This window comes from Stegodyphus dumicola, chromosome 4, assembly GCF_044657685.1.
Source record: "Stegodyphus dumicola isolate Sdum_Otavi_A_Nest chromosome 4, ASM4465768v1".
NCBI classification, from domain to species: domain Eukaryota; kingdom Metazoa; phylum Arthropoda; class Arachnida; order Araneae; family Eresidae; genus Stegodyphus; species Stegodyphus dumicola.
In genome coordinates this window covers 42741684-42863579 of record NC_140771.1, presented here as the reverse complement: position 1 = coordinate 42863579, position 121896 = coordinate 42741684, and the positions used below count along the sequence as shown (strand labels likewise).

General features: G+C 33.2%; 2 long non-coding RNA genes and 1 other non-coding gene across 3 annotated transcripts; 2 read left to right on the top strand and 1 right to left on the bottom strand.

The window, feature by feature from the left end:
- Window positions 1-6472: 6472 nt before the first annotated feature.
- Window positions 6473-90235, bottom strand: LOC146997528 (uncharacterized). The gene is made up of 3 exons (XR_015040485.1): window positions 90118-90235; window positions 23629-23748; window positions 6473-7908 (listed from the first exon to the last, which is right to left on the bottom strand). It is a non-coding gene; the product is annotated as an uncharacterized LOC146997528 (long non-coding RNA).
- Window positions 30027-35861, top strand: LOC146997529 (uncharacterized). Its single transcript, XR_015040636.1, has 3 exons — window positions 30027-30089; window positions 32639-32728; window positions 35720-35861. It is a non-coding gene; the product is annotated as an uncharacterized LOC146997529 (long non-coding RNA).
- On the top strand, window positions 45252-45324 carry TRNAR-ACG (transfer RNA arginine (anticodon ACG)). Its single transcript has one exon. It is a non-coding gene; the product is annotated as a tRNA-Arg (tRNA).
- Window positions 90236-121896: the final 31661 nt, after the last annotated feature.

Below are 121896 nucleotides of genomic sequence, written 5' to 3'. Positions count from 1 at the left end.
AACATAGGAATAAAATGAAGCTAACTTTTGTTTAGTCGGATGACATGATTTAAAGTGTGGTGGAAGGCAAACCGATGAAGGTTTACGGTAAACCGTAGTACTGAAGTTGGATGTGTTACGTGTGACCAGAATGTCGAGAAACGGAAGAGAATTGCAAGTCTCAAATTCAAAAGTGAACTGAATAGCAGGAACAATAGAATTCATTGTTGAAAGAACTCTATTTAAATCATCTTTATTACCTTCAAACAAAGTAAAAGTATCGTCTACGTAGCGGAACCATACCGGGAAGTTTAAAGTTTCAAACAATTTTGATTCATAATAATGCATGTAGATATCAGCCAGGATGGGACTGAGGGGGCTTCCCATGGCTAATCCCTCAGTTTGCTTGTAATATTTATTTTGGAAAACAAAATGTGTTTGTTTCAAACAGAGTTGAGTGAGAGAAATTAGCTCATCAATTTCGATGCAAGAGAAATGAAATTCGCGAAGTCTGGTTTCTAGACATCTTAATGCACCCTCCACTGGGACATTGGACCATATAATCCGATCCCTAAAGATCATTCACCTTCGGACTTGTCAAAAATAAAAACTGCGATCAAATCTTCGCAAATCATTTCAGGCAACTTAAAACATTCACTTATCCCATCTGTTGCGAATTGTGCCAGATTATATGCTCTTCCCAAAATTCATAAATGTGGTATTCCTTTCCGCCCTATTGTATCAAATTTAGGTACTGCCTCGTATCCATTAGCTAAATATTTAGTTTCTAGATTGTTTTAGGAGATTATAAAAATTCTGTTGTCATTCCCTTCTTTCCATCAATTAGCTATAGAGTTGCACATATTTTGCAGAAATTTAACTTTCGGGTTGTTTATTCTCCCATCAATAAAATTCCGAGTTCCATACTCAAGGATCCCATTCCGGATATGAATTCCTGGGGTATTTATAGGATTCCTTGCCAGTGTGGTTTAATTTACATTGGCCAAACTAAGAGAGCCTTAAAATTTCGCGTCAAGGAACATGAGGCATATGTTAGAAAAAAGGAAACACAGAAGTCTTCTGTTGCTCAACATTGTTGGTCCGAAAACCACACTTTCAGTTTTTCTGCTGCCAAAATTATTCAAAAAAAAAACATCTTCCATTGGAGAACTGGCTTTTCTAGAGGCATTTCACATTCATAAAAATCTTACTGTTCTAGTTAACGATCCTAATTCCAATCCAAATTTGCCTTCGGCCTTTAAAGAAATTACGTTTTAGTTCTGGTTTCACCAACAGATGGCGCCACTTGCTTATTTTTGTCCAGGCTTTCTTATCTTATCTAATCATTATTTCCTACCTGGCTCATTTGCGGTTTTGCAGCTGAAGATGGTGGTTCGGTAAAACCATCGAAACTAGTCCTGTGAAAATTTGGTAAATATAACGCTGATTTTTGTTGTTTGACTTCTGAATTAGCATAAAATTCAATTCAACAGCAATATTACAATATATTTAAAATAGCATAGCTTTAGAATTTCCGATGCACAGTCTCACTTGCTGGAGATAATTTTTTTCCCCCTTGTACCGTGTTGCCATTGCTCACTTTGAAATCGTTGAGTTTCTTAATCAAAAACTTATAAATGCTTTACAAAATATGAAATAGATAATAAAACAAATTCCAAATTCCAACGTACGTCACGTTACCCAAAATACATTATTCACGAGACGTACGTTATTGAAAATTTTATGGATCTAGGTAACGTTGTTTTATCACAGTGCGTGAAACATCCATACATTTATGCAGATTCTTCATTATTTAATTTCTTTAAAAATAATACAGGGCTCTAATACTAATTGGTAACAATTAAAAAAGCGATTCGGCGTTTATAGTGAATCGACGCAAAATACCAAAACGAAATTAATATCTGGGAAAATTCTGGGAAAATTTCTGGGAAAATTGTTTCTTTGCGCTAATAATCTTAGTTATAAGTACTGAAAATGTGGTCCTCAGGCATTTTAGTTACATGTGGACTAAATCATAATATAATAATAATAATAATAATAAAGTAAATAAAGGAATAATTCAATAATTATTTTTATTGTTTAAATATTGAATTAAAGGTTTATTTTAGTGAACATATTATTTTTATATTAATTCTTTATTACACTTCTGTTTCTTCCATCAGGTTCACCGGAATGTAAATTAGGTGAGATTTAAAACGAGCGAGAGTGTTAATTTCGTGAATCGCTCACATGGCCACATGCGCTTAAACGGATATTTTCTAGAATTTGTTAATATTTATCTTAGAAGAGTTAGTTTTAAAGTTGTGCATAATTTGGAGCCAGGTTAATAGAAATTAAATTTATTATTTGCATGATAACCATTTAACGTTTAACATTCTAAGACTGCTAGAATCGTTCGATAAATTTGCTACATCGTCAATTGTCCTGCAAGTCACATTGTGAATAAACTTTTAGCTTTACTCTTGTTTGCGCTCTTTAGATTCTAGACTAAGGATGATAAGTCGTTCGCAGTACAGAAAGGTTAAACAAGCGTGTGGTTTAGGAGAGAATTAGGTTTACCTTACAGAGCAAGAGTAATTTATTTTAAGTAGCTACATTTTACAAATAAGAACCTATTACATTTTAACGAATAGCAACTCTAATTGCTGCCATTTCTTATACATTATTTATACAAGCTTAAATATTTTAGATTGATGTTTCACCACATTTATTTTACCGCTTTCCAATAAAAATAATTTGACGAATTTCATCCGAGAAAGAGGTATTTTTTGTGAAATCTGTAGGCGAGGAAATTTGCATATTACTTAGAAAAGGAATTCTCTTGTCATCTGCTAGTCTTCATAAATATGAAATTTTTTTTTAGTTGCTCAGTTTCTCAAGCAATTGTGAAAACAGTTCCTATCAGTTTACTGACCCTTGTTACGTTCCGTGGGGTCTGTTCTTATGATCCCTCCTCCAGGTGAAATATAGAAAAAATTTCCAATATAATCAGCAGTTAGCCTGTTTCACACCTTCATTCTTGTTAGCAGTTAACCTCCGATCACGGTTTGGCGTGACCTTTAAAAACCACCAAGTGGGACAAGATATTTCAACAGATTGTTTACCCCGAGAAAAGTGGATGAGTCCTTGTGCCATTTTGTGGGCGATTTTAGCACCTTTCGAGTATAATTATGAAGTGGGTGCGGGTCGCGGACCGCTTTTGTTTTTGGAAGATGTTCTTCTCACCCCTCCTTTTGAAAATTTCTCTTCTTATTCCTTTGAAACCCTGACCTTACTTCCTCGAATACCTTTATTTATTATTTATTATTTTTTTTTTTTCATGTTTAAAATTATTTTCTGTTTCGTTCTATTTTCAAACTGAAATTAAGTACAGCTGGCATCACATTATTCTCTTTGGCAATACATTTTGAACCTTGCAGAAAATACCTTAAAGGAGTCGCTTTATATATCGGGGATTTTCATTTGTTCTTACTCTAGATGAACACACCATAAAATGCAACAATGACATAACGTCTTGTAAAATGTTTAACAAGAACGAGAAAAGGTCTTATAGGGCGACACATGGTTGTATGCAAATGTGGTTTGCTGAAGATGTTCTACAAGAAAGACAGACTGAAGTAAAACGTTTTACTTTATAAGCATCTTTTGTTAAAACATATTTGAAGTTTATGTTTTAACATAAAAATTAAGCAATACATTTTCCAATAAACCGTGCATGTAAGATAGGCATTATTTTCTGGAATGCATTTTAAACAAAGCAAAACAAAAAGCTAGTTTTATATTCTGAACAATATAGTATAGCTGTAAATGCCAAAGGAAAGAATATTATTACAATACTGGAGCATTGAGTTAAAACTCACAGTATATGTTTTGGAGGATAAACATTCCTTTTTCCTCCAGTGAAAAGTAGCAGACAACGTGGAGAAAGAGAGCACAGCAGAGACTACAGCAGTGTCCTTTGTCGTGCGAGGAAATACGCAGAACCGTCTAATGACAGAAAAAAAGAGGGAAAGTAAACTGCGAATTACTACCACCGACTAAATTTTCAAAATCAAGAAGCTATCTCTTTTGCTATTTTTATTACATACGTTTTTTTTTTTTTTTTTTTTTTTTTTTTTTTTTTTTTTTTTTTACATTACTTTTAAATGTTTTACATTCTCATTGAAGATAAGTTTATATCATGTGAGACAAATGTACAAGAATCATTGTGGAGAAGTCATATTTCGATTTTTCTCAAAACAAAGCGAGCGAAAAAACGAGTTTTGAAACAGATTTTTCGCGAATAAACAACTTTGAGGTTCGCGAGTTTGACGCGAAAATCGTAGTACAAACAGTATGTTTATAAAAAGGAGTGCCCGAAAATACGAACTATAATTTAACCAAAGAAGGAAGATTTTGATGAATATGAAGATAATCTAACTCACTAATTAGAATCAAGATATCCTAATTTGCCAATTTAAAAGGATTTCGTAAAACGATTAAAGAAATGTTACATCTCTTTTAAGCCCTAGGACAAACTGCCATCTCTCTAAACTTCTATATTTAGCGTTTCTATTAATTGGATCCAAAACATGAGCTTATCTCCCGCTTTCCGAAAACCTGAAGTGAATAAGGTCGAAGTTTGTTGCTTGCTTTTTAAGATACCATTCGGCATTAATTTAGAGATCTTTGTCATGGTATACACCACGAGCCAAGCAGTAAAATTGCAGAATATTGGTAACTTTACTGGCGAACAGACCAGCTGCATGAGAATTTAAGCGGGTTTCCTCATGTGAAACCATTTTCTCTTAAAATGTCCTCCACGAGGGCACCCCTTTTCTTAGACGGATAGCTCTAGTATAATCTGTCTTAGTCCAAATAATACAATCGATCACTTATGGCGATTGTATTATTTGGAGTATTTTTCAATTCATGGCAGCATTGACGAAGTTAGTGTGTTCTGCTTTAAAACTGATTTTAATTATCTACCACTAGCAGCTACGCGGCCAGCCTTCGTCTGGCTTTTAAATGTACCGGAAAAATGCCTGAAGGGAATACTAAACGTTAAATTTAAAAACCGCGCAGAATTTTACTCTGCAGGGAAAAAAAAAAAAAAAAAAATGTTTCAGATTTTAAATTACGTCGAAAGGGACGTTTTTTTTAATCTTTTGTGTGTTACCTTTATTAAATATCATGTTCTTTGCACTTAAACCATAAAATTCAGTTCTACAGCAATGTCGCAAAATAATTTTAAAATGAGCATATCTGTAGAATTTCCGATATAGAGTTCCGCGCGCTGGAGATAAAAAGGGCTTTTTTTCCCGTACAGTGTTGCCATTGCTCGCTTTTAAATCGTTGATTTTTTTGATCAAAAATTCGTTAAAGTTTTAAAAAATATGAAATCGATAATAAAACAAATTCCAAATTTCAAATTTGGGATTTTCGATGCCCATATTCGCAGCAGAATTACGTCATTCAAAATTGGATGGTTCTAGGTACCGTTGTTTTATCATAATGCGAGAAACATACATACATTTATGCAGATTCTTCATTATTTAATTTCTTCAAATATAATACAGGGCGATAGTATTTGGTGGCAAAGATTTGAAATGTGATACGCCGTTTAGAGTTCCGACGCAAAATCGAAAAACAAAAACAGCAGTCCTTCAGTGACAAAGCCCCTTTGGACTAAGCCCACAAATTAAAAAAAAAAAAAAAAAGTATTACATATAACAAAATTATAATGAAATAAGCAATATCCCTTAATACAGATATTATCCTAATAAATAAATTAACCAACTTCCCGTTGCCTTCTCTCAACAAACGTCCAGTATCCAAGAGAAACATTAAATTTAAAAAACTGCACAGATTTATCGACCTCATTTTTCCAAGTGCCAACAGTGCTGATTTTCAACAGTCAGCAGTCCAGTATACAAGTGAATGAAAAACTGCTGCCAAAACCACATTTCTAAAAGAATGAAACAATTCAAAATGATGCACTAAAATCGAAAAGATAAAATTAAAAAAATCTTATTCGAATTTTGAAAAATTGCTTCGAGGTGCACCTATATATACCAAATTTCGTATTCCTGGGTGTATTAACTTACGCACAGCACGAACAGACTCTTTCTTCTTATATATATGCGGCTTAAGTGTTTGTCACCGACAGTTTATTGGTTGCTTGCGTAACTGTACTAGCCAATGGGGTGAAGTTGCCACGGCATTCAAATAGTCCATATACACTGATACCATACATGCAGTTATCATTGTTTCAATTAAATTATCATGGTATTTAAGAACATTTAAAAATTTTTAATTCATACAATTGTTGCTTATTATGCATTTAACTATATTTACATATGAATTACCTAGTAGAAACTTGCAAACGTAGAGAAATTAAAGACGAAACCATCTAACGAGCTGTGCGTAGTACATCTCCTCAGGTAGGTTTACTCAAACTCCTATGCTAAATATCCTTTCGCGTAAAGAGTTTAAAATTTTGCCCGATTTTATTCCGACATTGTATTTTAAACAGAATTTTCAGCTGAACGCAAATTGAGCGTGTCAGGGGGAACGTGAACATTTGTTTGCATTAGCAAACATATCTTTTTGAAATGGTTTACAACTGAACGCAAGAGTTCGTGAGTTCCTGTTCAAGAGTTCGTGAAAGAACGGACGTAAAGTTAAAAATAATTGATGGTCCTCTGCAAGATCTGCAAGGTCCTCTGCAAGGCGAGCTTAAAACGGATGGAAAGATCTACACAAGAAATGTTGTGCACAAAGAGAGCTTTGGCATGTGAATTAACATTTTATTACTTAAATCATTTTTATTTATTCAGCTAGCTGTGGTTATTAAGAAATGTACCGCTAGTGGTTTCCTTCATTGCACTCTACTTTAAGCAATTAAGCAAGTAGAAGGGGGAATCCCCGTGGGGCAGTAAGCAAAGGGGTGTCCTAGCCGCCTGCCCTGGGTAATTCAGTTTGAATTAGCAGACATCTTTGCACAAATCATTTTAATTACAATTTATAATATCTTGAACAGCGGTCATTTCGTATGACTGCCGGACTTTCTAGTTTATATGTAGAGATTAACATGGGCCATGCTTTTGACTGGTGAGGGAATTCTCTTGCATTAGGACGCAACATTAACCATGGAACCATCCGTAAAAATGTCAATACAGTTCTTCCGAAAAAAGATACTTTTCTCCAAATATGCAGATAAAGTATTAAACATATTTATTTCTCTGCTTATCTCAAATAATTCTTTACACCAGAGGAAGTTTTTTTGAATTTTTCTCTCATTAACAGATATTACAAATGCTAAAGCATGACATTTGTTGGTTAAATCTGTAGATGGAAAAACTGAATTGAAAAAATTGCCATTTTTTTTCTGTTTATTACGCAAAATCTCTTCAACATAATGTGACATACCACTCATTCGTCGATTTACTGCATTGTTCGAAAGTGCAGTATTCTTCAGTTTTTCTTACTTTCTCCCAACATTTTACTCACTGTAATTTTACATGTGGGCATTATCAGAATCTCACTGACTGTGTGACTATTCCTTTTCTGTGCAATAAGTTTGCTACCAAATAATTGCTTCTTGAGCCTTTTCACTAAATCTGAATGTGTTTACGAAAGCTGTACTCTGTTAATTTTGAGATTTTAAGAGAGTTTTAAAATAATCAGCAGTTTTATTTTTTATATTGGCATAATTTGTCGTAAAATGGCTGCTCAATTTTGTTGGAGTCATTGCTTCAACAAACACAATGGAAGAAGACATTCTGCATCACCAATCCATGGAAACCCATTGATAAATAACTTTCAATGTAACGACGAACCTTTTTTGCATATCTTTCTTTAACAGACTTTTGAAATTTTATATGAGATTCCAAATTTTCATCAGTAGTCTCTTCTGATGGTTAAAATCTATAAAAGAGTTTAATAAAAGAATTTTAAAATGACAATAAAAAATTCGAATACAATACTAATAAAATAGTAGTAAGATAAAATAAACTAAATAATAGCAAACTAAAATACGCAGTAGCATTCTGTTTAACCAATCCAAGATCCTATACTTCTCGCATCAAAAAATAGTATGCAATATCACTAGATTTTAGTCCGTGATAATTGAAAAGCTGGTTTTGGCTGTTCAACTAGCTATATTAGTTTAGACTCGTGTTACATGCATAGCTTTGCAATACCAACGTATAGTTTAACGAAGATTGCTAAAGATTAGTTAGACTCGTGTTGCACGCATAACCTTGCAATGCCAACGTACAGTCTTGACGAAAATTTCTAAAGAATAAGTTAATCTCCTTCCATTAATAAAGAAATTTTTAATACAGTTGAACTGGTTCCGCAGAAACAAAGAAATTCACACATGTGTTGACAACGTCTGGCGAGTCTAACCGAGGACAGCCGAACAGCCAAAGGCAGCTTTTTAATTATCAGCGGTTAGACTCTTGTCACAGTTACACCCACTTCTCCCACCGACGTGACCCGAATACAATGAGTAATCAGGAAAAATTGTTTACCCTTTTAATGACGTACGTTTTATTCCCATATTTATTGCGGAACCGTAGGATTCCCGGTAACTCTGGTTGGGAAACGCTGGCCAGAGTGATGGTCTGGGCCATCATTGGATATGATGGGCGATCTCGTCCGCTAGGAATTGAAGGCATTCTCATCAGCAACAGCTACAATAGGGATGTCGTTGAGCTGGAAGTTGTGCCCTTCATTCAGCGCATTCCTAGAGGTGAGGTTTGTTTTGATAGAACCATTCCCGTCCACATAAACTAGAAGTTTTTATGATTTCTTCTTAACTCGGCAGGTATCTCTTCTTACTTTTCCTGCTTGTTCACCAGATGTGTCGCCTATTAAACGTGTCCAAAACAGAGTTGGATGATTCAGTCCGGAACTGATTTAATTTCACTGAGCGAATTTACTCCGATTCCAGTAAACGGAGTTGTAACTTGTAGCGTTGCGTGCCTCCAACTTGCACGCAACCAAGAGGTGACTGTTGAAACTGGATAAATGACAGAGTCTTGCTAAGGGTTTAAGTCTCTTTTTATTCAACGTAATAAATTACAAGTGCGTGCTCTTGACGCTCACAAACTACGCCAACTCGGCGGTAAAATAAAAATAATAACCTGAAAAGAAACTAATGACAAGACTCTAAATACGAGGCTCTCTAAAAGTAACTAACCTCACCGCGTTTTACAATACCGCTGCTAATTCAGCAAACTTGAAGATCACGTTGAACGATTAACAATACTTCCAGGCAAGCACACAGGCCGAAACGCGGGGTTCTTCAATTTCTGGCTAACTACCTCCGCGCTCGTGAAGTAAGAACAGCACACCTCGAACTCGTTTCCTTTCTATTTAACTCAGAATACTTCCGCTGATAATTTGAATCCTTGCGCGTTCTACTAAAATTTACATACTCTGGCATTGGCAGTTCCAGGGGAAAGTAAGGCTTGACAGGAAAGGTAGTTTAAACTTAAAATAAATGTTAGTTAAAATAAATATAAACCCTACAAACTCATTTACTGTTCTCAGACATCTGTTGTTGGAAGTGGGCCTGGAATAGAGATACGTTATTATTTCATGAACTGATTCATTATACCGAGCGAACGAACTCCTGACTCGTGATAAACTAGCAAAAGTAAGTTGGAAATGTGTCAATAAAGTTTGATTCCCATTTTAGAGTATTTAACCTTCCATATTAAACGTGAGTTTAATTTTTATCATTTCTCAACTTTTTTTAAAAATTGTTTATTCTAGAATGCTATTGTTAGTTCGGTGTAGAAAGATGGTTCTAGGGAAGCTCAAATATACAGTTGAAAGAAATCAGTTCAGGCAGTTAGCGTTTTGATTGAGTTGATTCTTCCGATTCCACGGCTCGCTCAATCCTTTTTGCTCTTAGCTTCTTGCTATCCGGTCGCTATCCCACTGCTCGTTCGATTCTATCCGCTCTTAGATCCCTTCTCACTAATCGCTTTTGATTCCATCCTCGTTTCGGATATCATCAAGGTTATTGTTAGTGAGTGGTTTAATCATAGAAAGTAACTGATTCATTTCAGCGAGCGGTTCTGACCGATCTCATAAAAGAATGTTTTGTCTATCCGTAATCTAGGATTCCATGCACAGGTAATTCGTTCATAACACTCGTATCGATTCAGCTTTGGGCTGCACTAGTAGCAATGCGAAGTGCTGTTCTTTAGGCATACATTAAAAAGGTTTTTGATTCAGTGTCACGGCGTGTAGAAGTTCTTACTGCAGCTTATGATGGCTTCATCAAATACTGACTTGTATTTAATATTTTTGTAGTACTTTGCAAATTTAATCGTTTCTTTGTTAACTACAAGTAGTGTGTGGAATGAGTTTTACTCAATTCCGATTGTTTTCTCAGAATGTAGCAATTTTCACAAACAGGAACATATGTAATTGCAGTAAGAAGATGCAATTAATAAATAAAATTCTCTGATTTACACTGAATAAATACTTAATCGCAAACAGCAAAATCAGGTTATTATGATCTATGAAATATCCGAATCATTTGTGGCCGCCATTTAATCCGGTCACTCGATGTTTACTTTATATGAACATGACAGAAGATTCGTAAATTCGTAACTTTCTTTTGTCAAAACAATGCTGAGAGAAGCTACTAAAAAGTGAAGTAACTTGAAAGTTCTTACTAAGCTTCTAAAATAGAATAGCTTCTAAATGCAAGATACAAAAATTTCATGACATTCGATGGGTAATTACCGACTTATAATTCACGCCGCAGTTGATGCTAATCACAAATGTGCCTGTGCCTTCAGAGTTACGAAAGCGGATTCCCTGCGGGAGGTGAACAAATCAGGTGAATTCCCAGGTACGCTTTGCTCAGCATTACTTTGAATGATGTAGGTTTATCTCCCCCCTGCTAATGTCATCGATCAAACTCCTAACTGTTGATGACACAAGCGCATTTAACAGCGGCTTGGATTTGTGCCTCGGCTGATGTTGTTATCTATCGCTAGTTGTCGGCGCAAATAGTAGAATGTGGGATGGAAATTATCACCGTTTCAATCATTTCTAGGTATTCATCTTTCATATAAACGCATATTTTATAATTAGTCTGTTGCTAGTAAGTCAGCATTTGTTTAATACGGCAATAAATAATTCAGCCAGAAGAGTAAAAGATCGATGAAGAAGAAGTTTGCTTGACAAACCATTAAAGGACATTGAATACATTAAATCAGGTCTTACCACTTAGGCTTTATCAATTGCATTTATTCTTATTTTATAAAAAAATTATATGTTGTGGTTTTGGATACTGTAGTGACACTGTTTAAAATCGTGTATAAATAGCGCAATATGGGAATTACATATTTAGCTACGAAACAAGTTAAAAAAATGATACTCAATGAAATTTTAAGTTCTAACGGAATAGAGAATGGGGATGAAAAGGAGGCATCAAATGACGCTTTCAAACAAATAGATGCTGAAAGTGATTGAGGCAGTGTCTTTAAACGAGACTGAATTAAAACTACACAGTTATTCGATAGTAAAAGTCAAAGGAGAGTAATAAAAGGCTAGACTCAGGAATGGAATGACGCTTTCAAACAAATAGATGCTGAAAGTGTTTGAGGCAGTGTCTTTAAACGCAGACTGAATTAAAACTACACAGTTATCAGCTACCGAATGTCAAACGAGTAATAAAAGGCTAGAGAAACACAAAAATTAATTTAAATGTATTTTTCATAATATCTGAATTTCCGAATTACTTAAGTATAACTTAAGTATAACTGCGATTCCGAAGGTAATCGCAGTTATACTTAAGTAATCAATATCATTGAAACGGAGGGAATGTGTGGTATAATCTTGACAGATCTCAAACGTTTTGTCATTTTCCGCAATCTCCCGTCCAAATTGGAAGATTCGTGGTTCTAATCCCGCCGAGAATACAGTTAATTTTTTGTGTTTTCTGGTTCAAAATAGTTAATCGCCCCTGTAGCATCTCGTACTTCAAAATAAGGAAAATTCAAAGAATTATCACATTCCCACGGGCGTGTTCGCGTGGTTAATTAGTAACTGGCAACTGGAAGATCTGATATTCAGACAAGGGCACAGCTATTTTTTCATAAAAAGTTACTAATATTGCTTAGTAAAATCTAATAGTCTCTGCACAATCAAATTCTCATAGATCTAGTTTCAGAAAAATAATTTTACCCAAATTCTCGTAACAAAATCAAAGGGTTTAGATGCATTGTATTTCTTGATTTTATTGTACCGGTTACGCAAGATAGAACGTATATTTTTAGCTACAGCATTCGTAACTGAGATTATTATATATGTAAAGAAAAAATCTGTAAAAAGGGCATTTTTCTTTTTGTTTTGTATAGAAATCGCAATCACGCATGTCAGAAGTTTAAAACAAAGCGAATTGCTCTAAATTTTGAAACTGTTTCATTTTGAACCTAGCATTATTTTTAATGAAACTGAATAAAAGTAACATTTTAGGACAACATTATAGAAAAAGATGCATGAAATTTTTAAGTAAATCAAGTCTACGTGTAAAAAAAATGAGAACAAGTTGTAGAGACATTAGGTGCTTTTTGGAAGCAGGAGATATAAAAAATGAGCAGTGCCCCTCGCTCAGAATCGAACCACGGACTTCTCGAATACGCGCCGAGCGTGCTGACCACTGCACTACAAAGGCATGCTAAGAAGGTTGGAGAAATACCTTCTGCAGTAACTAAAACAATCAAAAATGTCCAAGACAAACAAACTGACAAAAGCACGATTTCTCTGGAATTTCATTAGAAACCAACTATCTCTGAATAGTAATTCTGATTCTTTTCATTGTTTGTTGCGTGCTTCTCAAATACATGCAGCTCTCATGAGCAATTTTAGGATAATCTGGAGTTGATAGTGAGAAAACGTTGCTATATTATCATAAATTTAAATCCTGACGTCATACGTATACGTGTATTAATCAGAAGTGCCAAATGTGTTTCCTGGTTTGGCAGCAAAAAATTATCTACTAATTTGTTGTTGTTTGAAAAGAATAAATTGATTTCATTCATGTTGAAATGTTTTTATGCTTTTTCTTTTCAAGTATACACAGAAATTATAAATTTTTTGTCGCAGCCCGCTAGTTTATATATGTTGTAAAAAATTCTAGTCATTTTCAGAGGTGGTCATCTACGAGGAGATTCACTGTATTTAAAACGAGTTCTTCAAAAGGAATTTGCTATGATAGTATTAGGCTATCGTAAATTATTTCCACGTGAAAACTTTTGCATTTGCTTAGTTAAGAATAGACGGGGGTTATTCAAGACGCAAAGTGCCTAGTTTTTATTGGATTGTTTGACGGAGGAGATATTGTAAGAAATATTTATAGAAGTAGTCACATTCTGTTTTACAAGAAAATGTCCTTCTCGAAGTCAAAACAAAACATGTTCTTCAAGACGTAAAAAAGTGGAAATCATTCTTATCTGCATTAAAAAAACGGAAAGAAACTTATTAAAATTAAGGAAGATATTATTTTATATTTTTGTAAAACAAACGTTTATTTTCACTATAATTCAACTGAATAATTTATTAATGTAAAATATTAATTGGAGTTCAGTCAACAATGGCTCATGGTGTAAGCAAAGAAAATAGGCTTTTATATACAATACATAATTGTTGTTTCATACATGTTTACGGGCTATATATTTTCGGAACATTATATGCTAATCTAAGTCGTACTTACTAAATTGATTAGCAGATTTAAAAACCTGTATAAGGTTATCGTATTTTAGTCAACGAAAAGAATAAAATAGAAACATCCAATAAACCCACCGAGATTTAATTTTACTTGACTCTAAAAAGAGGAACAAGCAATTTGGCTGGAGTTCTGTATGTCTGGAATGTTCGTGACTGGAGTTCTACTACTCCTTGTAAATTTTCAGCTCCGGTAAAATTGATCTTAGAAACTACATTCATTCCTTTAACGAAGTCTCTTTACTTCCCTTGTTAAGTAGTTTGATATGCGATACTTTTTTCGCGCTACATGGTGTGGGGGAACAACACCTGAATGCAGTACTAAAGATTAGACTCCGCCATGTCAGTAGCGTCCGCGCATGCAGGGCGCTTCAATTATACCAATGATAAAAATCGGATACTACACTTTGCGTAATGAGAGAATGGGGATAAATTAGGCTCTGCCCTGCCTTTGAAAGCGAACACCGTGGGGGATGATAGGAATATCAGCAGGTAATCACGAGGGATGCAGCGCGATCGATTGTATCTACGATGAGAAGGAACTTCTGCTTGATGGATTGGCTGCAGTTCCCAGAACTCGAAATATCATAGTCACCACTGGTAAAAGGGATTCGGTTAGTTTTCTGCACAGCGTTTTGATTGATCTGTTGTCAAGATGTTTGGCTAATGCACCCCTGCAGGCGGGTACGAATCTTACATGCTTTTTTTTGCAACTGGGCATAAGATACAACGAAACGGTCAACGAATCAAAATGTAATGAATTTTACTGGACCGGCATCCAAATTCATTGAAAAATGTTGTTCTTGAAATCGAGACATATTAAAGTAGCTACATAAATATAAGAGTTGGGACGAATCCTAAATTTAAAAAAAAAAAAAAAAAAAAAAAAATTCCAAATCTTAAAAGACTCTCGAAACTTTCAAATATGACTACTGTTATTAATCATAATAATAAAATATTTTTTAATGTCAAGCACTTTTAAAAATTAAAAATATGAAATCTAGTTTAGTGAAGAAATAATTTAAGAATATGGTTTCTTAAAAATTCCTGTTTATTTATTAGAAAATGAAAATGAAATTTAAAAAAAAATGAATTAATGTTAATTTTGTAGAATAAACAAAAATTAGTTAAGTCATTTTCTCAGTATAATTTGATAAAAAACAGGCATGTTTAAAATGCACTAAAATTGCTGCAACATGAAGGAAACCAATAAGCAGCCTTATATTTATCATGTAAATAGATTATAATGGAAGGATGACATGATTCAACTGGCAGTACGGGTATTGCAGTCCATGAGGCTTCAATTCTATGTCGAAGTCCTTTGTCGTACTAGTTGACGGTGTTATTGTATCAGTCAGTTAATGACCAAACATTTCCACTTGAGGAGAAATTTGGTGAACGCTCAGGGAAAAGTAGGAGGTAAGTGTCCTGTGTTTTGAAGGAATATAGTGGTGAGAGAGTGGGTATCTCACAATAGGGCAATTCGCAATGTGGCCAACGAAGTCACGGGCATAAGGTTTCAATAATCTAATGGTGTCTCGTCAAAGTACCGGATATGCGGACTAGAGGTGAAAGGGATATGTACCCAGTGATACTTTCAACATCAGAGATGGGCAAACTACGGCCCGCCGGAAGGTTCTATCCGGCCCACGGATAGAATTTTAATTTGCCGGTCCGAGGCAAATTAAAAGAATTTTATATTATATAACCGTCTTCTTTTCTACTTTGTTTAAATATTATTTTTTTCTAAAGAACTGATGATTTTTGAAAAAAAGTACTTTTGCACTTTCTCTATTTTCGTTCTACAAAACATAAACTGACGGAAATAGCAAGCATAGACAGCTTTCAATCGGCAAAGTGTTAAAAGCGGAAGATCTTTATTAGTTACAGCTGCAGATTGGCGCCAACAAGCGTTATCTCTTTCTCGGGAAGCAAACATATGGGAATCCAATATAGGTGAATTAGACCTCTTATAAAAACTTAATCTTAAAACTTAATCGATTTGCTGGGTAGCTAGGTAAGAACGACTTGTCTCATTTCCTGAAGTTAAATTCAATACCCTCAGTAAATGAAGAGAAGCTTAAGAATTATGAAGATGGCTTAAAAAAACTGCATTTTGAGTTCGAACGAAGATTTCAAGATTTCAGTGCCATTCAAACAGAATTGGATATTTTTACCATGCCTTTCAACGTAAATTGTGAAGCAGTGATGTCAGATTTGCAGCTTAAATTAATTGAGTTGCAATCTAACAATCATCTCAAGCAGTTGTTTCTAAATATGCCAAAGTTAGAGTTTTACAAATTGTTATCAAAATTAAGTTTCCCAAATTTAATATCTCACGCCCAGAAAAGTAGTGCTATATTTACTTCATCTTATATATGTGAAGAAGTGTTTTCAACTAAGAACCTTAGAAAGAACTATTTCAGGAGTAGACTGACAGATGAGCATTTAGCCTCGTTCCTTAGAATCAGTACATCTCACTTCGAACCTCGATATAAGGAACTTATAAAAATGAAATGGCAATTTCTTTCACTTCATTAACATATTTAAATTGTAATACTTGTATATGTTAATATTGTTTTTAAAATCTTAGAAAAATTTATATTGGCTGCCAAACTTTTTTTTTTTTTCGATTTTTGGTCCGCGACCGAAAACGTCTGCCCATCCCTGCTCTACATCATTCCAATCAGGTCGGCATGAGAATGAAGAATGTAACCTTCCAACGTTCACTTGCCCCTTCTCACGCGAATATGGCTATCATGATACTGTAAGCAAAAACGTCTCAAAAGACATCACGCCACTCATGCATCCTGATCAGAGTATGCGATGTGGCTTATACAATCTCCAACAGTGATGCGAACAAGATGATTTTCTTCTCGGGCATAAGCGAGTGGGCGCCAAACTGAGATCTCGCACTCTGCTCTCTCTACCTTCTGGACTCAATCTTGTGCAAATTATCGTAACAGTCATTAGCTCTCGGTCAACGCGAGCAACAATACGGTAATTCATCTGCCCCGGGAGGTCACGATTCTCCTGCTATAGGATTTTAAGATGAGCTGGTATGACATTTTCTTACATGAGGAATAAGATGGCACACACTGATGGAACACAAAAGTCAATGAGTATGTACATAATTTTCGAATTAAAAATTAGAATTTCAATCTGCTTTTTATACTACTTCCAGGTATTATTACTCTTGTCTATAATATGCGCATGCCCTGAAATTCTAATCATATATTTTCATGGGAAGAAGAGATTTTAAATAATTATCTTTACAAAATTCATTTACAATTTTATATCAGAAAATAAAAAGCATGGGCGCCCAAATAATGTAATTTATCAGTCGAATTGCGTTACCATAAGTATAAGCCATTACCTTTATAAATTTATCAAGGGCTCCCCACGTATTTATTTATTCGTGATATAAAATTGCGGTGGAATGTTGTAAAGAGAATTATTTAATCTCTTATTCCCATGAAAGTATATGATACGTTATTTTTTTCTTTCACTTCATCAGTTCTTTTATGACTTTTAAATAAATGTTTATTTAAAAAAAGAAACATCTTTTTAACCTTATTTGTTTATCAGATACATCAGATGTCTTCATAAGATAAAAGTAGTGTGATAAACTTCGAAGTTCTGCAATAAGGAAAAAACTCCATTTTTAATATATTCTTTTAAGGAAGCTGTGCAGTCTGTTCTCCACTAGTAAAAAAACTCGATATCTAGTTAATTCGTTTCACCTGTCATCGTTCAGTGTTTTTCATTTCCCGTCCTTCTCTTAAAGCATCAACACTTCCTAAAGGACTTGATACCCGATCTCGCTTGTTCCTATCAACGCGAAAATAAACTCAACAAACTCTTTCAAGCGGTGTCCTTTGAAGTAAAATTATGGACCACTTCTCTAATTCAGCAAGGTCTATCGAGCAGATTAGATAAAAATAGTTGTGTTATATCAGTGCTTATAAACAAAGATTTCTTCTTGGTAAATATTTCGAATCACTGTATGTTAATTTCACTCAAATTCTTCTTCATCCAAACCAATTGTTCTTCATTTTTTTAAATTAATATTGTTTCTTTATTAAGAAGAATCAAGGAAAATTTTTATTCTCATTACAAATGAATTGTTTATTCAACGATCTAAAAAAATGGAATCTTCTAAAAATTGGCTTTTAAATTCAGATAAACAGTACTTTTTGGCAAGACTCTTGTTGGCATTCAAATCCGAGCTCACGAAAAAATTCGGACAGTGACATATTAATTTATTTATTTATTGCATTTATTTATTTATTAGAGTTTTTAATGAATTTTCTTATTCCTCATTGTCGTGTAATTGAAAGCCCGTCCGGTTAACAATCGAGTGGTCTGAAGTTTGAATCCCGCTTTTAAGGGTATGACTGATTTTTTTTTTAATATTTCCTACTTTGATAACTCTAATAGATTTTGAAAATGCCCCTGAACTAAAATATGATGGACAATGATTCGTTATCATAAGGCTTTGATGGTCAAATCCTCTTTAGCTGCCTTTTAATGAGGGAGAATGTGAGGAATTTTCTCTTTTCTTACCGCTTGTCCTCGTGGTGTAATTGAAGGCACTTTTAGATTTGATTGAAAGCAATTTTAGATGCGCTTGGGAGGTTCATAATTGGATTTCCGGCGACGGCGTTGTTTTTCCATGTTTTCCCCCTGCTCCAAAATAAGCCTTAAGTCCAAATAAACCTCAAATTGTTTTCAACAGGAGTTAATCTAATGAGACTTACTGGGAGTTAGCATTTTCCTCCCTCTATTTTCTAGCTAATTAGTTTCAATTTTTGTCGCTGTTTTATCATACATACGGAAAATGAACTAAAAAAATTAAAACAAACGCTAGTGCTGCAGTTGAAAAAATAAAATTCTGTATTTTGTCAGCAGGTACCAGCCTGAAATTCAACATTAATAAGATAAATTCTGCAACTGATTCCATTATCCAGTACCAGTGCAATCGAAAGTTATAGGAAATAACTTGATGTTTATTAAGCTCCCTGGAATATTCTTAAAGAAAACTAGATATATAATATAAGCTCCCTGGATTTTAATGTTCATAATGAAAACCAGTAATTTTAATATTTAAGACCCTGAAAGTAGGTATTTTTTTTCGCTGCTTAAAAACTTCCTGTTTGCTGTTACTCGAAGATTTCGCAGTTTTGCAAAACGGGAGAATATTAGCATTTTTCTAGCAAAGATATTTATTTACCTTTTAAATTAACTCTTAGCCGGCTATGAAACATAAGATTTGAGCAATGGAATTAAGGAGATTGCGTTCTTCTTATTAACATTCCTGTACTTCTTGACACCAGGGATTACCCCTCATCCGCAAGGCAATTTTTTTTTTCCTCTTTTTTCTTTAATTCGGTGTTTTACATTGTTCTCTGGCAACTCATTCTTTTAAACGATGAATTTCGGATACTTTATTAGTCATTTTATGTTTCCAAGAAATGTTTTGCGAAATTCATTTTTAACGGTCGAAATGTTACGAACTTCTTAGGGGCTAATTCATTTTTCTTTCAAACTGACAGATCTACAGCTGCTTTTTCAACGTTAAACTAGAATGTGAACTTCAAAATCTAATTGAAGAAATAAGTTATCGTAATATACTTTTAAAATTTTAAGCTGTTCTTATAAGATTGTTGAGACATTCTCAAAAGCATTTCCATTTCTATAAACTTTATCGTAAAACATGTCCAATGCGACATACGTTTCGCTTAATTTCGAAAGCTATTTAGAAAAAAAAAAATTATGCATTGCATGAAAGCGGCTGAATTTATTCCCAACATTTTCATTTTTACTTATTATCTTAAATAATTTAAGGGGCGTCATTAATTTTAAACGTTAAAAAGGTTAAGAGAAAAAATATATTTGCGGCATTAAAACATTTAAGATGAAATATTTTTTACTGTATGCCCGTAATCGCATACAGTAAAAAATCACTGCAGAAAGAATCTGAAGATTGTACTAAACTGGAGTTTACACACGTGATTTAAAGTTCTAGCGCTCTAAAAAATAGTTCGTGTACACATAAATCAAAATGATCCTACTTGGTTCGTAAAAATTTCATATTTCTGAAGCATTATTTGAACGAGTTGTTCAGGTTTTCCTTTTTTATATTATTTTTTTAATAAATCAAAAAATTAAGAAGCAAACTTTATCCAGCGCAATGAAATATACCGTTAATTTCACCAATGTATTAATCCAAGAATAAGTGATACAGAAATAAAGTGTAGATTGTTGTTATTGGGAGTAAGAATAAAGGTAAGATTTCTTTAACGGTATTTGCTTGTTTAGGCTATTAATGTAAACAATGGTTATTGCGAAATAGTTCTGAAATCTGAAAAGTTTAGTCAAATCCTTAAAGCTTTAATCTCTCCAAAAGAAAATAATAATAATAAAATTTAACGTAATAATGCTTAAGAAACGATACGAAACAAAAGATACGATGCAAATCATAAAATCTTTAATCATTCTTTCTCTTCTATACGTCAAACAGAAAGGAAACCAGTGTCCAATCGTCTTCGAAATCGAAAGAGTTTTAAAATCTACGCCAAATTAAGGCTGATTTTTGCCTAATTTTAAATCATGTAAATCCCATGTAGAAGTAGATATATTTTTTAAAATTAATGAAATACTTAATCTTTTTAAATCATACTCCCAATTTTAAGAAAATATTCAAAAAATTGCTGTAAATATAAATTAATTGCTTTTTTTTTTATTATTATTATTTTTTTTTAGTCATAGTTTGTGAATTTTGTTAAACAAAAACCGTGTAAATTGCTTATAATCTAACCAAAGTTTCAAAATTCGTTAATTTTACGACCTTGTTTATGAGACTGTAAGTGAAGTTTTGCCTTCGTTTCCTACATGCGGTTGCGATCAGATGGATAGAAGAGGGACTGGAAAAAGACTAATTCTAAGAGAACTTCCTTTGCATTCCCTAGCAGGTAATAATTGTCACACTTTGTACACAACTTGATTTCCGAGCAATGAAGTGTGTTTTTCTTACTGTCAGCAACTTGAAAAGAACGCACTCCAGCCAATCATATCCAATGGATGCCGCCGTGGGTGACGAAAGGATAGCTGCTTTCCGAAGATGTCCTCCTCCTCAAAATTGATAAGATCTTTTCTGAGGGAGGAGAGTCACTTTCCGAAAGCAGATTGGACACATATAATTTGTTGACAACAAAACTTAACTACAACTCAAAACAGTATATGTGGATTTTGCATAGTAAGGTAAACTTGAAGAAGACGTGACAGCATCTATCAGTAGCGAAAATTCCCGAATTAAACATCGCTTAAAATCTCAAAACAATTTTTGCTGTTGGTGAAAGAAGGGCCATTTAATCCACAAGTATGTTTACAAATCAGCAAGGACTTTTGTTATTATCTATCTTATAGCGTGACGAAATTCCAAACAAAAATAACACGCAAGCAATTACCTATATTTAGTGCAGATTTGGAATGGTTGCCGCTTGACATATGTACTTTTTTTTATTAACTTTTTAAAATTTAATTTTTTTTATTAATTTTTAAGTTCTTCTGACATTAATTAAGGATATTAGTAGTAGGTAGGTTTGAAATAGGTATAAATTCTGTTTAGCATTAATATTCAGAATTAGTCTCGTAGGTTAATTAAAATGTTATTTAAAGAGTACTAATATCCTTAATTAATACTTATATACATTCGAGATGAGTATCATTGTAACATCTATATCGTAAAACTTCATTTAATTTTTTTCACAGAGAGTGTATCATTACTAAGTTTATCGAAGAACTCTGTTTTATTCAAAGCAGTTGGCAACCAGTAATTACAGTTTGAGGGTCATTTGGCATCAACCAATGTGTATAAGGCAAAGCGATAAATTTAGCTATTTTAAAATAAACATTAAAATGGAGAATATCGGGGCTTTTCAAATCAGTGCATATCGGTGTCACCGGTGGCCTGTGGGTTAAGGATCGTCAGAAAGTTAACAAGTAACCACTATGGCTCAGTTCAGTAAATTTAGGAATTTAAATTATTAATGTTTAAATGTTACAGGTTTTTAATCAAAATTAAATTGAAGCACACTGATGCTCGTCAAAACTACTGATCGCCAACACTTGTCAAGATCATAAGTGATCTGCAGGTTGAAGATCACTTTAGCATCAATCTGTAATTCACCGATATAGGGCACTATAATTAAGCTTCAGATAAAATCAAATTGTAGCTTACAACTGCGTTTGAAGGATGTTCACTAGTGGCTTAGAGCTAGGATCATCTGGGGTTAATCCATAAGTTACCGGTATGGCATTGTGTAAAAATTAAATCGAAGTCCAATGGTGGCCGTCAAGGCCCCTGGTCAGTGGTAACTTACAAGTTGAGGGTTATGTAGGATCGATCGATAAGCCACCACTAAGGGGAGGTGGGAAGAGTTTTAATTAAAATTATAATGATGCTTAGTAGTATTCAGAAAAACTACGGTCACGGGTGATCTATGGGTTGACAGTCACTATCCAGTGACCTAGACATTGACAGTCTCTGCCTCACATCAGTGGATCATTAACATGAGGCGATGCAGTAAATTTAAACATATTTTGAAATTAGAATGAAAATGAAGCACATCAATGCCCTTCAGGGATGTTGGTCTTTGGAGGTCAACTCATAGGTTTTCAGTATGGGGCGGTAGAGTAAATGTGAATTATTAAAAAAAAATTAAATCGAAAGTCACGGTGCCCTCAAAGTTTTTTGTTCCTGGTGACTTACATTTTGAGTAGTGACCTATGCGTTGGTTACTGGTTGCACAAATCCATTGATGTGGCGTAATGCAATAAATTTAGATTAGATTGTTAAAGTTAAATGAAACTGAATCGATGACCATCAAAAGCATGGATTATGGATTTTCACTCGCTATTTTTAAGCTGTGCAATATTTTTTCAGTGGCAATCCTAACTAAAGCAGAAAAGGATGAAAGGGGGAAGGGTCTTCGGAAACGTTAGTAACGTTAACAATTTTACTTTTAGCTTCATCGACATAGCAAGATTTTATTGCGGTACATAATCTACAATCGGGACGATTTCTGCTAGGGAATTTGCAATCGGAATGATTTCTTGTATTTAACCTTAACTCTCATGGTGTAATTTTTCATGTTAAGCCACATAGAAGAGGATGAGCTAGGAAAACTATTTTGTAGGAAAACTAGATGGCTCTTCCGGGGACTTGAACTCAGAAATATCCAAATTATATACACTACAAAACATTTGAGAATAACTTCTTTTCTTTATAAAATAGTACAACTAAGATTTTAGAGTATTTTATGTTAATTAATCAATTTAGTATTTGTATTGAATGAAATACAATTGAAAGTTTATATTCGAAGATCTAAGCTGAGTTATCGAATATCATATGAACTGGATAATTAAAAATATGTGAGGAAGAAGAAAATTTGGAATAGTTAACCTCAAACATTTCTGAAATTTGATTGTGAATTCGTTATTGTTCAACTTTGTAGAATGGTTGGTACATTATAAAACTTTTTATTTTTAATTGACGTATAGTTTTAAATTTCTTTGTTTTCATTTGCTGGTTACTATTTAATGCAGACTTCGAAATTTACGTTGGATATTAATCGAAAATATGTAACAAAGAAATCGTAATAGCTTTAAAATTTCTGTTCTTCTTGAAAGCTTATTTTGAACTGATTTAGTGAGAGAACAATAAAATCGAGGAATTGAGAGAATAATAAACTCGAAACTCGCTAAATTTTTAAATATCTCCTATTGTTTAATTTGGTTTATTTTATTAAGAACGGTAAGGTTATCAGAGAAGGGTACTTTTGTGGAGAACTTTCTAAAAGAACAAGCTCATATCTACGTTACACTTACAGGAAACCATGAAAACGCCAATCAGCAGGTCCTTTCGCCTGGAATCAACCTAGGTTGAATTACCAGTATTCAGTGATTGTTATCGCTCAGCAGTTGGCGGAGTGGTCTCTTTCATGCGCCCTGAAATAAAAAGATAACATTAAACTGCGAATAAAACTAGATACTTTCACGGTATATTGGGAAAATAATTATACTTTTAAAGTGTATCACATTAAAAAATACCATAATTTGATTCGTATAATGTTTAAGTATTTAGATAAAATTGAAAACTTCAAAAGCGATAAGTAAACATACTTCTTGTTTTCTATATAGCTGTATAAAACTAACTGAAATTGCTTTTTTATTAATGAATCTTTTAAAATATATTACTTACCACAGGGTTACAAAAATTTAGTGCATATACTTATAAGGTATTTTCTCCCGCCTTTCCGCATGCCTTCGTGGTGTAGCTGGAAGCATGTCCGGCGCGTATTCGGAAGACCTGGAGTTCGAATCCCGGCGAGAGCATTGTGGATTTCTTCAATTCCCTGGCTTCGATAACCTAGTGATTCTGCCTACTTACCACAGAAAGGTTTCTCTAGCTAAGGATATCAGATAAATTTTATTTCAATACTTAGAGATGTTTAGCTAATTTTAAAATCTAAAACCATTATTAGCATCAAAATTGATTTCAGTAACCTACAGAAGTTTTTTTTTTTTTTTTTTTTTTCTCAACTTCAACAACTCCCATGTTGCACAAACTAGACTTCTGATTATCACCTCTATCCCTTTTTCAACTATTTAGTTTTGTTCACAGGAATTTTCTAGCATATTTAATTCTATTCTTAGTAAAAATAAGGTATTTTCAATAATTTTCTTTCACTTTCTATATTTAAATATTCTTTTAGTAATACTAGAATTAATAACTAATAATATTAAAATGCTAATATCCAAGATTAATCATGTTAAAAAGAGTATTAAATGTAATGCAACTAAAGTTTTGTCTTTATTTTTAATGTTATTAAGAAGATAACATTAAGATTAATTTACGCAATAGTACCAGGCTAATTGTTTATTTGTTTGATTATGACAAAAGCACGTAAGGGTTATTTACTTGAGGCGAGGGATACCTTCGCGAAGGACTTTCTAAGAGAAATTGGTTCTATGCCTTCGTGAAACACTTCCTAAGAGAAACTGGCTCGTATAAAGATTACACATGGGGGAAAACAACTAAAACGCCCCTTTCGCTGAGTTTCGAGTCCCGAGACACAGCAACCAGTGCTTGGTCCTTATATCAGCCTAGTATTAAATAGAATAAGACAACTTCTGCAACGGATTCCATTATCCAGTACCAGTGTAATCAAAAGTTATAGGAAATAACTGGATATTTATTAAGCTCCCTTGAATATTATTAAAGAAAACTAGATATTTTAATATTTAAGACCCTGAAAGTAGGTATTTTTGCTTTCACTACTCAAAAACTTCCTGTTCGCTGCTAGCCGAAGAACTCCTAGCCTGGTAAAACGGGAAGAGTTCTAACAAAAACATTTATTTGCCTTTCAAATTAGCTATTAGCCGGCTATGAAACATATGATTTGCGCAGGGAAATTCAGGAAATTGCGTTCTTTTTATTAACATTTCTGAACTTCTTGATAGCAGTGGGCTTTTTTTTCGGGAGGGAGGTAGACAAAGTTCTTTTCTCACTATTTTCTTCATCTCAGTGTTTTATTTTGTTCTCTGGCAACTCATTCTTTTAAAAGATTAATTACAGATGATTTAGTAGTCATTTAATGTTTTCAGGAATTGTTTTGCGAATTTCGTCTTTAACGGTTGAAATGTTTTGAATTTTTTAAGGGTTAATTCATTTTTCTTTCGAACTGGAACTTTCTACTATGGCTAACTAGCTGTTTTTTCATTATCAAACTAAAATTTGAAATCAAAAGCTAAATTGCAAATTTCTATTTCCCCCTTGCATATGGATAATATATTATTGTATCATGAGAGTGACAATAATGCAGTAAATTTATCATGATTGTAAGAAATATATACCGAAAAGAGTCAACATTTTGTTTTGAAATTTAAAGACCAGCAGCCAACAACAGATGATCACCATGAAAAAGACTCCGACATTGTTTGATTTGACACCCTTGTTGAAAAATCACTCGCCGTTGACCATTTCATTTTTCAGATCCAACTCTTTCCTTCCGCCGACTCCACACCGCGATCTCCAATCTGCGGTCGGATCTAGATCCACCGTTTGACCTCATTAGAGTCTCAGCGTGGACAAGCCGTGGAAATTCCATACCCTGGAAGATTAAAAACCTCTCGCGTAGTTTCTCGGATGGCATACAAATCAGAAACCTCGCATTCCATACTGTGAGTGATTGCGCCATTTCCAGATACAGGGAATTTGAAATGCTGCAATAAATATCTTCAATTCAGGGATGTCGCTTCGAGACAATGCCCCTCGACAGAGTTCCCTTGTTCTTCAGCTGAAGATGAGCGCTCTAGCAATCCTTATCGTTGTCTAAGATGGATGAGACAATGGAAAATTTATAGAAGTTGCGATTTCTTCTCTCGGGAATGCTATCCATTTTTAAGCAAAGGCTTCGGATGAACCATTTTTGTTCGCTGCTGAGTTTCATTATCTGTTGATGAAATGATCCTGCCAAAAATTACGGTCAGCCATATTTCAACGTTAAGTAATACAATAGGATCGGAATGCAATGTCTTTCTCTTTTTCAAGATAATCGAATTAAATAAAAGGAAAAGAATGGGTTAGTTGGTTCAGAGTTGTACGGTTCAAAGTCAAGCTTTCATTTTCGTGATCTGGTACAGAAGTATTCATAGTGGAAAAAATTATGTTAATATTAAACTTAAAAATTATGCCATTTTTCCCTCTTAAATTTTGGATTTATTGCTTTAAAGGAAAAGATGTTTAGAAAGACATTGGAAAGAAGGACAATATTAGCACGAACTAATGATCTCATTCAAGGTCTTTAGATATTCAGTTATTTACATCTTTTGTCTTATGCAACAAAATAATATACTTAAGCCTCGTAAGTTTAGCAATTAGATACTACAACTTTCAGAAACAGTTCACATTGAACGACGTCATATTTAATTTGTCTCATGTCTGAAAGGATTTAGTTCACATCGCTGTTGGTGTAAATTATCGCCTGCGATCATATTAGTAGATGACGAGTCAAGAGACGAATATTCTCTTTGCTTTAGGAACACATCCTGTGCCTGAGTCCGATATCTTGGATTCAATTAAATATTCGAAAATATTTAATATTAGTGAAAAGGAAGTGTACAGTTGGATGGATATAGACAATTCTGTTCTTGTAATGCTCTCAAGATGATGAAAGAAAAGGAAACGAGAAAGATGAGAAAAAGATGAAGGATGAAGATGAAAATGACACGCAGAATAAAAGTTACATCGAAGGAAGCATACGTAGGACTGCTTACCTTTCATAACATTTGTCAAGCAATATTTATCTGTATCAGTACATGATGTTACGAAGCTTTGTTATATATACTGAGGAATTTTAAAACTCCGGCGACAGTCTCGTAGTCACCACAATAAGAAATTCGTAAATTTCATGTATACATACATATGGTAACTTCAAAATTGCTTAATTTTATTTTTCTGAAATTTAAAATAATATTTGTGTATTTTAATTTTAGATAACCAGCACGATTTTTGAAATTATTTATGTAATAGTAGCCAACAGATCAAAAACGGCTTTGCATGCTTCAGTTTCTATGCATATAGCATCACAAAACATCATAAACAGGTCAGTTCTAGAAATACGCACTCAATTAACCAGGAAAAAATCTATTATCCGAAACAGGTATGGTTCCTAGCTACCGGTTAAGAGAGACTCTACTGTATCATTTTTGCTTAACCTTTGAACAAAGAAACGAATCTAGGGTTGGGATGAAATATTTTTCTTACAATACTAACCACACCTCTCTTCGAGGGCGTGAATTCGTATGCATTATTCGTATTCCTTAGTTTTTTTATTATCAATCTTTGTACAATTCTTCCTTTGAATTCCAGCTATATCCAAGAGTCTTACCTGGCATAGCATTAAGAACTTTTCTCTGTTCAAAGTTTAAGCAAAAATGATACAGTAGCACCTTTCTTAACCCGCAGAAAGGAACCATACCTGATTCGGAAGAGAGATTTTTCCACATAATTGAGTATAATATATTTCTCACTGAATCTGTCTTGAAGTAGCTGTACACTTTTTCGCAACGTACATGTAATGAATACGGCACGCAGTTCCCCTACTTTCTAAATCAAATATTTTCTTTAAAATATGAGTTGCTTCTAAGTTTTCGTTTCGAATAATAACCTTTATTACTCTTATTTCACAAGGCTTCAATCTGATTAGCGTCAGTCATCTTTAATCAGCTGAATCACTGTGTAATCAATCCGCTGAATCAACGTGTAATCGGGTTCAAATCTGCTGAATATATATCCTAGTTTTGTTTCCATTCCCAATAAAGATCCTGCCCCCATAGCACAAAACATCCTCAGGATGTCCTATTTAAGTCGCAATATCCCGGGACATACTTAGGATGTCCTAAGGATGTTGATTCTCAGATGTCCTGAGGAGATCGTAATTTAACATCCTGAGGATGTCTTATTTAAGTCGCTATGTCCCGGGATATGACAGGATGTCCTGAAGATGTTGACTTTCAGATGTCCTGAGGAGTTCACCAATTTCACATCCTAAGGACATTCATTCTGCATTGTCCGGAGGACTTTCGTTGTCAAACATTTTGAGGATATTTGTTCTCAAATTTTCCAGTTTTAATTTTTTGACATTGCACATCTGAACTTGCACATTATTTTATTTTTCATATGTATTTTACTAAGTTGTTTCTAAATGCTGTACATTAAAAATATTGATATGATTGATGATTTATTCTTGTTATTTTGTTATTAATTTTAACTGCTATTTTTTCTGACATTTTTAAAAATTTATTTAGTCATGGAAAAGATTTTTTTCAATGGATTAGCATTTTCTAGAATATTTGCAAAATTCTAAATAACATATATTTTTTTTATAAAAAATGTATAAATTACATGTATAATTACTTACAGATTACAAACCCTACTACAAATATAGGTAAAATTAGATATAGATATATTTAATTACGGAAACGATTTTTTTTTTTTAAAATTTGGGTATAGAGACATTAGGTATTTTTTTGGAAGCAGGAAACATGAAAAATTAGCAACTGCTTTCGCCGGGAATCGAAGAACGGACCTCTGGAATACCGGCCCAGTGTGCAGAACCACTACACCACGAAGACACGCTAGGTGTGGTGGTGGTGGTGTATTTAATTATGGCAAAGCACACTAGGGCTATCTGCCTAAGGGAAGGAATGTCTTCGTGGAGGACTTTCTAAGGGAAACTGGCTCGTATACACGTTACATGTGGGGAAAACCACGAAAACACCCATGCAGCCAGCCTGTTCGCGGGATTCGAACCTCGGATCGCACTACCAGGGTTCAGCGACTTTACCGCTCGGCCGCTGGTGGGCCGAAGACACGCTAGAAAGCGGGAGAAATACCTTATATTACGTCTCTTTTTAAAGGCCGACTTTTTTTTAAGGGGATCCGATCACTAAATCCTGGGTGTGGATATACCTCATCCAACACCTTTTTAGTTCGGGCGCCACTGTAGAGACATTAGGATTTTTTTGGGAAGCCGTAGAGATGAAAAATTAGCAACCGCCTTCGCCGTGAATCGAACCACGGACCTCTGAAATACCGGCCCAGCGTGCAGAACTATTACACCACGAAGGCACGCTAGGAAAGCGGGAGAAATACCTCATAAGGAAAATTTTTTTCCTCTAAGTACAGGACAGAAAATGTTTTTCAATCGCGCGATCTGTTACTGATATTGAATTGCAGTCGTGCGATAATTTCGCAGTAAAGATACATCTCTGATGACTATCCAAGATTCTAGAAACTTTGGTCTTATATAGAGATGGTCGTCTTATAGAAATAATGCTTAATATCAATATTTATTTATAATCTCAGAACTATTGGTCACTTTCAGAAGTGGTCGTTTGAGAGGCGATATTCTATATATTTATTTACTGATACTCTCAGATTCCAAAATTTGTTTATATTCTCAGAAATATTGGACGGAAGGTGGTCGTCCCATACATGCAAAATTTTACATTTCATTAAAAATGAATTCGGCATTATTTAACTATTTCCCTATTAATTAATTAATTAGATAACTAAAAATTAGGAAATAGTACTGTTTATTACGGAATAATGTAAGAACTTCTACAGAACTATATTCTTTCGCGTCATTGCACATTGTATCCGGCAAACTACTAGTTCCTCGTATTCTTCCGCAAATCCGTAAACATCTGTCTGATTTGAAACGAAATCCAAAATGGCTGCGCCATGAGGTTAACTTGTATGGATATTTTTTGTTGCATGAAAGGTAAGTTCAGTTGCAATACTTGTATGTTTACTTTTTTTGCTTTTCGAATTTATGTTATTTATGTCATTTTGACTGTTAAATGTTTCACAGCTTTATGAATTGTTACCATTCTGTCGTGAATTAGTGTATCTCAATGGCTGGCTGTCTTTTCAAATATCTAATTTGCCCTGCTATCCAAATGTTTATGACTGAATTTTTTTTAGTCTAGTTTATGAATTCAGTTTCAAAATAATATGTGTGATCAGATTGCTTATTATTTTATTGCAGCAATAAATTTATGTTAAATAGTTTGAACAATTGTATTAAAATAAGAGTTTGCATTGTTTTGTCCAAAATATGTATGGTTGAAACATTATCTTAATCTAGTTTGTAATTCAAGTTTTTTTTGGGGTATTGTTCTGTTATTGGGACCGGAATCGGAAATGTATGAACCTGTGTTCGTAAGTATGTGCATAGATGTGGATATGTAGACACACAAACATACAAATATACAAGCATACATAAATACAATTCTGAACCCGGTCCTGATAACAGAACAGTACCTTTTTTTAATCTTTTTTGAATATTTTATAAAAGGATTAAGCATTTTTCAAACTGCATATCATTTTAAGATTCGACTTGCAGGAAGACAAAATATGGTCATTCAATCAAATGCTTATGATTGCTTTTAACATTTTCTCATAAATATTGTTTACATTTTTATTGTATTTTAGATACTTTAATTATGTAAAGTGAACATGAGAATATTAGAAAAGCTGAAGAATATGAATAGCTACCATAATACATGTATTTTTTCATCGAGTCCATTGTTTTAGAAACCAATGCACCATTATTATATGCTGGCTTATTTTATAGTTATATGCAGTTTAATTTTATGTTCATGTTACTGTAGTATTGTCATTATAATAAAAGTATTGATAATTTTTGTTGAATCTTGCAAGTTGCCTAACATTCAGAATTATTACTACCGAATTTTACTGATAGGTTTTTTCGAGTTGACATAATCTGTCTGATAAATAAAATAAATTGGTGTTTAAATTATGTGCATTTCTCTTAATGTTTCATTGAAAGTGAGATGGAAATATAAATGCTATCCAGAAAAGTGAATTCTTTTTGCCTGAAATAACAAACTGTACTAAATGATTAATGTTTATATCATTTTAGAAATGTCAATATTAAAGTTTCTCCCCCTTCTCTTCTTTGATTTTGAAATAATTTATAATAAAATAATATATGCATAAGTGTAATTAATGTAAAGTGTCATTCAATAATATAATTTATTTTTACTGATATTTTTATATTTCTTATCTGGGTTTTCTTTTGGTGTTAGAAGGAGGAAAAGACTGTAATATTTTAATTAAAGAAATAATTAAAACATTACAGTCTTTTAAATAACACAGTTACAGTAATGTTTATTGAAGCAATCAGTACTGTGTGATTGCCAGTGATTGAATAATGTTAAAATGCATTGTTCATAAGGAAATTTGCTTATCTTTGTGTTATAGATTTTATTTTGACACAAGCTGAAATTTTAATTATTGGAAGCACTTTGAAAACCCGAATTATTTCCTGAATCATTAATCAGGCCAATATATAACATACAAATTTTCATACAAAATTACTTCTTTGAGCATATTATAAAGAGCTCATTTAATTTATTTATTTGTACAAATTTTAGACAAAAGTAGCATGTAACAGTTAAAGATTTATTGAAGCCTACTTGTTACTTGTGGTAACAAAGAAGTGTGAAAGATATTGCCACATTAGCGAACATGACGATCATTGATGCTTAGTTTAGTAATTTAATAATATATTGAGAAATGCTGGGAACTTTCAGAAGTAGACATTTCGGAAATGATGGGCTTGATAAGAAATTTACACGGTTTTATTATTTATTCTTTAGTTAAGAATGGATTTTAGATGTTCATGTGAAAGAATTCTGTTTAATTATATGTGAAAGAATTGTTAAAGTTTGGCATTTAAAAAATGAATTAATAATATGCAATTATCTTTTTATTATACATATATTACTATATATTTCTAATGTGCTATGTAAATGTCAGTGCTAAACAATTGAGATACTATTGTCAGGGCAATCTTTTCTTATGCATGAAAAATTCTGATACTTTCTTATCATCTGCCCTCACAGCTTCAACTTATGCTAAAACAGCAAGAGTATGCACACGATAATAGCAAACTATGAATGTGCATACCACACACATGTATTTACATGCTTTATATTTAATCTTTATTTCTGAATAGTATTCCATTGGATGAAAAATATGTGAATATTGACCAATGTATATATTTTTGTGTGTGTGCATCCTAAAATTTCTTGTTTCTTATAAAGTGCTTATTTGAATTACTACTTGTAAACAGAGCAGTAGATATGAACCAGAAACTAACCATTTTGCCAATTTTCACAGCTTTGCAGATAGTCAGAAAGCACCAAAATTTGTAATAATGTTAAGTTTAAATGATGTTCTATACTTTTGTGTTTATTTTTCTATTCTATTAATTGTATTACTGTGTTATCAAACTTTCTGCAGGAATTTCAACTGGTTAAGATGTTATTACCATGTGGAGAAGAATTTGGTTTTCAAGCTAGAAAAAATTGCAGCTGAAGCATTTTGTAGAAGGTCAGTCAAACTGGTTTTAGTTAATTATAATTTAATTTTGGGTGAAGAATCCTCAAATTTATTTATCATAAGTGTCTAAAGGTCGTCTAAATTAAATTCTGCTTGTTTTTGAAATTTTTCATGACATTCATTCTTTGATTATTATTATTTTTTTTTTAATTTACTAACTTATATCCAGGCACATAATGTTGCATTTAATGCCATACCTTAAATATTGTAAAATGTTAAAATAATACATTTCACTTAAAAATGTGGTTGTGACAGTAAATTTTCTGTTACATTTAATCATATCTATAAACATTGGTATACATCATTTTTCAATAATCTGTATATTATTTTGTGCATTTCTTTTACATCCAAGATCTGGCATATGACTTGCTTTTCAAACTGATAACATGGTGTAATAATGTAATCTAATGGTTAAAGTTTACTATGGAATGGGCCAAATTTAATAAATTATTCTTTGATAGAAATTTATTCATGTGTTCAGTGTGTCTCATCTCTTTAAATTGCTAAAGTAAATTTTATGTACTTGCATTTAGGAATTTTGACTGTATCAGAGAAATTTTGTTTCAGTTATTATAACATGCAAGGGAAAAAATTCATTCATAGCTCCGTATTTAAAATTAGTTAATTAAAGTCTTTAATAAAGAGGGACGTTTTGTTGTTTTTAATGTCGATAGAGTTTAATTCAAAAATATGCCACATTAAGGGTTACTTTTTAACCTAATTTAAAATTTTCATTACTTTAACATGTCTGATAATTGTTATTTTAACTCCGATATTGTAATAATATCAAAATTCCTTACTTTTGATAGGTAATCCAAATGTAAAACAAGAAAAGAAAAAATTAAAATCTAGAAGTATATTTATTTCATACCTCTAACAAATAAAAACAACACAAGCACTTTTTACTGTCTATCTGCATAGTGTGGCATGTCCCGTAAGACTGAGATTTGTATGGTCGAATCCATGTTTCAGTTAAAGGAAAATGCATGCACAGTCTTCTGATTTTCCCTTCGATTAAGGATTCTGTATATACTAGCATAAGAAATATATTAGTTAATGCAGTGTTATACATCAATATTTATAGACAATTATTGTGGCTATGTTTATTATAATTTTGTTCACTGTAATGGCTGGAGTGCCTAAACCATCATGCTGTGTAAACAAAACTCAAATCTTCATCTCTGCATACTGCTCCACTAGTGTTTAAACCACTGAAATGGTGATTATGGTAGAACATCTTTGGTAAAAATTTACTCTACTGTAACCCTTGGCGAATCGTTTCTTTTTTTTATATCAAGATCGTCACCTGAGAGGATTGGCACCAATTTCAAGGTGGCCGCTACACAAAACCAAAATAAGAAGTCAAAGACATACACAAACTCTGTGTCCATGTACACATCGACCTATTAAAACAGAGAACTGCACAAACTGGGCATTGTGCACTGCCTTAACTTTGTCCATGTACACATTGATCTATTTTCACTTTAAGAAAATCAAAAAGTTAAAAAATATCATAGTTACCAGAAAAAATTCGCCACTGTCTTAACACACAGACTACCAAAAATACACAAACAGAGAGGAATAAGTTACCAAAAATACATATTTCCTAACATAAAAACATTAAACAACAAATCTTCTAACAAAAATTAACACACAGAAACAAAAAAATTAATGAAACGTCATTTTTTTAACATACCTTTTTTTTCACTTGCATATGTTTAGGCTTCCCACCACCATCCTCCAGGTAAGCAATTCAATTAAATTTTTCGTCTCTTAGTCACCTCAGACATACTCAAACGATGGTACCCACACCAAAATAATAAATAGCATGTTCAAAATACAAGACCATACCACTTCCGTGCAACCAAACACAGCAATTGAAAAGAATGGTAAGAACCAAAAACCTGGGACCGTACAAAAGGTTTACTATTAAAAAAAGTAGCCCAAAACTAAATTTATCACAGCACGTTGGCAATATTTTCAGAAATAACTTTTTTTTATTGACAAAAAAAAGTTTTTTTTTCCCCCAAAGGCTACTTTCGCCAACATTATCAACATTAGGGTTACCGAAAAACTTATTTGACGCAATGGGCTTCCACATTTCACAAACAACCAATACCACTTTGCGATTTTTTTTCAGACAGAAACCAAGGTGTACTATACAGTAAAGATTAGCCACATCTTCATTTACTACTGCTACAAGTACTTCTTTGGTAAATTTCTGCGGTTAAATTCAAAAGTTTAAAATTGCATTAACATGATCAGATTCAGAGTCATAGCTAGGGTTTTCAGCGCTCAGGGACAACTGAAGATTTCGCGCCCCCTACTGCTTGCCAAGGATGGAAAACATTTAATTCTAAAATGTTCTAACATCAGTTTGGCGCCCCTTGGATTCTGCACCCGGGGACAGATGCCCCCCTCTAGCTACGCCCCTGATCAGATTTTATTTTCTGCACGTAGCTAACAATTACTTATGTGTTGTCAGATAAATGTTACCAGATGCAGTTAATTATTTTTTACTTGCCAATCTCATGAGACAAGTTTTTTTTGCTCCTGCAAGACTTTACTTTGTGTTGCAAAATAAATTCATTCTCACTCTTTTTGGACTTGCCTACACATTAAATTTAAAATAGTTTTATGAATAGGTAAGATGTGATTATCATAATTTTGTTTCTCTCTTTATCTCGGCAACTTTATATGTTGATTCGGTATCCAGGTTACCCACCAGTGGCTGATTGATAAAACTGCTCATATGTTCAGCTGGTGGTTTGAGTTTATTTTCTGACATAAAAAATTTTAAAAGGCACCCCCATGTTTATTTTACTGTAATCGAAAAATCAAATAATTGCTACTCTGTTTATAGGTACTAAATGTTAAAATATTTTAAATGCTTCCTTTAATTTGCATTCTAATAGTCATTTATTTAAATTTAATTATGAATTATATTCACATATAGTAATTGTGAGTGTTTTTTTATTTTAGGTGCTGTGAAAGGCAATGACAGAGATCCAATTTATCAAGAGTTCTTATATACATAAGAATACATGGATATAAGATTGTTTTTCATGAATTCAAATAAAATGTGATAAATTGGATTAATAAAAACTATTTTGAATTTTGAAAAGTGTTTTTCCTCTGTTAATCATAATGTAGTGCCATAAATTTCTGAATGTGTTTATTTTTCATCCAAATAAATAGCTTTACAAAAATTTGTCATATTAATAGATATTGCATAATTTAGCATTATTATAAATATTTATTATAGCAGATTTAGCTGAACTACTTTTTTAGTCTCTTTGCAGATGAAGTCACAAAGGTAAGTGGTTAGATATTTTTCTGTATTCCCCATTAAGTAATTTTATCTGGTAAATTATCATTACTTATATACTAAAGGTGGAAGAATAAGCTTTCCTTGAAGATACAAAAATTTGCAGATATTTCAAAAAATTGGTATACGTAAAAAAGTTCTTAAATTGCCACATATGCGAAACTGAAAATGTTATATATGAAATAGTTCAGAAATATAAATATTTTCACTATTTTTTAACTATAATTCACTGCATTTGTTATATATAATCACAGTTTAAGGTAGCAGTGCTTTTCTCACTGTGATTTCTCATGTATTTTGATTCATAAATACACGTACATAAATCCACGTATTTTGATTTCTCTTTTGAGACCGAATAAAAAATGAACTAAACATTTTCGTTGACATTGAGAGTTGAATAAAAGCTCACCTCAAAATAAAATGAATTAATAAATTTATGGAAAATTTTACATTGCATATATTGAGCAGAAAAAGTAAACTGAATATACTTAATAGAATTAATAATTGGTAGAGTTGATAGCAGAATAAAATGCCTTAATTATATGGTAAACAGTAGATTTTTTGAAGTTTTTCTATGTTGCATAAAATGCAGATTTAAATTTTTGATATTGATTGTCATATAAATAGCAATTACTGTTTTATTTTGCTCTGAAATGAATGGTTAGTAATAAAATTCTGGATGAGACAACCTTTAACGTGCGCTAGAATTTACAAAGTTTAATTTGGTGCTGATTTCAACGGGTAAATTTCATTTTACTGAATTTTGCATAAAATAATACCAATGAACCATTGCAAATTATTTTCAGAACTTTTGACTTCATATCGTCAGTCGTAAACTTGTTTCGCTTTTCATTCAAGTCTTGCCATTTGGCAAAATTTAACATATTTACCTTTAAAATCTAATATATTATTGACTAACAAGCCAAGCTATTTAAAAGCATTGCACACAGTTCTTAACAATGCTTTTTTTTAATTTTTAATCTGATTGATTTAAAATGCATTTAATTCATGATATATCTAATTGAAAACATTTTAATATTTCTACATAATTACATGATATATTTCTTCATTTTTCAAATATATAGAAGATATATAACTTTCTGGTGTCAGTATCTTATAAAATGTTTTGCTATTTCCACTGCCCCATCTGTATTGATAATCTATACATTCATAAGCTTTTAGCCTCTTTGAGTGACTGCTAAAATATGAGGCCTTTCAGATTTTTTTTTTAATTTTGTGAGCAGAAAGAATTTTAGAAGAGCTTCTTGAGTTACCTTTTGAATGATATAAAGAATTGTTAACATAATGTCAAATTTTTACAACTAAATATTAAATATATAAAAAAGCCTGCAGCATTCTCATGTTACGAAAACATATTTATTTATTCTGAGGCTAGGAATTGATTTAGTTTTAAAAATACAATTTTTTCCTTTTAACAATTTCCCAACAGTGTCATCAAAACACTATAAATTCCTTACATGTTTTAAAGAAAGATGATTCATTTATGTAAAGATTATTAAATGGGTAATTTTATTATTCACTTTTTAATACAAATTAACTGAAATTAGAAACTGATTTTGTAAAATAATTTAATTATGAATAATTCAATTTGGGGGCTATTGGATGTTTAAAAATGATCAAAAGATTTTTAATATCTTAAAAATAAAAGCAAAATTTTCAGTTTTAATATTTTGTATTAATAATTCATTTTAATTTCCTTGCTCAGTTTTAATATATTCACAAATTCAGATTTAAAAACAAAATAAGTTGTATAAATATTTTCAACATTTCTGATTTTTCCATAGTAACCATAGGAGAACGATTTGAGACTATATGTGTAAAAAAAAAGTAGGTTTTAGATCATCACACCTTCACATACTTTCACTGGAATTTTCCTCTGTATATATACTGGGATGTGACACTAAGCAGTTGAGAGTATGTATTTAAGAGGTTAAAGGGATATTGTAACTAGTGTTTCAAATCCTGATAACATCCCATACGCTGTCGGTGGGACGTAGATAGGATGTCATAAGGATATACTGGGATGTGACATTAAGCGCTCAGGAGGATGAGTTTAGGAGGTAATTGGGATATTACGGGATGTCCTGAGGATGTAGTAAGTAGGACTTTAAATCCTAATAACATCCCATATGCTGTCGATGGGACATAGATAGGATGTTTTTAGGATATAATGGGATGTGCTTAGGAGGTTTGTGGGATATCCCGGGATGTCCTTAGGATGTAGTAAGTAGGAGTTCATATCCTAATAACATCCCGCACGCTGTCGATGGGACTTGGTTAGGATGTCCTGAGGATATCCCGGGATGTGACATTAAGCACTCGGGAGGAGGTGTTTAGGAGGTTCGCGGGATATTCCGGGATGTCCTGAGGATGTGCGCATATCCCGCGAGCAACATCCTTGGGATATCCCAAGGATGTTTTTGTGCTATGTGAGTGCATTCGTTTCATTTTTCTAACGCCAATAATCCAAAAATTATCTGAAATAATTAACAATAATATTCTTAAATGTTCAGTATTTAATTTATCAGCCACTCGTATATTCATCTGTTTAAAATATTGCTAATTTCTTTACCAGGACTTTCAATTATTGCTTTGGAAACACATGGAATTTCGATATCTTTCAAAACTGTAACACCTTTTGGGGACATAATCTAACTCAACTAGCTCAGGTACTATTGACTATTATTAAGTACAATTGAAAGATAGATTGTACAATTCAAGATATTTCAAGGATTAATCATTTATTGGCATAATATACGGGGAAGGCAACTTTACACTCTTGACGATACACAACAGATCTTAGATGCACTAAAACGTTAACTAAATTTAAACAGTTGTAACGTATCAGCGCCATCTATAGTCCAGAGTTCGCAACATTGTGAGTAGTATTTTTGGATGAAAAAAATCTCGCTATTTTTAGCTGATATTTTTTCCCCAACCTCGATAAATAATGTATGACTAAAATGACCTACTTTAAAAATAATCGAATTATATTTTTCTAAAAATAATATTTTTACATTTGAGACTTAAAATCGACTATTTTTTTTAATAAAATTTAATAATAATTTCTAAAATCTTTATGCGTGACATAGTTGGTCATTTTATGTATATTCATATAGGGTTCATAGGAGATACCTTGCTCACAAGCTGGAACATGAGAAATTTACTTAAAGATATAATTACCTTCAATCCTATAAATGCACAAGGTATTAATAAAGAAATATAAATCTATATTATAATTTTGTAAATCTACATAATTATTTAATTATAATAAACTATATAATTATTTAATCTACATTATTCTTGTTTATATTAAACAATATTACATACAATATCACTAAAATTTTGACAGTGAAATAAAATCACTAAATATAATCACTAAAATAAAACAGTGAAAGATGTGGAGAAGAAATTTTAATATGATTTCAAATAAATATAATTCTAAAAGTTCATATGACAGAAACACAGGAATAGGATATTTGATACACATAAAGTGTTCACACAGTTCATAAAATTTCTTGAATGGCTTTTCAGTTCAGAGAAAGCGTACACTCAAGCACGAAAATAACATACAGTTATAATTATTGGGGGGGATGAAGATGCTTAGAAGAAAATAATATTGATAAGAGAATTAATGACGTTAATAAGAAATAATAACATAATTATTATAATAATAATAAGTAATCTATTATTAAATATTTCCTTATTAATATTATAATATAAATAAATAAGGCTCTACTCTTATATACGCCCTAAGGTCGCCAAATGTGGCGATATGTGTTCTGCGCTGGTTTTTGGCGCGATTGCGTATTGTGCGTTGATTTGGGGGACGATGTTCTTTGTGTGGCAACCCTTTTGACGTTGAAACTAACTCTTTTGCTGCAGTGGTTTTATTTGCTCGTTGGTTCGTTTCATGCGTGTTTTGAAAATGCCTATGTTGCAATGAGAGACGTGGTGATAAGATTTCAATCGCGTATTTTAGATTGTGCGCAAAGTAAAATTCTAAATCCTACAAGGATTCAATACAAGAAGGTTCTGAACATTTATTTGTGAACCATAGTATCAATTTTGTGGATAGCTCGTCTGGCTATCATATAAATACCATAGAGAGTACGTGGCGGCATGTTAAAGCTACGTTCTGCTGTCCGAAGAAGCATTCATTATGGTAAGTGCATTCTATTTTATGGTTTTTATTTTGTAGAATGTTATGTTCATTATTTTTTTACTATGAATTTCTGTTGTTATTGTTATTTTTTGATTTTTTAAAATGTTATTTTATTTTATTTTGTTGAATTATGCGCAGTGCCTAGATTGTGCAATTCGTAGATGCTTTTTTAAGTTTAAACAGAATGCTGTGTACATGGTATTCTTTGAAATTTATTGTTGTTATGTTAAATTATTAAAGCCAGGTCTGCGTAGATCGTAGATTCCTTCGCTGCCTAGATTGTGCAACTCATAGATGTTCTTTTAAGTTAAAACATATCGCTGTGTACATGGATTCTTGTCAAATATTTCTGGTTAGAAACTTTACGTTTTTGCTACCTAAAATTTTTTTTTTTTTTTTTTAAGCTTAAATTGTGTGCTCAAAACGTGGTTTTTGCATATGCGAAAACCGCGCTTTTTGTAGACATTTCAGGCTTAAAGTTCGAAAAATGTAGACCAAAATATTTAGATAGTACTATGCCACAGTGGAGTTTCTCGCCAAAAATATTTGGCAAGAATTTTGTCTCCAAATGAGGGCGTATATAAGAGTAGTTCCATAAATAGTAGTAATAAATTATAAAAACATATAAATCTATTAAAAATTGAATAACTATAAATTAATTATTAACTACATAATAATTATGCAGTAAAAAAAGACTGCATCAAAACTTATCACGACTCAAAAGGAAAGAGACAAAAAAAGAAATAAGTTAACGAGCCAGCCAGGATTCGAACCTGGAATCTCCTGATCCGTAGTTAGGAGCGTTATCCGTTGCGCCACCGGAAGGGTTAAAGCCTAGCAGAAGAATTTGGTAGCAAACTGCTTCCAAAATTTCTTTCAGTCGCTGTTTTCTCAATACTTAGTCGCTCAACCACTTCATAAAAGTATTTATGAAATGGTTGAACCGTTAATTTAATGTTTCCGTAATTTATTCTTAATGACAAAGATAATTAAACTTTATCACCAAAATGTTGCGTAAAAAATATAACAACTTTCAAATAAATTCATAGTTAGCCAACGGTTCAGAAGCACAGAATTTTTCTAGAGATTCGAGCGGTTTTAAAAATCATTTCTGAACATTTCCGTTTCGCCGGCGCAAATCACTCCAAGCAGACTTACTGGCGACAACATACAGTATACACATAAAAAAAAAATGTTAACAAATGCTATTTCTTAAGAATTTTTTATTTTGAAGGTATAAACATTTTAATATGGTTTATAATTTTGTAAAAAGCCAATAAATAAAGACAATAAATTTGTAAAAAGACATTAATTTAAGAATTTACTATGCTATCATGGTTCAACGTCCTGATTCGCCGGTTCGTATCACGTGACTCCAAGTGATCTCAGCTTACGCTTAATTTCAAGTTAAATCTTAATTTGGAATACAAGTTTAAATGCAAGAATTATTTCAATTTGTACAAATAGCTTGCTCAGAAATTATGTAAAACCGTAGTGCTTTACTTCGCTAGTGCATTCTCATTAGAATTTATGAATTAACCCTTGACTTTGCCTTTTTTATATTTTCGCCTTTGGGTGAGCGGTATGATTGCATCCTAATTGACTTAATTACCGCGAATGGCCTTAGGGCATAAAATTAATTATCTTTGTAAATATTCTATGTAATTGTATGCCAGTATTGAAAGAAACAATCAATCTTGTAAGAAATGGCTGCGATTTTGTAAATGAAGCGTAAATGTTACCAGCAAAGATATTCCGTTTGGCATCAGTTGTACCATCGTTTGGCATCAGTTGTACCATTATTGGCGACTTTATCGTTTGCGCCGGCAAAATGGAAAAGTACCATCATTTCTTTTCCAAATATTATAGCTGGCCATATGGTCATATTATACCCTTCATATAATTAATTTACATTTGGGAGCATCTTGTTATTTATGGAAAATAGATTTAATTCTAAAGAACACGAAGACAGCCAGGTTTGAGGAAAGACTGCTTCTAAAATGATTCAAAAAGCAAGTAACGAAACAAATAACGTAATGTATTAGATAATTTTTCTGGTAACGAAAAACAACCACAGTCTCACACAATTTTGAATTTTAAAGCAATTTAGGAAAAAATAATTCATCAAATATTTTCTTCGAAGTTGTAATAAATTGTGGTTATCTCTAAATCTGGGCAAGACACTCAAGTAAGGATACCTCAGGAGCAGTTGACAGAGGTGCACCTGTTGTTGCTCGTAGAATCTGAGCACCCGCGATGACAATGCGAATTACTAGCTCGATAAATTAAGGCTAAAATATGGAATTCGATGGTTTTGTTTAAGCGAGAGTTTTCGGAACTAAAGATTTTATGTTTTGTTACGTGCGTAGGTATTCGTAATGGATTTAATGCACACAGAACCAATTATAGCTTGATGAAATTTATTTTTCCAAAAGTACTTTACAGTTCTGGAACTTTTTCACACAAAAGTACTCGTACAGCTCTTCTTAGAATGAAAGAGTACAATCAGTAGTTACCACGTTAAACTACTAAGAACTTTGAACAAAAGGCAATGCAAAAATCCTAAAATGCATACGCTCGCATAATGACCCCTCAATACTCTCAGTATTATTATCAGGACTTGTGTTCCTCTTGACTTGCTTTGGAAACATGAATTATCCTGACTCGGAACAGGGAGCTTACTCAAGCTATGTGCAATAAATTGCGAAGTAGACAATACACACAGGAAGGGTATACGAAACCCTTTATTTTTCTATCTTTACAGAGATTTCCGGAACTTCGGAATACAGAGACCAACCACTTGTGGTCTGAACGTAAGAATATAAAACTACTAACTAAAACTCTAATTAAAACTAACTTTGGATTAATATACAAGTGCCTAGCTTTAAGATTGGCCGTTATTTAACAAAGTCTGTATGTAGTACAGAGAGCTGCTAAAACTACGATACGTTTGAAATTATCAAGAGGACTTAAACCTCTGGCCTTGAAGGCAACCAGCAACCGAGTAAAACTACTATGGTAAGCGGCTTGCTTCCAATAACTCCTTCCTCTCTCTTGCTTGGCAAAAAGCCACAACTTAAGTACTTGGCGTTAGCAAGACAAATTTGCATAAATAAGTTAAAGCTTTTAATTCTGGCCGGAAGTAGAAAATAAGAAGTGATAGTAAAGATTTAAAATAAAATAAACGTTAGTAAAACTTAGGATCCTTACACTATAAGCAAAGAAGGTGAAGGGTATTGTTGTTTACTCCGATGTTGTTACTCCGATACCCTATACATTGTTTGCTCCGATGTTGTTTAGTTGTTCACAAGTTTTCTGGCTTTAGAACGCATGCGTAAACGAATTTCAAGATATAGCTTCCCGCCTGTAAAGTTTGTCAAAGTCTTGCGCATTGTAGACTCAATTTTTCTCCATGGGCGTTGCTCTTGTGCCGTTGAAGTTTAACTCCTTCTCTCTATATACTATGCTTTGACTATAAGCCAAACTCAGAACTTAATACTGAACCCAAACTGATGCTCTCTCCGGTCAAATATAGTTTTTCCCCGATCGCCGAGAATTTCCGGTACCTTCGATTTCTCGAAATTGCTGGAAGGCATGCACAGTTACAATTACATAGAGTCAGAAACAGTTACAGTTACGTAGGGATCGAAACAGTTATAGGTACTCAGGAATCGGACCAAAATGTCTCCAAGTTTCGTGACTTTAAACGATTTCCGGCCAAAAGGTGACAAAAATTAGTCGAGATATCCATTTATCTCAATATGAAAGAGACTTACCCCTGTAATCTTGTTGTTCGGATGATGCATCACATCCCGAGGCCTTTCATGTTATATTATACAAGAGCTACTACAATTTATATATAAATGCACCAAAATGATTTGCATGTATACAAAATTCGTAACAGTATCTTCCATCTGAAGAGACAAAATACATATAATAGCCACAAACAGTGACGCTTGCTCTTTAATTCGAATTTTAACTTAACGAACCTGAATATTAGCCTTCGATAACTGCCAAGTTAATAGATCGATTATTAGTATTATATTCAGATGACAGATAATAAAACAAAATATATTTTATAAATTTTATTTAACCCTACATGTATACAGTGCAATATTCCTGCAGTAAAAGAATAATTTTTATAGTTGATATAAATTTAAATATTTTGTTTCCGTTAATTTATTATTCTTATTTGTTTGTGAATTTTATCTTAAAGGCTTAAGTAGCAGTTTAGATTGGCTTTTTCTAATATATTAACGTTCTATGAACAAGTTGTTCCAATTTTATTTCTGCGTGTCCTGTTTTTTCCATGAATATATTGTTGATTCTCTTATTTATAAGAGCCGTAAGCACAGGATATGTTTGACAAGCAAAATTTTAAATCCATTAGTTATTTGCAAGATAAGATTAATTTTCGACTTTTCAGTACTTGAATGTTAACATCTCTTGAAAACTAATTTTCAATCTTTTCTATACATCACTCTTAAAGGATATGTTAAATTGGTATCGAATTGCTTATCATAATAATTTGATATTTGAAGGCGAATAAGTCTTGATTTCAGTTGATATAATTTGCCTTAAATTTGATTTCTGAATTAGGTTAAAGACTGTTTATGCGTTATTCAAAGCCCATTCTTTGTCATATCCTCTAAAATTGTGTCTCATCAGTCCTCATTATTTTATTTACTTGATTATGGCTATAGCTATCTGTACTATAAAAGGTATTATAAATGACCAGATATATTATTTGGAAAAGAAAATATTTTTAAAGTCTCTCGAATCTTTAGAAAACTTCTGTGCTACTAAACAGTTGACTAACTATGAATTTATTTGAAAGATGTTATTTTTTTACGCAACGTTTTGGTAATAAAGTTTAATTATCTTTCTCATTAAAGTACGTTTAGGAGCTAGTTGAACGAACAAGTGTTAAGAAAATAGACAGACACAGTCTCAAATTCTTCTGCCAAATTCTTCTTCCTAAATTTAACTGTCTCTAGCGTGGGCCAGTGGCGCAACGGATAACGCACCTGACTACGGATCAGGAGATTCCAGGTTCGAATCCTGGCTGGCTCGTTAGCTTATTATTATTACTATTATTTTTGTCTCTTTCTTTTTGAGTCGTGATAAGTTTTGATGAAATCTTTTTTTATTGCATAATTATTATGTGGTTAGTGATTAATTTATAGTGATTAAATTTTAATAATTTTATATGTTTTTATAACTTTCTTATTGATATTATATCTTTCTAAGTATCTTCATGTCTCCCTAATAACTATATATGTAATTTTCGTGCCTGAATTCACGATTTTTATGAACTGATTAGACATTCAAGAAATTTCATGAATTGCGTGAACACTTTATGTATATCAAATGGCTAATAGTACACTACAGTTATTTGCCTAAGGCAAGTGGCGTTTTTGTGGATGACTTAAGAAAAACTGGCTCGCATTCACGTAGTACATAGAGGAAATGAGGAAAACGCCCATGCAACCAGCCTGTTTACCGGATTTCAACGTTGGTCGAACTACCGGTGTTTAGCGGTTAAGCTTATTTGCATTAGGGCCGAAGCACACGACAGCCATAAGTGACGGGATGGATGTTTACATGGAAAAAGTTTTAACGGAGATTGGGTTGTGGTCACATTAAACGGGGGGGGGCATGAAAAATCCCAGAATCAATATTCAGCTATCTTACCACTCGGCTGTTGGTGGGCTTCAGTCTTCAAGAACTAGGGATAGAATCTTTGTGTTCTGATCTCAGTTCTTGAGCGTTGAGCATCCCCCCCTCCCCAAGCTGTGAATTCGTGCTTTAAAAGATATAAAAAATAATCGAAAGAATGAAATTATCGTAATAATGGTTAATCAGAAAATCGTAGTGCTAATTCATCCAGACTTCATGTAAAGTAAAATTAGGCTTGCCGTTAATTTATTTTTGATTTTTTCCCTTGATTTAATAACATGAAATGATATGCATAGTTTATATGATGCACAGTGCATTCATGGTTTTAAGAAGTTATGAAACAATTTTAGTCAATGTGTAAGATATATAGACTGTTAAATTTTAGCAAATATATGTAATCTATAAATGTTAATTGAATAGTACTTACTTAATGAAGAATTGAAAAAAGGAGTTGGTTACATGCCGCATAATCGAAAAGCATTTACGCACGACTAAGTGGTATATTGCTTAAAAAAATCCTTTTTTTCTAAATAGGTAACTGCTCTTTTATTTAAATAATGCTCATTTTTCTAAATAGATTAGTAACATTATATTATTTTTCTTCTCTACTAAAATTTTTTATTTATAATCTATTTGCAAAAGTTATTTTTCCTTTCATTTTGATGCAGGCAGATGAAAACTAATTTCATTGCTTAATTTTATCAGACAAACGGTACTGCATTTTGATTTTCAGAAGCAAAATAATTTTACTTTTCATGATGGAATAAATAATGCTTGTTAAAGTAAAATATGCATTTGCCCGATCAAAAGGGAGATAAAGAGAGTGGGAATATAATATTCCGAATTTTTTTAATAACAGCATGAGTTGTGGTCCCTATTAATCAAAATATTGGGAGTCATGCTATATCTTTCTTAGCGATAAGCTTGCAGTTAGCAGAAAACTGTTTTAATATGAAGAACGTTTTGGATCAACAATTAAAAAAACACTATAATTGTCTCTAATTATTTATAATATCTTTGCATAGTAGGATAGACATATATTGCCTTTTGAAATGCTTCCCTTTCCTTCAAAACTTCTCCGATCTTCTTCTATTTTATTCTAACTAAAAATGAAGAGACTAATAAGGTGTTGTCTTCATCAATAATTATAATATCAAAGTCCAGAGATTAATATGTTTCACTCCATAAAAAGAACATAGCAGTGATATTAGATTTTTAACATCTGAGGCAAATCTAAAAGTTATGCACTCCAAATATTTCTTTTTATCACTCCAAACATTTCCTTTTATCAATTTCCCAATGGTAGTTAGTTTGAGGTATATTAATTTTACGCGTCTTTTCTTCACTTGCGAGGCAAGTGCTCTCTTATACCACTTTCATCGTAGCTATGAACAACAGCATTAGCCATGCAACAGCCATTAATAGCAGTAATAATAAACATGTTAATATTTAATCCTAAGTTTTCATCTCAGATGCCTCTTTGCAAGCTATTTTGTAAAAGCATTCTTTCACTTTCATGTGCAATGAAAAATTCAATCGCAGTTTTAGTGCGTGACTGACTACGTTCCACTCAGATAATCATTAGAGACAGTCTAATTATGACGTACCACTGTCGCGACAGCGGTTGAGAATACCGCAATTTAAAACAAATTTTAAGGAATAAGCAGTCGACCCACACCATTCCAGGCAGGGTTTTAATTCGGGGAAGACGTGCATCAGTTGGCAATGCAATCGGATTCGCGCCCACGTTTTCGCGAACTGCCATAGAAACAGCCATCCGTCGGGGTTTTGACGGTGGTCGTTGCGAAACCGGCCTTTACCGGCTTTTACCTGCATATCCGCAAACAAAGTCATTTCGCGTTCGCAGCAGGGAAGCAGTCGCCAAGGGCCCTTAATGAGCTGTCAAAACAACGCGCGAGAGAGCGTCTCAAAGGTCACAGCTCTTTGATATGCCTAAATATGGCTGTGGTTTGTGAATTATATAAGAGAAAACGGCGTTCCCGCATCCCAAAGAAGTGTTCTGCGTCGAATTTTCCTTGCTAGGCGCCGCTAATCTTAATGGTTACAGATGAACTTCAAGACGACTGTCGGGCCAAAGATGATGCCAGATTAGATGGTTAGAAAACTGAAACTTCACGAGTAAGCTTACTCGTTTAAAATTTTGATTAGTATACAGTATTTAAATTCTGTATAAATAAATTATCTAAATGATTTATGTAACTCATACATTCTGAGCGTGAAAACAGATGAATCGAGAAAGCACTATAATTTCCACAGATATCGATATTTAGTTTTGAGAATTCTGAGATTTCACACTGTTTTTCGAAAAATATAAGGAATGGTACAATTAAAGAGAATATCTTAGTCGTTGTATTATATGCAACTCGAAGTAAGTCGGTTTCATTATAAGAAAAAAATCTGATGTGTACACCACATGACTTCCTTGTACGGAATATTAAATTATACGCATTTTTTCTTGCATTTCATTTAAACTTATTGGATTGAATTAAATCTACTTCGCCAACAGCGCATAAACCACAATAGAATAAATTCATTCTTTAAAATTCGGGGCCCACCAGCGGCCGAGCGGTAAAGTCGCTGAAAACTGGTAGTTCGGTCCGAGGTTCGAATCCCGCGAACGGGCTGGCTGCATGGGTGTTTTCGTGGTTTTCCACATGTGTAACGTGTATACGAGCCAGTTTCCCTTAGAAAGTCCTCCGCGAAGAAGGCATCCCTCTCTTAGGCAGATAGCCCTCGAGGCTTTGCCGTAATTAAATAACCTAACCTAACCTAACATTCTTTAAAATTCACTCTGGTATTTGTTTACTATAGCGACACTCTGGCGCTAGATTCACTTAACAGTATTAATAATTATATAACAGTTAACTTATATAATAATTATATAACGGAAACTAGGTTAACTGTTATATAATTCAATAATTACATAACAGTTAACTTATATATCTCGTTCATATTATAACTCATAATGCACAAAATTTATATCATTTAAAGAATAGAATTATCTAATCGTTGCCACATGTTCTATTCAAATACTATAATAAAGCTAGAATGATGTATAAAAGAAATTAAGCAAACAAAACAAAAAAAGAAACAGTTTTTCACAGACGATTGAGTAATTCTCATTTAATTAATTCAGTTCTCCTTTCGCAAGAAGGCAAAAATACATAAAAACTCAAAATATCTATATTAAAAATTACGAAGTAAATCTTAAACGCTTATTTCCTCGAAAAAATTCCAGAAAGCATTAAGCATGATTTAATTGGCAATAATAAATGAATGCGTTCGTTATCTTTGTTGTTGAGAAGCTAAGTTTCTCTAGATTGGCAACAAATCCACTAGTCTCCTGTTTCAAATGCAAACATCAATGGCCGCCATAAAAAAAAAAAAGGCTTAGCGGCACTTAGACAACTTTAAAATTGTTAATAATTCTAAACATATTGCATACAGATTTACTAAAGGCATAAAAACCTTAACCGAAAGATAAAAACAAATCATTTTTAAAGCAAAAAATGTACAATTTTACAAACATCTAAGAGTAAAGAAACTGAGATTACTGAGCCGGGTAACAGAGTGGATATATATATATAAATATATTTATATACGTTTGGTGCGGCCGATTGCAACCAAAATACGAGGTGCACATCTACATGTTATAGCAGTCCTATAGCGCACAGGCTTACAGTTGTAAACACACTGGATTCCCTCCTACCTTTAGAACATCTAGAGCAGTAGGTTGGCCAGATGTAACTTTAGCATCCTCCCCAATTGTACAGTATATGAACAACTGGGTTGTTTCTGACCTCCCTTCTTTTAGTGACCATCAGGTAATCCAGTATGAACTGGTAAATTCAGTGTCTTTCGAAACAAAACAAAGATTTAAGACTTGCTTTGGGGGACACAAGAAATTTCTAGAAAAGCTCAGGCCGTATGTCGTAATTAACCAAGAAAATTTAAATAATTGTACCACACCAGTCCAACTAGATGAGGCGTATGATACTCTAGTAAAGAATATCACTCAGGCAGCAAGTGCTTCCTACAAAAGGAAAGCCATTCAAGTTGACAAACCATTGTCCTGGTGGAATCCCAGTCTCACAGCTCATAGAAGCAAAGTACGGGCCTTGAGGAGGCTGGCACAGGCAGAACAAGAAGAAGAAGTAAGATCCGTAAAAATGTTAAAGTGCAGGAAAGAACGTGCTCTCTACAAAAAGCGCATACAGAAAGCGAAAACTGAATCTTGGAAAAAACATTGTTGCAATCTAAAAGAGACTTATGGCCCAGTGCAAAAAATCGCAACAGATAGAGTCTTTCGCCCAACTCAGCTGGTCGCAAAACTGGCACCAAGTGCCTCTAGCATATCAGATGTCCTCCTGTCAGTGTTCACCACTATCTTTCCCAAGGATGATGTAAGGGATGACTTTGATGAGCATGGGCAAACAAGATATAACTTTCGAAACTTTCTTTGGACCAGCAAAAAGCATGACCATCAGCTCCCTTCCATTCAGGAAATTACTAGAATAGTCAAAGGCCTCGTAAACAAGAAAGCTCCGGGACCGGATGGCATCGATAATATTATGATCAAATATATTCATCATGAGTTCCCTCAACTTTTTCTTTCGTTATGTAGGGCTTGTTGGAAAATAGGACACTTTCCTAGGGCCATGAAGTGGGCAGAAGTAGCATTGTTCCACAAGCAAGGTAAAGATCCATCGGATCCGGGAGCATATAGACCAGTTAGTCTTCTCCCTTCCATTAGCAAGGTACTAGAGAAGGTCATCTTAGCGCGGCTCAACTACTTTCTTAAGATTAAAAATTACATCAACAAAAATCAGTTTGGTTTCTGTGAGGGGAAGTCTACGGAGGGGGCACTTAAGAACCTTCTGGAGAATATCGAAGCCAGCAGGAACAATGACAGATACACAATAGTAGTGGGAATAAATATCAAAGGGGCATTCGATTCGTTATGGTGGCCAGACGTAATTAAATGCCTGGATAATGCACAAATCCCTTTTGAAATTATCAAGCTCTTGCGAAGTTATCTGCAAGATAGAGGAGTACAGGTTACTACGAATAAAGGGGTTATCAATTACCAACTGCAAAGAGGATGCCCCCAAGGTTCCTGCTTGGGACCCACGTTATGGAATTTGGTGGCTAACACAGCCTTTACTCTGTTTGATAATAATCCAAATGTGAATATACAAGCCTTCGCAGATGATTTTCTTCTAGTCATTACTAGCAGGAAAGACGTGGTACAAAAGGCGCAAAAGGCAGTCGACGACTTTGCAGCCTGGGCCAAGAGTCACAAACTGATCATCTCTGCAACGAAGACCCAATTGCTCTACATAGGTAGGAAAGGTATTCCTAAAAGAAACCCGTCCATTAAAATGAACGGTATACCGATCAAATGCGTGCCCAATCTGAAGTACTTGGGACTGACTTTTAATAATAAATTATCTTGGGTTCCACACCTGAAGGAGGTGAAACAGAAAATAAACAGCCTCACAAATAACATGCTCAAAACAGCAAGAATACAGTGGGGAACGCCAGCCAATATTCTGAGAAGTTGGTATCGTACTATATCCGAGAGGATTATCTTGTATGGTGCAGCAATTTGGGGGGAAAATATTTCCTCACATATGAGTAAACTATTGCTCACAATACAAAGAATGCAATTGTTACTGATATGCAGAGGATACAGAACCACTTCTACAGCAGCACTTCAAGTGCTTGCTGGTATACCACCATTAGACTTACAAGCAGAACGGGAATCCCTATTGGCAAGAGTGTTGAGATTGGATGAGAATGCAACATTATAGAATCAGAACTATTATCACACAGACTATGAAAAGCACAAACCAGTTCTTTTAGGGCACCCCGCAGACATAGACTTGTCCGATAGCATCCAACTTGTGTACGCATCTTCAAAAAAGAACAGCTTCAGCCTCTACACGGATGGATCCAAAACAGAGCGAGGCGCCGGTAGTGCATTTTGCGCTTTACAAGGGGAGACTATTATTAAAACATGGAAAAGAAGACTAGATATTAGAAATACAGTCTTTCAGACAGAGGTTGCAGCACTAAAAGCAGCAATTAAATTTGCAGTTTATTCACTTAGAATCAGAGCAACAATCTTCAGTGACTCGGCCTCTAGCCTGGCAGCGATTAGAGGAAATAAAAGCAGGAGCTCTTATGTACAAGAGCTCAAAAAAATTCTTTTGCATTGCCCTCCCTCCTTACGTCCACACTTGGTCTGGGTCCCAGCTCATGTGGGCATCACAGGCAATGAAAAGGCAGATGAGCTTGCCAAATCGGCAGCAAATGATAAAAGCCTTAGAGAATATCCTGTGAAACTCCCAACCTCTTATCTCAAGAGAAGTACTCTTGAAAATTTGTTATGCCACTGGCAGGAAAGGTGGGACTCAGCACCCACGGGTAGAAGGACCTACTCTTTTTTTCCAAAAGTGGGAACTGTAGCAAAAGTCACGAACGGTGCACAGACCCACTTTTTTTCTGGACATGGACCATTCCCTACCTATTTAAAGAGGTTCCACTTAAGCGGAACAGAATTCTGTGAATGTGGAGAGGTAGGTGATCCAGATCACTATCTCTTCCATTGTGCATCCACCAAACCTTATCACCTGAGGAGACCAATTGATTTGTTTTGGCCACAATGGGCAGAAACAATCTGCAAGAATAGTATTGCTAAACGCAAATTGAATGAGGTATTAAAGTACTGTGCACAGAGTCATGCAGGCATAAACAGAGCGAACACTTCAGAATAATTGACAATTACTGCACACATCTGTACCTTGTACGCTCACAATTAAAGGATCATCTTAGGGTAAAGACTTCCTTGTGAATGACATAACATTAGCTTTATTACCATTGCAGAACCTTGAACTGTTCAATGTTTGTGTGATTTAACCACATTGGTGCATAGATTCTTAATTTTTCATTGTACACATCTTTGTGACTTTTAGATTACCCTACAATTAATAAGTCTCATAACTGAAAGAATCATTAAAACGTATTGTAAAAATTACTAGTTATATAACTGTATCATTGTTGAATTGCTTCTATTCCATCATTGGCAGAATTATATTTATTTATTTACTCAGCATAGATGGAGGCATAACCTATTGTTACCCCCCCCCAAAAAAAGGGGAAAAAAGTTTTTTTTTTTTTTTTTTTTTTTTTTAAGTTAAAGTACAGAATATAAATTGGATTATGCTTTATGCTTGAAATATCAATGTTTAAATCATGTTGTTGGTAGTTCCACTGTATTTGCTAACTAAGAATGGTTTTGAAAAGTGTATTGTAACCTAACCTTAGCATTTTTCATTTATAGTATTATCTTTGGGTACCTGCATCAATAATGAATAACAGTGTATGGTTTGATTAACATTGTATATTATTTCTTAATTTTGTAATTATATGGCTAACTAGTACAGTGTGAATTGTAATCAAGATATAGAGCTACTGTATTTACAGTAATTGTTCAGTATATCTGTATAAGTAGTAGTATGAGGTTATGCGACTTTAATGCTTATATATTTTGTAAATTTTGTACATATATATAATAGAATCACAATGTATTGTACCCAATGTAAAATGCAATTCTAGCCGAGTTTGTACTTTTGTAGCTTATAGTACTAGAGTGTAAGGTTTTGTAGGCATTGTATGTACTCGAAATTTTGCGATAGAAAAATTATCTAATATTATCGTATTATATTTATAACCAGGTTTACTATGTCTTGCATTTATATATGATATTCTATGTCTTGCATTAATATATTCTTCTATGTCTTGCATTTATATATGATATTGTTACAATGTATAGTACTCAGTGTAAAATGTATTGTGGTCCAGTGTAAAACATTGAAGTAGTATTGTAGTGTAAAGGAAGTATAGCAACATTGCCCATGTTAAAGTAGTGTAGTATAGTTAGCAGCGTAGTAGTTAAAATAGAACCTGAGTTAACAACCAGGCAGTTATAGATACTAAAAACCTATGTAAAATAATGAGTGATTATGAAACCTAAGATTTTGAAATAATAAATGCTGTCGGATCAGCGAGTCATGATTAGACAGCATCTGCCAAGTGGAAACAAATACCGTAAGGCTTACTATAGTTAAGGGCGGCAGTCCACTTGAGCAGCGTTCAGCAGTCCTATATACAAAATTTCAACGTTCTGAGGCTACTCGTTTTTGAGTTATGCGAGATACGTACGTACATACATACGTTCGTACAGACGCCACGAAAAATTCTCTTCAGAATTCATTTTAAAGCAGTTTCATAACTTTTTTGAAGGAAAAAAGTATTTTATTCTGTCCTTACGTACAGATATCACGCAAAAACATCGTTAAATTGCATTCGATAGCGGTCAAAATGGATATTTTCGTTGAAATATGCTGCCTGAAATTTTTCGCGATTACAATACTTCCTTTTTACTTCGTACAAGGAAGTAAAAAGGAAGCAATTTCATTCATTATTTGCCATCATTCATTTAAAAACGGTTAATAACCTTCTTTTAGTAGAGATTAGAAACAGTCACTGTATAAGGTATTTTCTCTCTGCTTCCTGCGTGCCTTCATGGTGTAACGTTAGCACACTCGGCGCATATTCGAGAGGTCCAGGTTCGAGTCCCGACGAGGGCTTGACATTTTTCACCTCTTCTGTTTCAAAAAAAGAACCTAATGACTCTACAAGTCTTCTCGAAATCATTTTGGATTTAGGAAGGAGCATCAGTGCCAGCAAAACATATATCCTTATAATATAATCAATAAGAATATGATGTTCAGAACTGAACGCCAAGAAAAAAATGCGTTCTCTGGCTATAAGAAGGGGCATTATTGTATCTCAGTAAAAAATTATCTGTTACTGTACATACAAAAACTAAGAACCTCATCTTATATCTTATAGAATTCTTGTGTTTTACAGGAGCACATACAATACACATTAATATTTAGTTATCCCAATGAGAGATGCTTCCATATCACGATACCTCAGTATGCGTGTTCCTTTGATGGATATTTATGCATTTTTTAAAAGTACTGATGATTTCTTGAATGAAGTATATAACTCGGGCGTTGTTAATGACATTTATTATATCATCACCATTCTGATTTAAGCAGAGCGAGGCTTATGGCAGCACCTAATAATAATAATAATAACTATATCCTCGTTCTTCTTGGATCAATATACATTTTCAAAACTGCTTTCAAAAGTGAACTTCGTTTCGTTTGCAAGTAATAAATTCCAATTTAATTTAATTTAAACATTTCCCACTTAAATCTCTTTTTCTCACCTTATAGAGTCTCATTCTCTTAGCTAGCATAAACTATCGAGCTCTAAAAGACTGTATGAGAAATTATACCCTGGTCTTAATACAATAGTAGATTCAGAAGAAGGGTATAAAGAACCCTTTATTTAGTCCAATATAATTGCACAGATGGCTCAACTTGGCATAAAGGCCGGACATAAAGCCAACACTTCTGGCTTAACTCAAACAGGTAATGTTGAAATTAAAATAAAATGTAGTTAATTTAGACTAACGGCTCACAGGATAAATTAACGCGCAGGAAAGCTCTGATTCGTAGAGGCCGGCGGAAACAAGCTTAATGGCTAGAAGCATTCAACGCCATAGAATCAAATCGCTAGTAATTCAAAATAACAATGAGGCCTTCAAGAAGGCATAACACGCTCTAAAATTACCTTCCAAAACCTTCGCTTAAATAGCACTTCTTTTTACCTAAATTTGAACACATGTGCGCCAGCTGATTAGTATTCTTGCAGGAAAGCGGGGGGAAAACGAGACTGAAAAGAAAGTTGCTTTAACTAAAAATTAACTATTAGTTAAACTAAATGGATTCCCAAACTTAAACTTTCTTCTTTTGTAGAAGGGTGAAGGGAAGTATACTTTTGTCGCGTTGCAAGGATAGCTGCCCGAAAATGACTCAGTATTATTATGCCTGCATCATTATGAAGGCTAGTTTTTAAATGGAATTGCCAAATCTTTTCTGTAGTGTTGGTTCTTTTTGACTCGAAAAGGACAACTTTTACTACGGGTCCGAGATTTGTATGACAGATTTTGGTCGGTTGAGGAGACTACTGGCATCTTTATGTCAAGATATGCTATATACTATATACGAAGAGTTTAGTTTTGCTTTCATGATTAATTTCTTGGAGATGAAATAAAATCTCTTAACCTTTGTACAATATAAATACAAATTATGCAAAACCCGGTACTTTCAGAATGCAGCTGACCAGCTTTGCACTTACTTGGACTTATGTAATAGCGCTTGCACACTAATGCAAGTGTGTGAGCGCTATTCCCTTGCGCATATGGCAGTATCGGCACCATTATGCAAACTAGCCCTTTAAGTATTTCTTTTAATTTGGTTATTTGCTTTTTATATCTTAAAAAGAGTAATATTCTTATAATAAATCTTTCTGAAGTGCATTATCTCAAAATTAATAAATTTAGTCGTTTTTAATTCATAAAATTATTGTACAATGCTAACGATGATACTTACCTAATGGCACAAGTCAAGATAAAATCTCTTATTCAATTAGAATTAAATCGAAACTCAACGAAACGAATCGTGATAAAGCGATACTATGTTCCTCTAGTGAGAAATTAACTAAGTTCGCCAAATTGCAATTTTTAAATTTTTTGATATGAGATCTATGGTTATTAATTCTGCGGTTGAGAGGGTTTTGAGTTTGACCTATATAAGTAAGGGAACAATCCTTTCATGTAATTTGGTAGATACAATTGTAAGTTTTTTAAAGTGTATGTTGTCGCAGAGCTATAGAAGGAGAAAGCGTGGCATTAAGTTTTCAACATTTACAAAGCATATTGCTTCATTTAATTATTTCTAAATTTGTTAACTGAGCAAGTAATTGAAAGAAAAGAGGGAGCTAACCTGCTTTACAGTGTTTTTTTGAAAGGAAGACTAACCTATCGTAAAACTGGAACTGTAAACAGTATCAGGTAACCAATCAACTTAAGCCAAAAGAATGTAAATTAAAAGTAAAAAATCAAACAACTTTTTGCGCTTAAAGCTGCGAAAAAAGTAAGATAATTAAAGAAAGGAGAACAAACCAAAAAAGACCTTTGTGGTCAAGAACTTTTGCGCATTGAGCTGAAAAAATTAGAAAACAAGGTAAAATGCTTAGTGCTTCCGCTAAATGTTGCTTTGATACTGTGGTTCCGGTGAAAAATTTAACATAAAAAGTGCAATGAAAAGTGTAAACACTAAATAAGCAATAGAATATTTACAAATAAAATTCAGATCTAATTGTAAGCAATATGTTGATCAAAGTAAGGCAAACTTTAAACAATAGAATAAAAGTGTTACATAAGACTTAACCAAAAATACAAAAACAAAAAAGCGGTAAATGGTAAATTAGCCCAATTCGAATCTCATTACTGACTCACAGGGACTTACAGGGAAAATTTATAATGATTTTCGAATCCAGTTAATTCCATATCGTGTTTCGTTGAAACAGACAATTGAAATTGCACACGAAACTCTTTTTGAATATTAACTGAAAAAACTTAACTATAGTCTCAATTCTCTGATTCATTTCCCGATGCGTCCGCTTGAAAATGCAAATGAAAAAACACATTAATGGTGTAAAAAAAAACTCTCTCTCTCTCTCTCTATATATATATATGTAAGAAAAATAAAGAATATGTAGAAGATTAAATTTTATTACAATTGCCCGGAGTTGCAATTACATTCTTAACACCCTAATGTGTTTTTCAGCGGACGCGTCGGGAAAAAAGAACAGAGCAGTAAAGCTCCAAAAAAGATTTATTCGGGACTATTCATGTTTTTTATAAAAAAAATTTTTCGCATCAAACAAGAGCTTCAATGGTCTGTTTCGGCGAAATGCGTAATGGTATTTAGCCTAGTTCGACACTCAGTCATTTTTCCCTTGAAAAGCCTGGCAGAGGGTACGAGTGGGTTAATTTACCATTTTCCGCTTTGTAATTATTGTATTTTTGCAATTTATGTTTTCATGATAATTTTTGCATTTTATGTTTTGGTATATTTTTTTCCGTCAATCTATTTTTTATGTGTATTAACTTTTCACATATCACAACGGTCAGATATTTTTTCGTGCATTCGCATGTCTTCCAACATTAATTTTAACGGTTTTTTTTCGCGTGTTTACAGTTTTTTTTCCAGTTTTTCCAGATAATTTTTTTTAAAGAAATTCTTCTTAGTTCATATTTTAGTAATACAGCGTTGAACTATTTCGTGGAGCTACAGCTCCTGGTAACTTTTTTGCAAGATCGCTGCAATGTTTCTACCTACTATTATTTCGTATCTTTTTGCAGCATTATGCGCAAAAAAATTTTGAGACCAAATAGGTCTTACGTCACATTACTAGTTAGCTTTACAATTTCTATTTCAATTATGCATGTATATAAATATAGTATATAATTTTTTAATGCACTCGTAGTGGCTGTGTGTGAAGGCTTGATGAAGTAGCTAACAAAACTGAATTGAAGAATCACCATCTTTATTTTTACACATCTCAAATCATCTCTTTGGCAGACAAATCACTTTTCAATCATTTGTTGAATACAATAAATTATTATGTACACTTCTTTAAAAGGTACGACGTAAACATCTTAGACAGCATAAGCGGCGCAGAGTTTTTGCATAGCAGAACTCAGGAAGAAAGGAAGGCGTCATTGCCCACGACGCAGTATTTATACTTATATATAATATATACATAATAGAAGGCCCGGCGGTCATACGAAATGACCGCTGTTCTAGATATTATAAATTGTAATTAAAATGATTTGTGCAAAGATGTCTGCTAATTTAAACTAAATTACCCAGGGCAGGGGCGAAGACGCCCCATTGCTTACTGCCCCGCAGGGTTTCCCCCTTCGACTTGCTTAATTGCTTAAAGTAGAGTACAGTGAAGGAAACTGTTGGCGGTATATTTCTTAAGAGCCCACCGCTAGCTCAATCTATAAAAGTGATTTAAATAATGAAATGTTAATTCACATGTCAAAGATCTCTTTGTACACAACATTTCTTGTGTAGATCTTTCCATCATTTTTAAGCTCGCCTTGCTGAGGACCATCCGATATTTTTAATTTTACGTCCGTTCTTTCACGAACTCTTAAACAGGCAACATAAAGTTGATCGTGTCCAAATGCAGGCTCATGTAAAAAAATGCCAACACGCTTAAGCGTTTGGCTCTGAGACTTATTGATGGTCATAGCAAAGGCAAGTTTTACAGGAAATTGTCTACGTCTCAATTGAAGCGGCAACCCTGTGCCGTGGCAACTTCACCCTATTGGCTAGCACAGTTACGCAAGCAACCAATAAACTATCGGTAACAAATAGACTCTTAAGCCGCATATATATATATGGGGTGAAGTAACATTATCTTCTCCAAAACGGCTGGCTCTCGGGCTTAGCGAAGCACACCGTTGGATTCCGCAGGTCCGTGGCACGCCATTTTGACCATTCGCGTCTTCTTGGGACTTTAATTATCCGAGATATTAATTAAAATCTAATTTTTTCCCTACATTTTCCACTTTCTTTCTTGTGTTTTCCCTATTAGAGGGATTTGGCTACGTGCCAAATTCTTTTTTTTTTTTCGAATAACTACGGAATGGCGCCGAGTTGAAATTCGAGACGCGTATCCTCGGATTCCAAAAATTTCTCCGAATCCATCGATACTGTTCTCATTTTCATACGACTTCTCAACCGATTAGAGATATTAATTAAAAACTGATGAAACGTTAATTTCCGCGCTCATTTTTCCGAGTGGCAACAATAAACTATCGGCGACACACATTGACTGATGACTCAAGAAATTGGGATGTCAATAAACGTTACATAAATTGTCAGAAGATATCAGAGGCAGATGATGGAAACTGAATTACTCTGTTATGAATCATTCACTGAACGTGCATTATAAAAAGCTCAATTTCAATATTGTAGCAATGAATATGTAAAAAAAAAAAAAATAGTCATAGGAATTAAATTACAAATATGATAGATATAACGATGTTTTGAAGTAAAACCATAATTGGAAAATTAGCCTTTTTCATTCTCAGAATTATTTCGTTTTCGTCTTTTTGTTTTATGTTAAAAAGTGTGGATTGGATTTGCGTATTACTTTCTAGTAAAGCGCTTTAAGGATATCTGCCTAAAAGGAAGGATGCCTTAATAGAGGTCATTCTAAGAAAAAGTGGCTCGTATTCATGTTACATATAAAAAAAAAAAAAATTGCGGAATATTCAGCCCATTCGCTAGAATTTAAGAATGAAATTCTCAATATTCCCAATTGTTTTTCACATGTAAATAGCCTTTATAAAAAGAATTATTTGTTATCTTTAAGAAAAAAGGCATAATTTGCAACATAGCTTTCGGAAGGTAATACAACTGTTATATAATTGAGTTTTATATTGAATCAAAAATTTCATGAATTAAATATTAAATAAGTATAAATTCTAAGAAAGAATTCGGAATTTTTGTGAGTTTTTCTCACAAAAAATCCGAATTATAACTAACAGTTTAGTAACAAATAAATATTTTATGGCGTTTTACTTAAAATGTATTTCACAACGGTAAAATTAAAATTAAAAATTTTTTTTAAAATTTATTTTACTAGAATATTGTTAAATGATGTAATGTATCATGAAATTCTAGTGCCATTCATTATTCAGTTTCGACAGGGGACTAGAACTGAAGGAAATGTGTTTTATTTGATTAAAACTGGAAGCAGAGTTTTCTTGATTAAGCTGAAATTAAAATTTAATTCCCCATCGAATATGGAAAATAGTGTGGATGCAAGACCGCGATAATTTTGGTAAATTATATCCAAATAAATTGTCAGTTCAAGGCATTTTAAGTTTAATTAATTTTTATTTAAAACTGAATATATAGTACCTGACGAATAATAAAGATATAATCGTTTACGTCAAAAGTAAAAAAGTTTGAATGGATTGAGCCAGCCAGTTCCAAGTATCAAGCAATGTCTTATCTGCTGTCTGAACATATAGAGCCCTAAATCCCTAGTGCACGATATTTCGAAAGACAGTAAAAATAATTATCATCATAAGTTTAATTTCAGCTTTGTCTGACAAAACTTCATAACAAAAATGGGTTGGGTTAACTATAAAATGGCATAAACTCAGAATGGGCATAACGGCTTGAACTGATTAGAAGTTGATCGTAGAGTATCCCATTTTGATATAATTGTTTTGGCATTACTTCAGAGAAGATAGTGTTTTGAAAAACAAGGTCGAACTTAGCTTTTTTTTTAACCACCAAATGGCGGTCAGAGCATTTGTTGTTAGCAATAAAATCACTGAATTTTAAGTAAATTGACATGTAGGATTCCCTACTGTGTAATTCTAAGTTACTGTTGGAAGTGAAGAATCTTAAGAACTAATAAGCGAATAATCTCTTGAGTTCGTGTGACAGGCAACAACAAGATAGAAGGGTAAAATAACCCTTTATTATTCCTATTAAAATTTAACAAACTCCATCTTGGAGTTGTACAATAAAGCAGACACTCGGGCTTAAGACACTAAGAATTAAACTTAACTAATCTTAACTAAAGAGATATAGCCGAAGCTATCAAGATTCTAACAGAGTTGGCCCCTTAACGCTAATTGACTGCGAAACTATCAATGGCCTAAAGTACTTCCAACGCTTCCTTTCCTTTGGTATTTTTCACATCCCATATGAATTTAGTTAATCTACATAAAGGATATTGAGCAATGAAATTTCAGCGAAGCGATGAACACGTTCTTGAGCTCTGGGTTCACCAGTCAAACCTATTTGACAAATGAGACTAAAGAGACATGGCTATTCTCTCAAAGGACTGTACCGTTTCGGGATAACATTACTGTCAAATAAATAAAATATAATAAATAGTTTTCTTTGCTATCAGATTTCGAAATTTGGTTCGAAAATTTTATATGAAACTCTATAAAACTTTGAATTTATTTTGATTTTATATATTTTTTATTTGATATGAAACTCAGTTTTAGGATGTCTATATTATTTTACGTATACATGCAATTAGAATTACTCCATTATTTTGGGAACATTGCTGTTGTGAATTTCATGTTAATTAACCAGTTTTTATAATTTCAGTATTTACTATAACTTTTCCTTTTCGTATTCTATACCAGAATGAAAACTAGTAGTGAGTATTTAAACCAGATTTTTGGATTTTGAAACAGCAAGTTTTCTGTCATCGTGAGTGCGCTACATGGTTAGTTTCCCTCCAGCTCTAACAGCTGTAATTATTTGGCTTTGCGGTCTCTCGCTGCCGATACTTTGATTTCACGGGATGGCAAAATTATTGAGCCAGCCTTTTAGTTGAGTATTTAATTGTGTAGTTTTTGACTGTTGTTCGGCGTTTAATTTGGACTATTCTATTTATTTACATCACCACGAGTTGCGGTTCACGACAAATAATACTAGTTACATGGTGATTTACTAACAGCTCAGAAATGAGTAATACTATCTTCATTGACTAATAAAGTACCAACATGCAAGTTTCGGACAGATGCACTAAATAGGATGAAACAAAACATTGAGGAGTTTTATATATGTTCTCAGATATAAGGAAATCATTCTGATTCGATTAGTTCGTGTTTCGGCTTCATAAATAATGCCATAAATGTAATAGTGACAGAAGGTTGTTTTCAGCATTGGGAAATTATTTAACATATTTTCTCTACCTACATTATGATGTTTAGTGCCTGGAAATTCCCTCCTAAGTAGTAGTAGTAGTGGAAGGAAAATGAATGATTTTCTTTTTATTATTATATCATCCTTTGAAATAGTACATTATGCTGTACAGCAGACGAATTGCGTTTCTCTATTTCTTACTCGTCTTTCACGGATTAGACTAAAATGTCAGAAACTTTTATTTCCACATATATAAAAATGATAATAAAGGGTGTCACATTACTTTGTTTAGCAATCCTGTATGTAATGTAGTGCAAGACAGACTACGTTTTATTGTTTTATTCAATATTTGTCTTTAGTAACACAAATTATTTTGGACTCTTATTGTGTATAATTTAGCAATCAAATTTAGCCATAGTTATGCATGCTACACGAAAATCGTTTGATTTGACTTTCGATATTATACATAGTATGTCTTGGAGCATATCAGTCGCGGCTACAGCTGTACTACCCCACTCAAGTTATATCAGTTCTTCCTATCTTCATTAATGTGAAAAGTCTATCTTCTCTGTCAGCGATAGAGACCATATGGTCTGTCAACGAGAAAGAGAAAGATAATTGAAACATAATAGTCTTTTCAAATCTTATAAAACATATGCTTTCAAAGCAGCAATGAACTAGGTTAAAGTATGAACCTCGGCCTCACATATTTTATCTACTATTATTTCTATATCTTCCAGCTACACCACAAAACTAGAAAACAGCATAAAATATCCAAGATAGACAAATAGATAGAAAGTCTTGTCTGACAAATAACACGCAGCTGAAAGGACACGGAAGCGACAACTATTTCAGTGAGAAACCTCCATAATTCTACCGAACAATAAATCCTTGGAACCGGTCTCATTTGTTGTAGGAAAGATGGCTGGTAAAAATCTCTGCCACCTTCATGATATTAATTCGGAAACTGCAGTTCCTCCTTCAGCAACAATGCACATTTAGAGAAACAGTCCTAGTCGTTTTGTTTCTCGATCCTTAGCGCTGTGAATTACGATTACGTTTTGAGGAGTGTGGTGAATGCTGCAAACATCCTCCGCTAATTTGATCGCATCACTTGACGTAAATCATCAGGCCGCCTACTGATGCAACTACAGCCGCATGATAGTGGCTGAAGCACTAAGCAGACAGAAATAAATTTTGTCTGATAAACATTTTTATGTCCATTCCTTTTGAAATGAGTATGATAAAGATCTCAGAGAAAATCAGATTAGCTGCTTGATAAAAAAAGAAATGTAGTATTAGACTTCCCATTGTCATTCGCTTAAACTACATCTAAAAGATACTAAATTGTTTGTAAGATTGCATAGATTAGCATTTAGCTTCAACAAACTTTCTCAAATAGAACTAAAAGAACTAACAGTCTGTACAATGGAAGGAAAATACAAGAAATGCAAATAAAATTCTCAAGGGTCTGTAATTGATTTCCAACAAGAAAAACCTGTATTTGATATTCCTTTTGGGAATTTCATCAATGACTGTGAAATTATATGTCGATAGGAAACAGCAATGACCCCCCAAAAAGTACACATTCCCCTCTTCCCCCAAAAAAGTAATGGGAGAGCTGTATACCTCCCGTTCTATTGCGCCGCTTGACGAAATTTAACTTATGTGTTTTTCACATCTCGAAAGCGCGACTTAAGATATATATTAGATTTATATATAGCTTTGCTCTAACACAAATATTTTGACACATAAACGGACTTTTCCTGAAATGGCTTACAGAATTTTGTTCTATACTTCGATTCTACTACTCAAATTATACTAAAGTGCCAAGGTTTGTTAAGATCGCACGAGTAGTTTTTAAAACATTAGCTCTCAAAATTTTAATTCCTCAGTGTTAACTGAATTAATAACGTATTAATTTATTATCTTTTTTTATATAAAACTTACTCCATTCCTCCTTTGACAGTTAGAAATTTAAGTTCAGTCCAAATAAAATTCGCAGATATTTTCGGATTTATTTAAGTTCAGTCCAAATAAAATTCGCAGATATTTTCGGATTTATTTTTCAATTTTTACTTTTTAGTAATTTTTAAAAACTTTTCGAAAATAATTTTGAATTGCAAACTAAAGCATTTTTACCATCACCTTAAAGTAGATTTACTTCTAGGCATACCTGGAAAAATTAGAGTTTTTTATTCAAAATTTCCCAATTTAAATACCTGAATTTATATACTGGCGTTTTGAAATTTTGGCCATATTTGTAGTAACCGATAATAACGCCTAATGTGGTATACGCTCTGTATTAAAATTATTTGAAATAATGAACGGTGCACATTTTTTTCTGCTCGCGCACAATGAAAGGGAAAGGAAAATAGGTTAGCATAAATTAAGAATTTCGTCAAGGGTATTATTATTCTTGGCGCAAACTGAAAAAAGTGCACCAAAATAAATTTTTAAACTTCTTGGTAAGTTTCTGACCAAATTTTACAAAATTTAATATTTAGGCATAATTTATATTAAAACAGTGCTATATAAAATTCTAATGTATATCTTAAGTCGCGCTTTCGAGAGATGATAAACGCAAGTTGAATTTCATCAACTAGCCCAATAGAACGGGAGATATAGAACTGTTCCATTATTTTTTTGTGCAAAGTGTGTTAGAAAAATGGAAATTAACTTATTTTTGTCTACGCGGAATGAAAACCTGCTTATTTGGAAAGCTTTCTGTGTGGTCGGTGTTAAGGAATGAAGAGTAGCAGATGCCACGCTCTTGACTAAAGTTTGCTCTTGATTCAAATTTGGCCAAGTTTCGTACCAGATTCTCTTTGTCAAAACTGGGATAATGCACTAAACAAAGTTTAACTCTTTCGATAAGGAATGTTCATTAATCTGCGGCCTAGTTAAATATGCTTTAATTTTTCATTTAGCATAATTTCTTAGGTCCTTGCCCAATGGACACCGATCAAGTAAGGAGGATAGAACTGAACTAGATTACATTATTTAATTATGGAATAGCATACTACGGCTATCTGTTTGGTAAGAGGGATGTTTCTCTCTAGAACTTTGAAGGCTCTACCTCAGAACGATTAAGTAACGCATCCCGTTTTACAACCACTAAGCGGATTCTTGTGTTTCGCAGCTTTAGGCATTGAACAGTTGGCAGACCAAGAAGAATGCGAGATTTCTGTAGAATGCTGTTCCTAGGATGTAAATGAGATACGAGCATTTAAGCCAGAGTTCCTTGAAAGTTTAGACACAGAACTTTGGGCAGCGACGCTAATTGTAGTACAAGCTTTTCACCCAGCTCTTCCACTTAGGTGTCTGGCATTAGCCGATTTGTTGGCGGAAGTCATTCGCGTACTTAGTAATTTAAACCAAAGCTTGTTAGATTGTTTGCATTTAGTTTCCAGCATCTAATTATTAAAATTAAGCCCACTTTCCTGCTACTGATACTCCGCAAGCTGCGGAGCTTTAACAAATAACCACATTTTTTTTTTAAACCTTCTTTAGTTTCACTAAAAAAGTAGTGATTTCATAGACAAGGTTAGGAAAAAGGAGAGTCAGGAACTTGCTCGTATTTTATGTTACTTATAGAGTAAACTACAAAACCTCTTATGCAATCTTTTTTAATAGTTGGGAATAGAAACTAAGAACTAAGAGAATTTAGCGGCTTATTTTTAATAGCTTCTCAGACACTCGCTATCTTTGCTATTTTGTGTTGCAACTGACTAACATAAGTAGCACATGTAAGTCAGTGCGTAGAATGTTACGACACATGAAATCAATGCGTTTTGTTTTGTGACACTATAAGGTATTTCTCCCGTCTTCCTAACGGACCTTCGTGGTGTAGTGGTTCTGCACGCTGGGCCGGTATTCCAGAGGTCCGTGGTTCGATTCCCCGCGAAGGCGTTTGCTGTTTTTCATCTTTCCTGCTTCCAAAAATATACCTAATGTCTTTACAGCACTATACAAAATTTTGTGGCTACGAAGATACAACGTATAACGAATATTTCATATAAAAGAGAACCTTTCGCATCAAATTTTCATCTCAGCAACATGAAATTAATGTAAATTTTCAGTGGGCAAGAATGAAGACAGAAATGTAAATTTTCAGCTTATCAGCTGTTATTAAATGAATAAAATGCAAAAAAGGGATCGTATTAAAATATAAATAAAATAATGCAGAAATTCTCCAGTTCGCGCCAATAGGCACGCATTCAACATCGCGTTTATGGTAACAACATTTTAGATTCACGATCTTTATAATTTTCAAAAAATAAAAGTGGAGACAAACATTAGACTGTAAGATAATTTGCTTCGAATTATTTAAAAATTGCTCAATTATTTCACGTTATGCTTTCTTTAAAAAGATGGATGGCTTTCATGATTTCAATGCTCATCACTTCTTTCAAACACTTCAAAAGAAAACTGGATTTCAAACCATTCGAGGCTTGTTTTCGGAGAAGAGTTTAATAACCAAGTTATGACGGATGTTTAACTTTGAGCGACGTGATGATTATCTCATATTTTTGATGAACAAGCATGCATTTTTTTGCAAATTTTTTTTAATGATGTTTAATTATTTATATGCTTTAGAAAACTAGCATTTATATATCTTTGGATTAAATCCCCAGATACCGAAAGCGTTTTACTTACCACAGAAAAATGAATATACATGACTCAGAATTCTACAGCTGGATGATCGGGTTTATTCTTTTTCGTTTAACGAATTGGTAGAAAAAGCTCGTGAAATATAATTTCTACCACTGTAGATTACTGCTGTTAATTTTTTCCCCTCAAAATTCAAAACTCTATTTAAAGTGGTTGTTAAAAATATTTCTTTTCTTTTCTTTTTGGTTCTGAATAATTCAAATCTTGGGATATTTATTAAAACATTTCGTGAAGTCCAGTTAATCGAGAGTATTGTATGAATTATTAATCTTCTAAAATGCAACAGTTTTCATGACACCTTCACACCTAGCGGTAACGGCGCTGAACACTGGTAGTTCGGTCCGAGGTTCGAATCCCGCGAACGGGCTGGATGCATGGGTGTTTTCGTGGTTTTCCCCATGTGTAACGTGTATACGAGCCTGTTTCCCTTAAAAAGTCCTCCACGAAGGCATCCCTCCCTTAAGGCAGATAGCCCACGAGTGCTTTGCCGTAATCTAATAAACCAAACCAAACCTTCACACCTAAAGTTCCTGCTGTGGATCTTTAAAAAAAAATTTGGTACTTTTCCGTTTCGCCGGCGCAAATCACGCCAAGCAGACTTTATTGGCGACAACATATAGTATACACATAAATAATGTTAACAAATATTAGTTCTAAGAATGTTTTTGTTTTGAAGGCATAAAAATTTTAATATCGTTTAAAATTTTGTAAAAAGCCAATTAAATAAAGCCAATAAAATATAACAACTTTCAGATAAATTCATAGTTAGCCAACGGTTTAGAAGCACAGAATTTTTCTAGAGATTCGAGCGGTTTTAAAAATCATTTCGGTACTTTTCCGTTTCGCCGGCGCAAATCACGCCAAGCAGACTTTGTTGGCGATAACATACACATAAAAAATGTTAACAAATGCTAGTTCTAAGAATTTTTTATTTTGAAGGCATAAACATTTTAATATGGTTTATAATTTTGTAAAAAGCCAATAAATAAAGACAATAAATTTGTAAAAAGACATTAATTTAAGAATTTACTATGCTATCATGGTTCAACATCCTGATTCGCCGGTTCGTATCACGTTACCCCAAGTGATCTCAGCTCACGTAAACTAGAATATAATTCTCTCAGTAATTATCTACATTAATTTCAAGTTAAATCTTAATTTGGAATACAAGTTTAAATGCAAGAATTATTTCAATTTGTACAAATAGCTTGCTCAGAAATTATGTAAAACAGTAGTGCTTTACTTCGCTAGTGCATTCTCATTAGAATTTATGAATTAACCCTTGACTTTGTCTTTTCTATATTTTCGCCTTTGGGTGAGCGGTATGATTGCATCCTAATTGACTTAATTACCGCGAATGGCCTTAGGGCATAAAATTGTACTATCTGTTAAAAATTCTATGTAACTGTATGCCAATATTGAAAGAACCGATCAATCTGATAAGAAATGGCTGCGTTTGTTTTGAAAATGAGGCGTAAAAGGTTACCAGCGAGGATATTCCGTTTGGCATCAGTTGTACCATTACTGGCGAATTTATCGGTTGCTCCGGTAAAACGGAAAAGTACCAAAATGTTCAGTTGCATATCACAGTTACCGCTTATGATTACATTATCGTATCATATATTCAGCGCAAGTATTTTAGTCACATAAAATACATTATTCGTTTTTATACAGTTGTGTTTAATATCAAGATTTCAAAATGGATTCCTTTTCTCATTTTTTCTCTTAAAAAAGAATAAAGAAAAAAGAGTATTCTTATTACTTGCATTATAGTTCCAAGGGTTTTTAAAATGAAAGCTGAGTTTTTTTAGAGTTAAATCATCAGGAATTGATTATCCAAAGACTAAACCACTACAAAATGTACAGACACAAATACTTACATTAACAGTAAAACAATTAATATCCAGAGTTAAGTTTTGCTAGTGACAAATTCATTCTTAAATGAAACAAATCAAATAAATTTTAAAGAATCAGGATACCAAAGATATCATCTAACGATCCATTTCATAATAATCGTTTTTCGTTCGCAAGGAAAAATCGCGTTTTGCAAAGTAAAATTTCTATGGGAAAAAAAAAAAAAGAAGTGTTAGATATAGTTGAAATTAAGAAAGTATGCATGATTTAAACAATAATTAACACCTGTGTTATTAGAAAGCGGAAATAAAATAAACGTTAATGAAAAGAGTTCTATTACTGCTTGTTTAATAAGTACGTATGATACAATATTTTTTTTTTTTTTTTTTTTTTTAAAGCTGGTGAATTTTGCTTGGGACAATAACTGGAGCAACTTTAAAAATTTCGCGGTAAGGAACGCGAAGGTTTTTCAATGCCTTTTGTAAAGTGTCCTTTCCTTTCTTCCTTTGGGTCAATCTTCAATGCAAAATCAGGTATTTCCTGTGTCTTTTTAAAATAATTTTAACTTTTTGTTAAACATTTTATCTTTCTCATTATAGGTGCTTTCGCTGTCGACTTCTGTTATAAGATCAACCAATTCTTCATTTATCTTTTCTCGATCGTCATTCCGAGTTTCTCATTATAGGTGCTTTCGCTGTCGACTTCTGTTATAAGATCAACCAATTCTTCATTTATCTTTTCTCGATCGTCATTCCGAGTTAAATCTTTGACGTCTCCTTCTTCCTTTCTAAAAATTCTTCACCATTAATTGCTTTAGAAATCTGTACGATTTCTTTTGTTTCATTGTAAGTCATGGAAATTCTTTAAAATTCTTAACAACTTCTGGCCAGAGCTGATCTCGACAAGCATTCAAAACTGTTTAATTCACTTGTTCCCATGCGAGTTTAATCATTTTGTAGTGGTTTATGCTGAAATGCTTCCAAAACTCCATTAGCGTGTTTTGCTGTCCTTCATTTAATGCTTTCTTTGCAGAGGGTGTAAACATGCCGTATCTAATAGGCTTTGAACGCTTTTATGAATCCCTTGATCCATTTGTTAGATTAAGGAACTGATATTCAGTGGGAGGAATAAAACCTCTGTAAAGCATTTAGATATCTTCACAGGTGACAGGTGACGGAGGACGGGGACGCCTGGTGTTTAACAGAGGTAAACAGGCATATGTCCCGCGCCCTCCCCTATCTACCGGGGTTTATTGATATCTTAAAAGATTTATTACATTGCCATACAGGGGCAGATGAGAGATACATTGGCTATTTATATTGTATTACAGATTTTAGGTTTGCAAGGTATACGTTATATAACATACTGGTTACACATTTAAGAAAAAGAGGAAAAAAAAAAAAGAAAAAAGAAAAAAAAATTATTAACATAACACATACATGACATGACACATAAATACTATTACTAAAGAAGGTACATGCGCTTAGCAGAAGGAAGATACTGTATTTCCTTATATGCAGAGAAGTACTTACATTCACTTAAGACCCTAAATTAGTGGGGTTGGCATAGGTCTTGCCCCAGGGCGGTTATCTGGCTGATTATTCTGCAGATGGTATTCACTGTGCCTTTGTTATTAACTATGAATCGTTTAAAGGCTATTTGGTTGTCTGCTGGCAAGTGGAGGTGATTATCCTCCGTGAGCGGGCATTCAAAGATGTAATGGTCTGGAGTTCCGAGCGACCCACAGACGCACAAGCCTGTATTAGAGATACCAAATCGCTCAAAATAGGTGGGAAAGGGCCCGTGCCCCGAGATGTAATTAGTGATGGGAGGTATGGAGTAGTGGCGCTCCATTTTCACTCTAGGCAGAAATAAATTGGTTCTGCGACCCGTATCACAGGTCTCCCATTCAGCTTGCCACTTCTGCAGACCTTTTTCCTTAAGAGTTCTCTTGAGATACGAGGGTGGCGCTGGAATAGTTACCATCTGTGCAGCTATGTTGCTTGCTGCCTCCTTTGCCAGTTGGTCAGCTGTCTCGTTACCCTCGTTGTTAACGTGTGCCTTAGTCCATATTAAATTTACAATTAGTTGAGGATGTGATTGTATAATATTCTGGAGGTCCACTACCAATGGGGAGGTGTGGTTATGGTTGACTAGGGCGAATAGCGTTGACATGCTATCTGTAAACAGCATTGCATCGGTGATCCCGCTGTCAATTGCATGCTGAATCGCAGTGGTAATGGCTATGACTTCAGCCTGGAATGTACTGTTTATTGGTTGAAGATGCCCCTTCCACTCGATTTCCTTGCATCCTCCGTGGTACAGGACGAAGGCACTACCTGTACCCTCGTCGAGCTTGGATCCATCTGTATAGTACTGCATTGGGTACCGCGGATCCTGTATTGTAATTTGCTCGCCACTTCTGCTGACGTGAATCCTTATATTTCTTCCCTTGTGCGCAGGGTGCGTCTCCAGGGTATTCCTTGGATGCTCATACTGAACTGGACTATAAGTGTTTCCGCAGAAGGTAGCTTCCTTCTTTAAATGGATAACAGTAGCGTAAGCAGCTTCAGTTTCTGCGCGTATGTGCAGTGGCATTAGACCAGATAATACCACTGCTGCACTAGTGGCCGTTGTTCTGTAGGCCTTACACAAGAGTAAGGCGTAAGGTCGTTGTATAATTCCCAGCTGTTTGACTTTTCTACCACTCATCGGATAGGCCCATATTGCTGAAGCGTAAAGGGCTATTTTCTCTGAGACTGTGAGATAAAGAATTTTCTGTATGTAGGGATTTTGACCCCAGTTTCGCCCCTGAAATAGGCGGGCTTTTCTTGCTATTTCGGAATATCGCTGTTTAATACTTTGGAGGTGGGGGATCCATGTTAATTTGTTGTCCCACAGAAGGCCAAGGTACTTCAAGGTGTTATTGATTTTAATGTTCCTCTGCATTAACTTGATGCATGGTTTGCGTCTCAGGTTGGCTCTTTGCTTCGGTATGATCAGGGCACAGGACTTTTCAGCAGATAGTTGAAGTTTAAGTTTGCCGCAGAGTTCTGCAAATAGTGCACAAGACTCGGTGCCATTCTTCTCAAGCTCGTCGCGGGTTCTTCCTTGTACTAACAATGCGGCATCGTCAGCGTAGGCGACGATGGACGTATGTCTTGGCCATGTGGCCTCCAGGATGGCGTTGAAAGTAATCGTCCAAAGAATCGGTCCCGCACACGAGCCTTGCGGACAGCCCCTTTCTTGGTAATTAGTAGTAACTCCGTTGTTATGAGTTATTAGTAGACTTCTGTCCTGCAGGTAGTGGCAGAGGACGCTGTAGAGATTGATGGGGCATTGCGCTTTCCTGAGTGCCTGCTTGATTGCTGGCCACCAGAGTGTATCAAAGGCACTCTGGAGGTCCAGCGAGATGAAGGCGGTGTGCAGGTTGCCTGATCTATTCCTTTGTATTTCCTCCAAGATAGCATGCAGAGCATGAGTGGTGGATTGTCCAACTCTAAAGCCGAATTGTCTATTACTGAGATAGCGGCTGCGATGAAGGTGAAATCTGAGTCTATTGACTATTAACTTCTCATATATCTTCCCTAGGGAGGATAGAAGGCATATTGGCCTGAAGGAGCGCGGATTTTCTGCATCTTTATTCTTTTTTAAGAAGAGGACGACTTGTCCCTCTTTAAAGACGCGAGGGAAAACTCGATGGTGCAAGAGCTGATTGAAGAATTTAGTAAAGAAGGATGGTCTTGCCTTGTAGGCTATTCTAAGGATGTTATAATCGATGCCATCGGGTCCCGGTGCCTTTTTGAGAGGGAGATGGCGGTAGATCTGTCTGATTTCTGAGTCACCGAAGGGCTCGTCGGCTGCAGTTGCTGGAGGTGTTGAGTATGCACGTATCTCCCTTTGCTCTGTTGTGTCCTGTGTTGGATCGTCATTCGGGAACAGTGCGTCTAAGTAGGTGGCAGCTGTGGCTCCTGCGATGTCTGTTGTAAGAGAGGGGTGGGCGAAGATCTGTGATGGCTGGTAGATTTTATTAGTCGACAATTTATGGAGGACGTTGTATGGATTGTTATTCTGCGTGCAAAAAGTTCTCCAACTTGTTATCTTTGCTGCGAGGATGTTCTTTTTGTATGATGCCCTTTCCTTACGGAAAATTGAAAGGTAGTGCATTTTTGTGTCCTCGTCGGTTGCTGTTCTTATTCTGCGCCTTAGAGCACGACATTTCTGACGCTGTTGCCTGAGTTCTTTACTCCACCATGAAATGCTGTGCCGTTTCTTGGCAGCTCGCGTTGGAAGCAAATTTGAGCAGATGGTCTTAATATTATCCAGAAGATGTTCTGTAAATTCTTCCATCTCGTCTTTGCCGTTGTAGGCTTCTAGTGTCTCCTGTTCTGCTGTTAATAAAGTAGAGAAGGCTGCTGTCAGAGGACGGATTTTGGCTTTTGGTAACTTAAAGCGCTTTAAAATACAGATGTTGGTGTCACAGTTGATTGTGAAGGTTATGTAACGGTGATCCGAGCAGCTTAGTTCGTCGCTAACTTTCCAGTCCTGTACTTGCGATAGAGCCGTTCCTGTTGCCAGGGTGACATCTGGCCAACCTTTGCAGTACGTATTATCAAAGGTAGGGGGTGCGCCGCTGGTATTGACCAAATGTAGGTCGTTTGCTGTTAAGTAGTCCTCTAGCGCTTGTCCCTTGGGAGTGATATCTTGGTATCCCCAGTTTACATGATGCGCATTAAGATCACCCCCATAGACTTGTGGCGTTGAATGGCATTTAGATCGGACGTACGTTGCGTTTGCTACGAAATTGTCGATGGAGTCTGTTGGGGAGGAGTACGCAGATATAAGAATCAGTTGTGCATTTTTGAGCACAATTAAAACGGCAACAAAGTCTCTGTCCTGTTTAATTAGCAGCGGATTCCAGGCTGGGTTACAACATATTAGACCCGCTCTTGGTGCTTGATCTTGATTCCTTGCTTTTGACTGGAAGACCTGCCATGCTATAGGGAAACCTGAAATGCATCCTTCCTGGCAGTACGGCTCCTGGATCATCAGGAAGTCTACAGAATGCTCCGTTGCATGTTGTATCGCCTGTGCTGTAGCAACTTCTGCTCTTTGCAGGTTTATTTGTGTGCAGCGGATTATCTGTGCTGTCGTAGGGTTATTTGATTCTGTGGGTATCTGTTGATTATTACTTGTTGCTATTAGTTGGTTCAGCATTTAGATATAATGCTGTGAGGCCGACACTCTGCGGCAACGCGTTTGGTGCAGTATCGCGTGCCGAGTCTAAATGAAATTCTAGCGTTGAACAATTTGAATGGAAAAATTAAGATAATGGGTAACCGTGGAAGCGCTTTCGTCAAATGCGAACTCGGCAAGAGTTTACAGTAATTTAGTAGCAACAAGATCTCAAAAATGAACTTTTATTCTTCTTTCTTCCCTTCTAACAGCTGAAAGAATTGTTGTTATTTTTGACTTAGAAGAACTATGTCCGATCAAAATAAAAAGATGGTGCCAGTTAACCCGGCATAAGTTGTTTTACTTACGTGTCTGGGTTTTTGGAACAGAAAACATGAAATATCAACTATGTTTCCGGGATTCGAGTCATGAATTTTTCAACTCATAGATGGAGGTACTAACTACTAGTACTACAAGAAACACGCGAGAAAGAATATGATAATTTTTCATGTTCTCCTATGGCTGAAGTGGAACTATCAAAGGTACGATGCCTAGTTCGATTATTCTGAACAGTGACGAGTAATTGTCCGCCGCAGTTTAGTTCGGACACTACTTTAGATACCGCTAAGGTATCGTATCGGAGTAGGAAATATGAAAAATCACTTGTACACATTTTTTTCCCCCTGGGTTTCGAATCACTGAGTTTACACTCGCTTGCTAGGTGTGCTAAATGCTTGCACTATGAGAGCAGGTAAGGAGAAATGCATTAAGTTTTAAATTACAAAAAACTTACGTTATTATTTCAAATTATCAGTGTAACTTGGTAAATAACTCTATATAACAGAATCTGCATTTAAACATTGATAGTTCATGGTGACAACAAAATTAATAATAACATTCTGTTCATATACCTTTGGCTTCATGCAAAGAGTTCATTATTTGGAAAAGGTTATCGATTTTCATTGAAAATTAATTATTATACAGCCTTAATTTAATTAACGAATTTTTCAAATTGTTAAATAATTGGATGTATTACATTGCATAATATTTAACACACCTAAAAATATTTATGTGATTGATTTTCTGCTGGTTTGCAGTCAACGAATACATATAAATCGAAATCTTTACTATTTCTATTAAGTTAACATGTGATATACGTGTATAGATGAGTATTGTCACGAATTTTGTATTTAGATAGCTAATGTTAGTAAAACTATAATTAAAATTGTTTTATTTTTTCCGCGCTAACTATAATTAGAATTGTTTTATTTTCCCCGTGCAATTCATCACGAGACAAATATCAAGAGAAAGGTACGCCGGAAAAGTAAAAATACAAGAGCACGTGAATTTAACATTTAATAAATGAGCATCTCTTTAATTTGTATTGAAATTGTATAAATGTAATTGACTAACAGCTGAAGCTGTAACCATAATTCCATCCCCTTGTTGATTTCAGGAAATCTCGAGAAGCAAAGAAATTACTAGAACTCTCTCGCGACCGATTGGAAACTTTAAAAAAACGGAGAGAAACATCTCAGCTCCAGTTTCTTAGTTACTGTTAATGCGATTTGTTTAGTTTTCTCTTTCTCTTTGCATTGTATTTTAACGTTTTTAGTAGTTTAAAGTCTAGCTACTGATTATAATGCTGTGATGTAGCCGTTCTTCAAGAGACACTAATGCCGGCTAGCTCTAAAAGGATTTATTAACAGAGCACACAGGAACGGTTACAAATGAAAAAAAAATATACCTAAAATGGAACATATACCAAATGGAACATCAAACATTAGAATTACAGAGACATGTAGTACATAGTAACCTATCATCATTACGGCTGGAGGTCGACTGCCGTTTTTCCTCTTCGCCATTAGATGGCGTTCAATAAAATAGTTCGGTTACAGTTAAATAGTTCTGTTACAATGCGTGATATTATCGAACTTGTGCATTCAGTCTATTACGAACCCGGTACTTATAATTATTGAAAAACTAATTTTTAATTGACTTTTGCCAGATTTATACCGAAGGAATATTAAAACGTAACATTTTAGACTTTATACGGAACTTTGAAGGAACAGAATGCTGTTTATAACAGTATTCATTAGAATAAAAAATACAACCAGATTATGTGTTTGTGATTTTGTTTAAATATCATTATTTAAGCACTTTTTTCAAGTAATCAGAGACATCGTCATTAAGTACAATTTCCTGTTATTTTGTTTCAATTTTTTTGACAGAGTTTCTCACAAAATTTTCTATCTGTAGAGTTAAAATAACAAATATAGAAAGAAGAGAGAAAGTATTAAAATATTAATGAATGGAAGTCGATAAGCTTCACTTACTAATATTATTCATCCTTTACTATACTTTGCAGACAGGTTTAACATGTTTTAAAAGGATAGTTATTTATCAAAAACAATCCCAAATTTTGAAGCGCAGCTTAATTACTAGCAATCATAGATGTCCTTCCTTATATGCTTAGACTTTTATTAACATGTCACGAATATCCTTTGGAATCCTTTCTAAAGAAAAATTGCCATAAAATATTTGGCCGGATATGCCCTTCATCATAAAGATGCATGGAATTCATTTAATTTATTATACGAAACGGATTTAAAAGCAATTTGACAAATTTCGAAAAAGAAACCAAAGTGAAAATTCGCGAAGTCTCTTTCGGAAACGAGGTTTATTATCTTTGAAACTATAAACTGGCAATAATGTGTTTAAAAGCCTATTGACCTTTGCCGATGGTGCAATACCCGGATGTGACTTTCTTAGCTATAGAGTCAGCAGACCAGACTAATTACATGCAAAACGTCAAGTGGAAAGGTGATGTTTCTGGATAGTTCAACTCTTTGGGAAAACTTTATTTTCTCTCCAAGTTATTATTTATACTTCTATTAGTCTCGGACCTTACCAAACCCGTTTAAGAATTTTAATACATACCTATTTTCTATGGAATATTTTGTCTTCCTGGCTGAGGGACATTAAATTTTTTCCTCTTGAAATGATGAACCAGGGCTCAATGATGCCAATGATGAATTCAGCCAATGATGAATTTTATTCATTTCTTTAACATCTGTATTCATTTGAGAGATAGGTAAGATTTTATCATGACGTATATTTTTACAATGTTGCTCAACTCACTGATTTCCAAACTTTTTAAATAACGATAGACAAAAACGATTTCCGACAATTTGATGTTCTATATTTTAAACTATATCTCCTGTTAATGTAAAAACTGTGCTTCAAGCATTCATTAAGCTAAAAAAGCACTTGCAAACTAAGCATTATTTCAAGTGTTGGTAGCTTAATACAATTTATCTCAAGATTACATGCAGATAAAAGTTTTTATAGCACACACAACAGATTTTTGTGTAAAGCCTCTCTGAAATAAATCACTTTTATGTCGCTATTCCCAAAGGATTTTTAATAGCTCATACGATTGATACTTAGATATTTAAGGAAAACCGAGTTTCTGATAAATGCCGATGAACCGAAAAGCTTTGTCTTGGAAGAGCTATAGCGCCTATTAACTAATTTTTTCTTAGGTATGGTTAATAAAATGGTTACTCAAATTACAATATAAACAATAAAATGGATTTTTCTGGTCATAGATATGGTCTGCATCCAGTCAGAAAATATATGGTTATAGTAAATGTTCTATCCTTTCTGAAAAGATGATGCTTTTCTTATAGAAGATTAGTTTGCAGATATTCTTATATTCTTTTTAAATTAAAATAACACCCAGTTTTGCCTTTCATAAAGCTAAAATTAAAAACGGAACACTTAGATGATTGCAATATCTATGCTACTTGAAAATACATTACTGTAGTTACTTTTATGGACAGTTTCAAAAATTATTTTTATTTTTACAAGAAGAGAGTTGAGATTTTCTCCCGTAGAGAACTTGGTTTCAAGTGTTTTTTATATAAATATTTTACAATCCTATTTTTTATATTTCAGTTTAATACATGAAACTACATTTTTATTCAAAAGAAAGAAAATAAAAATTGCTCTGAAAATTATTAAGACGACTAGTTGAATTACTTTAGTGACTGTCCCAAGAACAAGGCAAAAGCACAACACAATGCACTTGGAATTGCTGAGTAAAATGATTTGGGTAAGAAATGCACTACTCAAAACACTTAGAAGATAAAATTGCACATTAACAAAAATTTTAATATCTGATATATCATCCACAAGTGTTGTAAGTTACGAAAAAAAATTATGCATCGAAGAAGGGATTTTATTCTGGTTTTTTATCCGGAAAAAAGTGCACTTTTTGTACATATCATAAAAAGGGACAAAAAGTGTGATTTTTGGTATAGGAAGGAATTTTGTTAAGGGATATAATTTTTACTGACCGCAAGCAATGTTGCATACCCATCAGCTATGGAGTCAAGAATGAGCGATGGGGTATTCTCTCCTGTTCCCGTAGAAGATACTTCCAGTTGCTAAGCTGTTTCTTGGGGTGATAAGTGATCAGAAGTTCTTCTCTCCAGAACATCCCGAACATGTTCGATTGGATTCGTATCTGGAGAATATGCTGGTCAATCTAGGATTCCTTTATCGAAAAGGAAATCATCATCTAACCTAGCATATTCCATGAAAGCTAGCACGATAAAGTCATGAGAATGAATCCATCTCCAATTTATCATTCATGAGGGTTAACTCATCTCCAACTGCGACAGCCTAAGGGACTACACAACGTTTGAGGCTCTAATGAATATATCCTTGAAATCCTAGAGATCCATATCTGATTATGTACAAGTCGGCACGGCAATAAGTACAGATGCGGACCAAGATCATGACTTCATCTCCTCCAAATCGGACACTCACATTTACAAAAGCAAGATCATTCCGAGCGCTACATTCTATTGATAAGCCCCTTATTGTCATGTTAATATTGGGGTAACTGGCGTCAGGTAGAGTTTCTGACTCCTTATAATGATTATAGTTCGACCATCTCAAACGCAACCCTGGCTGGCATTCTGCCAAAACACTTAGACTCGTCCAAAAGGGGCGTTATTACTTGCTGCGACGTTGAAAGGTCACGTGAAAGTCTTCTCTTCTTCGGAGAGAGATATGCTGGAGGGAAAGAAAGTCCCTTTTCTTCCACACTATTTTGACAATAATTCGGTCCGAATGGCACATGCGTGTTTGCGCTCGTGGTCGTGGATGAGGCGGTCGAACTACATTACATTTGTCAGGTTGCATAATACTTACTGCATTTTTGAACTCAAAACATATTTATTACAATTACGAGAATCTCTTTACATATATATAATTCATGGATAAGCTAGAACAGTTATTGTAGTGAAGTATAGTACTCGTGACGTGAGAAACCTGCTCTCAGGTATTAAATAATAGCTTTTTAATTATGAGCTTTTGCATATTTAAGTATGAACTACCCACATGATTCTTACGATTTTAAATTTAACTTTTAAATGCAAAATTTGTTTTAAAAAATTTAATTTTAAACGGGTAAAAAGTTTGAAATTTGAAACATTTCTCCATGTTATTTGCTTTACATTTTCCCAAAGACAGGAAAAATAATAATTAAAATAATTAAAAAAGAAAAATATTAGGTAAAAGAAAATTTTATTGTATTTTACTAAAATTATTAAATCGTGTTACTTAAAATTTATTTTGTTCTTTATTTATTAGAGAGTCAGATGATACACCCATCCCCAATTATTTTACTATAGAAAATGATAGTGAAAAATCCTTTTGGAAACAAAATCAAATGCAATTTAATATAAAAGCGAAATCGGTGTCTGAATAATTTATTGCTCATCGAATCGTACTTACATTCTCAATGTATTATTCTTCCTTGGCTTTGTTCAGAAACTATTTGAGGAAACAATTGAAATGAACTTTAAAGGCAAGAGCCACTCGACACCAAATGAGCGCTTTTCAGACGATACTGACTTGTTGACACATACACTTCCTTTCAAGTTTAAAATGAAGTCTCGAGTGGTTTGTGACCATTAGGAGAAACAAAAACATTTTTCTTTACTTTTATTTATTAGCTTATTTTTTCTTCTTAATATTCGAAGTGGGATGGCAGCGCTTTCTGCGTGCAGAGAATGTAAGGGGGAAAAAGATTCAGAATAGTATAATAAAGATAGCTATTATTATATCGCTAAATGAAGGTAACTTTTAAGACATATATTTCATATATATATATAAAGAGAGAGAGACATATAAGTATAATTAATAAGGGATGGTATGAATAAAAATCTTTCCTTTCCTGAAAGCAATCAAAAACATTTTATGGCTGCGATTTTACACTGAAAATTACGTGTACATACCAGTATACGTAAGTAACTCGTATTTTTGAGAATTTTTAAGAAGGACAAACAATAATGTTAAAAACAATTATTTGCTAGATAGGTAAATTTGAACTCTTTTATGTCCGCAGACGATCATTTGTGGCAATAATCGCCATTTATCTATCATAGAATAACTTCGCGCATAAAATCTATAAGGTATTTATCCTGTCTTCTTAGCATGGCTTCGTGGTGTAATGGTTAGTACACTCGGCGCCTATTCGAGAGGTCCGAGGTTCGAGTCCCGGCGAGGGCATTGCTCATTTTTCATGACTCCTGCTTCCAAATAACCTAATGACTCTACAGCTTTTCAAATTATGCGCCAAAAAATTCACTACCACCATGTAGAATAACTTTTGAAAGAAAGGAAAATGGAGCTGATGCGAGAATAGTATCGCGTCATCATTTTTAATGATTTTAATGTAGGACTAAATCAAGAATGCCTTCAACATATACAATTAGAATATGGAAATAAAACTCCATTTCGTGTCACTATTTGCAGAATTTCGTAGAAAAATTGGCATGAAATTCTCTCCTAGATAAAGAACAAGCGGGAAAAGCTTTGATAGCTGTGGTTCTAGAAAATGTGTTGGCCATACGAAACATTTCAATCAATGATAATCGCTGTATATACTAAATGATACAGAAGGAACTTAACATTGGATTCGCAGCTACACTTTAAATTATTCACGAAGAATTACACGTTAACAAATTAATTTGTCTTTCTGTCCTCCATAAATTAACAGAGCGAAGCGTGTTAGAATCGGAAAAGGAATCTTAAAGTTACTTTATAATGATGAACACTTCATAATTTCTATGACACGCATATACCGTTTTGTTTTTTGAATGTTCCAACACTTCAAGAAATTGAAATAGCGATGAAAACAGTAATGCATGCCGTTTTCTTCAGAAATGCACGTCTGGTCAAAATCATCAAGTTAGGGAAACAGAAAATAGATACATCTAACTGGTTCACCATTAAGTATATTGTAGAAATTCTTCGAGAAGTGAATATTAAGGAACAAATGCTTCACCATTATAATGTATCTTCTCATTCAGCAAGACTGACAATCGAATTTTTAGAACAAAACCATATCAAAGTGATAGAACATTCATTCTATTCTTCTGATTTATTCATTTATTCTATTCCTTTGGCTATTTTTAAATCTAAAACATTTATGTGGTCATTGTTTTCCTTCCGAAATTGAGTCTAATGAATCGGTGATAGCATATTTTCATCGATTTCAGGAAATAGATAGTTTGAAGAAATTAATTTAGAAAAGTCGCCTGTAAAAGTTTATTGGAGTTATAGAAAATTAATTTGAACACGCCTATGATTTGGTAAGTTTAACTATTTGGTTGTATCTCAGGATGACCCTCGTTCAGTAAGGAAATTTCTCTTTCGGAAAAAGATATTTATTAACTTATGGTGGGATTCGGCCACATCTGCACTTATGTTAGTACATTATCTTAAGATGAGGAGGGCAAATAAAATTTGTTGTAGACATTATGAAGTCCAGTGAAAACACCGCGGATGAAAATGATGATGATGGTGTGATGACGATTGTGATTAAATTAAGGGAACGAGATGAGGATCCTTGGGAACAGGTTAAACAGCTGAAGAGGAACCAAAGATTTAAGTGCTCTTTTACCATTCTCATTAGCTTTTTGTCTTTCAGTGTAGAAGGTAACTTTTGCATTTGATTTTTCTTCTTCCTGTTTCTATCATATCCTAAATATTGACTTCTCGCTAATAGCCAAGATATATCACGATTTATCTTAAGCTTAGAAGCACTGGTAACACCTCTATTCTTACGCTCTGATATAAGAAATTTCTAACAATGAAAGTTACTTGTGAGAATAATGAGATTTCTAAAAGCAGAGGAAAATTAAAGGGGAAACACTGCGCAAGTACAGAAAAGTTGCTTGAACCGCTGTCCCCTATTGACATTTTTATAGTCATTAGGGGAAGAGATATACTAAGAAAATCGTGATTCTGCTAGGCGCCTTGTAACCTGAGTATATGCATGAGATTCTGAAGTTAACCATTTTCATCATCCTCCCATTCAGTTACATCCGTTAGGGAAGAGTATGAACGTCATGGAGTAAGGAAGAAGATCGTACAAATCCGTGGATCTGGAGGTACGACTATAAAGGATAAGTACAAATATCTCAAGTATTCAAAGAAAACAGCAATATTACTAGCAAATCAGACAGCGCAATGTTGTGAAGATAAATAAGTAAGCTTAATACGAAATCATAAGGGGGGGAAATTGCAAACTGTTAAATTAGAATTCATAGAAGTTAACTAGAATAAACAACCATATTTAATATCTGAAACTTACATTTAACTATTCATAAAATCCTAATTTTATTTCTTAAAGTTTAAAAAGAAAGCTTTAATGACACCTCAGAAAATTTAAATGTATATATTTCAGAGAAAACTGGTTGTTTATTGCTGATATTTTAGAAATATTAATTTACTTTTAGTCTCAATTTGTTTTAATTGAACAAAGAGTTATTTTCATTTTTCTGCTGAAAGAATTGTAAGACATATTTCAATAAAACGGAACTGTTTATATAGACTTTAAGAAATAAAATTTGGATTCGGTAATGTTGATTGATACAAATTCCGACTTTTCTGAGATTACCAACGAATTTAAACTTGAACTGACTAACATTTAAGATTCTAACCTAAAAATGTGCTACATAAGCTTGGGCTGCAACTGAAATCGATCTGGATAAAACATGAAGTGCTTTAAGATTTTCACCGAATTGCAGTTTCCTGAAGATGACAGATAATATACTTACATATAAATATTGCCTTCAATCATAATAAAATTATAATATAAGAAATAAATTTAAATATTGAAAATTAAGACGCTAAGACATGCGCTAGCAAAGATTTTAAAAGGTATGTAAAGTTTACACATATTTACACACATATATATATAATAGTCATCAAATACAACGCGGTGTAGATTTTAAACAAATGTAGAGAAAACATATTTAATAAACAATAAGTCAGAACTACTGTTCATTAGCCAGGTGAGCAGACTTTGCCAATTTCTCCACCAAGCACAACCGGAACCAATGTCGACAGTACGTCATTTGTGTCCTCAAATTATTCACACCCATAGATTCCATCCAGTTAATCTGCAATCCTAATGTCAGTGACATCTTCTTATGTTTATAATAGGCCCAACAACAGTTCCGGCTAAGAGAGAGGGGAAGGTCAGGTTGAAAGATCAAGCGACCTCATCCAAGATCCAAGGTTGTTCAAGGATCCTTCAGGAAGGTCTCTTCCGCCGGTGCATCCTTTTCAACCGAAAATGGGCGCTCATGGGTGGATGGCTGGCCATGAATACTCGATGAGATTGGTGCCTGACGGATGCGAAATGAGATATAAACCACGCTTTGCACATAACAATTTTTGTTCTATATGGCTGATAGCTAAGCTGGCTCACATTATGTCGCCATGACGGGTCAATTTCTTTTTCCTTCAGACACTTTAAAGTTCCAGCCAGTGCTCCAACGCCTTTGTGATGAGGAATGCGGAATAAGAGAATAGACGTATTATTTAGAAGACTTAATTAGATACTGTTTGTTTTTCGGGGAAGTGCAAAACTTCCTTGCTTTCTTTATGTAATAGCTTTTGCTGAATACGTACATTTAATAATTTACTTGCCGAAAGAAACAGGATCTGTTGGTTAAGTGGCTTCGAGAATCAAATAAATTGCATTCGAAAATTCTTAATTTTTTAGAAGGTAACTGAACTCAACTTCATCATTTACTTCTTAGAAATTGTCTAACCATTTAAGAATTTATGGAAGTTTTTGGATTCTTCGATTTTAAGCCTTGAGTATGTGATCTGATCGCACTACGCTTTTAAAAGTATTGTAGATCATACTTTAGTTAATTTTGAATGAAATTTGGTTAATATCATGTATTTATAACGATATTGCAGTTTTAAATAATGATGACCTTAATTCACATAGCAAGCTATTTTTTACATGTAATGTAGTAATACCCTGATCAACATTCAGAATGCGTTCCTGGAATACAAAACGCTTTATGAAACTGAATTAAATAGTCATAAATTTCGATGCAACACATATGAGGCCTCCATTTTGCAAGCTTTTTAAAACTTTTTACTTTGTTTCATAGATTTATTTAATACACTTCTTTTGAAATATTTTTTTAAATTAAAGTTAATTAATCAACTTAATTAAATAGATAAAAATACTGATGTTGCGAACCCTTAAAAGCAAAAATACAACAGTAATCAAAATGCAATGTACTATTTTATTTCAGACATTTTCTCTTTGGGATCAAACATCTTTTTACTTTTTCTGTATTTTCTTAAGAATTATCTGTATTCATTAATTATTCTGTATTAAATTGGATATAGCCAATTTCGATCCATTTTTTTTAACATCCAGAAAAAATATATTTGATGTGTTTATTGTGCTCAGTTCGCAGATTTTGTGTCTTGGTAAAATAGAAAGTATTGCCACATGAGAGAAGTATCTGCTGCAAGGCTCGTGAGGAAGAGATCGAGTGACGACTAAGTCTTGAATGTCTTATCTTTATTCAACTAGTTAGTCTTCCATTTATTAAATGACAAGTCTTCACATGCTGTAATTTAGGATAAAATAACATCATAAAAAACTTTCTTATAGCATTTGAATAAGATTTTATGTTATATAAATTTTATTTCTGTGGTTCTAATTTTAAGTGATAAATTAAAATCTGCATACAAAGATCAGATTGCAGTTTTTAAAATTATATAATTCATTTATTTTCCTTTTGTAAATATCTTTTAAACTTTATCAGGGTCAATGTTCCTTCTTACCTTCTTCGGGAACATGCAAGGACCTGACTCGGAACAGAGAGCTTACTAAAGCTATGTTCACTAATTGTGGGAAGTAGACAGGATACACAAGAAGGGTATACAAAACCCTTTATTTTTCTCTATTTACAATAACTTCCGTACTTCGGAATACACCGACCCGCTACTTGGGGTCTAACGTAAAAATATAAAAATAGAACTAAACTCAAATTTAACCTTAAAATAATAAACGTGGAAGATTGGCCTTATATTAACAGGAAGCGTATGTAGTACAGAGAACTGTGAACACTACAATACGTTTAAAAATTATCAAGAGGATTAAAACCTCTGGCCTGGAAGGCAACCAGCAACTGCGTAACTTCTAAGGTAAGCGGCCTGCTTCGACTCACTGCTTCCTCTCTCTCGCTTGGCAAAATGCCACAACTTAAATACTTGGCGTTCGCCAGACAAACTTTGCATAAAAACCTTAACGCTTATAATTCTGTCCGGAAGTAGAAAATAAGAAGTGATAGTAAAGATTTAAAATAAAATAAACGTTAGTAAAACTTAAGATCCTTACAACTTTGCTTAATTTTAACAGTAAATTTTAATATTTCGGAGATTGCAGATTTTTTTCTGTTGAATTTGTCCTGTCAGTCGCATTATTTTCAGACTGATTTATCTATCCAAATTGAAACACTTGGCTTTCGAAGCTTGATTATTTTCTCTTGAAGTCAGTCCCCTCCCTATAGTTAATTATATTTCTGTTACTGACTGTTAAAACGACTATAAATATCTGAAAATAACGAACAACATTTGTTTCAAAGCTACCCAACGGTTATTTCACGAAGCAGAAGCAAAATTAGCATTGTTCTCTACCAAGAAGACTTGTTTCTCATTAGGACAAGCTGTTCTCAAAGAATTCAGCCGCTCCGCATATGAGCTGTGAATCCGCTTTTCACAGCTTGCCCTGTCGGTTAGAAAATTATGTACGTTGAGAAGTTTTTGATTGTTATATTCTAAAGTTTCTGCAACATCTGGATTTTTGTCTCCCAAACGCAGAAACGAATGCCGACACTAACGCCCAAACATATGTTTGTAAAATGACTGCGTTTTAAAGGTAAGGAACTAGGTAATTTTTACCTTCATGAATTTCTGAGATCCGTTACATTCAGAGCAAAGCACAGCTTTGCTATTATGAGCTTCTCTATTTTTTTAAATCATAAGCAAAATAACAGACTTCATGGCTGATAGCCGCTTCCTGAAATGAGCAGGTTTTTAAGTTTTACTCAGTTAAAATTCATTAAGGAATTGTAAAAATCACATATAAGAGTACGCGAATGCTGATAGAAAGTTTAAGGCAGTAGTAGACTAAAATGGTTTTCATTGAAAATCTCTAAATTTTTCGAAGAAGAGTGGCGTGAGTCTCTCCTTTTCAAAGAGCAAAGATATTTTGTTAATTTTAAATAGAAAAATTTCTCTTCTCATTTTCAAAAACGCAAATCGAAGTATAGTGGAAAAAAGCAGTTTTGTGACCCAACATTATTGCATGTAATTTCATACTCTGGAAATGATGAGGAAAACCTTTACAAAATATTGTACCCTATTAACCTTATTTTATTTCAAAAAATTTTTGTATAACATTCCAGCAATAACTGATTTTTTTGTGATGAGGAACCTATTGTAATTATTAAAATTATGGGCACAATATTATATAAATATTTGGATGTTCATTCACGATAGAAAAATACAGATCAGCAGAAAAAGGACTAAGCACAGTATTCTGAACTGGAAAGAAAAGCATATTCGATGCTTGAAGAACAGATGAAATTGTAACAGATTCCTACAAAATGTAGGAATTATTACATGTCACAAAAATAGTTTGTCTCACCAAAAGTTGGCAGATTGTGTGACACTTCATATAATAGTTTTTTTTTTAAATTAAAATCGAATGTTCTTATATGAGAATTTATTTGAACAAGCATATCCGAATAATAAAAATTTGAGTCTAACAGTCTTTAACATATAAATGATTGAGAGTAATTAGAGGTAGGAAAAATTTAAAATTTTCTCAGATCCGAATAAGAATTGTGAAAATTTCTCGAAACCTTCGACTCTCGAAAAGCAAATTTTGAAATCTTTTTTGAATAACGAAATGACCTTGAATAATGAAAAACAAAATTTGAAATACAGTTTATAAAATGCAATTATATCTATTAAAACAATATAAATAAGATTTAACAAATAAAGTACATGATTAAAACTTTCGAATTTTGAGGTTCATTTTCTTAACATAATTTGACAAAAAAATACTGGAATGATAGTTTAATTTTTAACGCTTTTCCAAAATATTTTTAAAGTAAAGCAAATAAATGTAAAGGGGATAGGATTATTATAAAAATTAACTTAGTACTAAACACGGAAAGTTAAATTATTAGCATAAAACCAAAAAATATGGTACATAATGCTACCATGAAGTGATATTAGTAATTCAGATCCACTAAAATTGCAGCAAACGTGTTCTCCTTTCGAACTTTAGTTTCTATTGGGAGTCAATAAAGTTAATATTTCCGAAATTTTGAGTTAAAATATTTAACGATTTTTTTTTAAGATTCGGAGATTCGAATGATGAAAAAGGCTCTGTGAAGAACTAAATAATTGAAACTCAGTCTTTTACAGAGTTTATGGGATTCGATGATTTGAATGCCCCATTCCTAGAAATAGTAATGTTCTTAAAGTCTCAAAAGCACTGAAGTTTCTTAAGATGCGGAACTTTATTATATTATTAATGATTTTTTCTGAAAAGAATGCTGTTGAGAAATTTACAGATATCGAGTTTCTTCCACATCAATTTCAATAAGACTAGACCCAGATGCGCAGCACGACACAGGCCCTTGAACTTTGAAACTACATATTTACGTATCTTCGTCTCCGCTTGTCCAAAGTTCGAAGCACATGGTCCAGGTTCATTAGCTGGCCGCAGACAGGACTGTGGCCCCCAGGAGAGAAAAAATAAGGCTGGCGCTCTTTTTAGAGCGCTTGCCTTTGAAATGCACACCATGAGGTGGAGAGGATGGGCGGGAATCCAGAATCCAGGCATTCTTTTTATGATTAACCTGTCATGTACCCATAGCGAGAAACAATCCCAAGGCCTGAGTTGGTCATCAAATATTCAGTATGTACGGACAGGATAAATTACAATATAACAAGCAAGCGAAGAGGTTTAAAATATTTCAGGCTAGATTTTAAACGTTCATGATAAAAGAAACTTTTTAAGTTCCTTTTTCCGTTTGAGGAACATGTAATCTTCTTTTTTATGTGATAAATATTTTTCAAGACCTATATTCTAAATGAGTACATAGAATTTCTATTTTCCAATATATATGTTTATATATAAATATAGTTTTATATAAATATAGTTTTTAAACCTACTCTAATGGCTTGTTTTTATTATGGATAAATATTTTTTTCTTCTGCCATTTGACAAATTGCAAAGCGGCATATTTCCAAAACGAATAAACATGGATCCATTGACATACCTTTTAACATTTGGAAGTGAAACATGTTGTATCAAACTTTAAGTCCCAAAAAAGCAAAATCTAATCGAACATAAAATAATTTTATAATTGATAAAATGTAAATTAAGAACGATTATCTCTATGGAACTTAATATATTTCCCTGAGAATAACATAAATTCGAATCTGTCCACTTTAGAAAGCTCTTCACGATGAAGATCCTTCAACAGATATTTCACAAGCATTTTCCTCATATTTGCTATTATATATCTGTTTATTTCAAATACAGTGGCAGAATGCATTTTGAGTAAAGAACGTTTTTGAAGACAAATTATTAAAAAAGACAGTCCTTTTATCATGAGGAATACTTTCTTCTGCAGAACAGAGTCAGGGGCTTTTGCCTTTTAAAATACATTGAAATTTTTAATTTCAAAGAACTGGTAAATAAACTTTTAATTTTACTATTGTATACTGATCAAGAAAAGCTTTTCATTTGATAGCGCAATAATTATTATTTGAATAATTACATGATGATGAAAATTTATTTAATTACTTTTAATAACTTTATGATAAATAGGTAAATTTATTTTACATAGCACTTGCAAATGTCCGTGACGTTCAGCGTATTTATATTCTTCATTACACTGTGATAAACAAGCTATGTGCTTCGCATATTATTGCAAAAAAAAAAAAAAAAAAAAAAAAAAAAAGCTGAAATACAAAAAATGATGCACTACATACGAAAGGTATTAGTGGGATGGCAGAATTTCCATAATGTGTATTATTATTTTAACACATTTTCATTAACGATTTAAATCTATTTAATGGAAACAGATTTTCCGAATACATTTACTAAGTTACCAAAATTTTTAAGCATTGCTGAAAAGAAGCTTTGAGTAAAATATTGTTAAAACTCAAGACTGAATTTAACTGTTTGTCAGTTAAATTTATGCGCATTTAATCTTCTGCCTTTTTATATATTCTTTAATTTTTGTTAGCCAGTTAGCAGCATATATAGCAGCTATTGTGAAGCAAGACGTTCTATACAATTTTATGACATGATCCTTGACTTAAAAGTAACCACATCTAACTTACTTACGTATACTTTCTCAATGATAAACTTCGTTTACATCTTTCCGTCATAAATCTGATATCTGCCACTAAGTAACTGCTGAGTAATTTCGCAGTTAATTTGGAGGTTTTCTGTTGTTTCTTTCCTGTGAAATATAAAAGTAATCATAAATGTTTTAAACGCTCGTTAACTAAAAAAAAAAATAAATAAAAAATAAATATCCAATGCCTTGTTGGTTAAAACTAAAAGCTATTCACTGAGATAAAATTTAGCTGTTAATTGTGAAAAAATAATTACAAACAATCTGGGGAAAACATTTTTTAAATTACTATGTTTGCTACTTGTTTAATCTCAAAATAATGAATTTAAAATCAGATTTATGGAAATCTAATTATATTTCCTGTTCTCAAGAAATCTTTCCTTAATTCAGTGTATGATAGAAAAGGAAACCTCACATCTTGGTTTCATAGAATCTACTAAACTCTTGATTAAGTCTTGTTGAAATGCAAGCGATCTTCCGAAAAGGCATTTTTCAGAACTTGGAGAGCCCACGGTGGCATTTGTCGCTTTGTAATTCGGTTGTCTAAGGCATCTCATATCTGTTTACTTTCAAATATGGTGACTAAGTTGACCAAGCCATTCGGATGATATCTTCTCTTTACAAGCGTTCTGTTACCAGATGCTCGCTGCTGATAAACAATGTCCCCCTTTAGAAAAATTTGGGCCAATAACATCCCTAAATAGCCTTATATGTGGTTTCAAGACCTCATCCTCCTACCAGTGGCCGGTTACAGAACCTCCATCAAAGATATGCAGAAATATGCAGCTCAGTGCGTCCTTTGAGATTTCACCCCAAACCATACACTGGGTATGCAAAAACTGGAACTTTCAGGGTCAATAGAGGGCAAGGTGCGGGTCCTCTCTCCGGATCAAAATACGTCTAGAATCAGAGTTCAGGCATCATCTGGACTCATTAGTAAACAGTACACAGTGCCATTCATTTTGGTTCTATTAAACACCATTTTAAATGGGCTTGTGAAAGGTGAGGCCGAAATTATTGGTTTTCTTGGATTGAGCCTAACATTGCAAAGCCTCTTGTTTGGTAGCAGAACGGCTGATTCTAGTTCCTGTGGCAGCCCGAATGTCTAAAATCAACTCACTTATAATCACTGCATGGTTTCTTCAAGCCAAAAGTGAAAGGAAATGGTCTTCAGACGCAGGTGTTATTTTTGGCTCCTTGAATCGATTTTCTACTAATTCTTTGTTTAAACAGAAGTTCCAGTTTCTTAATATGACTGTTCAGATCTTGAGCGAGCTCCATTTGTGTTTGTGCCTCCATGAGCTTAACAATCAACCGCCATTTTTGCCGTTCCTTTAAATTATAACTAATGAATATTGATCACCCTGAGAAATACTTTTATCTTTAAACAATATTAGACTAGAGCTGGAACAAGGCAGAGGGCCTCAGTTGAATAACTAGAAAAGATGCAGAATTATCTATGAAAATTTAGAAAATAATTTTTTAAGAGAGAAATTACAATAATTAACTTTCAATTCTGGAACAAATCTAGAAATATCCAAAGAATTATACGTTATAAAACAATCCAGCTGAATCAAGAGAAGAATTAATCACGTTACTTTTTTCTCAAAACTTTTGATGCTGTACAACACTATATATATTACTTTTAACATTACAATTTATTGTTGGAACTAATGTTTTGAAGCTAATTTGCGCTTGTTTACGCTAACGCATTGGGATGCATAGTCTAAATGTTCCTAGAAAACATGATGTTGCTTACATAAATAATTCTGAACAATCTCTCTTTTAATTTGAATTATACATCTTATTGCCCTTAATTCGTCGTAACAATATTTCTAAAATCCGCTAGCTGAATATGGAAAGCGACCCAACTGCTTACAGTTTTTACAACAGACTTGTTGCTTAAAAGCTAATTGGAATAGCATTGAGAGGCTGAATACGGATGTTTAAAAAATATATATAATATTTTCAATATTTTCTTCCTCTTTTGTAAAATGTGCTATTGAAAAAGTTGCATAGTTTGAGGTTTTGTCTTCTTGTATGCATATTTAATTTATACAGAACTGTACAGTTGGTTCCACTTATGGTTATTTCTGAAGCAGTTACAAATATTGCTGGACAGATTAACTGCATAGGCACACCAGTCAGCCTCATTCTCTGAGACGACTAGAATGTAAATATATAAGGAAAGACATAATTTCTATCTCTCTCTGTCTGGTTTTTGCGCTTGTTTACACAAAGTGGAACAATAAAATTTATTGTTTAATGTGTATCAAAGAAATTTTAAAAAATGATTTATAATATTTAATTTTTATGGAAGATTTAAGACAAAACATTCTAGCTAACTGATATTAATATAAAAGAGCATGTTTTAAAAAATTTAGTTTCGTTCTTATGATTCTAAAGTAACCGATGGAAAGGAATATTAAATTCCTTGTATTGGAATATTAATTTATACGCATTTTTCTTGCATTTTATTTAAACTTATTGGATTGAATTAAATCTACTTCGCCGACAACGCATAAACCACAATAGAATAAATGCATTCTTTAAAATTCTCTCTAGTATTTGTTTACCATAGCGACACTCTGGCGCTAGATTCACTTAACAGTATTAATAATTATATAACAGTTAACTTATATAATAATTATATAACGGAAACTAAGTTAACTGTTATATAATCCAATAATTATATAACAGTTAACGTATATATATTTCGTTCATATTATAACTCATAATGCACAAAATTTATATCATTTAAAGAATAGAATTATCTAATCGTTGCCACATGTTCTATTCAAATACTATAATAAAGCTAGAATGATGTATAAAAGAAATTAAGCAAACAAAACAAAAAAAGAAACAGTTTTTCACAGACGATTGAGTATTTCTCATTTAATTAATTCAGTTCTCACTTCGCGAGGAGGCAAAAATACATAAAATCTCAAAATATCTATATTAAAAATTACGAAGTAAATCTCAAACACTTATTTCCTCGAAAAAATTCCAGAAAGAATTAAGCATGATTTAATTGGCAGTAATAAATGAATGCGTTATCTTTGTTGTTGCGAAGCTAAGTTTCTCTAGATCGGCAACAAATCCACTAGTCTCCTGTTTCAAATGTAAATATCAATGGTCGCCATTAAAAACAGGCTTAGCGGCAATTAAACAACTTTAAAATTGATGATAATTCTAAAAATATTGCATACAGATTTACTAAAGGCATAAAATCCTTAACCGGAAGATAAAAACAATATAATTCAATCATTTTTAAAGCAAAAAATGTACAATTTACCAACATATAAGAGTAAAGAAACTGAGATTACTGAGCCGGGTAACAGAGTGGATATATATATATATAAATATATTTATATACGTTTGGTGCGGCCGATTGCAACCAAAATACGAGGTGCACATCTACATGTTATAGCAGCCCTATATACAAAATTGCAACGTTCTGAGGCTACTCGTTTTTGAGTTATGCGAGATACGTACGTACGCACGTACGTACATACGTTCGTACCAGGCGCCACGAAAAATTCTCTTCAGAATTCATTTTAAAGCAGTTTTATAATTTTTTTGAAGGAAAAGAGTATTTTATTCTGTCCTTACGTACAGATATCACGCAAAGACATCGTTAAATTGCATTCGATAGCGGTCAAAATGGATATTTTCGTTGAAATATGCTGCCTGAAACTTTTCGCGATTACAATACTTCCTTTTTACTTCGTACAAGGAAGTAAAAATACATTTTACGATAAAGTAATTTAAAAAAAAACATAGTTTCCTAAAACACTGAAATATGAAGAAAGAGAAAACAATGAATGCTATGAAGCGGTTGCTTAGGAAAAACTGAAAGGAAAATATCAAAATAAATTAGATCATAAATTTGTTAGCAAACTTGTTTATTGGTGAAAATAAAAATTAATATGAGCAGCTTAATATTCCGGAAATTTAATACACTGAAGTCTTCAGAGTTAACTTTTGAAGAGGGGTAAAGTAAAAAAAAAAAAAAAAAAAGCATGAAGCAACATTAAATCTTGATAAGTTTAAAATAGTGCTTTTATTGTAAGAATAAAATGTAAAATTTATCTAACAGGCACTATATTGGTCTCATTTAACATAGAGTAAGCTATCATATAATATTTTACTCAAGCTCAAATAAGTCTTTCTTACAATAACAATTTATTTGATTGCTAATTCAGTATTAATTCGATTACGAGTTTTTAAGACTATTTCTTTAATCAATAGATTCAATTAAACAAGACACACTATATTCCTTAGGAGGGATGCTTTCTTCTAGAATGCCCGAAAGGAACTGTCTCGTATTTGAAGTTACATATGGGGAAATTTCGAAAGTTGTACGCAGCCAACCTGCTCGCCATGTGCAGTTCCGGGGCTAGCTGCCAGTGTTACCACTCGGACACATGACAACATGAATTTTAACGAAATAACCACAAGCAATTCCAAAACTACATGAGGTTTCCAAAGATTACATCCTAAAACATGACTAAACTGGAATCTAAGTATTTGTACATTTTTGAAAGAAAAGTCTCCAAACCATTAGATTGGTCACTATGGATCGACAACAGAATTTTCTGAAAACAACACTCCTCTCCCGATCTTTCTTATGTTTTTGGAAGTAATTCCACGGAGAATACTGTAAATGAAATGTGCGCAGGTAGATGGAAAAGTTTTTGGCCTGATATACTGTTAAAAGAAATAAAAAAAGTTTTTCAGTTTATTTTTCAGTATGATTTTCTGTATCTCGATACAGTTTTCACGTCGTTTAATGAGCAGCTCTTTGCTCCTGAAAAAATTATCTGAAGGCCTGTTCTGAAAATTTTCCATAACTTTTTATTCCACGCCATCATCATCGCTAAATCTGTTTCCATGAAGGTCAAATTTTAATTTATAGAGCAGCTAATAATTACCTGAAGCTAAATCTGGGCTGTAAGAGCGAATCAAACTCCTTAAACCCACACTGCCTTTGAATAGCATTGGTATGTTCCTAGTTTTGAATTGCTCAAAGAAATCGGGGTACTCATCTTAAAGAGACTTTGCTTTTCTTAAGTGCTAATGGGGAATGAAAAAAAAAAAAAAAAAAAAAAAAAAAAAAAACAGTTTTAGATAGAGCCAATCTTGTAGCTGTCTTACCGACTTTTAATCTCCTATCACTTAATATTCCTTCATAGAGACGCGTAATATTTTCTGATGTCAGTGCTACCAATAACTGACGTTCACAATAATCATCATCTACGATTCTCGACCTATGCGAAATTCTTTTACCCATTCTACCACTGAAGAATTGGAAAGATAACGAAACATTATGCACTGTACATATGATCCAAACACTGTCTCATTTTTTCGGAGTCTTTTATTTCTTTTATTTTTAATAAAAAACTTCTGTGTAATATTTTACTTTTAGCGGGAGATAAAAACAATTCACGTTCTAGTCATGGCTGAAACTACTGCTGCGTAGATGAATGGAAATTGCGTTATACAGGAATGATTCGATGGAATGTTAGAAGACGCACGACTAGCTTGATAGATATACATAATTTATTTTTGGATGACAAATTTCTTAGCACATATCTTCATAACCGGTAGAAGATTAGGGTTGCTATGCAGACCGACACGCTGTTCGAACCAAGCGAAAAGGCGGCAGAGAGAGAAAGACTATAGTTAGTAGCTATTTATGCTAGATAGGTTCATAAGTATAACTAATCTGTGATTGGTTAACTTAGATTTAGTTCCATTTTTTAAGCAGCGTTATGTAACATGGAAAGATCTCGAATTTGGGAGAATAATGAATTTAGGGGGGTGAACACCAAATCTAGAGTAGTTAATTTTCAGGTCGCCAATTATTTTTAAAGCAGCCATCGTATTTTGGTATATTTTACATATTTACATATATATAAGCATATATATCCATTTTAAATTGGCATTTTTGTTTTGTTAACTGATAAAAGTAAATTTTTATTGCATAATACAATTAAACTCAGCTAACAAATAATTTTAGTTAAAAAAAAAAAACTTCAGATTTTGTTTCTGCATTTCATTTTCAAACTTAAATTGTAAGAACGGTGTTTACAAAGCTCTAGGTATTGAGCTTTAGTTCACTTCCTAGAACTTAAGGCCACGCTATCGGCCGGAGACAAGCCTTGGTATCTTTATGTAGTTACCCTGTACTATTTAAGGCCCACCAGCGGCCGAGCGTTAAAAGTCGCTGAACACTGTAGTTCGGTCCGAGGTTCGAATCCCGCGAACGGGCTGGCTGCAAGGATGTTTTAGTGGTTTTCCCCATGTGTAACGTGTATACGAACCAGTTCCCCTTAGAAAGTCCTCCACGAAGGCATCCCTTCCCTTAGGCAGATAGCCCTCGAGGCTTTGCCGTAATTAAATAACCTAACCTAACCTGTACTATTTAGTCTGATTCAGTTGTTTGACTGACGCAGGCATATTTTTCCAGCACTGTTTTGAAACCAGTAAACACGTGAAAAGCAATCATTTTAGTTTTGCCGAATGCTTAAGAAAATGTTCTGTGTCTTCGAGAAGTATTCTGTTCCCACATTTCTGTTCCCGCATTTGAAAAAACCTTTACAGATATTCAGTTGGAGAGTTTAACCATACCACAAATAGGTGGATTGAGGAGATACCGTAAACGTTCTTTGAAAACGCCTAAAAAATTAATTTTTTGTTGAGATAAGTGTATTCAATTAAACTGGGATATACTGCATTGTAATATTGATGAAAACTGTTGAAATAAAAAAAGAAAGTGCGCAAATTTCTAAAACTTTGGAAACACGTAATATAAACAAGAAGTGTAAAAAAATAAAGTTAACATTTACTTTTTAGTTTTTAGCTTTTGAAAAAAAAAATATGTTATATATAAACGAGTGTGTGCAATACATATATTATTAACAAAATTTCATCATTATTATCACTTTTTTAGTTTTAGAGAGTCAACACATGAAACAGAAATTTTGCTTCCTGCATATTATGAGTTGGTAGAAGTTTGCTTTATTTATTATGCTAATGGCATAAAGTATAACATTTCTGTAAATTGCTATAAAGAGAGCAGATTGTTTTTTAATGATTCACTTTGTTATTCTGACGAGCACCGTGTTTTATAATGCGGAAGATAAATGAAAAATTTTATTCTTGTTAATTGGCAACAACTTTCTACTCCTGTTTCGTGTATTTGTTTGCAACCTGTATTCTTTTATCCATTAACCGAGAATAATGACATACATTCGAGGAGCTAACAAAGTACTTTAGTTAAAACAAGTGATTTTATAAACTATTTCCGTCAAATGGTGTTTGAAATAAATGAGTGAACACATTTAGTTTGAAAAACATATAAATGAAGCACTTTTTTGACAAATGTTTTAATGTCAAATATTGTCTGGCAGATGGCTAAAACAACGTGTCATTTACAGTTATCAATTTATCCTCTACCTGGAAAGAAGTATTTTCCGTTACTAGAATATTAAACGGCGTCGCTGCTTTACGGCTGCCATTTTTTCGTTTGTTTTGACTTTTATTACGTGTAAAACCAGTTGTAAAGAAATAATGTATATATTATGAAAGTTAAAATCAGACCCCAAAAGGAGAACTCTCATCGGGGCCGCTGCTGTAGCAATTGCACCAGCAGTGAAAAAAAAAATTGTATGTGAAAAGAATAAAGCACTGCTCATCACCCAGGTGTGAACCCCGTCGTCTCAGGAGCTGTGCAGGAGTGAGAGAGAAGGGGCGCCTACGCGCCCCGGCCCTCCTGTAACCGGCCGGCGCCAAAGCGGGCGTCGCGAGGCCTCCGCTTGACCCTCGACCCTAACCCGTTGCATCATTTCGAATGTTGCGCTCTGTAGCAATCTCTCAACCACACCGGATTTGTATATTTATATAACGGTCGAGGAACCGAAGACAGCTTTTTTGTTTTTCACTGTACAAATCGTATAATCCGTGACATAAAATCTGAACAATGTTACAATAAACAAACAATAAAAACGATAAACAATTAATAACAAGAAGTATTTTACATTTGAACTCACAAATACTCTTACACGAATATATGATTTGCATGTATATATTTAAGTATATAAATTACCTATTCCATATCTTCCCCAGTGGTTTCAGATAAAATTAAAGACAATAAAAACAAATATTCGCAATATTTCACTTTTCTGTGAGCTTAGAAAACCGAATTTTACGTAAGAAATAATATTTATTGTTATAGGCTTTTACATTTGTCCCCTCCTCCCCCCCGCGTAGTAAGAACGTCGAGATATAAATTTCTTAGGCCTAAGAAAGAATTTTGTTAGAAGCAGACCAACGGATCAGTGGAATGTATATAGAATGGATATAAAATGGGAATTTTTCCATTATAACACTACTTTTTATAGGAAGATATATGTGCAAACTAATGCTTCCTCGTATCGAAGTTTATTTTATTCCTATTTTCCTGAATTCGTACGAAGACATGGGAATAAAGACAAAAATCCTTTGAACAGTTCTCATCCATTACTGTTGCTTGTTGGCCACTTTTAAATTAAATGTGTTGTTGCTGTGTCTTATAAAAATGCCCTTTATTTTAAAGTAAGTACTGTGAATGAAACGTTTTTAAAGTGCGTCAGTTTTTTAACTTTTTTGTTTAACGAAATACATAGACGTAATTCTCACATTTTAAAAAGGCTAAACACCACATTATCCTTTTAACAGCTAAGATTCATAAATGAATAGTACTGGAAGTAATAACTGTAACTGATTTTTCTCTGAATGCAGTAATATAGTAGATTCAATTATCCTTGGTAACTGGGACCGTAATTTTCTCGGATAGTCAAAAACTCAGTTTAATAGAAACTAATTTTTCTTTTGACAAGGTTTTCTAAAATCCTTTATTTAATAAATAATCCAATTAAAATTTTATTTTATGAAAGAACAGTTAAGCATAAAACATGAATAAACAAACTCCATCAAAATCTACAAACGCTCAGAAATTTTGATAAATTTCTTACATGCATTATGAAATATTTTGTGACCTATAAACTAGCCAACAGTCGCGCAATCATGCAGGTTTTGGATCTAAAAAATATTCATAGTTAAAACATTAAGACTTTCCTTTACCCAGATTTCAGCGCATATTAGTAAAAACCGCTGAACTCTGGATCGACTTAGCTTTCTAGCGCAAGGGCAATCTCCGGCAAACGGACAGATTCTCATGCTTTTTCCCTATATATATATTTGTAACGAGAAAAACGACCCAATTTTTCTTAAAAAATTCGCCATGAAGACATACCTACATTTAGTCATGTAGCCGTCGCATGCTTTGGCAAAAATAAATAAATAAATAAATAAACCGAAACTTCAGCATTGCTCATTTTACACTATCGGTTTGGACTTCGTCGCCATCCTCGGCATCACTGAATTTTTTACTGTTCTCCGGATCTCCGTGGACGATGAAAATTTGACTTAAAATCGTTAATCAAATCAAAACTTGAAAAACCTATCCCTAATTGTGTAATATTAACTCAAAATCCTTCAGAGCCTATTATACTGATAAGCGATTTATCGCTCCATCTTTACGAAGGCTTTAAATAATCTCGTTAGTTGATCTTGAACAGAAAGAACAACACATGCGTAAAGTCATAATTCCGTCACTTGCGAATATTTAAACTAATATAATGTTAAATTTACAGCTTGAAAAAGATCGTTGTCGGACTACACAAATTTGACCTAACTAAGCTGGCTCAAAACTTTAATGGTGCATTTTAACGTCTGCTAACAAATGACTAAAACTGGCAAAGTTGGGCTGTAGAAACTAAAGCTGCAAATGGTTTTAGCTGGAGGTGGAGTGGCAGCAGATCCTCTGGTGGCTAGAGTCCGGAAGGCCTCTGAAATGGTCAAGAGTTTCTTTCTTTGCTCTGTCGGTAACAGGTACTTGTTACTTTTTGTACTGGTGCCAATGTCTTTGGCTTTCTCGTAGAGTGTATTGATCTTTTGTTCGTAATTAAGACTGTCAGTTACTACGATTGTCGAATTTGCAATTGTTGCAGCACTATGCCTGACACTTCTGCATCATTCTGCTGGTTTTGTGCTGGAAGGAATATGGGTGATGAGTAAGTTGAGTATGGTAATTAAGGGGTATTTTGGTGTATTTACCAGTGTACAAATGCGGCTAGATAAGTTGTATGTAAGCTGTATGAGTATACATAAGCACTGGTCATACACTGCTCAATCAAGATAGTGAAAATACTCTGCTCAATCTGGAAAAGTGACAAGTAATGCAAGTAATACTCTGCTCAGTCAAATATGACAGGTAACACACTGCTCAATCAATACAATAGCAGTAGCGCTGTACACTGATTAATTAGTAAAGATCAATTAATAAGTCTAAGGGCCGCATAATAAAGGTATAGGACATGATATCACACAGAATACAAGCACTGAAACTATTCTCTGTATAAAAACTAAAACAATCAAATTGTTATTATTAGCTAGAAGTATATAACACAAAATATCAGCATAAATACTTAATTAGTTAAATTATTGTAAGCCAGAATTATATAATTATACAACACACGTTAAGGGGAAAAAACTTGATTAATTAAATTTTTTAAGCTAGAAATATATTACGCAAGATATTAGCACTTACTGATATATAAACACTCACACGTATAAGTATAGTTAAATGTATAAAACAGGAAAATATACAAGATACGATCACTGAAACGAGTCCTTGCAAAATTGCTAATATTTAGGAGGGTAGTATACAGGATTAAGGAATGAATACGCAGCTAATTTACCAGCTCCTAATTGAACGCACAAAATCATAGGTATTAAACAGCTATTATTACCCTGATGCTATTTAGGTGCCTGCTATTGTGTAAATGTAACGCAATCTTAATTATTGCTCGTAGGATTATCGGATATTTTGTTGACCGGATAATTAAAAGAATCCTACCTTGGTTGCAGGGCTTCTTCTGCGATTCCTTTGTTCTCTATGAAGTGTAATTAACACAATAACATTTATTAAGCACTAGTAGTGTTGAGTACATATACACATACACTGTAGAACACTGGTATGCGCACAACACTATCACCGTATCACTAATTAGCTCACGCTACTACGCTAATTGTTGGTTTCAGCTGAGAAAACCGAAGTTTAAAGAACTAGCGAGAAAAGTTATGGAAAACGTACAATCCGGCGGACTTTTCCAAATTCTGAGTCTTACTATGTTCCTAATTCGTACTGCTACGTCACACTCCTATGTGGATTGCTCTTTTCAGCGGGGAAATCCTTGGTCGTTTATCTTCTGTGTATTTCATCTGTTTAATTAGGTAATCCAAAAGCGAAGGCACAACGCAATTAGAACAGATCACTATAACACGCACTAATAACCACTACATTGTAAGAACTGATGTCAACACACTCACCATGATACGCACTACGCTGTAAGAACTGATGTAACACACTAAGATCAATAATTGAGCTTTAAAAAAAAAAGCGTAATTTTCGAACCGCTAGTCAGATTTTTACCAGATAAAGAAACTTGGATCCATCTCGATGTGCAGAGAGCAAAGATGTTAACCCTCTCTTGGTACACTAATTAGTTCTACTATTAACACTGTGTATAAAAACGCCCACTTCTCTAATTTTACGTCAAAAGGGTTGCCATACAACAGGCAATCGCGCCAAAAAACCAGCGCAGAACACATATCGCCACATTTGGTGATCTTAGGGCGCGTATAAGAGTAGAGTCCCGTTGAAATATGATACCAAAAATTTTTTGTGACCAAAACACTTCCTTTACTGCGTACAAGAAAGTAAAAAGCATCCCATTTACTTTTCATGTATGCATGAAAAGAAACATGATTTAGTGGAGGGGGAAAAACCCTCCAGTGTAGGAACTTTGGTTATAAGATATTTTCTCTTTTCACTTTCCTTCGTGGTGTAACTGGAAGCATACTCGACGCGTATTCGGGAAGTCCAGGGTTCGAGTCCCGACGAGGGTACTAGACATTTTTCACGTCTCTTGCTTCAAAATAACCTAATGAATTTATAATATTACAGCTAAAACCTCGAAGGAAAGTTTATCATTAGTACTTTAAAGTCAATATATGGGGCAGTAGCTCAGATAAGCTAAGTTTCATTGATTGTTATTCACTTGAAAACAGTGACATGGTGCTGATTGTTAGAAAGCTTGATAATCAGATTTTACGAGGTATAACAGTTAAGAAGGCTATAAAAAATTAATAATAGAAAATAAAATAGCGAACTATAACACAACATAAAACATGCAGAGGGACGAAGAAACTGCATTTTAAAGACTTCATGTTATATTTTAACTCCTCACAAAAGCGTTTATCATTAAAGATTTAAAAAATTTTTAAAAAAATTAAGATATTAAAAAAGTAAAACATTATTGAAAGTAGAAAAAATAAATGTTGCGTAGTACTTGGCATTAGAAAAATCTTTCTTTATTAATTATAACAACTCTAAAATTATCAGATATAAATTAAGTGAATTTGACTTAGATGTATTGTAACGTATCTTATGTTAATTAACCATAATTAGGATTTGGATCTGTACTGTATTTTCGTTTTTCCGTAGTCCTCAACCAGAATACAAATTAGTTTTGACTGTATTCAAGCTGAAGATTTTAAATCTTAACAAAAGAGAGCTTTTAGCAATCCAGTTGCTATTAGTATTTTCGCCAGCTCTATTTTAAAAGTGATATTCCGGCTTTGGTATTCTCGCTAGCCGATGCTTCCAACTTAAGCGCCAGTAAAATAACTGAGCCAGCTTATTCTAGTGAATGTGTAGTCTTAGACTATGTTATCAGAATTTGACTGAATTGACTGTTATTGTTTAATTTAAATAAAGTGGTGTTTTTTGTTTGTAGTTAGCTTTTATGTTCGATTTGGACTAAATAAAAAAGGCTTTTTAAACCTTCCTCAGTGTTTGTGAGTTGTTAAGACGTAGCGAAAACTCTCTATTTGTTTATAAGGATCTTCAGAACTTTAGTTTGCAAATACAATAGGAACCTTATAGTGTTATTGAAAAATGTAGAATAGAAATTTAAATCATTCAGAACTGTGCTTATCACTTTTAAAACAGATTATTTTTTGAAGCTCTTTCGTTCAGTGACAACAATTGTTAATAGCTGCTTCTATAGGTTCTTTCTATTTTTCTCATTTGTCGATTTTGCAAGGACAGAAATTTGTAAGTTACGTGAAAACGTATACCTTCTTTGAGGTGTACAAATTACAGTGTATGTGAACCCTCGTAATGCTATTGATGGGAACTTAAAAACTCATTAAAAGTTAAACCATGCAAGGAATGACAGCCTTGCAGATTTCTTCGGCTAAAGCTACCTTTCATTACCTCCCGACATATTGATTAAAGAAGAGGAAGTTTTAAAATGGTATTATGTGAACTCGTCAATTTTACGAAAATTGATCTGAGGTTAAACTGTTTCGTTTTTAAGGGCAGATATTACAAATGAGCTTGTTGAGACATTAGTTTATTTCGAAGCAATAGCGATGAAAAATGAGCAATGCCTTTGCCGGGAATCGAACCACGGACCTCTCGATACGCACCGAGTGTGCTGACCATTACACCACGAAGGCATACAAAGAAGGCGGGAGAGATACCTTCTCAGCGTTCCGCATCATTTATAAAATAAAATCAAAATGACATAAAATGTAATTGCAATTAATATTTTCGTGTCTTACTTAATACACTCTGGCTGCATGTATAAATTTGTTCTAAACATAACCTTCTACGTTAAGAAGCTATTTATAATGCTATGAACAAGTTGCAAGCTGCTAAGAATGAATTAACGTCACTGCTTTGGTTATTGGTAATTCAGCTGAGTGCTGATATTCTACTTTCAATCATTTTTATTGAAATTTATGTAGGAATATGGATGAAAAAATTACATGCGCATCTAATTGTAAGCCCATAAAACAATTAAAGGCAGCTAGTAAGCTAGATTGAGCTGCTCGCAATTAAATAATTTTTTTTTATTTATTATAATTTTTCAGTTTGCTTCTTATTCTTCGTAATTAGTAATCACTTTTGTAACCAGCCTTCTAAAATAGTTAATTAACCGAATAAAAAACGAAACACAAAATGACAGTGAGATGAATAAAGAAAAAGAGAATCTGAAAGGTTTCAGATTTTAACGGTCACCGAAAAGGGTTTGGTAAGATTTATGTTCTCGTGAGCTCGCAGTCTACCAGTCTGTTACGCTCATCCCCTTTTTTTATTTGTCTTTGTAGCTTTCTTACTAAGCATCATTGTCTTCACATTTATGCCATATTCAATTCAACAGCAAAACTATAAAAATGTTAAAAGCAGCATAGCAGTATACGTTTAAAATTCTCGATGCAGCGTTAAGTGTTGGCATGCATTTTTCTGATTTTTTCAGTCTTTTCCCAGTTTATCATATCAATGTTCAGTTTTCCTTCTAAGATGGCTTTACAAAAAAATTCGACAGAAAATCACAAAATATTTGAAAACAGAATATTTGCGATAAACACTCTCACACGCTGGAGAACAAAAATATTTTATTCCCTAGTGTTGCCACTGCTCGCTTTAAAATTGTTGATATTTTTAATCAAAAATTCGTTAAAGTTTTACAAAATATGAAATAGACAATAAAACAAATTCCAAATTCGGGCTACCAGGTGCCCATGTTCGGCTGGAGGACTATGTTATTCAAAATTTGATGATTGTTCCATTGCTTTTCCACCGTGCAAGAAACATGCATACATTCATGCAGATTCTTCATTATTTAGTTTCTTTAAGTAAAATACAGGGCGATAATATTTGGCAGCAACAATTTGAAAACTGATACATCGCATTTAAAGGATTCCACGCGAAATACCATTTCGTGACTAATATTCCTTGCTGATTAACATCCCTTTAGGCTAATAAATAGAAAAAAACATTGAAATTTAAAATTCAAGCTTCGAGGTTTGAGTGGAGGACTATGCTTGTTTAAAATCTGATGGCGCGAGTTGTCACCGATTTTGCGCAATGCGAGGAACAATCATGCAGATTCTTTATTATTTAATAATAGAGATTAAAATGTGTAAGCTTTATTCATGCTTATTAGTTACTTATACAGGGTGAATCTGAATAAGAGGGCAAAATTTTAGGGGGTGATAGAAGGCTATACGAGCAATATTCGTCATAGAATGTCTGGTCGGAAAGCAAGTGATGAAAAGTTAGGGAGTAGTTAGTTTTCCACTGTTACATTAAAAATAATAATAATAATAATAATAATACAAGAATGAGAGGAGATACTTCAGAAAACATTTCATTAACAGGAATATAACTAATACACATGCTAAAAAAAATGCTCAAAAGACCTTCCTCCAGCTGTAATGCGCCCACCAGCGGCCGAGCGGTAAAGTCGCTGAACACTGGTAGTTCGGTCCGAGGTTCGAATCCCGCGAACGGGCTGGCTGCATGGTCGTTTTCATGGTTTTCCCCATGTGTAACGTGTATACGAGCCAGTTTCCCTTAGAAAGTCCTCCACGAAGGCATCCCTCCTCTTAGGCAGATAGCCCTCGAGGCTTTGCCATACTCACACACACACAGACACACACCAGCTGTAATGCAGGCTTTACACCTGCGCAATAGGGAAATGACGCACATTTGCGAAGACACCAGGCATTCCCCGTGTATCGGCGGCAACAATGGCAAACCTGACGAGTAGATCCATATTTGTTTCAACGGAGCATTCGTACATTAGGCTTTTCATATGGCCCACAAAAGTTCAAACACGAGGTGATCTTGGTGGCCAAGCTATGAGACCACCTCGATCAATCCATCGCCCTGGAAATTTCGTGCTTTGTATAACCAGCCATTGTCTCGGCAGTCCTTACCCCGGGGGTTGACTCAGGCGAACGCCTGGGAAGTATTGGTTAGAATCTGTACCTAGGCAGTCTCAACTACAGGGGCAGCAGACTTCACAGAAGGCCTGAGGACTCTCGGGACGCGTAATGGCAAACCGCACATTGAGTTGAACAGTGTTAAACGAATGTCGCATACTGCGCATGCCCAGAAACAAATTTGGCGTAATTATTATGTTGGCGCGATTTGAAAAGAGGATAAATACGGTATGTGGTAGATGTACCGCCATCTGATTGTAAACAAATCCGGCGTTTAAGTCTTCGTAGAGTATATGTGCAATGTAAAGTAATTACTGTGTAAAATTAGATTTTTTTCCTGTACTGCTCCAACAACTGGAAAGTTGAACGATACGATCAAGTTTAAATTCGATTGAAGAGTGCACAAAATGGGTAAAGGAAGTCAGTGTAAATGCAGATAGATGCTCCAGTGGATAGCGCGAGCTTTAAACCAAATGCTATTGCGATATTGCTTTCAGGTATGTATATATTTTCCCATTTCAGTAAATTTGATATGTTATATGTGCAATATGTGATATATTGTATTTTAACACATATACAGTTCATTAACATTTTTTAACATTTCCTAAATTTCTATATAATGTAGCATCTTAATCTTTCTTAATGAAAGATGTTTTAAGAAATTTGTTTCCTTACTGTTTTAATTTTTTCGAAAAGAAACATCATTTTCGAGAAACTTCAAGAAGAAAGTTATTAGCGTAATTTTATTACAGCTAAAACTGATGCAAGGTACTTGAGTCTTTTATCACAAAATGTGCTGAAATGTTTTGGTTGAAGTTAATATAAAATAATGTAATGAACTCGTAATGTAATGAATTGTGGTATAACTGTAAAGAATTGGTAAAAATAAAATATAATTAGCTCAAATTTACTTAACTCCTTATATTATCAAATATCTATTGAATAGAAAAACCTGTTGAAATATTAAATGTAACAAGTTCTATTTTTAAAAGGCAGATGATTGTACAGCATGTAGGAATTGATGATGATTTTTAATAATCCTAAAGTAATAGTAAAGTCAACAATAAAGTATATTTTGATGTATGTAATTTTCATCAATGATTACATAACATTGCACTTTAATATGAAGTATGCTTGGATTGTTTTCATGTATGCTATATATTATTGAAAATTAGTTCTTCATAAAATTGTATATTTCTGCTGTGAAAAAGTATGTATGCAATCATGCAAGTTGTAGGAAAACATGTACGTGTACTGCACATGTACCAGGAAGACAAGATAACAATTATGACTGTCAATCATCATTTGCTGACTGTATCTGTCAAGCTGACTACACAGACTATAGTAGGAGTTGTAGAAAGTGTGTTTCAGAGTTGAATATATGAATTAAAGTTAGTAGGATAATTATTCTTAACTAAATAATAAAATTTAAATAAAACCCCTTATTTCATTTTTTATAAATTCTCTTATTATTATGATGTGATTTCACAACCATTGACGCTCTCCTATTGTTAAATAATCCATTCAGCACTGAACAACATATTATTTTATTGGTATAAAAAATAATATATTTTGTGTGTATGACCAAGTTATGATCTAAGATTTTTCAATACTTGAATCATCCTTTTAAAGATTTTTATAAAATGATTTTTTTTTAATTTCAGGCATTGGCACAGTGAATGGCAGCTGAAAAATTTTGACCCTTGTTTCTGGAAGTGAAATGTTAGATGTAAGTAATGATGTCTGAGACCCTTATCACACGGCATTTGTTTCACATGAACAACTTGTTTCGGACAATTTTTCTGCCTGGTTTACTATTGAAAGAAAGACATGCAACGTTTTCCTTCCTTTCTAAAAAAATTGCAAATTGTTCGTTTTCAATCAATCAACTATCAGCTTGTTTTTAATGGGGAACCAGTTTTCCATGTTAACCCCAAAGTGATCTATGATAATTGGCTGTTGTGACAAAGCAGAAAAATTGAGCCAAACAGTTATTCTTCCGAAACAAACTGACGTGTGATAGCATCCTTACTGCTAATAATACTGTGAAGCACGTAATTGTATGCTTTGCTAATGAATATGTACTAGGCAATTGTGGTTATTATGAAAGAGGTGAAATTTCAAATACAATTGTTTCAGTTACAATTATTACAGATATTATTTAATTTTGTAATAATGCTAATTAAAAATATGAATTAAGAAAATGCAAAAATTAGTGTATAACCATACTAAATAGTTCAGAGTAAGACTTGTACTTAATTTAGAGTACGCACTCATTCACACATATGATGACTCGTACACTGATATAAATTTGATATGCTTTTATATTGTTTACATGTCTTCTATATTCAGATTTGAATCATCATCTGCCAACAAATTCAGTTAATCAGGCATTGTTGACCTTATTAGTTTCTTGCAGATGTGTGAACTTTGGAAACATTTTTAGATTTAGTGTAGTTTTTGTTTGCTTTTCAGGTTTTCACATAATATCAACTAGAAACATTACCTCTTCATTTTAAAGGTCAAAGAGATAAAATTAAAAAAAAATTAATTAGTTAATATCAAACCTAAAATGTTCTTTTATTACACAACTATTATTTAAGCCATCCAAATGGGCACAATATTTTTATAATACTTTTATTTAATTTTCCAGTATATGTTATTGAAGCCATTCAAATCCCACTTGGGCATTTTCAAGCATATTAGTTGTTGAATATTATGTCTGACTGTAAACACACAGGCAAAGTATGTATAATTATTATTGTAATTTAACCTATCTTTCCTTCAAATATTTCTTTAAAATTACACGAGACAGGCATACATTTGAGCTTTGATTAACAGACTTAGTGTAGTCGCCATGACGGATAAGAAAACAGATGAATAATAGACCACCCATAATCACCAACATATAATGCAAGGATTTGAGAATAAAGATTGCTTATTAGCATAATAGTGCACTGAATATTAGATATAAAAATTATAGAACTGAAAGATTTGTCACGTATCATCTTTGCTTATTATTATATATATTGAAAATAAACAGTTTGCTTCTGCAACAGAATAAACATCAAGTGTCTTGAAATGTTTTGTATACCTGGAGCTTTACAGTTCAGTACATTATACAAAGAGCAGTATGTATAATGATTATCAGGTCTGCACAGAAATTTTTAATGGAAAATTCTTATGTATAGATTTAGTTGATATTTCTTATCTTGTGTACAGATTTAGTTGATATTTTGCAAGACATGGCAATATTTCAGACTTTTATTCTAATTACTGTGACAAAACAATCATTAGAAAATTATACACATATGAAAATTATTAATATTACATTATGTAGCTTATATTAATCATTTTCATACGTGTATATGTAATATTTTGGCAGGCACAGGAATGACCAAAGCTTGACAATATAACTACATCATAGGCCAGGCATTGTTATGGCTGGATAGAAGGTTGCAAAATGACGACAAAGAAGGATTTAGCTTTTTAGATCCCACATCTTTATTCAATTCTCTCAGCAGATCATTTTGCCTTTAGATGAAATTCTCAAAATTATATATTCAATATTGATTTAAACTAAGTAAGATTAAATTTAGACTTTACGTCATATCTGCTTTAACAAAGGAAAGAACAAGATGGGAGGAGCAGCTGCAAGGTCTTGTAGCAGCGGTAGAAGAAAGCAGTCTGACGAAAAATGGCACGTATTCAGTATGTGTACTAGCGGTTATATAACATGCCAGAATGTTCTCGAAATTACTGGTCTAGGATAAGATCCTGAAACTGCAGTAAGTTAATTATAGGTTGCATGCTCGCGCACAGCAAAGCCACTGTATTTTCTATATTTTACATGTATATAATACATATTCTTTGTGTCTTGGTGAATACATTCTACCTCGCTGGCAGGTAACAGAAACTGACGATCAAAAGATTGATGAATATTTAATAATTTTGATGAGATTATCTAGGAAAGTAAAATAGTTTAAAACGTATTAAATATGGTTTTCCAGAATGTTTCCTAGCATAGTTTTTAATCTCAGACTAAATGATACACATTATCTGGAAGTTCATATTCTTGTGTCATAAAGTATGCTTTATTGTAATTAGTCTTAGATTGTAAAGTTAAATTTATGAAAATATGATGAGTTAAAAATGTATTGCAGATATTAAACTAGATTTTTATATGCAATTTTGAAATTTTAGAGATCTTGCTTCATGTAATTATTTTTAATGTTTTTATTAAATTCTTAATTAATGCTATTATGCATGCATTAGAAAGTGAAATGAAATAATACTTAGGGATATCATTTGGCTGCATTCTGTTGTTTCTCAGTTAAACTATTCTGCATTCAAAAAATTACTCAAGGATTCTCACGAATACCAGCTCAAACAGTTCCAAAGTATTTCTGCAAAATATACGTAATTACTTAAGAAGAATTGTATCTTTTTGATAATATTATTTAGCTTTACAAGTTACTGCCAAAATTATTTTGTAAATCAGAAATCTTTGAGGGGATTAGTGTGTCTCGCATAGTTACCCTGGTGCCACACTATAACACTGAAATTGATAGATGTATAATTGAATGTTTAATCAAAAATGTCTAATTCCTCTTTTATGATATTTCAATAATTGATACTACTGAAACAAGAAATATTGGTACATTAACATTTTCTTAATATTCATTGTGTATTTGTTATGATGCATGTATTAATAGTTAACTTAGTTACTTAAGTTAGCATTTGATAATACTTGTTTCAACAATTTAGGGTTTGATGAAGTGCCACAGAGATTATCGCTTAAAGAATGCATGCAGGCTAACCACCAACACAAGATATTAAAAGAGCAATGAAAATGAAGATTTAACTATAAAGAAAAATCTGACTAATATTATTACTCATAACACTTAATTGTTTCGTATTATTGTAAATTTATGCGAGTTTTCCTGTATTCTGTTTATTTTGCAACTTATGTTATTGTAAATTCATGTATGTTTTCATTCTTGCTCTGTCATGCATTTTATACTAATCGTTTGTTGTGCATATTAATTATATGTGTATATTACATCATTGAATTACTGTATTTGAATTTTAATAAACCTTTTTACCATTCAGTAGTACTTTTCCATAAAACCCTGAACATTGTAAACATCCCATATCACTAATCCTCAATTCTAAATAATACTTGAGTTTACTTAATTCATGTATTAATAACGAATTTGAAAAATAATACAATAGTGACATATTTTGAGGTAAAATAAATACTGCTCAATTGGACATTTTAAAATGTTTTTCCTTTTAATAGAGGAACATTTTTAAGGATTTAATTATTAGTATTTGAATATTGTATTAATATAGTATGATTAATCAGTATATGAATATATTGTGTGTAATGAATAAGTAAGGCAGTGAATAAATTTTGAACAATAATTTCATATGAAGAAATATGATCTGCCTGGGTTAAAAAATTAATCTTTAAATCCTATTTATGAGATTATATGGCTGAAATGTGTAGCCCAAAAGCAGATAAAGCAACCCACCCCCAAAAAAGAAGACATTTTAAATAGTTTCTTCCAAAACTTGAAATATTTAAACATTACACGACCCTAAATTTCTAGTGAATTTAAAATACTCATTTCATTCAGTTCAGCTACTAGCCATTATATGAAATTTTCCTATATTATTAAAATGTTCCTCATGATTTTGCAAGGTGAAGACCACAAATGTTCTGCCCTCATAACTAATGATGATATAATAAGCATGAAGTAGACTTCAGCGTAAGGAATATGGAACTATATATTTTGCTCTTTGTTTATTAATTAGCTCACTTTTAAAAAATTCATATCATATAGTAAGTAGTATTCATAATTTTTCTCATTTTCTTAATATTTCATTGAAGTATTTAAATGTTAATTTAATTAGCAATACCTAAAAATGTCAAATGCATATATTATTATACAGAATGGGATTCTGACCATAACACTCGGGCAAAGTGATATACATGTTAATTTTTCAACAAGTTTCTGCGTTATGCTTTTTACTCTCTACACAGTGTTTAATTTTTAATTATTATAAAAAAATAATAGTAATACCAGAAAGTGTGACTTTCTTATATTATCCAACAGGAGACCTATGTTCACATCTTATATTTTGAATTTACAGTTTTCTTTTGTAGATGACAGACACCATACATTCAAAAGAAATTAACATGCTGCTGGATATATGCATGTGTTTTTCAAATTTACAGCTGTTGCATGTCATGTTATGTAATCGGGTAAAAAATGAAAGAATTAAGTTTATTGACACCAAAACAAATGCATACTTCGACATAAAGGCTGCATAAAAATGAAAATGGCTAAATTAAAATAGTGAATTGAGGTTGTAGAGTTCTCATTTATTTTTATTAACCAGCTATTTTATGATAATTAGCTTTTCTTTTTTCCTTTCCATTTTCCTGCCAGAATGCTAATTTTGAGTGTATTCAAATGAGGTGAATTCCTTTCGTTACTTTTGATTTACGCCATAATGCTGGCTGATTCTGTATGAACAAGCTGTGCACTCTGTTAATTTGTCCGAGTCTATAAAAGGGTTTTTTTACACCTATTCCAAACCTCTGTTGTAATTTCCAAAACATAACGAGAAGTCGCTTAATTTTTCCAGAGTTCTCACACAGTATATATTACCAAAGTGGGTGAAACTCGTATAAGGTGTAAGAAAGACCAAAACGAGATTTATTAAATCAAGAAAAGTAATCGGTGGAAAAGGCATTTAATCTTAATAATGCAAAATCGAATTTTACACCAAATATTCAGACTTTTGTAACTGTTTTATATTTAATTAGCGAGAGTTAAAAATAAAAATTACCTTTATATTCATAACATAGGTTACATTCTGTTAATTTCCCATAAATAAACATAAAGAATACATTGACAAAATCATTGTACTAAGCTATTTTGGTAAAATAAAATCTACTATTTTCATTGTACTTCAAATTTAGGTTGTTTTCATGAAATTCTTTTATTAAACATTAACTTATACTTGATAATCAATCTTCAAGTTCGAAAATAAGTTAACTGTAATTGCATTTGTTTTATGATCAAATATTTTAATTTGGCATTTGAGCATTTCTAATGGCATTTCTTTTTCTGTTTGACATCTCTGCTCTGTTAAGGTTATAACCAGTTAAATTGTTACTGTGTCTCTGAAAAATAAACAGCATTCTTAAACACCATTTTAAAAATATTTCTGCGTGTAGTATTTTATCAGTAGAATTTTTCCTAAATAAATACAGAAGTTGTTATGAAAACATTTGAGAGTACATGTCTTGAAAGAGAAACAGCATTCGAAGTGTTTAGTCAATTATGATATATTAACAGCTATCATAACTTTGCATGTATGTTGTATGCATTATACATATATATATGCATAAAGACCCAATTTTGGCAATAAGTAGAGCTGTTACAAAATAATCATGAAGTCTAATGGAACGTACTCATCACACATACTGGGGGGAAATTAAATTTATGTACGTATTTGCCACTCTTAAAGAATTTTTTGGGGGAATTACAAATGTACCAATTTCTTATTAATATATAATCATTTGTTAATATTAAAGAAAAATTTATTTCTTAACTTAACTAAGGCAGCTAAGTCATAGACCAAAATATGTGTTTCTGCAGATATTCAGAACTTCCGGAACTACGAATACATTCACAGTTACAAAATATGTAAAATATATTTCTTTTAAATGCTTGGAATATTCGGAAAAATATCTAAATTCAAAGAAATGGTAAAATACGTTTCACTTTCAGATTCTTTGTTATTTATTTGATTATATCACCATTAATAACAATGTTCACCCTCCCAGAATAAAAAATATATTGTTTATGTACTGAAGTCTTGGTTTGTTTCCCTTGACAAGTCAATTAATCTATCATCAATGACAATAGCTACCTTTTAAATACTTTTAATTTTGGCACTTAAAATGTTTGCATTTCAAAATAATATTTCTATGCAGCTTTTAAATCATTTTTAATGCAACAGAAATCTAAATAACTTCAAATGCTGGGTAAAATTCATTCCAATAATTCATCGCTTTAAATTTCTGTTCCTTGCAGATGATACTGGAAAAACCTTTTCTAATAATATATTTCTAATTCTACTAGGAATTACTGATAAATAATCCGATGAAAAAATTGATACAGGCATAGATGGAGGAGATGTAAATAATTATTACGAAGTAATGTGAAGCAGTGTTTGCATTCAAAATGTAAGATGTTATACTTATGAAATTCTGCACTTCACTTTGGAACTGTACGAATTTTCGCTCAGAAAAAGACTGAAACTCAGGATATATTAGTTACACTTTTAAGGAATAAAAACAATTCAGAATTTACCATACGTTACATTCGTACATACACAAAGAAACACGGACATACGTAAAAAATATAGCAAGTGTTTGCAAATAACATTGAAGAAATTTTACAATTCCTTAATGCTGTTTATTTAATTCTTTTAAATAAGAAATAAAAGCGCGAATATACGTTAACAAACTAAGCGGGAAAATCCAGTTTACATTACTGAGAATTACAACATGTAAACAAATTACATCTAAATAACGAATTATTAAGCACAATATATGGTAATAATTATTAAATGCACTGTTAGACAAATTAAAATGAAACATATATTAGAAAAATAAGCAAGTGCAATCGGTATGAACGTTAAAATAACTAATAAACAAAGTTCGACAACATTGCAGTTGTACACATCACTCGACCACACTCGACAGCCATGGAGAGAGCTAGCGTAGGGTTGCTTTTAGTCGCCAATATTTCTTCCCGCGCCAAAGGTACACCATCAAGCGATAAGTACACCATCAAGCGCATTGAGTTGAACAGTGTTAAACGAGCAGTAAGCGAAATTCGCTTAACACTGTTCAACTCAATGTGCGGTCTGCCATTACGCTCTCGGGACAGAGAAAGGCTCGTCAGGGACCGTACTAGTACTGCCTTGTCTGCCCTTGCTCTGTGGGGTCGCAATATTGTGGATTGATCAAGGGCGCGGCGGCACTTAATTCCGATAGGAGCCCCTATTAGGTCGCATTAGGACGGAAGATGTCCCGTTCCATCAGCATTGTCTCTGCAGTCCACGGTAGAAAATGCAGCTGGGTGAGATGACTGATCCTTTACATACCATTTTCAATGCCAAGATCGCATTTAAGCATTAAAAACATACATTAGTCTGATACTGCGTTTCATTATCGGTACTATCGAGCCAACGGCTTAGTTTCCATTACTCATTTTTTCTCAATCATCTATACCCACCACACGCAGAGCAGAAAAATCGCTAACGCTGGTATTGGTAGTTCAGGCTGCCAAATCATATACGTGACCGTTTTTGTGATTTGCTCACATGTAAGTGAATGCGAGTCAGTTTTCCTTAAAAAGTCCTCCAAAAAAGCATCCCTTCTGAAAGAAAATAGTTTTTATGTGCATTTCTAATCCGAGTCCTCTACTTATTCAAGCTGTCGACTTTCAGTTATCATTTCATACAATGTAGTATGTTATCATTGTATGAAATGATAACATACAATGTAGTAATGTTATCATTTCATACAATGTTTCATAATGTAGAGTCTAATAAACATTAAATTATTTAAATATCAATTAGCTAATTTCCATTATAACTTTCGGTTACAAATATCTTATGCAGCTGCGTAAGACAGAAAGCAAAATGTACCGTATATCAGTTTATTGCTTCTTTTTTTCGAATAAAGTTAAACGAGACTCATGAAGTAAAGATGAACGGGACTCATGGAGTAAAGCTGAATGACACTCACGGCTGGAGTCTTTAATGTCCTGTTGTATCCATACTTAATTCATCTTCGAATATTTATTTAGCTTTGCAATTATTGCTGAAACTTACGCAATCATTGTTGGTTGTTAAAGCTTATCCTAGTGTCAATTTATCTTAAGGTTATTTACCACTTTATGGATTTTAAATTGCAGACGATATAGCAAATTCAGGAGTAAAGAAAAAAAATTAACTGTGCATCAACGGAATAGCAACAGAAGATATTCGACTGACATTTTGTTGAATGCAACTAATTAAATTTTAAGATATAACTTTATAAACTGTTAATATTTTTGTGTCTGTAAAATATTAAAAAAGTTATGCTAAAATTATCAGAAATAGTAATTGAAGAACCATAAGAATTTTTGTTAAAGAATGAATACAAATAGCTGGAAGATGCATCTCAACAAGGAAGAAATTTAACTATTAGTATGAGAAGATACAATGTAAGATATGATTTATCATTTTCGATATTGTTCTGTTGTTTGTATGAAGCAATAACATGAAATGTTTAACATCAAAGTGCGTAAAAAAGGTTTTGAAATTTGTCTTGAAAAAACTAGGTAACGAAAAGATAAAGCCCTTTCTAATTCTGAGATAATTCAGAACAAAAGAGTTTATTTTGAAAAGCTCAGCTCAATTCCTCTTATTCTAAGGTAATTAATATTAAAGAATATATTTTAAAATTTCTTACTTAAAATTTAAAATTACTTGAACAATAGAAGCTGTTAAACATGGATAGTCACTGGATAAAACATGAACTATTTTTCATTCATGAATTTATAATTTTCAAAGTTAGTTTGGCTCAATTATCAAAAACGTATTTTGTAATATTGTTTGTAGTTTCTGATCCCAAAACTAAAAACATTTTGGGATTACTTGTAGAGACATTAGGTATTTTTTTAAAGCAGGAGTGATGAAAAATGAACATCGCCTTCGCCGGGAATCGAACCGTGGACCTCTGGAATACCGGCCCAGCGTGCAGAACCACTACACCACGTAGGCAAGAAAGGAACGCGGGAGAAATACCTTATATACTTTTCTGGGAATATAAAACTAACATTAAAAATTATTATAAAAGTTATGGCAATTCGAACTAAAATATTTATTGAATACAAAAATATACAGGTATAATTGATTTGCGCTTACAGGGGCTCAAATTTACCCTCTTGCCTCTAAGAAGAACTTAGTTTTGGATTTATTTTAAAATAATATGTTTATTTCAATAACACTTAAATAATATCACATTCGTTACATGCAGCATTATCTCATCTCCATCGTAAACTGTAGATAGATAACTTACAAAAACGACCCTTCCTAGGGAATTCTAACACAAAAGAAAGCAAAAAAGAATGCGAATGGAAGGGAAAATATAAATTAATTTATATATAAAAAGATTAAAATATGATTATTTATTACTACGGAAGTTTAAACTCTTATTATTTGACATATCAGTTCTGTCTGAATATCCAGCAGCAGAACAACAAACCATTGCATCACTTAAAATTTATAATCTATTGAAATTATTGTCAAGATAATTTTCGACCCCTTTACCATCTTTTTGTTCCAAGATAGTGGACAAAGGTCGATGCAATAAAAGGACTGTAAGTGAAAATTATACTATTTATCTGGCATCAAATTTGACAAATATAGTGAATTTTAAAGAGTGCATTTATTCAATTGTAGTTTATGCGCTATCGACAAAGTAGATTTAATTTAATCGAATACATTTAAATGAAATGCAAGAAGAAATGCATATAATTTAATATTCCGTGCAAGTAAGTCAAGTGGTGGAGTCCATTCCATCTGCTTTTTAACTGCATGGGTGAATTTAGTGTTGATCATAGCTAAAGAAATCTGTATTGAAATAGATGTATTTAAGTATAAAAATTTATTAAGTTCATATTGTAAAAAATCCAGGTTATTTATAGAAAAGTCTGTAAAATTTACTTATCTTAGAGAAAACATTGATTAGTTAAGTCTCAATGCATTAAGTGATTTTATTGTGCGTGAATTTTCAAAAGTAACTTGAAATCTTAAATGAGTTGAATAAAAGAACTTTTTTCAAAACAAATAAGCGATAGTCCTTCATGATAATAGGCATTATCATGAAGTATCTGTGTATCAAATTTTGATGTCACAATTTTTCATTACAATTATTTGACGCTACAAACCTATAACGTCGATGACAATTAATTGTTAATACAAGTAACAGATACACGCCAACTTTAAGATTAATTACTAAAAAAACAAGTCAGCTTTCTTCAGCGTTGGTTTCAAACGGATATAGAGTCATTGATTCACACACCATTGAAAAAGCGTAACATTTTCAAAGCTGAAAGAATTCTCTGCTATCAGTCGGGGCATTACTGTTAGGAAATGGATGGGAAAAACGCATGAAGAAGAGAATATGGATCATTGTTACTGAAATTTATGATTTATCGTCATTGTCTTATTTTTATTACATTGTCCATATTATTTAGTTTATTACAAACAGATATCAAACATATAAGCTGAAAGATTCTGTACATATAAATATATATTTAAATTTTTAAAGTATTCTTAGATTATTTTTATACCAATAAATATTTCTGTAAAACTGCGAAAAACAAACCTCTAAAAAATATCTTTAAGTAGATAAAGAATTATTCATCTTGGTTGAGTGGTGTGTGTTCATAGCTACTTCCTGAAGTAATAAGGTTAGATGGGCAGAAGACATTGAAACTTTATTCAAGAAACAATTCTCATAGAGAAGATAAATAATTACGTGGGGAACTGAATGGCTTGCAGCAAGAAGGGTCCAGGTCTACTTTGGTAGATTTTGTGTTCATGGGTCCTTTTCGTTAAAAAATCGTTCTCTGCAATACAGTAAACTGCTATTGGAGTATCCGTAAAAAGTCATTTTTACTAGTTTTTTTAATGAAGACAAACGTTTAGAATATAAGTTAAAATTTTTTTTTGAATTTTTTAAAATTTTCCAAAAATTTAAAAATGTGGAGCTGGACACTTATTGCTGCAATCCATTCTGTTGTTTCAAGTAACTGCAAATGATAATTTATTCCATGGGCAGAGAAAATTCTGTCCTTATGAAAGATGCTTTAAACTGGAAATTGCTTTTCATATACTGTGCTTTCAAACTAACTTTATCCGACATTTTACCATCGCTTAAAATGTTAAAAAGCGCCATCATTGAATCACAAATCGGACGTTGTACGGCATCACAACTTCCACTTGTAACCATTTTTCCAACCAATGCCCCATTTCAGGTTTTAAGATTAATGCATCTGTCATTGGCAATATGAATTGGGAGAGTTTTATAGATTTCTAACATCTTTTGAGAGTACATGTAGTCTGCATCACTAATTTAAGACATGGTATTTATTTAACACCATAAGCAAAGATTTCTTTTCCCCTGTCTGATATTATTATTTATGTATACAAAATAGAAGATCAGCTTTCTCAATCAAAAAAATCAGAATTTTTCCCCCTATTTTTTAGTTATTATTGTCATCACAATCAAAGTATAAGTCTTGAACACTCATTGCGGTATAAATTGCATAGTAATATTTAATGTTAAATCTAATCCTACTTAAAACTAAAGAAGCTAAGAAATGTAAAGGAAACTAAACTGTATCTGAAATAATAATTACATGAATAATGTAATAATAATTGTAAGATATAATGTATAAATAAAATTAAATTGAAGTCATTGAACTTGCCATGTTAGAATCTATCTACTATTTATATTATATCTTATAACTTGTTACTGTTTTTTGATTATTAAAAAAGTGTGCAAATGAATCCAAAAATATGTATTTCTAAAATTGATTTTGGAAATTTTTGTTTGATATTCATATTTTCTCTCTCATATATATTTGCCTTCCCCTCCAGCACGTTTGTGTATACTTTTACCCTTTCGTTACTTACGATTTCCGGTTATACTACTAATAATACTGCAAGCGATGAGACGTAAATGATGTATGACATAAAGAATAAGCGTTCCTTTAACTAAATGAATTATGTAACTGATTTAGCTTCTAGTATACTTCTAAATTAAAGCTCTGGAGTAAAAGAATCACTTTTTTATATGACATAATGATTAAAAACTGTTGTTTTTACACCTTGAGAAGCCCCGTCGGGCAATATTTGGCCATAGATCTAACTCTATTAGCATAAAGCACTCATTAATGGGACCGCACACAGATATCATCAATAAGAATATTCAATTAGCAAAATAATGTAATGATGAAGGGCCGTACGTGAGACTACGCGTTGTGCTATGATTATGCTTCAGTACACGACTCCCGAATGATGTCAAGGCTTCTTGATAATATTAGACACATTATTCGTGTGATATCGCCTTAGATCCTACATGCTTCACAGTAAGATGGGTATAATTATCGGACAGGATAATAACTAGTTATTAATGAGCATTGTCATTAATTTAGCGGCTTGTGTAGCTAAAGGAGAGGTACAAGTGATGACCTGATTGTTCCCAGAAAAGGGTATGGTAAATGGAATATTTATTTAGGATACCTATTAAATTTGCAAGGTGTTTAGAGAATGACGAAACGGCGAAAAAATTAATTCCTTTTTGTTGACTTTTTCAATATAATATCTCCATATCTTAAATGAGATAAAGGATTTACAGCCGAAATTGGGAACTGGAGAACATTTTTAAGACGAGTACAAATGAACAATAATATGAATTTCGTTTCTCTGAGCCAGAAATAATTTCACTTATTTTTTTTTAAATAAAATATGAGGTAATTCTTCGAAAGTAATAATGTGCCTTTTGTAAATTTTATTTCTTCGGTTTAGAAAAGTAATTAGATAATTAGGTACTAGTAATTCGTTAGTCGTATAAACTAAAGTGGCTTGACTGGAGGCTGCGGGCCGCATGGGTCCAATAAATTTCTTTTCAGAAACATTTTATTAATAAAAAATTTGAAACAACTCCATACAGTCTAAAATATTTTGCTACGAGAGATAACCGAGAAACTAAGAAACCGAGAAAACCGAGAAAAAGCTGTTGTAACTCGTCTTGATTCAACCATTAAATAACAGGTTTCGCTGTAGTGGAACGATGAAAAGCATAGACCAAGCGGTTGTGTGTTCGATTCTTGAATAAACTTTTAACACCCTAAAAATATATTATTGTTCTATGGTTAAGTTAGGGTACAGGAGTATGGTAAAGTTCACAGGATCTAGCTGCCTAAAGGAAGGGATGACTTCATGGAAGACTTTTTAAGTGAAAATGTCTTATATTTACGTTACAAATGGACAATATCAGGAAACACAACCATGCAGCCAGCTCATTCGTCTGGGATTGAAATCCCAGTATTCAGAACCTGGATCGAACTCAGAGGCCTTAATCACTCGGCTACTAAGGGAAGGGCTTATTGTTCTGTGCCCGTGCCTTTTGTGCTCTGGTAAAATATAAATTCCTGACGTTTCCACGGGCAGAGAAATAACTATTGCAAGCCCTGTACGCATGCGGTGAAAAAAGTATAGTTCCGCGGAAGTGTACCTCGAAATAATTAAGAATTTTTGTTATTGAATAAGAGCAGACTCTGATCCTTGAATGTTTGGAAAATTCCTCCTTAAACTAGTAGGCTTATCATGACTGTTTAATTTAAAATTAATTTAAGTGTTAAAATGGAATCAAAATGAATTAATTTTATTATTTCTGTTTTTCCTCATATTATGTTCCAAAGCAGGATATTTTTTGCTGCAATTCCCTTTTCCTTCTTTTTCTGCTACAAAAGTCCCTACACATCCGAAGTGACAGATAATCATCTGTCTGCGGCAGCGTCACATCTACAGGATTATACTGCCATTCCTTTATTATTATTTACTTATTTATTTCGTTCACCTTGGCTTCCAGCTGTTCCATCTTCCACCCCTCCTCCCTCACCAGGTTAGCATGTTGGCGCCATAAATGCCATGCGACACGACATTGCACGTGCTGCCAATTTATTCTGTTTCTTGTGTTGGCGTCCGTCCGT